This window comes from Pinus tabuliformis, chromosome 7, assembly GCF_031772625.1.
Source record: "Pinus tabuliformis cultivar Carrire ecotype Pingquan chromosome 7, CPIR1, whole genome shotgun sequence".
NCBI lineage: Eukaryota > Viridiplantae > Streptophyta > Pinopsida > Pinales > Pinaceae > Pinus > Pinus tabuliformis.
Window position 1 is genome coordinate 312,729,863 of NC_142293.1, and position 144,179 is coordinate 312,874,041.

Consider the following 144,179-nt stretch of genomic DNA (forward strand, 5'->3'; position numbering starts at 1 on the left):
GGTCGAAGGGCGAGTTGGTGAAACGTGCCTGGGTCAAACGAAATGAAGAATCGTGCGACGGTTGAAGGCATTGGCGAATGGGCAAGCCATGCATGAGGCAAACGAGCTGAAAGACAGTTCAGGTGACTTTCGCAAGGTTGGGTGAGGCTGCACAAAGGGTGTAGGAAGTGAATTTGTATAAGTGTAAAGGTGAAATTTGGGGTTTCCCTTGGATGTAAACTTATATGTAATTCTGAAGATTAACATTATTATTACGGGCAGACTCATTACAGGGAGTTGCCCCTCCCAGTTATACTATTGTGTATTTCATGTTAATGTAGATTCATGGTAATGAAGTTAATATGATAAATGGTATAATGAAAGATATGCTTACCTGTTGAAAAATAAACTAAGTATAGAAGTAGGCGTAGTCCACGATCGCAAGCATTGGTGAAAAGAAAGTGGTCAGTGGTGCTGCACCTCCTATAATGCGGTTGGAAGAGTACTGCCAATGTAGAGGCGTGACAGGTGGTATTAGAGCTGGTGAATTGCGACGAGAAGCTGATCCCACTACACTTCGTGACAGGTGGTATCAGAGCTGATAATCAGATTTGTAGAAAAGTTCATCCCACTACACTTCGTGACAAGTGGTGTCAAAGCTGATTTAGAAATCTAGAAGGGTAATTCAGGTTTGCAAATGGAAGTGTAATACTTCGTGATAGGTTTAGCAAGGGTGAAGCTTCGTGCTTGGGCTAAGATGAACGACAAGACATGGCAGGTTTGGAAGAATGTGAAGGGAAGCTCTTGCTAACCTTATACAGGTTGAAGCGGATGAAATAATAGAACCCACGGATTGGAGATAAACTTGAAGTCTTGGAAAGGAACTTTGAAGATGAACTTCTTCGACTTGGTTGGGCAATAGAGTAGGATGTAGCTATAGATTGCGATGACGAAGAAGAGCAAGTCGTGATGTTTGAGGGTGTTGCAGATATGATGATGATGGAAGGTGAACTTGCAATTGTTCAAGTTGAACTAGGATCCTACAGTTTGTAGACATTGGTGAATGAGGAAACTCACATGGAGGGGCCTCATGATGAAGTAAGTACTTATACTTGTGGTTCAGTGAGACTTTTGGAAGATGAACCATATGCAGGGAAGAGCAAAAGCAATTTGCCGATGCAAGGGATGATCTTACCATGGATGTCTACAAAGAGACCATGTATGGAAAGGCAAGAATCATTGACTATTGCAGGACTTGTTGGGGTTGTTTGTGACCATATGGTAGAGGAACAAAGGCCCGTGACAAGGGAGGAGCATGATTATCATTACGGAAGAATGGGTCATGCTTTAGCCATATGGAGAATTGGATAAGTGTCCGGCGTGACTCAAGGACAGATTGGAGGAGGGCACACACTTGAGTATGGTGATACTTGGGTGGACTTCTCATGTCCGAGATCAAGAGGAAGTCTTGATGTAACCTTTAGTGGGGGAGCCATGGTGGAGAGACTCATGTGATGATGATATGGTTTGGGTGACCAGCTTCACTAGACCAGATTGCAGGCTTGGATGAGGATGACCGATGTTGTGATAGGTCTACTTAGTTGGAAAACATGGGCAACTTGAGTCATGGACATCAAGTTAGAGACATGGAGCATGGCAATCTTATGTAGAGACATTATGCAAGAGAACTTGTAGAGATGTCACTTATGGGCATCCAATGAGGAGTGCCAAGGCAGGGATGTTATGCAGATGGATTTGCTGATGTGACATGGAGATGTTTTACTTATGAGCCGATGGAGATGTTGTGCAATATTGTACAACAAGGCCATGGACTGGTTGGAATTGTGAGCAGACTATGGAGAATTCCTACTACATGAAGAGCTAAGGCATCTTGCAGAGACCCTTGGGCCGAGACATGTATGCTTGCTAGGGTGTTGGTTGGAGATGGCTGATGGAGCTCATGATGACATGAGGTTGTGACTTTTAGGGACTTCATATTATGGTGGACTTGGAGGATCTGATGCATTGAGAAGCTGATGTCAGGGACTTTGATGCAGTATGGGGTGCATACTTTTGAGTACATGTATGGGTGTGCTTGAAAGAGTGACTTGATGAGGAGGATCGATATGAGATACTTTGGAGTGATGGAGATACAATGATGATGATGCCTATGATGTAGGTAATGTTCCCTTTGCGGACAGAGGCAACCCCTCTAGCCCTAGAGTGGGTATAGTCAGAGCAAGACAAAACAACAACTAATTTCCTTAAACAGTCATTGTTGAAAGAGCCTACCTCAAACTGGTGTGCGATGGAGCTTTCGTTGCACTGCTCCAACTATCGTTTCCTTTTCCTCGATGAGTGATTCACTTGAAACAACACAAGAGAACAATAGAACACATAATAGAGTGCAACAATGAACTATTCACTTACAGAGTTAAGGAACCATAAGCTATCAAATGTATTTTACACATGACATAGGAAATCACCATTGATTGTATTAAAATGAATAAAATCAAAGCTTACAACCAAGCTTTGATGTTGCAAGCTTCCTCGAAGGATCCAGCCAGTATATTTCTTCAAGCATTCACTCTCAAAAGGGTCTCCCAAGAGGCTGATAACTCTCTTTCTCACTCAAAAGAACTAGTACAAGGCTAAGAAAATCCACAACCAATTGCTATACTATCAATAATTCACACTGCAAACTATCAATCTCACACCAAAACTAGCCAATTTGCCCAATACCAAAAACTAGCTGATCATAGCAATGGGAAATGCTTTAATAAGAGGAGGAGCCTCCATAAATGAGGAGAGGGAGCTTATACCCAAGGGAGGTTTCTCAAAAGGTGGAACCACCATCCCAGAGGAGGAAAGGTGAACTTCCTTGACCCAACAATCAGTTCCAGAACCACCCAGAAGCATTCTGTTTGAACTAATTCGCCATATCTGGATTGTCGTGAGTCAAACACTAGGACACAGAGATAACATCGCGGGGAAATAGTGTATTCAGAGCTATCGTCACAAGAAGGATATTGAGGACTTGCGACAAGCCCTAAAATCTGACCGTTGTAGAGAACAAATGTACCCTTATGACAACGTCGCGATGTTCTAGTTCATTACATGAAATCGTCGCAGGCAGAATGAGGTTTACTTGCGAAGATCTTGAAACATGGGTAAAAAAGGGTAAATCTTCAGGATTGAAGAGCATTTGTTAATCTTCTTGAATGATTGGGAATATGTGGACACATTTGTTTGAGGTATGACATAGAGAAGATGTCGCTCAGGGATTGAGTTTATCTAAGATTAGGGGATACAGGGTCAGTGACAAATTACTGTGTAATAGATGCCCCTAAAGCATGAAGGCCGAGAGAGTGGGAGGGGTGAAATGATTTATGAAACTATAACCGAACCAGAACACCATCGCTAAGAACCTGCAGGTGCAAGTAAAACTAATATCTCTGACAGTGAAAGAAATACATGTAGTCTAGGCATGGGCATAGCCATCCAAAAGACAAATAGAATTGGTCTGTGGTATGGACGTAACCATCCAATCAAAGATTCATGTATGAAATCATGAACCAATCCACACAACCCAAACTTATGTAATGTTAGTTTGGGGTCTTGAATCCCAACTGATCATAGTACAATTTCTAATATGCGAATAGATGTGCTGAAGTGGAGCATACTAGAAAACCACTTGATTACTGGCCAATGATGTAAACCGTTAACAAGCATGAGAGAGACCACCAGTAATGTCAATGGTTCTCAAGGTATCATCAATACAATCCATAAAGTGTGAATAATGATCTGGAGTCGAACACTTGTGGAATCACCTGATCGAAGACCAATAATGCAAGCCTGTCATCGAGTGCGAAGAACTTGCCATTGAGGCATGCAAGCTCCAAGGTACTCGAAAGGAATCTCTAGATCAACTTCCTGGATAATGAGTTGATGTCGACAAGAAGCGACCCATCGCAGGAGGGCCATAATGTTTCCCACATCAACGAACTAGATAAGGAACAAGATGAAGATGAAAGAAACAGAGAATCAGAGGAGGGTGTAAGGGTGCAAACTATAGAAGGATTAAACTCCTGAACATATCAGTGACATGACTCCAGAATGCGGTAGCATTGTGCTACCAAGGGATCGAAGGTCCGACGAAGATGACAGGGATCAAATGGAATGAGGCAAAATGACAAACCCAAACCCCAGAAGGCCAATGATGATGTGAGGATATCCCAAACCCGGCGAGAGGCAAAAGTGTCGATGTTCAAGAGTGACTAGCTACCATAGGTAACCAATGGAATATTTCCAAATTTTTCCCCGACCATTGCTAGTGAGTACCCCAATTATTTTTGAAAAATAAGCTTGAAGGGGATAGCATATGCTTGCGATATAAGTTCGTCCTTCGAACAAATCCAACCTAGTGAAATTTTAACGAGCCCTAGGGAGGAGAAGCTCGGGTCTCATCATGGTGACGAGTCTAATGTTGTCAGGGTTTAACGAGTCCGACATAGGTAAAACTCGGAGTCTTTTTCATGTTTAGAGAGTTTGAAAAAGACACGGAAAAGAAAACTCCAAGGGGGCCCTTTTTGTAAGTTTGTGTCTCTCAAGCCCGAAAAGGTAGAAAACAATACTCGAGAGAACCGCTTGACCATTTCGGTCAAGGAGTACTTTTCGTAAATAGTGTTTCCAGTCTGAAAAAGTAGAAAACTTACTGGAGACACGACGTTTCGTAACCAAGAACGAGCTTGAAACGACAAGAGCTCGACCATATTTTCGTTTTTAAACGGTCAGAAAAGAGCTGAAAGCAGACCTCCATTTTTATTCTCTTTAATGAGTCAAAAAGGGAAAAATACTCGGCAATCTTTTCATCTTTTACGAGTCAAAAAAGAGCTTAAAGAGGACTCGTGAGAAATTTTCGCGGTATTTACCAAGCATGTATCGATCAGTACCCGCATCCGACACACCTATTCCTGCATAGAGAAACCCAAGCATAAGACCCATTCCACAAGGATACACGATTAATGTTCGAAAACCTAAGTCAAAAACCCTAAAAACCATAGCCAAAACCCTAAAAACTATAGTAAAAACCCAAAAAACTATAGTCAAATCTCTAAATTTCAAAAAAAGGCTATAACAAGGCATATGGTAAAAACATAATTCACTTTGTTTTATTTTTAACCGTGGTAAAACTCCAAACAACGCGTACCTTGCGAAATTGGGTTGTCGATTTCCGGAGCTGTGGTGGTTCATTGCATTCCAAACCTTCTCCAAGTAAGTATTATGCCTTTTCCTTTGTGTTTTGAGTGCATTTTAACCGTAATTTCAATGTTTTGGCTGAGTTTGGGAAGAATTTTTTGTTTCAAAAATTCGCCTCGGTCATCGCAGATTTTCCCTGCGGGGTTGTGATGACCGTGAATTCCAAACAGGCCAAAATCGACATCGTCGCAGGAAAGTGATGTACCCCTGCGACGATCCGAGAAATTGTAAACTGTCCAAATCAGACCATCGCAGCTGTTTTAGAAACAGCTGCGACGAACGCGGAAAACAAAATTTTTTTTATTTTTACACCATTGTGGCATATGAAAATGGATCAAACAATTTCTAATAAGAGAATGTTTGGATGTGCAGGGTGCAAAATGGCATTTTCGTGGCAAGAATGCACACATGATGTAGATGACGAGAGAGGGGCAATTGATCCTCAATGCTTGCAGGTCCTCCGGAACTATGGACTGTTAAAATTCTTCCTAACGCCACTATTGAGAGTGCAATTAGACCTCCTAGAATTCTTAATTCGATCATGGAACCCAACAGAGGGTAAATTCATCATCCGAGGGTAGGAGGTTGAGTTTGACTCCACAGATATATATTTTCTTACTGGTTTATCATGACGAGGGGAGAGACCCCGCATGGGCGGTGTGCGAATCATCAGAGAGTCCTTAGACATGCTGATTGCATGAGCGTGCCCAGGGGCACAAAAATCACCCACTAGCGGTAAGTTACAGATTCCAACAGTGAATGATCTGTCACTGCGTGTATTTTTGTTCACAATCACGAGAGCAATTGGTTCTCAGGCTCAACATGAGGCAACTAAAACACAACTGCGGTTGGCTTTAGATTGCCTCAATCCTACTATGTTTGACTGGGCAGAGGCAGTGTCTCTGAACATGAAGAGGCAGTTGACCAAATGCCAGAGAGGTGAGACGAAGCAGTTTGGGTACGGTTTGATTCTGATACCGCTCATGTTGGAGTAGGTACCCATACTTCAGTTACAAGACATGCGAGTAGGGTGGCTTGGACCATGAGAGACCCGAATCACTCGGTGGGCCCATGTGATGCCACGAGGAGGCGGCGGCTAGCCAGTGTCATGGGGTCCTGACTTCATGGAGTGGCTACATCGTCAGTAGGTAGTGGTTGAGGATTGGCCTTACGCAGGGACGGATTTCAGGGGAGACCCAAACATGCTGCTTCCGCCTGGAGAGCAGTGGGATGAGAGAGGTAACATACTTGGGTTGACCGCCAAATTTTTATATTTTAGTTTTTTATTGTTTTTGGATTTTAAATGTATATGCCCTAATAATTATGTTCAACTTTTTTAGATATCGGACTTGAGAGACCGGTGGGTCTCGCTCCTATGGTTCGGAGGGAGAACAGAGAGCTTGCCTTGCCACCTCCAGGTGGAGATGCAGAGGAGGAGATAGCCCGGAACTTGGAGGGCTTGACCAAGGGGATCCCTGATTATAGAGGGTTCGAGGAGATCCCGAGACAGTACCAATGACACACCGTGGGTGTGTCAAACAGGATTCATAGACTGCTCAGATGAGTAGTTCGAGCAGTGGTCTGCTATAGAGAGCAGCACCCAGAGTAGTCTCCTAGGTTTCCTTTTCTGGTGTTTTGAGAGACATGTGTCTCAGATTGTAACTTGAACATATACATTATTTTTTGGACATATACATTATTTTTTGAGTGCCTCGGTGCGCAACACACGATATACAACTATCTATGTTTTATTATTGCGTCTGAATACTTGCATATAATGTTTTTTATAAATTGCGTAAATGTCTGTCTAATACATGATTTGCCAATGCATCAGTTAACATATTTAGCCTTCTAGGAATGTGTTGATATGTGATATAATCAAAATTTCTTTCCAGTAAGCGAACACATAAATACAATCTTAAAATTTGAGGGTTTCTAACGGAATAACGCCCGTTAAGTTGAAGAACAACAAGTTGAGAGTCCAGATTCACAATCAATGCATGAATATTGAGGTCAACAGCCTCAGCCAATAATTCAATGACGACGCTATATTCAGTGACATTGTTCGTGGTACACCCTAGACAAACACCTTGAAGGCCTACTAACTCACTATGAGGATTGTAGATCACCCATGTTGTGGAGGAAAGATTCCGGGTACTACGACAGGCACCATCAGCAAAACTGATATAAGGTGCAACAAACATCTGCACAAGAAGTAAAAAGACACAATAAGCGGAAATAACACCTACACACCAAGCCAAACATGCACACACTGAAAAACACACTTATGTACACAACAGATGCACGAAAGACTCATGCATAATATTTTTTAAGATAAAGCCCATTTCGAGGCTTATCTAAAGGGTTTCCTTCGTAGTCAATTAGCTCATAGGCCCCTTTCTACAAAACCCATTTCACAATATAAGGCCCATGCCACATAGGTTCGAATTTGCCTGTTGCCAGCTTATCATTTGCTTGATCGTACAGCAGGACTAAGTCTCCCTCAATGAAAGAACGAGGATTAACAGTTTGGTTGAAGTGAGTTTTCACTCTCCTCTTCTGTGCTTCGATGACTAAAGAAGCAAGTCGATGGGTCTCATCTAGCCGCTCTATATAAAGAAGACATTCTTCTACAGGAGTAGTATTCGGGAGTAATTCGACAGCTAACTTGAGAGAAGGTATTTCGCATTCAATCAGAAGGGTAGCCTCTAGACCATAAACGAGTTGAAATGGTGTGAATCTAGTTGCATCCTTCACTAAGGTACGGTAGGCCCATAAGGCATAAAACAACATCAAATTCCAATTAGACTTGTGCATTCCAATGGTACGCTGAAGCATCGTAACCAACACCTTGTTGACGGCTTCGACTTGGCCATTGGCCTAAGGGTAATAAGGCGTCAAACTATCGTGATGCAAGCCTAACTGGGTTGTTAACTCAGTCATCATATGACCACGGAAATGAGAACCGTGATCAGTGACAATAGCTTGAGGGACTCTGAATCGAGTAATCACATGATTGAATTGGAATTACGCAATTGTCTTACTGTCATTGGACAATGTAGGCATCACTTCGGCCCATTTTGTAAAATAATCAACGACAGTGATAATATACCCATGCCCCCTAGTCGAGTGAGGGTTACAGGTCATAAATTCTATGCCGCATTTAGCAAAAGGGCGAACGGTAATAACAAGATGCAAAGGGGATGGTGGCGCATGCACCTTTCATTGGTAAATTTGGTACGCGTGGAAGGAACGAACAATGAGAATGCAGTCCTTAAAAATAGAGGGCCAAAAGTAACCATCAAGGAGGATCTTTTGGGCAGTATCATAACCAGACATATGACCACCACATGCACCAGAGTGGAAGTCATTCAAGACCCTTTTAGCTTCCTCGAACATCAAACAACAACAGAGAACTGAATCAACGCCGAGCGGTACAAAGTGTCCCCAATGATATGATAAGTCTGAGAATGGTGACGAATACGTCGCCGAGCATCCTTAGACAAATCGGGACAAAAATAAGACGCCTGGAGATAGACAATAATGTCACCATACCAGGGGTCGAGGGTACTAATCAAGAAAAGAATGTTGTCCGGGATGCGATCCTCTATCCGAGAGGGAGCGGTAGCAGATAGTAACAAGCAAAGCAACTCAGCGAAGACAAGTGACTTCTTAGACTTGGTGGTAGTAAACTCCAAATCGAACTCTTGAAGGATAACGATCCATTTCGAGTACTTTCCCCCTAGCAATTGACGTGACAAGATGTACGTCATCGGGTTGCAATCGGAAATCACGGTTGTCGTACGCAACAAAATATAATGACGGAAACGTTGGAAAGCGTGAACGGCTGCCAAGGAGGTTGCGGCTAAGATAATAGATAATGTGCTTGGAACCATCATCGTCGTCTTGAACCAAAACCATGCCAATAGTGCTATCGGCAGCAGCGAGATAAAGAGTGTAGTCATGATGGTAGTCAGGTGGACGCAATAAGGGAGCAGAAACAAGAAGTGCCTTGAGTTGCTCGAATGACTTTTGGGCAGTGTCATCCCAAACAAAGGGAGTGTCATGCTTAAGGAGACGCGTATAACCTTTAGCAATCTCAGCATAGTTAGGGATAAAACGACGTAGGAAATTGGCTTTTCCCTGCAAACTCTGCAACTGATGCAAAGAAGTAGGGGGTGGGAGATTCAATATAGCTTCAACTTTGAGGGGATCGAGACAAATTCCCTCTTTAGAGACGACAAACCCGAGAAGTCTGCCGGATTCGATGCAAAAGACACACTTATGCGGATTGAGACGAATACGGTAATATTTACAGCGAAGAAAAATGGTACGGAGGTGGTTTGGATGGTCAAAACGCTTAGCTAAATGAGCCAGAAGGTCATCCAGATACGACTGAACAATGTGTCGGATGTCATGAAATGCATAGGACATTGCTCGTTGGAAGGTGGCACCGACATTCTTAAGGCCAAAAGGAAGCTTCTTGTAAGAAAAGGTACCCCACGGGCAGATGAAGGCGATTTTGTGTTGATTGGTAGGCAACATATTAATTTGGTTGTAACTAGAAAAGTCGTCCATAAACGATAAAATCTCACTCCCAACACAATCATCGATGAGATAGTCGATAAAGGGCGTAGGATAATTATCTTTTGGACACGCGCGATTGATGTCGCGGTAATCAACACAAACCCTAATAGTGCCCTGCTTTTTTGTCACAGGGACAATATTAGAAACCCAGTCAGTCAATAGGATAGGGTAAATGAACCCTACCTTGAGAAGTTTTTCAACTTATGCTTTAATAGCTGCGGCTTTTCTTGGGTGCACTGGGCGTAAACGTTGTCAAACAGGCTTGGCGCGAGGATACATAGGGATCTCCTGGACCACGATACTAGGGTCAATACCAGGCATTTCTTCATATGACCAAGTGAACACGTTGCAAAACTCCTTGAAAAGATCGGTGTAAAGCTGAATCTCTTTTGGAGTACAGGTAACTCCAATGTGGATATTCTCGACAATCCCTAGTTTGACAGAGATGTCAATGGGTATGGTCTACATAATATTCCCCATATTTCCTTCAAAAAAAACTTCATGAATCAGGATAGGTGGTTGAAGCGGCTGAAAGGGAATACAGGAAGAAAACTACTCTAGACAGATAATCATGACCCCATGGCTTGGGAGAAATGAGGAACGATGGTGATGATCAAACCAAGGAGGATCCTCAAAAGACATATTCTCTAAAATTCCTTCATTGGAAGGAAAAGTATCCTGTAACGGATCCAAAGAAACAATATCTCCAAGCCAAGGGGATTGCTCATACGCGTCAAGAGATTTTCTCAATGGAGCAGGGTCGGAGGATGAAGCCGAGGCTGAAACAATTTCAACATGGTTGAGCTCGACAGGACTCAACGGCATAACGTCACCCCAGGAGTCTACCTGATCGATGGGGGGAACTACCCAAGGATCAGAACAGATAGAAATCATGTTAATGGGGGTGATGTTGGGAGGTGGGAGCAAAAAGACACCCATAAGGGCAAGATCTTTGAAGACTCCAACACCCACATTCTCATAGGGAACAGTTGTATGCTCCATAAATGGGACGTTGCCATCCGAAGAAGAGGAGGTGAAGAAGGACAGTTGATCAACTGTGATGATTTTCCCTTGGTGGGGAAAACGGAGTACATAGAATAGAGATGAGGCCACAACGTGCATGGCATATGTCCAGCTTCGTCCTAACAAAAGGTTGTAAGCCAAATTCGCATCCACAACTTCGACTTCAACCTCAACTGTCTTCCCCTCTAGAGTGATAGGCAAGCGCGGGGGAATACCAAATGGATGAGAATATCTTCCATCGAAGGCTTCCAAAGTATTAGGAGATTGACTCAATGTCGGGGAACCGATGGCCTTCCAATAAGCAACATACATGATGCAAGTGAAGGCGCCCTCATCAATAACAATACGGTGAATATTCTTTGAGTTAATGATGAATTGGATAAGGAAAGCAATCTGATGAGGCAATCGCGGTACATGGTTGTTAAGATCGAAAGTAATTAAGTTCGAATCGATCGGGTCAATGCCACCAATGTTTGATAACAAAGACTTCCTTTGAGAGGGACAACTCTGGAGGACTTCCAAAGCGGACATAGTCGAAGGGGTTTGGGCTAAGTCCTCAACAATGCTATACTGCAGCCCGGCACTAGCATTGGGGTTATAAGAAGATTTCCAGAGCACTCCCTTCGTAGGAGGTCGAATGATTGACTCAGTGTTAGGCTGTTCAATATGGAGAGGGCTAGAATTGGACGAAGGAACATTCGAAGGGACTTCAGGTTCCTTTCCGACGAGTGGAGGATATTATTTCGATCGAGTACTTATATGAATGGGAATAGTCCCAACCATAAAAACTTGAGAGCCAAAAGTGGAAGAGGACTGAGGTTGATCGACCACCATTTGGGTTTGTTGAGAGGGAAAAGGCTCTTTAAGCACAGCAGGAGTTCCAGGAGTCCCCTTAAGCAAACGACTAACCTCAGACCATCTAGGACAGTCTTTAGTGTAGTGATCCTCATCACAGATGAGACAAGGGTACTTGGGTTTTCGTTTAGTACCATCATCGACCGGAGGCTTAGGAGGGTCCTGGTTTGGTGGATCGGCTTTATTTTTGCCTTACGCTTTTTTCTTACCTTTCGAAGCTTTATCTGCCATGGTGGATTGGACGGCATTGACTTCGGAAGTTTTACTAGTATTAGATGTGGCCTGAGAAGCATTTTCACTAGGAGCAGTAGATTTTTGCTTCGCAGGGGTCACAAAAGACTTTCAGGAGGATGAAGTAACGAAACCAATAACACCGTCGACAGATGGCATTGACGGAGCCTTAGTAGGTCTAGGTCACGGAGCGTCAGGCAAGTAATCATACAACGTACCAGATTGGGAATAAACCAAATCGAGGTATCGAGCACGCGTGATAGCTTGCTCTTCAGTAACACATGCCCCCATGGCAATATCTCGGGCTATCGGACTGACAAACGAGGTAGTATACCAATCAATCAGAAGCTAATTAGGTATCCAGAACTTAATCAAACAACGTTGCCTTCTCCACTTGTGAATATGATCGGAGATGTGCATTGTTGTGTCCTGTTTCAGAGAAGTAAGGAGGTGTGTTCCCGTTTCATAACAAATCGGTAATTGAAAGTGGGTAAGAAATGCCATCGAAAGCGAATTGAAATCCTGGAAAGTTCCACAATCAAGTTCAATATACCATTTCGCCGCAAAACCAGTGAGAGTCTGTTGGAAAAGACGAAGGCGGATAGAATCGTCAAGCCATGAGTTAGATGAACACCAAAGGTGATAAGTCATGACATGCGCTTGAGGGTCCTCTCTAGATTTACCATCAAATTTAGGACAATCATCGGGAATTTTAGTCAGAACTAGTGGCCAATATGGATTTTGAAGGATCGGATCGTTTGTTAGCTTGGACACATCAGGCAGTTCAAAGGTTGTCAGGAAAGGTAATTGAGGATTAAAGGACAACATAGGCTTCTGATAAGAGCCAACATTAGGGTTCCATCCAGCCCCTGGTTTCCCCCATGGGTTCTGTCCATAAGCTTTTTTCCCATAAGGGTTTTGTCCATAAGGATTATGAGTATAACCTGATTGTTGTCTCAGGTTTTGACCACCAGAAACCCATTGGTTACCAGCTTGACTAACAGGGGCCACATAGGGCTACTGAAAATTTTGATAAGGATTGACCTGTGGTTGCTGATAATTTTGATACAGAGGAGCTTGAGGTTGCTGAAGTGCTTGGAGACCGTATTGTGGCTGAGCTCCAAATTGTACCTGAGGCCCTGGTGGCATTTGATAAATAGGTCGGGCATGAAATCCAATTTGAGTTTGGAGACTAGGTTGATCCTGGAGTCCAGCCTAGTCTGGAAACCGGGTGGAGCTTGAGAAACAGTCATAGAAAATTTTAGGGGCGAATGTTCGCCCTTTGGTGAAATTAAGGGGTTTTAAATTTTTAGTGGGCGAATATTTTGTATCATAGTACATTTTTACAAATCACCTCAAATAGCCCACCTTATTTTAAGGGAGAGGGTAAAAAAGGTAAATTTAGCCCTTGAAATTAGGAGTTACAACCTTCCATTCGCCCATTTTCAAGAATAGGTTTTATTTAAGTGAATCGATTCGCCCATTTTCAAGAATATGTTTTATTTAAGTGAATCCTATGGGCCAAAGTCCCAAATACCATATTTATAAAAGAGGTATGGTAAATTAATAAAAATATAAATAAATGAGAGGTATGGTAAATAAATAAAACATTTTTTATATTTACTCCATAAGTCACCTTATATACATGCAAGGGTGTAAACAAATAAAAATATAAGTAAAGTGGAGGCATGGTAAATAAATAAAACGTCTTTTTATACTTACTCAAAAGGTATGGTAAATAAATAAAAATATAAATAAACTAGACGCATGGTAAATAAATAAAACCTCTTTTTATATTTAGTCCATAACCCTCGTTCTATTTATGAAGGCTCAAGAAAGAGGTTTTATTTAAGTGAATCCTATGGGCCAAATACCATATTTGTAAAAGATGTATGATAAATTAATAAAAATATAAATAAACGAGAGGTATGGTAAACAAATAAAACATTTTTTTATATTTACTCCATAAGTCACCTTATATTTATGAACACTCAAAAAATGCGTTATATTTAGGTGAAACCTATGGGCAAAATACTATGGGACAAATACCATGGACTAGATTGTTATTAATACCATGCAAAAAACATTATTAACCCTAATATTAGTATTAATAAAAATAAAAATGGCACATGGTATTGACCCATGGTATTCACCTGGAATGTAGCTATTTAAATGGGGGAATTAAACCAGCATAGATCCATCTTTACTCTGGATCTACTAACCCCCGAGAGGTATCAAATATCATGATATGCAAACTAGCATAGAGTGAAAAAATATTTGATCCGATCAACAGTGAAAATGGATGTTGTAATTTAATGTATGTTAAACATTTTAGCTTGGTTAAAATAAAAAATAAAATAAAAATCAACTATTAATTTTATTAATTTTTATAAATTACTAATAGTAATTTTTAAGCTCCACGTTTATGATAACCCATGGTATTGACCCATGGTAATACCATGGTATTCATGTGAGCATAGACTATTTAAAGGGGAAATTCTATCATGTTAGATCCATCTTAATTCTGGGTCTACCAAGTGCTCATAGGGATAAATAGATTTCATCCCCCTAAGAGTGGTAGATGTGGAGTTAAGATGGATATAGGTTGGTTTTTATGATAATGAAGATATTAAATAGACTTAGGAAATTATATTGTAAAAACATCTTAAGGTGAATGGTTAAAGCATAGACATTGGACAAGTATATTTGTATACTTCTGTTTTAAACTGAAACAAATCCAGGGCTAAAAGGAATGGATTGATTGCACTAGTCATCCTTCTATAAATTTCCAACATATGCTGGAGTAAACAGATTTTAATTTGGGTAATTTTTCTAATTGCAAACAGGAACATACTTGTGTATTGGCAGGGTGGTTACGAGGTCCCTAGAAGTGATGAATTTGAATTTTTCTTGGTTTTTTATATAGTATTAGGTTTTTCTCGTGCTTTTTGTGAATGGCACGGGTGAATTTTATCCTACACCCACTAGGTTATTGATATGTAATTTCGTTAAATTTGATTTCAAAATATATTTTAAAGAAATGCAATGATTTCATTTGTGTATTCAATAAACACAAGAATTTATAATTGAGTAAAATATTCGCCATGCCTGGTGAGAGATTCGCCAAATTTTTTTATATACATATCATATTATTGATAAAATCGCCTTCCATTTTTCCTATATACAATGGAGATTCGCCCATTTATTATACATGTAAATTTAGGGGGGGTTCTTAAAATTTTCCCTAGAAACAGTTAATGTTTGAATGCCTGGCTAATTGAGAGATGGATTGATTTGACTGGACTGATGTCCTTGTTGAAAATGGGGTTGACCCAATTGGTTAGAAGGCTGGCCTTGTTGGTATGGAGGTTGACCTATTTGCCTAGAAGGTTGAACTTGCTGGGTAATAGGTTGACCTTGCTGAAACTGAGGCTGGCCCAGTTGACCAGAGGGTTGACCTGGTTGGATAGTAGGCTGGCCTTGCTGGATCTGAGACTGACCTACTTGACCAGAGGGTTTACCTTACTGGGCAACGGTTTGGCCTCGCTGGAATTGAGGCTGACCTGGTGTTAGAGTCGGTATTCTCATCCCTCTGTCAGAGATCAAATCCTCTTGTTGCATTTCATATTAGGTGTCCCGCCCAATCATTTGCATTAAATTAGGTGCATATATCATCTGACGGTAGTGGCATTCCTACAGTTTCCCTCATGTTATCTACCTGCTGGCTCATGTTTGCTCATTAAAAAGGCATATACAGTCTTCTTTTTATCTTGAAAATTGCAAAGGTTGTCTTTAGGGTTTCATGATCAATTAGGTCTAGGATTTCATTAGGGTTTCATAAAAAAATGTGTCAAAGTGTCCAATAATTACCAGCAGGCCATGAGGAGGTTTCAACATCAATAAATTTCATCACCAAGTGTTCGAAAATGTGTTTTTCCTCAAAACTCTGTTTTGAGAAAAAAACAGAGTATTTAGCTTTTATTGTACAAAAATCATGACAATTTTGTTTTGCTTTTTGCAAATTCCTTCATCTGCACCATGGTTTCTTCCTTAGCCCAGAAGCTCCAGCACCTGCAAAACAAGAAAAGCTTAGGTCATTTAGTTCATCACAAAACTTAAAAGAAGTGAAAAAGTCCAAAAAACAGAGTTTGAAATAAAGTCATTTGCAAAACATTATGAAAGTGGGTTTGGAAAAATTAAATTTGAAAAGCTCATGTATAAATCATTTCTCCAAGTGTTTGAAGTTCATTTGTACTCCAAGAGCAAAGAGAAGCAAGGCAAAATGATTTGGGTGAGTAAGTGACAAGTTTGGGTGAAAATCAACCGGCGCGGCGCACTCACCGCGCACGGCGCATTGGGCTAGATGCGCGGCACATACAGCCAGAGGGCCCGAAAATTGCTAGAACGACCTCCAATCGCCAAAAACACACGAATTTACCTTGTTCCAAGTAGGTAGAGCTCCACCTCTGTTGATTATCCGAGTTTGGTGTTTATGTTATGGTGTGTGTTACATGGTGAGTGTTTAAAAAACAATCAAACCCTATCATTTGAAATTCCTCAAACAAAGTTGCTGCCTAGGGTTTTGATGACTTTTTTCCACCAAGTTCACTCCCTTATCCCATTTTTTCCATTGATTCTCTTATTCCCTAAGTTCCCCTACCCCTAAATTCACTCTATTCCAAGTTCCCTTTCCCAAATTTCCAAATGTAAAACCCCAAACCCTAAATCATATACAAAAACTCTCGAAGCATCCCATATTTCCCTAACTAAATCTATCCCAACAGTCCCTAAATTCCCACTATTTTTCCCTCCCCTTATAGTCCCTCATTTCACTGTTTTCCCTTGGTGGCAGAGGTCAAGCACATCACCAAAAATAGTCCAAGACAGTTTGACATATCAACACCTATTTCTCCAAGACAGTTATCTACCAGCAGCTATGGCATCTGATCCTTCATATGATTATGAAGAGGAGACCCAAAGTGACTCACCCATAGAGGGACATGCACCCAGGAGGCCTCATAGAGGTGGCAAACATATCAGAGAAGAACCAACCACTCTTGCTGAGTTACAGGCCTGCCCACTTGCCATCTTTTGTTTCCAGCATCAGTCATGTTATGAATTTTGTGAGAAGGTTGCTAATATTCAGTTTCATCATGAGTTGGCTCGCTTATTTGTGCTGCATTTACATGGTGATCAAGCCACTCTTGCTGGTGTCACTTTCACATTAACACCAGAATCCATTTCACTAGCAACCGGCATACCCAACATTGGAGAGCAATGGAACAAGAGGCAGAAAATTGACCGGCAGCATTATGAACCATACATCAAACCCGGTTTTTTGAGACAGCTCAAGAGAGTGTTTCCTTTTCGGTACCTCAAGGATGAATATGCTCCTTTAATGAAACTCATCATGAAGTATTTCAGCTGTGAGGGCTGGTTCTCCCGCTTGTATGCTTATCACATCAGGCTGCTGATGCATTTTACCCGGGTACGGATGATGAACATTCCTTACTTCATATGCCGAAACATAGAGAAGATGACCACTCTTGTGCAACACAAGACCCCTCAACAGCAGTTCAACAGTATTTATCATTTTGCTCTCATCAAAATTGTGGTCGTTCATCAGCTTGGTTTACAGGGCATCACTTGGGATGACTTCATCTCTCGTGAGTTTTTTAGAGCTTAACAGGGACCTTCATAGGCTGGGCATGAGACAGGTGGACCTTCTTATCACCATTAGGGCCATGAGACCGCTAGTGTGACGGTGTTCATCACCTATCAAAGGGGCACTAGACGGTTATTTGTAGCAGCAAAGCGAGTGTTATCTCCACCCGGGGTGGAAGGGACCTCGCTTCCTTCCTCAACATAGTAGGTTCAGGACCGAGGCAAGAGGCCACTACAGGAGGAAGGACCATCAGGTGAGCAGGAGACTGATTTCATCCTCATTGAGGGTGATGATACCGATATGGGCCCACATAGCGCAAATCTTAGAGAGATCATTAAGGAGTAGCAGGCAGACATTGATGCCTTGTCTACTAACTTGGATAGATCCTAATGGACTATACAGTACTTGGAGCAGAGGAATAAGAAGCTTGAGGATCAGCAGGTGGTTATGGAGTTGCAAAACATTCAGCAAAACCGCCAAGCTGCCTGAAGGAGGAGGGTGGAGTTCACTTCATTGGAGCAAGAGATCAATGCCGATAGGGAGTCATGGCTTGAAAGAGTCAATATCCACTTGGAGAGGAAGTTGGATAAGGCAATCAATGAGAAGAATATGCTTAGAAACTTGTCATATCATTACTTGTCCCGGAACTTGGTGTGCCAAGCGAGAATCAGGAATTTAAAAGCAAAGTTGAAGAGAGCATCAAGGAGGCAAAAAGAGGATGAAGGACTTCAGATCTTGGTTGAAGCTTCCTTGGCCCAACATCATGCTTGATAGAGAAGACTCAGCACAAATTTCAATAAATTTGGAGCAATTTTTTCATTTTGCAAATTTTTGGCACAAAAAACAGGTTTTTCTACCCTATGCGCCACGCCACATGGCACTCGCTTTTTCTAGAGGTCTCCAAATCACAAAAACTCAGCATTTTTGGATTTTTCATGCAAAATTACACTTGCCTACCTATGGCCAAGAAATTTGGGCAGGTTTTGAGCCCTCAAAAAGGTCAAAAACACTCAAAAAATGACCTCACTACCCCTATTTTGACACACAAGAAGCAGTGTTGGGAGAATGGAGTTTTGGAGGAGAAAATGGAGGCCAAATTGAAAAATTCCATTTGGGTTGAAAATGAGACAGGCAGACCTTTCCATCAAGCACACCTGGAGCTCATTTTGACATCGGGAAGGCCTCCAAAAGTGGGTCCAAACAAGCACGACACATAGAGAATCAGGCACGACGCATAGAGGAAAAATTGCCAGTTTGACCAAGTTTTGCTCTGTTTTTCGCCCAGCTTTGCCTAGTTTGACTTTTTTACTTTCCTAATGGAAAATTTATGATGTAATTTGATGTATATTGATGGATCATGATGTAAATATGTTTTATTTTCACTTGTAGAGGTAGATTCATTAGTTTAGAGGTTGTTTGAAACTGAATGAATCAGTTCCCTTGTTTCTAGAGGCATGCTGTTATGTTGCCTAGTTTCTAGTTCTCAGTTTAGAATCAGTTGGATCAGCTCCTAAACTTGTGAGCTCGACCCCTAGAGGCAAGGATGAGCTATGTTTGTCTATATTATGTTGTTTTTCAGTCATTAGCATGGTTGGACTCTTGAGAAATCATTGAGCTTCATTGTACACTCATATTTTCATTTTGGCTAAGGAATTGAGACCAGGATTTGCAGCACTCTTTGGGATTCATGTGGCAATGTGTCTTGGTACAGTGCTTCTCTTTGTAATTGTGAATTTTTTTATTTGATTGCATGCCATTATCTAGCTTATTTCTTCTGAACTAAACAAACAAGAGTGTAAGTAGAATCCATTGAAAGTGCAGTGCTCTACTTGAAGTTTGCTTTAGTTATTTGATGTTTTCAGCTGTTTGGAGAGGATTCATGATTGCTCTTGCCCTCTTCAACACCTCACTTGTCTACCCATTCCATCTCACTCAAACTTAAGTGCCAAAACAATTACCTACCTTGCCCCATTGAGATCTCTGCAGAACTGAGCCTCAATCCCCGCACCCAAAATTTGCCTTTCCCTCTGAGCCAACAAATCATATTATTATTCAATCAAGCCCTTTTGCACTCATACCTAGCCTCAGATCAGAAGATATTTCAGTCATCTCAAGCCCTCGCAGATCATTATTTGCTGAGATTGACCTGGAGAGAGCCCTCTCTTGACCTGGTAGGGCTAACTACCAGGTTAAGCGTGGTTTGATGTTGGCCCTGGATCCTACCTTTTCAGCCCGAGGTAAATCTAGGCACTAACACCTGGTCGACGAGAAGGTTGCCCTAAATAAGAAAAAGAGGAGCCTACAAGGGCCGAAGGTTGTCCCTGTAAAGGTTTTCCTTGTAGGCTTGAAGTTTTCCCTTGATACGGTTGCCCCTGATGAGGTTGCCCCTGAAAACTAGAAGGCTACCCTGGTAAAAGTTGGCCACCATGATAGGCAGTATGAGACCAGGCAACGGATAACAAAACAGACACTTCAATCATATGTTGAGGGGGAAAGGACCTAGTATGATAAATATGGGCCCCTCAAGGATCATAATAGTGCAACGGGTTATGTGGATGGGACGATGGTTGGGAGCCCAGAAGGTTATGATTCGGGTTTTGAAGAGAAAACATATATTGCTCATATGACCACCCTGCCGGAATGGAACCAGAAGAAAGTGGGACATTACCCGAAGGGTTAACGACTCCGGACGTCGAAGATGAAGGACCACTACTAGCAGGTTCAACAGAAGGGCCAGTAACAGTGGTAACCACCGAGGATGCAATAACGACACTAATAGTGGGATCTGTAGAGGCCACACAAACAATGGGTCGTGACGGAACAGACATAACTGAGATGTCGTGGATCTGAGGTATGAAAGGCCCTGAAGTCGGGGTGATAGCACGAGACCACATAGAACTCCTATTCAGAGACGTGGAACTCATGATGTCTGACAAGGCACGATAGCGCAACGGTAATGACATGCCAAGAGGAGTGCTAAAAGGGAGACCTTCCGAGGGAAGAGGAATTTCTCCACTTGACACAAGGTTCTCTTCACTGGTAACGGGGCTCGTCTCATCCATGTCGGAAGAAGACATTGCCACCGAAACACCAGGGGGAGTAAACGGGAAGTCTTCTTCTGAAGGTTCCCAAAGAGGATTCCAATTGATATCGTAAGGCTCCCCTCCCGGAGCTCGAGAGTCAAGAGGTTGAATACTCAGGATAATAGGAAGGGTACCACCAACAGCCGATACCTCAGAAGAGACGGGGGATGCAGAGTCTTCGTCGCTTGGTAAAGGGGACGGGATCGGTGAGTCTGCCAGGATGGCCTAACTCAAAATCCGAGAAAAAGAGATAATCGTAGGGTTGCAACTCTACACGAACCAAGAACACAACCAAGATTAACAGGTAAAATGTGGGTGTGGAGAGATAATTTTTATGACATAGGAACGAAACTTGACCTTTTCATGTTTAAAGAGTCGAGAAAAAGGACAAAAGATGACTCTAGTTGCCTTCGAATGTTTAATGAGCCTAAAAGGACAAGTGCTCAGATGATCCTTTTACTTTTAAAGAGTCAAAAAAGAACGAAAGTGACTGCTCTGGAGAACTAGACAAGAGGTTTACCGGATAAATCGCAAAACTGCATATACACCTTGGTGATCAAGTGAAAGAGAAATGACTAAGGACTTTCCGTATGGCAATCAATCTTCCCAAACGCTGTGTTCGGTGCGTTACGGTTTGCAAGGCGGCAGACACGGCTTCCTATGGATAATAGGCTGATAACCTAGTGGGGTCTCCCGATATACTCGATGGTACAGGGAGCACAAATATGTGCTAGTACCTATTGGATCATAGAAGGAGGAATCACCCAACCTTAGTGAAAACAATAGTAACTAGGTTTAACGACGTCAGAGCACGTCTCTAGCCTAGACCTCTAGATAAGTGTGCGTTAGACTCCAATGTGTTTTTAGGCTTATTCAATAAATTTTAAGAGTTAATCTTGAATTAAGTTTCAGTTTCCAGGCCCTACTGAATGTATTTCAACAATTTCCAAGATGCAACTGCGATGAGTAAAACACCATTCCTTTCGATGAACAACTACCTAAATGAGGGTAAGGAGTTCATTTCCAAGCGAATGCAAACCACGACAAGCAAATGTGAGAACAATAGTGCATGCAAGCAATCCAATCACTAAGAAATACAATGCATCAATGCAATTATCCCGTAACTACTAATGAAAGATTTGAAATTTGCTTCTAACTTCTCAATCATGAAAATTCAGTAATGCAAATGCGCTTTCACTTTCGTATGCTATATGAATGCAATATTTTTTATTTTTGGAATTTTAATGACAAACAAGCAAGTGCAAGCCTGACTGATCCAAACAAATGTAATCTATGTTTGATAGTGTGGAAATCAAATCAATATGAGAAATTGGTTCAATAACCAAACACTAGAGACTAATCAGAAAGAAGACAAGCAATAGAACAGGCTCAAACAAATCAATCAGAATGGTTGTGGACAAATCTTGGACGGACGAGTAACCCAAACAAATGACTTCTTGACGAAACCTCGAAAATATTTAGGTCACACAGTCTGAAAACACAAGACTCATATCAATGAAACCAAGGAGAAAGTGCCTTAACCAATACAATCAAGACAAGTGTGATAAGAGACAAGAGATAGCAGGGGACAAGTAGTGCTAGCTAATCTAGGAGGTAAGGCTGTGAAAAGCAACCTTACAGGAATCATCATAGGGGTTGAACTACAATCCTGAGACAAAAACCAAATCGTCGCAAGCATAAAGCTAGCAACTGAGCGACGTCATCGCAAGTGTAAACATGTCTTCGGCGACGGTCTGACTTCAGGAATCATCGCAGATGTATGATGGGATATCCACGACGTACAACTTGACCAAAGAGGGCAGGCGCGACTTATCACAACCGTTAAGCTATAAACAACGACGATCTCAATTAAGAGAAAAACAAAGCAAAAACACCTGAAGGACACCAAACTTATCTCTTAGATAGTGAGAGGGACTACTAGATTGACTCAAGTAACCCAGAACACTGATGGCTCAACCCCAAAACCAAGAGACACTATGTAATTATTTCAAAGACAAATCAAGAGCAAAACAAGAGACAACACACAAAGGACTCCCGAGCGGGGTCGCCAACTTGTGATGTAGGTAATGTTCCCTTTGCGGAGAGAGGCAACCCCTCTAGCCCTAGAGTGGGTCTAGTCACAGCAAGACAAAACAACAACTAATTTCCTTAAACAGTTATTGTTGAAAGAGCCTACCTCAAACCAGTGTTTGATGGAGCTTTTGTTGCATTGCTCCAGCTATAGTTTCCTTTTACTTGATGAGCGATTCACTTGAAACAACACAAGAGAACAACAGAACACATAATAGAGTACAATAATGAACTATTCACTTACAGAGTCAAGGAACCATAAGCTATCAAATGTATTTTACACATGACATAATAAATCACCATTGATTGTATTAAAATGAATAAAATCAAAGCTTACAACCAAGCCTTGACGTTGCAAGCTTCCTCGAAGGGTACAACCAGTATGTTTCTTCAAGCATTCACTCTCAAAAGGGTCTCCCAAGAGGCCTATAACTCTCTCTCTCACTCAAAAGCACTAGTACAAGACTAAGGCAATCCACAACAAATTTTTAGACTATCAATAATTCACACTGCAAACTATCAATCTCACACCAAAACTTGCCAATTTGCTCAATACCAAAAACTAGCTGATCATAGCAATGGGAAATGCTTTTATAAGAGGAGGAGCTTCCATAAATGAGGGAGAGGAACTTATCCCCAAGGGAGGTTTCTCAAAAGGTGGAACCACCATCCCAAAGGAGGAAATGTGAACTTCCTTGACCCAACAAACAGTTCCAGGACCACCCAGAAGGATTCTGTTTGAACTAATTCGCCATATCTGGATCGTCGTGAGTCAAACACTAGGACTCAGAGACGACGTCGCGGGGAAACCGTGTATTTAGAGCTATCATCTCAAGAAGGATATTAAGGACTTGCGATGAGCCCTAAAATCTGACCATCACAGAGAACAGATGTACCCTTGCGATGACGTCGTGACGTTCTAGTTCATTATAGGAAATCGTCGCAGGCAGAATGAGGTTTACTTGCGACGATCTTGAAACATGGGTAAAAAAGGGTCAATTTTCAGGATTAAAGAGCATTTGTTAATCTTCTTGAATGGTTGGGAATACGTGGACACATTTGTTTGAGGCATGACACAGAGAAGATGTCACTCAGGGACTAACTTTATCTGAGATCAGGGGATACAGAGTCAGTTACAAATTACTGTGTAACAATGCCTTGGTGGCAACACTTGGGCATGGGTTGAGCCGATACTTAACCACTTTTGACACATGGGAGCTGATTGATCTATGATCATGGGCAGCACATGGGATATGAGATAGGTGTATACTTGTTTCCTTGGCAGAATTGAGGGTTGGCACATTGCAGATATGATGGAGGTTGCTTCATGAACCTGGATGTGGCACATTGAGAGTCGGGTTCGATGAGAGGAACTCTTCACTTTGAGGAGATGGATTTTTTACATATGGGTGATGATGTTGGGATAGATGTGACTGATTTCATACAACACATTGATACCAAACATCATGGACAACATGTTGCAGACGAAATGGATACGACTTCATGGACCTAGACATGGCTTATATTTAGATGGAGATGGATTCTTGATCGAGTTGATGTTGTGACAGGAGTCCGAGAAACGACTGATGATGGCATGAGAATGTGCATTCTCATGGTTTGAGGATGACAGTTGGATTATCTACCCGACTAGTTCGAGTCATGAGGGCTAGCAGTGTACAAAGTTGTGTTCGCAATGTGTTGGAGTATCATGACAGCATTTCACACGATGACGATACATGATGAGGTCAACACGATATGTTGTAGTAAGCATGTAGCTTGAGTTGGAGGGGCCAACTTTCCATAATGGAGTAGTATGTGGAGATTGCAACAAGAGGTTGTTGATGCAAATGGATTGAGGAGACTTTGCAATGTATGACATACCTGTGGGTTATAAACCTTGGTATGGGTATCTTGGTGACAGATGGTTGTTGGGATGAGATATTGTCGAGGACGACAATGATTTCAAGTGGGGGAGAATATAACACCCACGAGATGTAGATCTGAATGCAGGAGGCCTTATGTGAAATTGGCTAAGTGTGGAGAAGGAGCGTAGGTTTATAGTGGTACCCGGGGCTGCCAAACGAGTAAGCCAACGTGGTAAAATTGCCAAATGGTGGGCTGAACGGAGGTTGGCTGGGTGAGCCGGCGTGAGGCAACCATGGTGATGAAACGTATAAATAGGATGGCATTGGAGGTCATTCAAGGCATTCAATCAACGAACAGGCTTCAAGCATTCAAGTGTGGAGCGTAGGAAGAAGTGCGAAGTTGGTCTGAAGCAACGAGCGAAGGTGCAGGCAGACATGGGCCGAAGCACCCGAGCTGAAACGAAGGGACAGTCGTTCAAGGTCATCTCGTTGAACAGTCATTTGAGGTCGTTCGAGGACATTCATGCGAAGAGTCGTTCGAGGTTGTCCGGGTCAATGGTCATTCGAGGTCATTTGAGGGTGCGGCAGGGTGTCCGGGCAAATGGTCGTTCAGGAGGTCGTTTGAGGTTGTTCGAGGGCGCGACAGGGCGTCTGGGAGAACAGTCGTTCAAGAAATCGTTCGAGGTCATTCGAAGGCATGGTAGGGCGTCCGGCCGAACGATTGTTTGGGATATCGTTCGAGGGTGTTCGTGCGAAGCGTTCGAGGGCACAGGAGGGCGTTCGTTCAAGAAGTCGGGCGAGGGCGCGGTAGGGCATTCGGCCCAACAACGGATCGAACGAAACATGCGAAGGGCATTTGGGTGAATGACACGTTCGGGCAGAAATGTACGACGGTGAACGAGCCCGGGTCGAAGGGCGAGTTGGTGAAACACGCTTGGGTCGAACGAAACGAAGAATCATGCGATGGTTGAGGCATTGGCGAATGGGCAAGCCGTGCACGAGGCAAACAAGCTGAACGACAGTTCAAGTGACTTTCCCAAGGTTGGGCGAGGCTGCACGATGGGTGCAAGAAGTGAATTTGTATAAGTGTAAAGGTGAAATTTGGTGTTTCCCTTGGATGTAAACTTATATGTAATTCTGAAGATTAACATTATTATTACGGGCAGACTCATTACAGGGAGTTTCCCCTCCCAGTTATAATATTGTGTATTTCATGTTAATGTAGATTCATGGTAATGAAGTTAATATGATAAATGGTACAATGAAAGATATGCTTAGATCTTGAAGAATAAACTAAGTATAGAAAGTAGGCATAGTCCATGATCGCAAGTATTGGTGAAAATAAAGTGGTCGGTGGTGCCGCACCTCTTATAGTGCGGTTGGAAGAGTACCGCCAGTGTAGGGTCGTAATAGAGGGCCACGGATGGGCCCCACGGCTCAGCGGTCTCCCTTGAACAGGGGGAGGGGGTGAGATCATTGTGGATGCAATCATACTAGTGTTAATGCACTAGATCCCATTAGAACTATGCAGTTAAGTGCGCATTGGCTAGAGTAGCACTGGGATGGGTGACCTCTCGGGAAGTCCTAGTGTGGTACCCTCCCCCTTTTTTGTGTAGCTTAGCGTAGCCAGTGGAAGTGATCCTTGCGGTCACGATCATGCCAGCGTTAATGCAGAACTCCGCTGATAGGCGCGCTTGGCGGCAAATTGGATTATGTTGTGTGTTTATCTCGTTTTTACGACATGGGGCTACTTATATATTGATTTATAATGGAACCCCGCAAATGAAGAGAATGCTCGAGAATTAAGGGGGAAGGGGGAGCCTAACTGAGGGAAACGACGACGTGCTTAAGGCTGCTCCACGGGAAATTCGAGAGAGTGGCTCCAATTTATCATCGTAGACAGGAGTCACGAGCGGGATTATAGCACAATGAAGGCGACACATTGTGGCAGTGGGTGATGAATCTAGGAACGTTCGCATTGCTATAGCAAATATGACACAAGGAGAGTAGGCGAGAGGTTTAAATCATGCACGCTTTTGTAGGAGTTCGAGTTTTGGAAGAACTGTGGATCGTTCACGGAAAGGCCACGCGAGCTCCACGCAGTGTCGTCGGTGGTCGCAGAACTTACGCCTTTTTCTTCTCTCCCTCTCTTCCCCCCCTAGTTCGCTGGCTCCCCGCGGGGCGGGAGGCGGTGCCAAAGTCAGGGAAGAGGGCGAGCTCCTACGTCACGCCACTTCGGATCAAGGGCCACGGATGGGCCCTGTGGCTCGACAATCTCCCTTGAAGAGTTGGAGGGGACGAGATCTCTGCGGGTGTGATCATACTAGCATTAATGCACCAGATGATTAAGGGGGAAGGGGGAGCCTAACTAAGGGAAACGAAGACGCGCTTAAGGCTGCTCCAGGGGAAATTCGAGAGCGTGGCTCCAATTTATCATCCTAGTCGGAAGTCGCGAGCGGGATTACAGCGCAACTAAGGTGGTGCATTGTGGTAGTGGGTGATGAATCTAGGACCATTTGCATTGTTGTAGCAAATATGACACGAGGAGAGTAGGTGAGAGGTTTAAACTTTTGTAGGAGTTCGAGTTTTGGAAGAACTGTGGATCGTTCACAGAAAGGTCATGTGAGCTCCACGCAGCGTCGTCGGTGGTCGCGGAACTTACGCCTTTTTCTTCTCTCTCTCTTCCCCCCTCGGTTCACTGGCTCCCCGCGGGGCGGGAGGCGCCGCCAAGTCGGGGGAGAGGGCGAGCCCCTGCGCCGAACCGTTTCGGATCGAGGGCCGTGGATGGGGCCCGTGGCTCGGCGGTGTCCCTTGAAGAGGGGGAGGGGGTGAGATCTGTGTGGGTGCAGTCATACCAGCGTTAATGCACCGGATCCCTTCAGAACTCTGTAGTTAAGCGCACTTAGGCTAGAGTAGTACTGGGATGGGTGACCTCCCAGGAAGTCCTAGTGTTGCACCCTCCCCCATTTTTTTGTGGCTCGGTAGAGCCAGTGGAAGTGATCCTCGCGGGCGCGATCGCACTGGCGTTAATGCCGAACTCCGCAGATAGGCGCACTTGGCGGCGAATTGGATTAGGTTGCGCGTTTATCTCGTTTTTGCGGTGTGGGGCTATTTATATATTGATTTATAATGGAACCCCACGAATGAAGAGATTGCTCGAGCATTAAGGGGGAAGGGGGAGCCTAACTGAGGGAAACGGTGATGCGCTTAAGGTTGCTCCAGGGGAAATTCGAGAGCGTGGCTCAGATTTATCATCCTAGTTGGGAGTCGTGAGCGGGATTACAGTGCAATGAAGGCGACGCATTGTGGCAGTGGTTGATAAATCTAGGACCGTTCGCATCACTGTAGCAAATATGACACGAGGAGAGTAGGCGAGAGGTTTAAATCGTGCAAACTTTTGTAGGAGTTCGAGTTTTGGAAGAAATGTGGATTGTTCATGGAAAGGCCACACGAGCTCCATGCAGCGTCATTGGTGGTCGCGAAACTTACACCTTTTTCTATTCTCTCTCTCTTCCCCCCTCGTTCGCTGGCTCCCCGCGGGGCGAGAGGCCCACCAAAGTTGGGGAAGAGGGCGAGCTCCTGCGCCACACCACTTCAGATCGAGGGCCACAGATCGGCCCCGTCGCTCAGTGGTCTCCCTTGAAGAGGGGGAGGGGGCGAGATCTTTGCAGGTGAGATCATACCAACATTAATGCATCGGATCCCATCAGAACTCTGTAGTTCAGCGTGCTTGGGCTAGAGTAGTACTGGGATGGGTGACCTCTTGGGAAGTCCTAGTGTTGTACCCTCCCCCCTTTTGTGCGTCGTCGTTAGTGCGGAACTACGCGGATAGGCGTGCTTGGCGGAAAATTGGAATATGTTGCGCGATTATCTCTTTTTTGCGGCATGGGGCTACTTATATATTTATTTATAATGGAACTCCATGAATGAAGAGATCGCTCGAGCATTAATGGAGAAGGGGAGCCTAACTGAGGGAAATGGTGATGTGCTTAAGGCTGCTCCAGGGGAAATTCGAGAGCGTGGCTCCGATCTATCATCCTAGTTAGGAGTTGCGAGCGGGATTACAACTCAATGAAGGCGACACATTGTGGTAGTGGGTGATGAATCTAGGACCGTTCGCATCGCTATAGGAAATATGACACGAGGAGAGTATGAGAGAGGTTTAAATCATGCACACTTTTGTAGGAGTTCGAGTTTTGGATGAATTGTGGATCGTTCATAGAAAGATCGCACGAGCTCCACTCAGCATTGTCGGTGGTCGCGGAACTTACACCTTTTTCTTATTTCTCTCTCTTCCCCCCTGGTTCGCTGGCTCCCCGCGGGGCGGGAGGCGCCGCCAAGTCGGGGAAGAGGGCGAGCTCCTTCGCCGAGCCGCTTCGGATCGAGGGCCACGGATGGGCCCCATGGCTCAGCGGTCTTCCTTGAAGAGGGGGAGGGGGAAAGATCTCTGCGAGTGTGATTATACTAGCGTTAATGCACCAGATCACATCAAAACTCCGCAATTAAGCGCGCTTAGGCTAGAGTAGTACTGGGATGAGTGGCCTCCCAGGAAGTCCTAGTGTTGCACCCTCCCCCTTTTTTGTGCGGCTCGGTGGAGCCGGTGGAAGTGATCCTCGCGGGCACGATCGTGCCGGCGCAAATGCGGAACTCCGCGGATAGGCGCGCTTGTCGGAAAATTGGATTATGTTGTGCGTTTATCTCATTTTTGTGGTAGGGGGCTACTTATATATTTATTTATAATGGAATCCTGCGACCGAAGAGATCGCTGGAGCATTAAGGGGGAAGGGGAGCCTAACTAAGGGAAACAACGATGCGCTTAAGGCTGCTCCAGGGGAAATTTGAGAGCGTGGCTCTGATTTGTCTTCCTAGTCAGGAGTTGCAAGTGGGAATACAGCGCAACAAAGGCAAAACATTGTGGCAATGTGTGATGAATCTAGGACCGTTCGCATCGTTATAGCAAATACGACACGAGGAGAGTAGGCGAGAGGTTTAAATCGTGCACACTTTTGTAGGAATTCGAATTCCGGAAGAACCGTGGATCGTTCACGGAAAGGCCGCGCGAGCTCCACGCAGCGTCGTCGGTGGTCGCGGAACTTACGCCTTTTTCTTCTCTCTGTCTCTTCTCCCCTGGTTTGCTGGCTCCCCGCGAGGCCAGAGGCACCACCAAAGTCGAGGAAGAGGGCGAGTTCTTGCACCGCGCCACTTAGAATCGAGGGCCAGAGATGGGCCTCGTGGCTCGGCGGTCTCCCTTGAAGCGTGGGAGGGGGCGAGATCTCTGCGGGTGCAATCATACCAGCTTTAATGCACCGTATCCCATCAGAACTCTGCAGTTAAGCGCGTTTGGGCTAGAGTAGTACTCGGATGGGTAACCTCCCAGTAATCCTAGTGTTGCACCCTCCCCCCTTTTTGTGTGGCTCGGCAAAGTTAGTGGAAGTGATCCACGCGGGGGCAATTGCGTTGGTGTTAATGCGGAACTTCGCAGATAGGCGTTCTTGGTGGCAAATTAGATTATGTTGCGTGTTTATCTTATTTTGTGGTGTGGGGCTACTTATATATTGATTTATAATGGAATCCCACGAATGAAGAGATCACTCGAGCATTAAGGGGGAAGGGGGAGCCTAACCTAGTGAAATGGTGACAAGATTAAGGCTGCTCAAGGGGAAATTCGAGAGCGTGGCTCCAATTTATCATCCTAGTCGGGAGTCGCGAGGCGGATTACAACGCAACAAAGGTGACGCATTGTGGCCGTAGGTGATGAATCTAGGACCTTTCTCATCGTTGTAGCAAATATGACATGAGGAGAGTATGCGAGAGGTTTAAATCGTGCACACTTTTGTAGGAATTCGAATTCTGGAAGGACCGCGGATCGTTCACGGAAAGGCCGCGCGCGCTCCACGGAGCGTCGTCGGTGGTCGCGGAACTTACGCCTTTTCCTTCTCTCTCTCTCTCTTCCCCCCAAGTTCACTAGCTCCCCACGGGGCGGGAGGCACCACAAAAGTCACAGAAGAGGGCGAGCCCCTGCGCCGAACCGTTTCGGATCGAGGGCCGTGGACGGGCCCCGTGGCTCGGCGGTGTCCCTTGAAGAGGGGGAGGGGGCGAGATCTTTGCGGGTGCGATCATACCAGCGTTAATGCACCGGATCCCATCAGAACTCCGCAGTTAAGCGCGCTTGGGCTAGAGTAGTACTGGGATGGGTGACCTCCCGGGAAGTCCTAGTGTTGCACCCTCCCCCCTTTTTGTGCGGCTCGGCGGAGCTAGTGGAAGTGATCCTTGCAAGCACGATATCGCCGATGTTAATGTAGAACTCCACGGATAGGCACGCTTGGCGGAAAATTGGACTATGTTGCGCTTTTATCTCATTTTTGCGACGTGGGGCTACTTATATATTGATTTATAATGGAATCCCGCGAACGAAGAGATCGCTGGAGCATTAAGGGGGGAGGGGGAGCCTAACTGAGGGAAATGACGACGTGCTTAAGGTTGCTCCAAGGGAAGTTTGAGAACGGGGCACCAATTTATCATCCCGGTCGGAAGTCGCGAGCGGGATCACAGTGCAACGGAGGCGACGTATTGCGGCAGTGGGCGATGAATCTAGGACCGTTCGCATTGCTGTAGCAAATATGACATGAGGAGAGCAAGCGAGGGTTTCAATCGTGCACACTTTTGTAGGAATTCGAATTCCGGAAGAACCGTGGAGGGTTCACGGAAAGGCCGCGCGAGCTCCACGCAGCGTCGTCGGTGGTCGCGGAACTTACGCCTTTTCCTTCTCTCTCTTCTTTTCATTTTCGCTCGTCCGTTCGCTGGCTCCCCGCGGGGCGGGAGGCGCCGCCAAGTCGGGGGAGAGGGCGAGCCCCTGCGCCGAACCGTTTCGGATCGAGGGCCGTGGATGGGGCCCGTGGCTCGGCGGTGTCCCTTGAAGAGGGGGAGGGGGCGAGATCTTTGCGGGTGCGATCATACCAGCGTTAATGCACCGGATCCCATCAGAACTCCGCAGTTAAGCGCGCTTGGGCTAGAGTAGTACTGGGATGGGTGACCTCACGGAATGTTGAAAATGCAACAAGATGATGGAGCTTAGTGGAAAGGAGTCGCCTTCACTAAGTGGTCTCGCAGGCTATTTTTGGCGCAAAGTCTATTTTTAGACTATGTCTATTTTTAGACATATGGATCCTGGTCTATGAGTTGCAGGATGTTGTTTATGGATGATTGGTCATGTTGGGAAAAATAGATGGACTTCTATTTTTGGTTCACAACGGAGTGATCAGAGTCTATTTTTAGACTACCAGGCTAAAAATAGAAACAGTCAAATATTATTAGCCCTTAGTAATATTTGGATTATAAACATTATCTTATCCTCTTGGAGCACTTCAGTTTGAGCTACAAATGTGGCACATGTAGCTATTAGAAGGAAATACGCTTTTTTTGTGGGTCAGTTGAGCTATTGCATGCAGGACATCAGTTAGAACTCATGTGATTGAGTTTGGTGGAGTTGATTGTGGAGTTGATGGAGTTGTGTTCAGTTTGACTTGGTTGAACTAGTTGTATTTAGTCTAACTACAAATAGACTAGTGATGAGTGATGTGAATTAATTTTTAAAATGAATTCACTAATTATTAACTCATAAAGCAACTAAAGAATACATCAGTTAACTCAGTGCATGGACAGTTCAATAGAGACAGGTGTTAGAGGTAAGTGAAAGGGTGAGTTGTGACTATCAGTTGTGCATGAGATTTGCACATGCATGGATTGAGTTATGCCAATGAGGATTGCGTGGTTCATCCAAGGAATACGAGTTTGCTTCAGTGATTCATCATCATTCTCATGCAGGATTGTGCAGTGGAGGCAGGGAAAACAGTGGAGGAGATTTGAGGCTTCAGATCTGAGCTAGTTTGTGTGTAACAGGTGGAGATAGTACTGAGTACTTGTGAGGAGTATTGTACTATGTATTGTTACATGTTCTCAATCATTATAATATACAGATAGTGTGGGGTTTTCAGCTGTATGCTTTCCCGGGTTACATATTGTGTTAATGTGTGCATGCGATTGATGTTTCATTGTTTTTAATGCTGCTAAATTGATGATCAACGTAGAGGAGATTATGTATTGTGCATGTTTTCCGCAATAGTGTATAATCGAGATAATCTCTGTGAATAAGTGTTTATTATTCAAAATTTCTACATAGTATCGGAGCTGGCGAATTTGTAGACAAATTTATACATGGTATCAGAGCTGTTGATCATCAGATCTATTATTTAGAAAGTGTTTACATTCTATTTCTTCAGGCAGAGTCTGTAATCGAGCCAGGTAGCCTCTAGATCCATCCTTCCTTTGGAAGGTGAGATATCCGGTAAAAGCCCATACAGTCAATCTCTATACGAGAAATACTTTGTTCTCACAAATTTTAGATTAGAAGCGGTTGAGTTTTGAGCTGGTGGAATGGCGCTCAAGGATAAACTCAGAAACATCAAAGCTGAGAATGGAGATGCCACAGGTTGTCTACAGAAGAAGAAAAATAAGCAAGCTGTTGGATCTGCAGTGGGAGAGGCCTTAGCCTCGCAGTTTGAGCTAGATTTTTCACTGATCGCATGCTTGGTATCAAGTTTGATGTGATCGGTATGGTTCTTGGACAGTGGTGCGTCTTCTCACATGACAGGAGATCGAGATTTGTTTTCTGATCTGGATGAGAAAGATCTTGGAGTGCACATCGAGATAAGCAATGATGGTAGATACAGTGCGACCGGTATCAGTACCATTTCCTTTGAGAGGGAGTCTGGTAAACCCTTCAAATTGAAGGAAGTGATGCATTTTCCAGGATTGAAGAAGAATCTTATCTCTGTGGCGATGTTAGAAGACAAGGGATATGATGTTGTCTTCAGCGAGGGAAAGGCTTTCCTGCACAGCAAGACAACTGGAGAAACCCGGAAGATAGGGGTTCGAGTCAGGAACCTTTATCAATTGCATGTAGATGCATGCAAAGCCTTGAGCAGCAAGGCAACTGATGGAGACTTGGTGGTTGAGAGGGAGGGTATATTACCTCTCAACATGCAGAGCCAGAAGAAGTCTTAGACGATTGTGGAGGAGCCACGATTGGTGCAGCAGCTTCAGGAGGTTGTGGAGCAGCCACAACAAGGGAAGCTGAGAGGAGATCGAGTAGAGACATCTACTCATGTAGAGACCTCTAGTAGGGGGAAAATTCGAGCCAGGTGGGCTGAGGGATCGCATGCAGCCATACCTCCAGGTAGGAGGTGGGGTGATGTGGATTGATCGTCCCAAGGAGGAGGGGTAGGATCCTTGAGGTACCCAACCTCTTAGATGAGGCCTTGCTACGGGAGCCTCAATGTGGAGTAGTAGGAACTAGCTGATTGGGTAGAGACAGATGCGAATGGAGTGGCAGAGAGAGTGACAGTGCAGGGAATCCCAGGACAGCGCATAGCTAGCAGGCTGCAGCAATGCGAGAGGCACAAGTGTTTTGCACAGTGCTAGGTGGCACAGAGAAGTGTGCAATGGTGTGAGATGCATGGAGATGCTGTAGTAGTGCAGATGTCAGAGAGGGAACACTTGTCAGCAGCAGGTAGAGCTTCAACATCAGAGTCTGTTCCTAGCCCAACAGAGTGATCAGTTGGGAGTGTTTTTGTTCCAAGTGTTGTTGGAGCAAATGGACTGAGCAAATGTGTTGCATGCAGAACATTCCAGAGTTGCAGGATAAGGGTTGCAGATAATCCATATCTTGTTGAGAGGGAGTGTTGAAAATGCAACAAGATGATGGAGCTTAGTGGAAAGGAGTCGCTTTCACTAGGTGGTCCCGCAGGCTATTTTTGGCGCAAAGTCTATTTTTAGACTATGTCTATTTTTAGACATATGGATCATGGTCTATGAGTTGCAGGATGCTGTTTATAGATGATTGGTCATGTTGGGAAAAATAGATGGACTTCTATTTTTGGTTCACAGCGGAGTGATCAGAGTCTATTTTTAGACTGCCAGGCTAAAAAATAGAAATAGTCAAATATTATTAGCCCTTAGTAATATTTGGACTCTAAACATTATCTTATTCTCTTGGAGCACTTTAGTTTGAGCTACAGATGTGGCACATGCAGCTGTTAGAAGGAAATACACTTTTCTTGTGGGTCAGTTGAGCTATTGCATGCAGGAATTCAGTTAGAACTCACGTGGTTGAGTTTCGGTGGAGTTGATTGTGGAGTTGATGGAGTTTTGTTCAGTTTGACTTGGTTAAACTAGTTGTATTTAGTCTAACTGCAAATAGACTAGTGATGAGTGGTGTGAATTAATTGTTAAAATTAATTCACTAATTATTAACTCATAAAGCAACTAAAGAATACATCAGTTAACTTAGTGCATGGACAGTTCAACAGAGACAGGTGTTAGAGGTAAGTGAAAGGGTGAGTTGTGACTATCAGTTGTGCATGAGATTTACACATGCATGGATTGAGTTATGCCAATGAGGATTGCATGGTTCATCCAAGGAATACGAGTTTGCTTCAACCATTCATCATCATTCTCATGCAGGATTGTGCAGTGGAGGCAGGGAAAACAATGGAGGAGATTTGAGGCTTCAGATCTGAGCTAGTTTGTGTGTAACAGGTGGAGATAGTACTGAGTACTTGTGAGGAGTATTGTACTATGTATTGTTACATGTTCTCAATCATTATAATATACAGATAGTGTGGGGTTTTCAGCTGTATGCTTTCCCCGGGTTACAAACTATGTTAATGTGTGCATGCGATTGATGTTTCATTGTTTTTAATGCTGCTAAATTGATGATCAACATAGAGGAGATTATGTATTGTGCATGTATTCCGCAAAAGTGTATAATCGGGATAATCTTTGTGAATAAGTGTTTATTATTCAAAATTTCTACATGGAAAGTCCTATTGTTGCACCCTCCCTGCTTTTTGTGAGGCTCGACGGAGCCAGTGGAAGTGATCCTCGCGGGCGTGATCGCGCTAGCGTTAATGCGGAACTCCATGGATAGGCGCGCTTGGCGGCAAATTGGATTATGTTGCGCATTTATCTCATTTTCACAGTGAGGGGCTACTTATATATTGATTTATAATGGAACCCCACGAATGAAGAGATCGCTCGAGCATTAAGGGGGAAGGGGAAGCCTAACCGAGGGAAACGACGACGCACTTAAGGCTGCTCCAGGGTAAATTCGAGATCGTGGCTTCGATTCATCATCCTAGTCAGGAGTCGCAAGTGGGATTATAGAGCAACAAAGGCGACGCTTTGTCGCAGTGGGTGATGAATCTAGGACCGTTCGCATCGCTGTAGCAAATACGACATGAGGAGAGTAGGCGAGAGGATTAAATCGTGCACACTTTTATAGGAGTTCACGTTTTGGAAGAACCGTGGATCATTCACCAAAAGGCCACGCGAGCTCCACGCAGTGTCGGCGGTCGCGAAACTTACACCTTTTTTCTTCCCTCTCTCTCTTCCCCCCCAGTTCATTGGTTGCCCGCGGGGCGGGAGGCGCCGCCAAAGTCGGGAAAGAGGGCGAGCTCTTGTGCTGTGCCGCTTCGGATCGAGGTCCATAGATGGGCCCCGTGGCTCCGAGGTCTCCCTTGAAAAGGGGGAGGGGGCGAGATCTTTGTGGGTGCAATGGCCCTGAATCCCATCAAAACTTTGCAGTTAAGCGCGCTTGGCCTAGAGTAGTACTGGGATGGGTGACCTCCCGGGAAGTCTAAGTGTTGCACCCTCTTCGCTATTTGTGCAGCTCTACGGAGACAGTGGAAGTGATCCTCGCGGGTGCGATCGCGCCGAAGTTAATGCGGAACTCCGCGGATAGGCGTGCTTGGTGGCAAATTGAATTATGTTGCGCGTTTATCTTGTTTTTGCGGCGTGGGGCCACTTATATATCGATTTATAACGGAATCTCGCGAACGAAGAGATCGCTGGAGCATTAAGGAGGGGGGCCTAACTGAGGGAAACGGCGACTCGCTCGAGACTGCTCCAAGGGAAATTCGAGAACGGGGCACCGATTTATCATCCCGGTCGGGAGTCGCGAGCGGGATTACAATGCAACGAAGGCGACGCATTATGGAAGTGGGTGATGAATCGAGGACCGTTCGCATCGTTGTAGGAAATACGACGCGAGGAGAGTAGGTGAGAGGTTTAAGTCGTGCACACTTTTATAGGAGTTCGAGTTGTAGAAGAACCGTGGATCGTTCACGGAAAGGCCATGCAGCCTCGTCGATGGTCATGGAACTTATGCATTTTTCTTCTCTCTCTCTCTTCACCCCCTGGTTCGCTGGCTCCCCACAGAGCGGAAGGCGCTGCCAAATTCGGGGAAGAGGGCGAGCTCCTGTGCCGCGCCGCTTTGGAACGAGGGCCATGGATGGGTCCCATGGCTCGGTGGTCTCCCTTGAAGAGGGGGAGGGGGCGAGTTCTCTGCGGGTGCGATCATACCAACGTTAATGCACCGGATCCCATCAGAACTCCGTAGTTAAGCGTGCTTGGGCTAGAGTAGTACTGGGATGGGTGACCTCCCGGGAGTTGCGAGCGGCATTATAGCGCAACAGAGGTGACGCATTGTGGCAGTGGGCGATGAATCTAGGACCGTTCGCATTGATGTAGCAAATACAACACGAGGAGAGTAGGCAATAGGTTTAAATCATTCACACTTTTGTAGGAATTCGAATTTTGGAAGAACTGTGGATCGTTCACGGAAAGGCCGCGCGAGCTCCACGCAGCGTCGTGGGTGGTCACAGAACTTACACCTTTTTCTTCTCTCTCTCTCTCTTTCCCCGGGTTTGATGGCTCCCCGCGGGGTGAGAGGCACCACCAAAGTCAGGGAAGAGGGCAAGCTCCTGCACCGCGTCGCTTCGAATTGAGGGCCACAGATGGGCCCCATGGCTCGGCGGTCTCCCTTAAAGAGGGGGAGGGGGCGAGATCTCTGCGGGTGTGATCATACCAGTGTTAATGCACCGGATCCCATCAGAACTCTGCAATTAAGCGCGCTTGGGCTAGAGTAGTATTGGGATGGGTGACCTCTCGGGAAGTCCTAGTGTTGTGCGGATCAGCGTAGCCAGTGGAAGTGATCCTTGCGGGTGCGATCGCGCCGGCGTTAATGCGGAACTCCGTGGATAGGCACGCTTGGAGGCAAATTGGATTATTTTGCGTGTTTATGTCATTTTTGCGGCGTGGGGCTACTTATATATTGATTTATAATGGAATCCCGCGAATGAAGAGATTGCCCGAGCATTAAGGGGGGAGGGGGAGCCTAACTGAGGGAAATGGCGTTGCACTTAAGGTTGCTCCAAGGGAAATTCGAGAGCATGGCTCTGATTTATCATCTTAGTTGGGAGTCACCTGCGGGATTACAGTGCAACGAAGGTGACGAATTGTGGTAGTGGGTGATGAATCTAGGACCGTTCGCATCGCTGTAGCAAATATGACACGAGGAGAGTAGGGGAGAAGTTTAAATCGTGCACACTTTTGTAGGAGTACGAGTTTTGGAAGAACCGTGGATCGTTCATGGAAAGACCACGCAGCGTCATCGATGGTTGCGGAACTTACGCATTTTTCTTCTCTCTCTCTCTTCCGCCCTGGTTCGCTAGCTCCCTGTGGGGCGGGAGGCGCCACCAAAGTTGGGGAAGAGGGCAAGCTCCTGCGCCGTGCTGCTTCGGATCAAGGGCCACGGATGGGCCCCGTGGCTCAGTGGTCTCCCTTGAAGAGGGGGAGGGGGCAAGATCCCTATGGGTGCAATCATACCAACGTTAATTCAACGGTTCCCATCAGAACTACGCAGTTAAGTGCGCTTGGGCTAGAGTAGTACTGGGATGGGTGACCTCTGGGGAAGTCCTAGTGTTGCACCCTCCACCCTTTTTGTGCAGCTCGGCGAAGCTAGTCGAAGTGATCCTTGCAGGCGCGATCGCGTCGGCGTTAATGCGGAACTACGCAGATAGGCGCGCTTGGCGGAAAATTGGATTATGTTGCGCGTTTATCTCGTTTTTTCAGCATGGGCCTACTTATATATTGATTTATAACGAAACCCCACGAATGAAGAGATCGCTCGAGCATTAAGGGTGAAGGGGGAGCCTAACTAAGGGAAACGGTGACGTGCTTAAGGTTGCTCCAGGGGAAATTCGAGATTGTGGCTCCGATTTATCATCCTAGTTGGGAGTTGTGAGTGGGATTACAGCACAATGAGGGCGACGCATTGTGGCAGTGGGTGATGAATCTAGGGCCCTTCGCATCGCTGTAGCAAATACGAAACAAAGAGATTAGGTGAGTGGCTGAAATCATGCACACTTTTGTAGGTGTTCGAGTTTTGGAAGAACCGTGGATCGTTCAGGGAAAGGCTGCGCGAGCTCCACGCAGCATCGGCAGTGGTCACAGAACTTATGCCTTTTTCTTCTCTCTCTCTTCCCCCTGGTTCGTTGGCTCCTCGATGGGTGGGAGGTGCCACAAAAGTCGGGTAAGAGGGCAAGCTCTTGCGCCGCGCCGCTTCGGATCGAGGGCCACGGATGGGCCCCATGGCTCGGTGGTCTCCCTTGGAGAAGAGGAGGGGGATTACAGCGCAACGAAGGCGATGCATTGTAGTAGTGGGTGATGAATCTAGGATCGTTCACATCGCTGTAGAAAATATGACACGAGGAGAGTAGGCAAGACGTTTAAATCATGCACACTTTTGTAGGAGTATGAGTTTTGGAAGAATCGAGGATCGTTCACGGAAAGGCCACGTAGCGTCGTCGGTGGTCGCGAAACTTACACCTTTTTCTTCTCTCTCTCTCTTCCCCCTTGGTTCGCTGGCTCTCCGCTGGGCAGGAGGCACCACCAAAGTCGGGGAAGAGGGCGAGCTCCTGTGCCGTGCCGCTTCAGATCGAGGGCCATGGATGGGCCCCCTGGCTCAGCGGTCTCCCTTGAAGAGTGGGAGGGGGCGAAATCTGTGTGGGTGCGATCATACCAGTGTTAATGCACTAGATCCCATCAGAACTACGTAGTTAAGCGTGCTTGGGCTAGAGTAGTACTGGGATAGGTGAACTCTGGGGAAGTCCTAGTGTTGCACACTCCCCCCTTTTTGTGCAGCTCAGCGGATCCAGTCGAAGTGATCCTCGTGGGCGCAATCGCGCCGGCATTAATGTGGAACTCCGCAGATAAGCACACTTGGCGTTCATGCAGAACTTTGCGGATAGGCGCGCTTGGCATCAAATTGGATTGTGTTGCGTGTTTATGTCGTTTTTGCGGCTTGGGGCTACTTGTATATTGATTTATAATGGAACCCTGCGAATGAAGAAATCACTCGAGCATTAAGGAGGAAGGGGGAGCCTAACTGAGGGAAACAGTGACACGCTTAAGGCTACTCCAGGGAAAATTCAAGAGTATGGCTCCGATTTATCATCCTAGTTGGGAGTCGTGAGCGGGATTACAGCGCAACGAAGGCTATGCATTATGGCAGTGGGTGATGAACGTAGGGTCGTTCGCATCGCTATAGCAAATATGAAATGAGGAGAGTAGGCGAGAGGTTTAAATCGTGCACACTTTTGTAGGATTTTGAGTTTTGGAAGAACCATGGATCGTTCACGGAAAGGTCACGTAGCGTCGTTGGTGGTCGTGGAACTTACGCCTTTTTTTTTTCTCTCTCTCTCTTCCTACCCTGGTTCGCTGGTTCCTCGCGGGGTGGGAGGCGCCACCAAAGTCGGGGAAGAGGGCGAGCTCTTGCACCGCACTGCTTCAGATCAAGGGCCATGGAAGGTCCCTGTGGCTCGGAAGGCTCCCTTGAAGAGGGGGAGGGGGCAAGACCTTTGTGTGTTTGATCATACCAGTGTCAATGCACCGAATCCCATTAGAACACCATAGTTAATCGCGCTTGGGCTAGAGTAGTACTGGGATGGGTGACCTCCTGGGAAGTCCTAGTGTTTTCACCCTCCCCCCTTTTTGTGCGGCTCGGTGGAGCCAGTGGAAGTGATCCTTGTGGGCGCGATCGCGCCAGCATTAATGTGAAACTCCGCGGATAGGTGCGCTTGGTGGAAAATTGGATTATGTTGCGCACTTATCTCATTTTTGCGACGTGGGGCTACTTATATAGTGATTTATAATGGAATCCCGCGAACGAAGAGATCGCTGGAGCATTAAGGGGGCGGGGGGAGCGTAGCCGAGGGAAACGATGACGCGCTTAAGGCTACTCCAGGGAGTTTTCAAGAGTGTGGCTCTAATTTATCATCCTAGTCAGGAGTCGTGAGCGGGATTATAGAGCAAAAAAGGTGACGCATTGTGGAAGTAGGTGATGAATCTAGGACAGTTCGCATCGTTGTAGCAAATACGACACGAGGAGAGTAGGCGAGAGGTTTAAATCATGCACACTTTTGTAGGAGTTCGAGTATTGGAAGAACCGTGGATCATTCATGGAAAGGCCACGCGAGCCCCACGCAACATCATCATTGGTTGCGGAACTTACGCCTTTTTTCTTCTCTCTCTCTCCCCCCTGGTTCGTTGGCTCTGTAGAACCTCTATTTTACACCCATTTGTCTACCATTTTCCTTCACTTTTCCTTATCTTTCCTGCACTTTTGCCTCATTTCCACCATAAAACCTCTCAGATCATTACATTCAGTGTCAATAAGCATGATCAAGCAAGTTTGCTAATGGATGATTATTTGTTTAGTTTTTTTGACATACTTACAGGATCCCGCAGCTATCTGATGATCCCGCAGCTATCTGGAGATCCTGCAGCCATTTTGTTAAACACTATGATCCACGTGTCAGATTGCTAGACGGGCCACATGGGCACCTAGATATCATCATGGTCGAGGTTCCTATCCTATTGTTTCAACCATACACGTCACCTTCAGCCATGGTCAAAGCAGGTTTAACCACGGTCAACTCAAAGTGGTTCAACGGTGTTTGAAGGCTGTTCGGTCACGGCATCTCCAATAGCGATTTGTCCAAGTTCTGAAGGCGATAGGGAACGCAATCCAACCAGGATTTATGATCCATGATGACAGGAACCATCAAACTCGTTATGCAACCGTGATGTGTCAAAACAGACCTTTAATACGCATGACTGTCTTTCGTTTTTCTGTTAACTAGTTGTACACGTAGATAGGTTAGAAAAGCCTATAAATTGATGCGTCTGCGTACGCTCAAAAGACTTTTTGATTGGTAATATTTTGCTGTACTGTGTTGAATTAAGGAGCGGTTGTAAACTCTGTTTTTTTTCCAGCACTCTATTTTGTGACCTGTTGCAAATGGAGTAATAAATACAAGCACTGTTTTGAAGTTTCCAGCTATTTGAAGTCTTTTATGGTTGAATGGACAGAGGGCCCCTGCCCATCTCAGCCTTTTGTAGAGTATTTCTTGTGCAGCATTTTATCATTTCCTTATTTGCTTTCTTGAAAATGTATAGTTTTGTTTACTTGTCTTCTTTTATTTTCAGCTGATCAGTGTTATCTTTTGCAGGTTCCTTTTTGCCCGGGATTTATTTTTATATGTGTTGTGTTTGCTTTGCAGCTGATGGTATTTTAAGTTGACAATTCAAGTGTTGTTTTTGCCTTTATAGCTAGTTTTTAAATTTATTTCTCAAAGAGCTGTTTACATATATGCATGATCTTCATCATAAGCTAACATCTTTCAAGATCAAAATATTACTAACTTGCAGCTTGTTTGGGTACTTTTTGGACTGTTTTTAAACTACTTTCTTTCCTTACTTTACACAGTACATGTGCTTTGAAGTATTGAGTTAGAAAGAGTAAATCATTACCACTAGTCTTTAAAGTAGAAGTTTTGATTTTAAAGTGTTTCCTAGACTATTTCCTCACTACTTTCTAATCATGCTTCCCATAGTACATATGGCTGAAGTAGAGTATTAGGAATAGCATATTATTATCATTAGTCTTTCAAGCATATTTTTCTCACTTTTATAATTCCACTTAAGCTACTTTCTTTCCGTGCTTTACACAGTACATGTGCTTTGAGGCATTGAGTTAGAAAGAGATCATCTTTCATTCTTGGGTTCTAAAAGTGATTCTTTTTCCTTTATTTGGCAACAACTTGAACGGTGTCTAGTACCATTGGTAGTGGTCATTTACTTTCAAAGTTTATTTCAAGTCATTTCAATTTCATTAATTCATTCCAAGCATTTCCTTTCAAGCAAATAGTTAGAAATCACTCAACACACACTTCCACTCATTTAGAATTCACTCTACACACACACCATCACTCACTTGTGTATAAATTCTCATTCCATCTAGGAACATAATTAACCACAACAACAACCCAACGATAAGAAAAACTCTAAGAGGATACTTAAGTACATATAGTACACCTTCACTTCATCAGCTTACGAGCCCCGGGTTGACAATAAATACTAGCAATTTAGCTAACACTAAATTGACTAAACATTTTGGCGCCGTTGCCGGGGAAGTGAAATTAAGTAGCCATATTCTTAGAAGAAAAAATATAAAAAAAAAAAACAACAACTTCAAGGAAAGCAATTAATAACCTATCTAAGTATGCTCTCCTCTTGCACTTTGAAGTGATCTGGAGGATCAGAAAGGAGAAAGTTATTAATCTAATAGTTTCTTAAGTATGCTCTCTTCTTGCACCTAGAGTGAACTGGAAGATCAGAAAAGGAACTATTTAACTTGACTTGAGGATAAAATAAAAATGACATGCATAGAGCTAGAGATTCTAGGGGAAGGTTTTTAGCTAGAGCTCGAAGTTCAATTTTTACAAGTCCATCTGCTTCAAGAGATAGACAAGAGATACCTCCCTTATCTCCAACCGAAACTCCTAGTCCTGAAATTCAAGAACCAAGAGTTGACTCTCCTATACCTTCTATTGAGTTTGAACTAGGAAGAGACTCTTCTCTTTCCCTACCAGACAACCAATTGTAATTGAGGAAATAGACTCACCTGAAGAGGAAGGAGAAATCTCTTCTCATTCACCCTTTGTAGAAGAACCAGAAGATTTTGAAATCCCTAGGAGAATCATCATGGCAGAAGAAGAAGGAGGCGGTAGAGGTAGAGGTAGAGGAGGGGGAGGAAATAACAATAACAATGGAGGAGGTAGAGGTCCCATTGGTGGAAATAGAGATGGAGATAACACATTTGGGTTTCCCATTGTTGATGAGGATTCCCGAGCCACTATGAAAAATATCTCACCATCCGTTCTCCCAAATTTTCATGGATTAAGAACTGAGGACCCTGAAACATTCTTGTTTGAATTTGAAGTTGTGTGTCGAACTTATGACTATCTGGATGATACTCAGAAACTCAAACTGTTCCCATCAACATTAAAAGATCAAGCTTTGAAATGGTTCATGGGATTAGTTACTCAGTCCATTAGGACCTGGGATGAAATGAAACAAACCTTTTTGGATAGGTATTTGGACTATTGTATGCCTACTGATCATAAGGGAGAAGTTTTTAAAATGATGCAAAAAGAAGATGAGAGCTTAGAAGATTTACTTGAGAGATTTCAATATAATCTAAAAAGAGCAAAAATGAGCACCTTGGATGAAGAGACCTTAAAAGCCCTCTTATTAAAAGCCATTAGGGATGAGTGGATAGATATCTTAAACATGATGGGGAAAGGGGATATTTCTCAACTTCCTCTCAGTGAGATAGCAGAACTATGTACCCATCTCTCAAGAGGCAAATCAAAAACTCAAAAAGGGCCTAGAGATCCTTCTCTCCTTAGGGCAAATAAATCTGCAACAGGATCAGTGAGTAGGGCTGAAATTGGTAATATGCTAGATGAATTTAAAACTGACATCTTAGGGAGTCTTAGTGAACAAATTGATACCCTTAAGATTCAGAATAAACAAAAGGCAGAAGCCGAGGCTATGACCATTTTTTGCCCGAAGTGTAGAAAGAAGCATGCTTTAAGGGAATGTCCCTTGGAAGCACAAGTTGTGGAAACCTGTGTAATTTGCTCAGAAACCCATGAGACCAAGGAATGTCCTTCAATCCCTGGCCTCAAAGCAGTCTTTCAAGAAGATCCAAGTACGCTTGAATCTCTTTGTTTTGTTGCAAGGAAACCTTGGCAGGGGCAGCAAAATCAAGGGTCTAACAACTCTATGAATTTCCAGCCCCCACCAAATTGGAATCCTTGGCAACAACCTTGGTCACAACCACAAAATCCTTTCCAAGCATGGTTGCAAAGCATGCAAATGCAAAATCCTTATGGGAGATTTGCCCAATTCTATCAATATCCTCAATCCTTTCAGAATCAGCAAGCTCCCCAACTTCCAAATCAAGGTCAACAATTGTCATTACCATTCCCTCAACAACAATCTCCTCCACAAAATCAAAATTCTCAACTCTTGTTACAATCTCAGCAGAGGCCAAATCAACTTCCCTCTCAACCTCAACCAAACCCCAATAATAGGAATCCTCAAAATGCTTATGTGATGGAAGGTCAACCACTTATGGAAGGTCAACCATTCCCTACCTATATGGTTGTCCCTCTCAATGAGGTCCAACTCAGATCAGGTAGAATCTTAGACCAACCTTCTACAAGTACTCAACAACCAAGCATTTCTGAGGAAGAATCTCTCAAAGCCAATAAAGGTTCTGAAGTATCCCTTCAAAACCCAAGCATTAAAGAAAAAGAAAAAGAATCAACTCCCTTAGTAGAGCAACCTACATCTTCAACTATTCCTCCTTTTCCTGAAAGATTGCAAATTGATAAAGGAGTGGAGAAGCAGATTTGGTTGCCTGACTATAGCTTTCTAGATGAATTAAAAAATGTCTGTATCAAGATCCCCTTGTTAACAGCCATTAAGGAGATTCCCATTCTAGCAAAGACAATAAAGGAGATGAGTTTGAAAAAAACAATAAAAAGAACCAGAGACACAAAAAGGATACATCTAGTTGGAAAAATTGCAGAGATTATGATGGGTAAAATTACCATGCAAAAATATATAGATCCCGGTAGCCCTATTGTTAAAACTCATATTAATGGGGTTGAAATCCCAAATACTTTGATTGACTTAGGAGCCGCTATCAACATTATGAGTAGACAGACCATGGATCAGTTAAAACTTCCTAATCTTCTCTTTACACCTACTTTGCTGCAACTTGCAGACAGATCAATCATTAAACCTGATGGTGTATTGGAAGACATTCCAGTCTCACTAGACTCTTGGGAGTATCCAGTTGATTTTATGATTTTAACTCCCAAGAACAATCTAGGAGGACATCCTCTTATTTTAGGAAGACCTTGGCTGGCCACAGCTGATGCTTTCATAAGTTGTAGGTCGGGAGACATGTATATATCAGATGGTAATTCTACCAAGAAATTCAACTTGTATCCTCCCGCAAAGGCAATAACAGAAATAGGAGAAGATGAGTGGATTAATGATGAGGAAACTCTTCAACCTGTTCTAACCATCTCTGAAATCAGTGAGGACAGTCAAATTCTAAATACATTAGAAAATTTTGAGGCACCTTTAGAATATGACTCTTCACAATTCCAGTTAGATGCAGATATTGAATATCTCTCCTCTAGACAAATGTCTCTCTTCTCAATGGAAGAGTTTGGTAGTTCTTCAGTTGAAATCTTTCCAGGAAAAACATTAAACATTAACAAAAACTTGGAAAGACTACAACAAGAAGAATTAACTAAACTGTTGCAAAAACATTCCACTGCCTTTGCATGGGAATATACCGACATGAAAGGAATCAACCCTAAGACTTGTATTCATCATATTTACATTGAAGAAAACAGCAGACCTATTAGGCAGCCACAAAGACGGATGAATCCAAATCTTAGGGAAATTGTGAAAGAAGAACTTCAGAAATTGCTCAAGGTAAACTTCATTTACCCCATTTCAGATAGCCAATGGGTTTCTCCCTTGGTTATAGTACCCAAAAAGAATGGTAAATGGAGAGTTTGCATTGACTATCGAGAATTGAACAAGGCAACCTTAAAGGATCATTTTCCTCTACCTTTTATTGATCAGGTATTAGACACTTTAGCAGGTAAAAAGTATTTCTCATTCTTGGATGGTTTTAGTGGTTACAATCAGATTCAGGTAGCACCTGAAGATCAAGACAAAACCACCTTTACTTGTCCTTGGGGGACATTTGCCTATCGAGTACTCCCTTTTGGTTTATGCAATGCACCAGCCACATTTCAAAGGGCTGTACTAGGAATTTTCTCAGATCTGATTCATGATTGTGTAGAGGTTTACATGGACGATTTCACAGTCTATGGTAATACATTTGAAGAAACTTTGGCAAATTTGGAAAAAGTACTGGTAAGATGTAAGGAAACAAATCTTTCTTTAAGTCATGAAAAGTGTTTTATGATGTTTACTGAAGGGATTGTTTTAGGACATCATATTTCAGGAGATGGAATCAAAGTTGATAGATCTAAAGTAGAAGTCATCTCTAAGTTACCTGTTCCAAATTGCCAAAGAGATGTTAGAAGTTTTCTTGGGTTTACTGGTTACTACAGAAGATTTATTGAAAACTTCACAAAGATAGCATCCCCTCTTTTCAAATTACTTACCAAAGATTGTGAATTTAAGTGGGATCCTGAATGTCAATCTGCCTTTGAAGCTTTAAAATCTAGAATATCTGAAGCACCCATTTTAAGGGGTCCAAATTGGAAACTCCCTTTCCACATTTCTACTGATGCTTCAGATACAGCTTTAGGAGCTGTTTTGGGACAAAAGGATTTGATCCCTTATGCCATTTATTACACGAGTAAGAATTTGACTCCAACTGAGTTAAATTATACTGTTACTGAAAAGGAGTTTCTAGCCGTTGTTCATGCTATAAACAAGTTTAGACACTATATAACTGGCTATGAAACCTTTGTCCACACTGATCACTCTGCCATTAGATACCTCATGAACAAACCAGTCACTAATGGTAGAGTTACAAGATGGCTTTTGCTTTTACAAGAGTTCAACATAACTGTGTTAGATCGACCAGGTAAGCAGAACACAGTAGCTGACTTCTTGTCTAGAATCCAAAACACTAATGAGGACTCTCCGGTAGAGGACAAATTTCCAGATGAGTATTTGTTTGCAGTAACTACCAAAACCCCTTGGTATGCTGATATTGCTAATTATTTAGTTACTGGAAAATTACCTTTACATTTATTTCCTAATGAGAAAAGGAAAATCATTCAGGATAGTTCACTTTATTCTTGGATCTCTAATGAATTGTTCAGAACAGGGCCAGATTTGATGATCAGAAGATGTGTACGAGAGGATGAGATGCCTGACATCCTTAAAGCATGTCATGACGAACCTTGTGGCGGACATTTTTCTGATAAGAGGACTGCCTATAAAATCCTTTCATCAGGATATTATTGGCCTTCTCTCTTTAAGGATGCAAAGCAATATGTTAAAAGGTGTGACAGTTGTCAGAGAACTGGGAGACCAACTCTTTCAAATGAAATGCCACTACAGCCACAGGTATGCATCGAACCTTTCGAGAAATGGGCTCTAGATTTTGTTGGACCAATTAATCCGCCATCCAAGCAAAATAGATATATACTGGTTTGTACTGATTATGTTACCAAGTGGGTAGAAGCTATAGCATTAACTTCTGCTACTGAAAATTCAGTTGTTCAATTTCTTTTCAAGGATATTTTCACTCGTTTTGGTGTCCCAAGAGAGATTGTAACAGATCAGGGAAGCCAGTTTACATCAAGGATGGTGGAAAAGCTGATGGAGGAATATAAGATTAAGCATAGAACATCTACTCCATACCATCCGCAAGCGAATGGTCAAGTAGAATCTACAAATAAAGTTCTTGAAAGCATCATCACAAAGACTGTTCATCTTCATAGAAGAGATTGGGCAGAAAGGCTTCCTGAAGCCTTATGGGCCTACAGAACTACATGGAGGAACACTACAGGACATTCTCCCTATGAACTTGTTTATGGGAAGGAAGTCCTGTTCCCCATTGAGTTCCAAATCAAGACCTTCAAGACAGCAGTTCAATTGGGGATGAGCTTATCAGAAGCCCAAAAGCACAGAATGGACCAGTTAAATGAACTAGATGAAATGAGACAAGATGCAATTCTAAGAACCGATCTAGTTCAGCACCAAAGAAGTAAATGGCATGATCGACATATCAAGGAAAAGAAGTTTCAAAAGGGTGATTGGACACTCTTGTTTGATTCGAAATTTAAAGACTTCAAAGGGAAATTTCAAACTCATTGGCTTGGCCCATATGAGATTGATGAAGTCTTTAATAACGGAGCAGTTAGAGTGAAGACTATCGATGAACTTCAAACTCCCTTTATTGTGAATGGCCACCGGTTAAAAGTCTACCACAAGCCACTCTCAAAAGAAGAGTTTGTTAAGTTATTTCAAGACGATTCTGGAATGAGGCTGGTGGAGAAGAATTCTTCTCCTCCATCAGCCTAAATCTCTGTTTCTTTCAATTTAAAAAAAAAAAAAGAAAAAAAAAAAAGAGAAAAAAAAAAGAAAAAAAAAAGAAAGAAAAAAAAAGGAAAAGAAAAAATAAGTGTATGAGCCTGAAAACCAATCTCTGATTGGCAGTCTCATACAGAAAACATAAGGTGAAAATCAGGGTCACCTGACACCTCATGTTTTCCCAAGAAAAAAAACTCCCTTTCCCTCTTTCATTTCCATTCCATTTATTTCGTTCATCCATTCATACATTCATTTCTTCACTCCACCTCACTGTTTTTCACTCATCCATTCATCCATTCATTTCTTCACCCCATTTCACTTCATTAATAAAGTTTTTTTTGGCAACTAAAGTGTTTTTCTGCAGCTAAGAAGACTTCACTACAATTCTGCAGCTGTTTGACGATCCTGCAGCTGATTAGCTTTCCTGCAGCCTTCTGTACCTGCACAAAAAAAAACACAGTGTGTCTGAAGAAAACGTTTACAGCTCAGAAGTATCAAAGACCAGGAGAAAGATCATATGCTAGCAATAAATGTTTACAAAGGTTAATAAATAATCAGAAGCCAAATAAAATATGATTCAAGGTATGCTCAAAAACCTAGACTTATGGTTATTTCATTATGCGACTTTTCTTGGATTATGTTTTATTGGCCACTTAATGTAATGATGACCCACTCTCCTTTCTCCCATGCAACTACAAATCTCCGAATCCTCCACGTCTACCAGTTCATAATCACTACAGGTTTTCAAATTACATATGGCTGTTACGGTGGTGCGTCATTAAGGGCCTGTACCCTAATGACGTAACCTAACGCACTACGTCTCTCTGCTCTCGTTTCATAAGCCATGTGTCACTCCATAATCAGAAAACGAAGAAGGTAGCCGCTCCGTCCATAATTTCAAAACCCTCCATGTTTATCATTCCTTACCATCATCTACCGTGTTTCATTATCTACGGTTACCATCCTCTGTTTTTTTCTCCTCTGCCATACAGCCGTAAACCTGAGATACAGTCGTATTGCGACTGTCAGTCACTATTTCTACCATATCCACGCTAACTCCACCGCTCAACTCTCAATTCCATCCGTAAATTCCCGGTATCTAAAGCCGTTTTCGCACCGTATATCCTCTGTTTCACAAAAAGTTACTGTGTGAAGTCCCGAAGTTACTGTGTAGGGTCACCATCAGATTTGTATATAAACAGAACCGAGGGGTCAATGGGAAAGCTTCTGAGGGCTGAACCGGAAGGTGAGAATTTTTTGGAGGCATATCCTCAGGTCGAGGAGGCACTACAAAGAGCTAATTGGTTACAATGTATCAGAAAATTTAAGGGCTATCATAAGGAAGTAACCAAAGCTTTTGCTAGATCATTTAAGGATAAGGAAAGCCAGGCAGAGGTGGGAGATGTAACAATCACAGTCAGCGAAGGAAGTGTAGCAAAGGCTACTTCTCTACCCCAGACCGGTGAACGATGGTTCAAAAACCGGGCAGTCCAAGATCAGCAATGGAAGAGGATTCTCAAAAATCCAGGTATGGACACAAGTGTTTTTACCAAAGGCATTCCAATTTCACATGTTAAAGATGAATGGAAAACTTTATTGCTGTTAGTACAAAAGTTTTTCACCTGTGAAGGAAGATTTGGAGTGATGTATGTCTACCATGGTAAAATTATGATTCAGTTCCAAGGAGAGCATGATATAAACCTTCCTTATTTCCTATTTCAAAGCCTTAGGAAAATGTGTTCCATGGCTCAACGAAATCCACGAAATGTAGAAGCTTACCTCTGTCACCATGGTCTTGTAAAGTTATTGATAGAAGAACAGTTAAAAGAAAAACGAGACACATGGGAAAAATTCCTTGTAAGGAATCATTTTGCAGAGCCTGGAGAGTCTTCTATACCTAGAAAGAGCAGAAAGAAGAGAAGGGAAAGTATCTCTGAGACTGATGTCTTTAAAGGACAAACTGTAGAAGAAATAGAAGTCCATCATCCTGAACCTGAGATTGAACCCACTGAAGACAGTGCTCAAGAGGTCATCTCGGAAACCCTCGCTGAACTTGCTAAGGAAACTGCAAAAAAGAAAAGAGAGGACAAAAAGAAACAAAAACAAGATAAGGGGAAATCCATAGTGCAAGAAACTTACCAGACCACAGAGCATTCTAGTGGTGAAGAAGAGGATAACCAGCCTTTAGCACAGAGGATAACCAAACTTCTTGAGAAAACTGCCCACTCCAAAGAAGTAAAAGTTCAAGAACCAAAGGAGAAAGCACAAAAAGAAATGCAAAGTGATGTCATTCTGAGAAGGAGTAGTAGGTTGCAAGGTAAAACAAAAGCCATGAGGACACTCTTTGTTGACCTTAGCACACCTGAGAAGAGTGCTACACAAGTAAATCTTGAGGATAGTCCATCATCACGTGAGGCAGCCACTCCTCCAAGAGAATACAGCCTATTCCAGCCAGAGATGGAAACTGAAATTGAACAAGAATGTAGCCCAAGAAAATCACCAAGTATTGATCCAATTCAACAGGAGGTATACAATTATTATGAGACATTGGAGCAAAGAACTGCTGGGCCAAGTAATGTTCTGTCTTATGAGAAGCAAATAGATTCACTTAAACAGGAAATCTATGAGCTTGAAGTGTTGAACCGTCACATTAAACAGAGAAATGAAGAAATGAAGCAGCAAGCTGATATTGCCAAGGCAATCCAAGATAATACCTATCTTCACATGAGCATGTGGCAGAAGAAACATAACAGACTCAAGAAGAGATGCAGAAGGCTGAACAGAGCCTTAATTAATTTGAAATTCAGATGCATGTTCAAAAGGCCAAAGATTAATGTTTCTACACAAAGGAAGAGAAGGAGGTTGGATGTCCTAGCTGAGGCATCCCAGCAGATGGACTGAATTGTGTTTTCATTGCATGAGGACATGCAATACCCTCGGAGTGGGAGTATGTAGAACCTCTATTTTACACCCATTTGTCTACCATTTTCCTTCACTTTTCCTTATCTTTCCTGCACTTTTGCCTCATTTCCACCATAAAACCTCTCAGATCATTACATTCAGTGTCAATAAGCATGATCAAGCAAGTTTGCTAATGGATGATTATTTGTTTAGTTTTTTTGACATACTTACAGGATCCCGCAGCTATCTGATGATCCCGCAGCTATCTGGAGATCCTGCAGCCATTTTGTTAAACACTATGATCCACGTGTCAGATTGCTAGACGGGCCACATGGGCACCTAGATATCATCATGGTCGAGGTTCCTATCCTATTGTTTCAACCATACACGTCACCTTCAGCCATGGTCAAAGCAGGTTTAACCACGGTCAACTCAAAGTGGTTCAACGGTGTTTGAAGGCTGTTCGGTCACGACATCTCCAATAGCGATTTGTCCAAGTTCTGAAGGCGATAGGGAACGCAATCCAACCAGGATTTATGATCCATGATGACAGGAACCATCAAACTCGTTATGCAACCGTGATGTGTCAAAACAGACCTTTAATACGCATGACTGTCTTTCGTTTTTCTGTTAACTAGTTGTACACGTAGATAGGTTAGAAAAGCCTATAAATTGATGCGTCTGCGTACGCTCAAAAGACTTTTTGATTGGTAATATTTTGCTGTACTGTGTTGAATTAAGGAGCGGTTGTAAACTCTGTTTTTTTTCCAGCACTCTATTTTGTGACCTGTTGCAAATGGAGTAATAAATACAAGCACTGTTTTGAAGTTTCCAGCTATTTGAAGTCTTTTATGGTTGAATGGACAGAGGGCCCCTGCCCATCTCAGCCTTTTGTAGAGTATTTCTTGTGCAGCATTTTATCATTTCCTTATTTGCTTTCTTGAAAATGTATAGTTTTGTTTACTTGTCTTCTTTTATTTTCAGCTGATCAGTGTTATCTTTTGCAGGTTCCTTTTTGCCCGGGATTTATTTTTATATGTGTTGTGTTTGCTTTGCAGCTGATGGTATTTTAAGTTGACAATTCAAGTGTTGTTTTTGCCTTTATAGCTAGTTTTTAAATTTATTTCTCAAAGAGCTGTTTACATATATGCATGATCTTCATCATAAGCTAACATCTTTCAAGATCAAAATATTACTAACTTGCAGCTTGTTTGGGTACTTTTTGGACTGTTTTTAAACTACTTTCTTTCCTTACTTTACACAGTACATGTGCTTTGAAGTATTGAGTTAGAAAGAGTAAATCATTACCACTAGTCTTTAAAGTAGAAGTTTTGATTTTAAAGTGTTTCCTAGACTATTTCCTCACTACTTTCTAATCATGCTTCCCATAGTACATATGGCTGAAGTAGAGTATTAGGAATAGCATATTATTATCATTAGTCTTTCAAGCATATTTTTCTCACTTTTATAATTCCACTTAAGCTACTTTCTTTCCGTGCTTTACACAGTACATGTGCTTTGAGGCATTGAGTTAGAAAGAGATCATCTTTCATTCTTGGGTTCTAAAAGTGATTCTTTTTCCTTTATTTGGCAACAACTTGAACGGTGTCTAGTACCATTGGTAGTGGTCATTTACTTTCAAAGTTTATTTCAAGTCATTTCAATTTCATTAATTCATTCCAAGCATTTCCTTTCAAGCAAATAGTTAGAAATCACTCAACACACACTTCCACTCATTTAGAATTCACTCTACACACACACCATCACTCACTTGTGTATAAATTCTCATTCCATCTAGGAACATAATTAACCACAACAACAACCCAACGATAAGAAAAACTCTAAGAGGATACTTAAGTACATATAGTACACCTTCACTTCATCAGCTTACGAGCCCCGGGTTGACAATAAATACTAGCAATTTAGCTAACACTAAATTGACTAAACAGGCTCCCCGCGGGGTGAGAGGCGCCGCCAAAGTCAAGGAAGAGGGCAAGTTCCTGTGTCGCGCCATTTCAGATCACGGGCCACGAATGGACCCGTGGCTTGCCATTCTCCCTTGAAGAGGGGGAGGGAGCGAGATCTCCGTGGGTGCGATCATACCAGCATTAATGCACTGGATCCCATCAGAACTCCGTAGTTAAGCGCACTTGGGCTAGAGTAGTACTGGGATGGGTGACCTCCCAGGAAGTCCTAGTGTTACACCCTCCGCCCTTTTTGTGCGGCTCAGTGGAGCCAGTGGAAGTGATCCTCGTGGGCATGATCGTGTCAGCGTTAATGCGGAACTTTGTGGATAGGCGCGCTTGGCGGAAAATTGGATTATGTTGTGTGTTTATCTCGTTTTTGTGGCATGGGGCTACTTATATATTGATTTATAATGGAACTCGTGAATGAATAGATCGCTCGAGCATTAAGGGGGAAGGGGGAGCCTAACTGAGGGAAACGGTGACGTGCTTAAGGCTGCTCCAGGGGAAATTTGAGAGTGTGGCTCCGATTTATCATCCTAGTTGGGAGTCGCGAGCGGTATTATAGCGCAACGAAGGCAACGCATTGTGGTAGTTGGTGATGAATCTAGGACCGTTCGCATCGCTATAGCAAATACGACACGAGGAGAGTAGGCGAGAGGTTGGAAGAACCGTGGATTGTTCACGGAAAGGTCACACAAGCTCCACACAGCGTCGTCAGTGGTCACAAAACTTATGCCTTTTTATTCTCTCTCTCTTCCCCCCTGTTTCGCTGGCTCCCGCCTCGGCGCCAAAGTCAGGGAAGAGGGTGAGCTACTGCGCCGTGCCGCTTCGGATCGAGGGCCATAGGTGGGCCTCGTGGCTCAGCGGTCTCCCTTGAAGAGGGGGAGGGGTGAGATATTTGCCGGTGCAACATACCAGCGTTAATGCACCGGATCCCATCAGAACTCCGTAGTAAAGCGCTTTTTGCAGCGTGGGGATAATTATATATTGATTTATAATCGAACCCCGCAAATGAAGAGATCGCTGGAGCATTAGGGGGGGCAAGGGGGAGCGTAGCTGAGGGAAACGGCGATGTGCTTAACGCTGCTCCAAGGGAAATTCGAGAGCGTGGCTCTGATTTATCATCTTAGTCGGAAGTCACGGGCGGGATCACAGTGCAACGGAGGCGACGTATTGCGGCAGTGGGCGATGAATCTAGGAGTCACCGTTCGCATCGCTGTAGTAAATATGACACTAGGAGAGTAGGGGAGAAGTTTAAATCGTGCACACTTTTGTAGGAGTACGAGTTTTGGAAGAACCGTGGATCGTTCATGGAAAGGCCACGCAGCGTCATCGATGGTTGCGGAACTTACGCCTTTTTCTTCTCTCTCTCTCTTCCCCCCTGGTTCGCTGGCGCCACCAAAGTTGGGGAAGAGGGTGAGCTCCTGCGCCATGCTGCTTCGGATCGAGGGCCACGGATGGGCCCTGTGGCTCAGTGGTCTCCCTTGAAGAGGGGGAGGGGGCAAGATCTCTGTGGGTGCGATCATACCAGCGTTAATTCAACGGTTCCCATCAGAGCTACGTAGTTAAGCGCGCTTGGGCTAGAGTAGTACTGAGATGGGTGACCTCTGGGGAAGTCCTAGTGTTTCACCCTCCCCTCTTCTGTGCAGCTCGGCGAAGCCAGTCGAAGTGATCCTCACAGGCACGATCGCGTCGGCGTTAATGCGGAACTACGCAGATAGGCGCGCTTGGCGGAAAATTGGATTATGTTGCGCGTTTATCTCGTTTTTTCAGCATGGGCCTACTTATATATTGATTTATAACGAAACCCCACGAATGAAGAGATCGCTCGAGCATTAAGGGTGAAGGGGGAGCCTAACTAAGGGAAATGGCGACGTGCTTAAGGTTGCTCCAGGGGAAATTCGAGATTGTGGCTCCGATTTATCATCCTAGTTGGGAGTTGTGAGTGGGATTACAGCACAATGAGGGCGACGCATTGTGGCAGTGGGTGATGAATCTAGGGCCCTTCGCATCGCTGTAGCAAATACGAAACAAGGAGCGTAGGTGAGTGGCTGAAATCGTGCACACTTTTGTAGGTGTTCGAGTTTTGGAAGAACCGTGGATCGTTCAGGGAAAGGCTGCGCGAGCTCCACGCAGCATCGGCGGTGGTCACGGAACTTATGCCTTTTTCTTCTCTCTCTCTTCCCCCCTGGTTCGCTGGCTCCTCGATGGGTGGGAGGTGCCACAAAAGTCGGGTAAGAGGGCAAGCTCTTGTGTCACGCCGCTTCGGATCGAGGGCCACAGATGGGCCACGTGGCTCGGCGGTCTCCCTTGGAGAGGAGGAGGGGGATCACAGTGCAACGGAGGCGACGCATTTGCGGCAGTGGGCGATGAATCTAGGACCGTTCGCATCGCCGCTGCGGATATGACACGAGGAGAGTAGGTGAGAGGTTTAAATCATGCACACTTTTATAGGAGTACGAGTTTTGGAAGAACCGAGGATCGTTCACGGAAAGGCCATGCAACATCGTCGGTGGTCGCGGAACTTACACCTTTTTCTTCTCTCTCTCTCTTCCCCCTTGGTTCGCTGGCTCTCCGCGGGGCGGGAGGCACCACCAAGTCGGGGAAGAGGGCGAGCTCCTGCATGGGCCTCCTAGCTCAACGGTCTCCCTTGAAGAGCGGGAGGGGGTGAAATCTGTGTGGGTGTGATCATACCAGTGTTAATGCACTGGATCCCATCAAAACTACGTAGTTAAGCGTGCTTGGGCTAGAGTAGTACTGCGATAGGTGACCTCTGGGGAAGTCCTAGTGTTGCACACTCCCTCCTTTTTGTGCAGCTCAACGGAGCTAGTGGAAGTGATCCTCGCAGGCGCAATTGCATTGGCGTTAATGCGGAACTCCGCAGATAGGCGTGCTTGGCGTTCATGTAGAACTCCGCGGATAGGCGCGCTTGGCAGCAAATTGGATTGTGTTGCATGTTTATGTCGTTTTTGCGGCATGGGGCTACTTGTATATTTATTGATAATGGAACCTTGCGAATGAAGAGATCGCTCGAGCATTAAGGAGGAAGGGGGAGCCTAACTGAGGGAAATGGAGACACGCTTAAGGCTGCTCCAGGGAAAATTCAAGAGCATGGCTCCGATTTATCATCCTAGTTGGGAGTCGCGAGCGGGATTCATCGCAATGAAGGCGACGCATTGTGGAAGTGGGTGATGAATGTAGGGTCGTTCACATCACTGTAGCAAATATGAAATGAGGAGAGTAGGCGAGAGGTTTAAATCGTGCACACTTTTGTAGGAGTTTGAGTTTTGGAAGAACCGTGGATCGTTCATGGAAAGGTCACGCAGCGTCGTCAGTGGTCGCGGAACTTACGCCTTTTTTTCTCTCTCTCTCTCTTCCCGCCCTGGTTCATTGGTTCCCCGCGGGGTAGGAGGTGCCACCAAAGTCGGGGAAGAGGGTGAGCTCCTGCACCACACTGCTTCAGATCAAGGGCCATGGAAGGTCTCCGTGGCTCGGCAAGCTCCCTTGAAGATGGGGAGGGGGTGAGATCTTTGTGTGTGTGATCATACTAGCGTCAATGCACCGAATCCCATCAGAACTCCACAGTTAATCATGCTTGGGCTAGAGTAGTACTAGGATGGGTGACCTCCCGAGAAGTCCTAGTGTTTTCACCCTCCCCCCTTTTTGTGCGGCTCGGTGGAGCCAGTGGAAGTGAACCTCGTGGGTGCGATCGCGCCAGCATTAATGTGAAACTCTGCGGATAGGTGCGCTTGGCGGAAAATTGGATTATGTTGCTCACTTATCTCATTTTTGCGGCATGGGGCTACTTATATATTGATTTATAATGGAACCCCACAAAAGAAGAGATCGCTCAAGCATTAAGGGGGAAGGTGGAGCCTAACTGAGGGAAACAATGATGCGCTTAAGGCTGCTCTAGGGGATTTTCAAGAGCGTGGCTCTGATTTATCATCCTAGTCAGGAGTCGCGAGCGGGATTATAGAGCAACGAAGGTGACGCATTTTGGAAGTAGGCGATGAATCTAGGACAGTTTGCATCGTTGTAGCAAATACAACACGAGGAGAGTAGGCGAGAGGTTTAAATCATGCACACTTTTGTAGGAGTTTGAGTATTGGAAGAACCATGCATCGTTCATCGAAAGGCCGCGTGAGCCCCACGCAGCGTCATCATTGTTGCGAAACTTACGCCGTTTTTCTTCTCTCTCTCTTCCCCCCTGGTTCGTTGGCTCCCCGCGAGGCGAGAGGCGCCGCCAAAGTCGAGGAAGAGGGCAAGTTCCCGTGCCGCGCCGTTTTGGATCGAGGCCCATGGATGGGCCCGTGGCTTGGCAGTCTCCCTTGAAGAGGGGGAGGGGGCGAGATCTCTGTGGGTGCGATCATATGAGCGTTAATGCATCGGATCCCATCAGAACTCCGCAGTTAAGTGCGCTTGGGCTAGATTAGCACTGGGATGGGTGACCTCCCAGGGAGTCCTAGTGTTTTACCCTCCCCCCTTTTTGTGCTGCTCAGCAGAGCCAGTGGAAGTGATCCTCGTGGGTGTGATTGTGTCAGTGTTAATGCAGAACTTTGCGGATAGGCACGCTTGGCAGAAAATTGGATTATGTTGCATGTTTATCTCATTTTTGCAGCGTGGGGCTACTTATATATTGATTTATAATGGAACCCATGAATGAATAGATCGCTCGAGAATTAAGGGGGAAGGGGGAGCCTAACTGAGGGAAATGGCGACGCGCTTAAGGCTGCTCTAGGGGAAATTTGAGAGTGTGGCTCTGATTTATCATCCTAGTTGGGAGTCGCAAGCGGGATTACAGCGCAACGAAGGCGACGCATTGTGGCAGTGGGCGATGAATCTAGGACCGTTCACATTGCTGTAGCAAATACGACACAAGGAGAGTAGGCGAGAGGTTGGAAGACCGTGGATCTTTCACGGAAAGGTCACGCAAGCTCCACGCAGCGTCGTTGGTGGTCACGGAACTTACACCTTTTTCTTCTCTCTCTCTCTTCCCCCTTTGTTTCACTAGCTTCCTGCGAGGCGGGAGGCGCTGCCAAAGTCGGGGAAGAGGGTGAGCTCCTGCGCTGTATCGCTTCAGATCGAGGGCCACGGATGGGCCTCGTGGCTCGGTGGTATCCCTTGAAGAGGGGGAGGGGGCGAGATATTTGCCGGTCCGACATACCAGCATTAATGCACCGGATCCCATCAGAACTCCGTAGTAAAGCGCGCTTGGGCTAGAGTAGTACTGGGATGGGCGACCTCCTGGGAAGTTCTAGTGTTGCACCCTCCCCTCTTTTTGTGTGGCTCGGTGGAGCTAGTGGAAGTGATCCTCGCGGGTGCGATCACGTCGGCGTTAATGTGGAACTTCACGGATAGGCGCGCTTGGCGGCAAATTGGTTTATGTTGCACATTTATCTCGTTTTTGCAGTGTGGGGCTACTTATATATTGATTTATAATGGAACCCTGCGAATGAAGAGATCGCTCAAGCATTAAGGGGGAAGTGGGAGCCTGACCGAGGGAAATGGCGACGCGCCTAAAGTTGCTCTAGGGGAAATTTGAGAGCATGGCTCCGATTTATCATCCTAGTCAAGAGTCGTAAGTGGGATTACAACACATCAAAGGCGATGCATTGTGACAGTGGGCGATGAATCTAGGACCGTTCGCATCGTTGTAGCAAATACGACACGAGGAGAGTAGGCGAGAGGTTTAAATCATGCACACTTTTGTAGGAGTTTGAGTTTTGGAAGAACCGTGGATCGTTCATGGAAAGACTACGCGAGCTCCACGTAGCGTCGTCGGTGGTCGCGGAACTTACGCCTTTTTCTTCTCTCTCTCTCTTCGCCCCCTGTTTCGCTGGCTCCCCGCGGGTTGGGATGCATCGCCAAAGTCAGGGAAGAGGACGAGTTCCTGCACCGCGCCGCTTCAGATCAAGGGCCACGAATGGGCCTCCTACCTCAGCGGTCTCCCTTGAAGAAGGGGAGGGGGCGAGATCTCTACGGATTTGATCATACTAACATTAATGCATTGTATCCCATCCGAACTCCGCAGTTAAGTGTGCTTGGGCTAGAGTAATACTGGGATGGGTGACCTCCAGGGAAGTCCTGGTGTTGCACCCTCTCCCCTTTTTGTGTGGCTTGACGGAGCAAGTGGTAATGATCCTCATGGGCGCAATCGCACCGACGTTAATGTGGAACTCCACAGATGGGAGTGCTTGGTGGAAAATTGGATTATGTTGCTCGTTTATCTCATTTTTGCGGCGTGGGGCTACTTATATATAGTGAGCTCAAAAACAGATTCTCATCCAACAATGACATCAAAGAGGGATTTGCTCGAAAACCTCGAGTCTAAAAGAGTGCACAGACTCTCCCTCTATCCTGTTCCTCTATTCAATATGCCTCAATCTTACCAACTGTCTATCTTTCTGTGACTTTCTTCAACTGACTTCTCTGACCATCTCTCTCTCCCTCAACAGTCATGGGATGGCTCTTTTTAAACCTATCGGCGTTGTCTGTTCAACTCAATTCTCGGGCTTTCCGGCTCTCGGCCACTATTCGTTCAAATCCCTATTGAGCATTAAACAATCATTGCAAAACACTCTAAGGTATGGTGGCCACCTATTTTCAAATGGAAAGGACCAGCGTGGGTGAAAATCCCAAAGAATCGCTTCTTTGTTTACACAGAGAAATACACAAGAAATACTCTAAAAATTGTGGAAAATCCGAACAAGTCTGACTTCAAAAGATATAAAGTCCGCCCTATAATCCTCTCGGGTCCGTCTTTTATCATTGTCACAAGTCGCATATCACTTAGTCCCTTTGCATTGCGATTCTCCAATCTCTGATCCCTAATTGCTCTGATCGGCCTCATCGGCTATCGGCGCATTGGCAGTATCGCTGCTTCAATGGTCCTTTGCTCTTTTGCGCTCCCGATCCCCGATCTTCGATCACCCCGATCATTCCAATCGCCAATTTCAATTGCAACCATCCATTCCTTTCCGGATACAATGGCTGTCAATGAAGCGCTCATTGCATAGTCTTAAGTCTACAGGTTCTGTCCTTGTCCCTTGGTTCTTTTTGATGCAATAATGTGGCCATCGCATATCGCTTAAGCCTACAACTTGTGTTAATTTCTCCTTGTAGATAATTGCGATGCAATATGTTTCCGTTCATGTCCACCGTTGATCTTTGCGCTTGATCAATGGATCATGTTGTATTGCTGACCGCAGTCACATTTCCCTTAGGGATGCCTCCGATATACTCTGCTGGCCTCTCCCGATGCGATATCCCAATTTAATCTGGGTCGTCGATCTGTTCGATCCGATGGCTCCTGTGCAATGTTACTTCAACCTCCGCTTAGCTCTGTTTTCCGCCATTCTTAGTGTTTTTCTCTATGATAATGTTTTCTGATAGTTAATAAACATGAAGACTTTAGACTTAGAGGTTTTTATACAAGATCCATTTCTGATCACGCCTTCCCACTGAAAATATTTTGGACCACCAAAAGTTGGTTTTAGACATTGATCAAATGAGGATACAGTTCCCTCACTTGTCCAATTTCTATCCATTGTGCCTTGCTTGGATTTGAACCTTTGAGTCCTACTCTCAGGTACTCAACATCCCCTTGATGTGTAGTTCTTACCTTCTTGTCCAGAACTATGTCCTCCTGTAACTCATTGAGATACTCAGGCAACAAATCCCCAATAGAAGGCAACTGATTTTTCTCTTCAGGATCTTCAATCAAAGGAAGGTTCATACAATCTCAAGTTTTCTGCATTAATGATTGATTAGATCTGCATATAAGCTGGAAAATCAAGGCGAAAAGCATTTTCACCAATTTTATCAAGTATCTTGAAAGGTCCATACCTTATTGGTTTTAGCTTCTTACCTTCACCCTGCATTCTATATTTGTTGATGTACAGCCAGACTTGATCGCCAACTTGAAAACTATGCTCAACTTGATGCTTGTCATGTCTTGCCTTGTACTTGGCTTGACTTCTTTCCAGCTGTTCCTGTACTGCCTAGTGAATTTCCTGGATTTGTTCAATGAACTTGGTTGCTTTGTCCACATCATTGTGTCCATCAACTGTTATGTCTTTACCAAAAACAAAATCCAAGGGAGACTTTGGTATAAAAACCAAAACAAGTCTCAAAAGGAGATATCTGAGTAGATGAGTTCTTGGCATGGTTGTAAGTATGTTGCACATAACACAAATGCTCATCCCAAAGCTTGGGATGCTTGCTGCAATAACCTCTGAGCAAATGGATCACTGTCCCGTTGACCACTTCTATCTGACCATTTGTTTGTGGATGAAATGTTGTGCTCTTCTTCAACTTGGTGTCCATCAACTCCCATAAACTTGACCAAAACTTCCCAACAAATCGAGAATCTCGATCACATACAATAGAAGTGGGTAACCCAAAATGAACCCATACATTCTTAAAAAAAACTTTGTTGTTTGTTCAGCTGTAACCTGCTTGTTACATGGTATTAAAATACACATTTTACTGAACCTATCCACAACAACATACAAATAATCATGACCTTTCCTAGATTTTGGAAATCCCCCAACAAAATCCATGGAAACACTTTCCCAAGGACGAGAAGGAATTGGGAGTGGGGTGTACAAGCCTAATTTCCAATTATTGGGCTTGCTTGTAGCACACATAGTACACCCTTTGATATATCTAGAAACCGTCTCATGCATTCTTGGCCAATAACAGAACCTTTGCAATTGTGCAACTGTTTTACTTACACCAAAATGACCTGATATGAGAGAAGTATGTGCTTCTCGAATTATGTTAACTCTTTCAATTTGTGGAATGCATAACTTTCCCAAATGATATGAGAGTTGGTCCTTTACATAATAATCCAATTCTTCTACTTTCTTGCCATGACTTAAAGTTGCATATACATCTTAAAATCTACATCTTGAGCATATTGTTGAATGTAACTTTCATGCATTACTGAGTTATGCTTAAGTATAGTAGATGCATTTATGATTGGTCTTGATAACATGTCTGCGACCTTATTGTGTATGCCCTTCTTATATCTGATGACAAGATGAAATTGTTGTAGAAAACCCATCCACCTATAATTTCTTGATTGCTGTAATTTAGTTTGTGAGTGCAAATATTGAAGTGGTTGATGATCTGTATGTATAATTGTTTCTTTACCCATTAGGTAATGTTTCCACTTTTTCACACTTTGTACTAATGCATACAATTCTTTATCATATGTGGGATAATTAACTACTGCAGAAGTAAATGTCTCAGAATGATAGCATATGGGTTTTCCGTGTTGCATCAACACTGCTCCCATGGCATAGTCACTGGCATATGTCTCAATCTCAAATGGATGTTGAAGATCTGGCAGTGCTAGTACTGGTGTTGTACTGATTTTCTCTTTTAAGGTGTCGAAGGCTTTCTGTTGTTTGCCTCCCCACTTAAACACCTGTTTCAATCCTGTTAAAGCATGTAATGGAGCTGCAATCAAAGAAAAGTTAGCAATAAACTTTCTCCAATATTGTGCTACCCCTAGGAAACTCCTAACCTCTGTAGCAGATTTGGGTTTAGGCTAGTTCACAATGACTTCAACCTTAGAGGGATCTATCTTCAATTCACCACCCCCTACAATATAACCCAAATAATTTAAAGATGTTCTGCCAAATTCACATTTTGACAGTTTTACATAAATATTTTCTCTTTTTAAAACATCTAAAGTTTGCTTTACATGCTTTACATGGTCTTCCCATGTCTTATTAAAAACAAGAATTTCATCTAAATAAGCAATTACAAAATCATCAATAAATGGTCTGAGTACATCATTCATGACTCTCATAAATGTAGCAGGAGCATTAGTTAAGCCAAAAGGTATAACCAACCATTCACACAGTCCTTGCTTTGTCTTGAAAGCAATCTTCCATGCATCTTGTTCTGCAACTATGACATGATGATAACCACTTCGCAAGTCTAACTTAGAAAAGTAAATTGCTTCTTTTAATTGATCTAATAGATCATCAATACGAGGAAGAGGATAACAATTCTTGATCGTTATTTTATTTAGTGCTCTATAATCAATGCACATTCTCCATAAACCATCTTTCTTTCTCACCAGCACGATTGGAGATCCACATGGTGATGTGCTTGGTCGTATAAACACTTTATCGAACAACTCTTGTACTTGCTTCTTTATCTCTGCATTCTCTAAAGCTGACAACCTGTACATTCCAATGTTAGGTAATGGAGCATCTTGATGCAAATAAATATCATGTACTATTTCTCGCTTGGGTGGCAGACCTTTTGGTTCTTGAAATATAACATCATACTCTGAAACAACTTTAACTAAATCAGCGCTCTGTTTAGAATCACAACCTTCAAATGCATTGGATTTTTCAGGATCCTTTGCCTTTACAAACATTAGTAAAAATTGCTTACTTGAATTCACAATTCTTTTTATCTGCCCGGAGTTTATGGGAGAATAGTTATCTTTGAGTTTATCAGCTCTTACAATATATTCTATTCCATCTTTAGTGAGTTGATACTTATTCTGAGCTCTATAGAAAATAGCTTTCCTATCATAAAAGTATGGACTTCCCAAAACAATACCACATATATCGGGACTATATCTAACTCAACCTCATCTACAAATGTTGATCCAGTAGCAAACCTAAGTTTACATTGTCTTGTTACTTGTAGCTTTGTTTTATCACACACCCAACCTAATGGATATGGCTTCTCATGAGGTTTTGTTTGTAATCCCAACTTCCTTACAATTGTTTCAGAAATCAAATTTACTTGTGATCCACTATCAAACAAAGTTTATGCTTGGAAATTACTCTAATACGAAAAAGCTCATTTCCTTGCCTCTCATTATTTTCATTATCAACAGATTGTGCAGAATTACTTGTGGATGTTTCAGAATCTTTACCTTTAATAACTATGGTTGTAACTATTGTTTCATCACCTGAATCTAATCCCAAGTCCTGTAGAATAGCAGCAACACTCTTTCTCTCCTTACCACCGAACTTCTTAGGTTTCCATTCTGGATGCAAAAACCAACAGTGTGCCTCATCGTGTCCTTCTTTCTTACAATGAGTGCATGAAGGTTTATCCTTCTTTACAGTATTTGCTTTCCTCTCCTTCCATTTCAGTTTCTTCTTCTCCTTGCTCTTGCTTATAGAATATTTAGATGTTCCCCCAACCTCTGGGTTTACATTCTTACCTCTAGCTTCTAGATGTGTGGCTTGAACTGATACATCATCTAAGCTAGTGGGATTAAACATGAGAACAATATGCTTTAAATAGCTATGAAGACCACCTATATACTTCAATAAAGTCTCAGGTGAATCTAATGATATACATAGAGTTAAAGCTCTCTTTCTGAATTCCTAAGTACAACTTTGTACACTTTGACCCTTCAACTGACGAAGAGTTTGCCAACTCATCATTGCCTACTGCATGTAAGCTAAAGGATAGAATTGCTTTTTGATAGCAGAAACAAATTTATTCCAGGTAGAAATGATTTTACCATTTTTTGCATATCAGTTTGTGTCTTGCCTTCCCACCATACTAGTGTAGTTCCTCCAAGTCGAATGCTAGCCAGGTGAATCTTCTTCCTTTCTGAATCAACGTTCTGTACCCTACAATATATATCAATTTGTCTTATCGAATTATCTATATTTTCTGCATTGAATTCTCCATCATAAATTGGCAAATCAAACTTCACATCTAATTTGATTAAGGAAGTTTTCTTCTTCTTCTTAGAAGATCTAGTGTTATGCGAAGAAGATGATGAGGATGACGAAGGTGATGATGGAAGAGATGGTGGAGGAGGCATTTCCCCTTTCCCTTTGTCCTCTGGAGGGGCAACTAGAAAAGGTTCCTCTGCTCCTTTGTTTGGTTTAGGTGTTGAAGTGCTTTCACCTCGACCCTTCTTAAACTCCAGATATATCTCTTCCACCATGGCTTGGAGTGTCTTAAAACTTTCTATAAATTGAGATTCTGATCCCAATGGAGCTTCCTCTGCCATTCTCCTCTGAGAATAGACTCTTCCAATCTTTGGATTAACCTCAACAAGCTCTCCTTCTCCTATTCTGAGCTTTAATCTAGTTAGCATTCAAAATCCAGCACAAGCTTGTCTAACCTTGACAAAACCAAATGCTCTGATACCACTTGATCCGTAATGGATATTAAAGCAAGAAGAAAAGGTATTACAGACTCATGTGCAATAAAATGCCTATATTACTTAGTGCAACGGATAAAAAAGATTGTAAATAATATAGACAATTAACAGTCAGAAAACATAACAGACACACACATCAACACAACAAATAATCAAGGAGTTCACCAAACTTCCTGGCTATGTCTCCTGGCCCAGCTTTCAGTGTTGGCCTCTATATTAAGTCTTCAAGAACAAATTATTACAAGAGTGAGCTCAAAAACAGAGTCTCAACCAACAATGACAACAAAAAGGGATTTTCTTGAAAACCTCGAGTCTAAAAGAGTGCACAGACTCTCCCTCTGTCCTGTTCCTCTATTCAATCTACCTCAATCTGACCGATTGTCTGTCTTTCTGTGACTGTCTTCAACTGACTTCTCTGACCATCTCTCTCTCACTCAACGGTCATGGTATGGCTCTTTTTAAACCTACCGGTGTTGTCTGTTCGACTCCATTCTCGAGCTTTCCAACTCCTAGCCGCTGTCCGTTCAAATCCCTGTTGAGCATTAAACAATCATTGCAAAACACTCTAAGGTATGGTGGCCACCTATTTTCAAACAGAAACGACCAGCGCGGGTGAAAATCCCAAAGAATCGCTTCTCTATTTACACAGAGAAATACACAGGAAATACTCTAAAAACAATGGAAAATCTGACCAAGCTAGACTTCAAAAGATATAAAGTCCCCCTTATAATCCTCTCGGGTCTGTCTTTTATCGCTGTCGCAAGTTGCATATCGCTTAGTCCCTTTTCATTGTGATTCTCCAATCTCTGATCCCTGATTGCTCCAATCAGCCTCATCAGCTATCGGTGCATCGATGGTATTGCTGCTTCAATGGTCCTTTGCTCTGTTGTGCTCTCGATCCCCGATCTCCAATCACCCCAATCATTCCGATCGCTGATTTCAATCGCAACCGTCCATTCCTTTCCGGATCCAACGACTGTCAATGAAGCGCTCATCACACAGTCTTAAGTCTACGAGTTTCGTCCTTGTCCCTTGGTTCTTTGCGATGTGATAATGCGACCATCGCATATCGTTTAAGCCTGCAACATGTGTTAAGTACTCCTCTTAGAGAATTGTGATGCCATATGTTTCCGTTCATGTTCACTGTTGATCTGCGCATTTGATCAACGACTTACGTTGTATTGCTAATCGCAATGGAATTTCCCTTAGGGCTACCTCCGATATACTCCGTTGGCCTCTCCCGATGTGATATCCCAATTTAATCTGGGCTGTCGATATGTCTGATCCGATGGCTCCTATGCAATGTTACTTCAACCTCCGCTTAGCTCTGTTTTCCGCCATTCTTAGTGTTTTTTTCTGCGATAATGTTTTCCGATAGTTAATACATATGAAGACTTTAGACTTAGAGGTTTTTATACAGCATCCATTTTGGATTATCGCCGCTTCGGATCAACAGCCACAGATGGGCCCCATGGCTCGGTGGTCTCCCTTGAAAAGGGGGAGGGGGCAAGATCTTTCCAGGTGTGATCATATCAGCGTTAATGTATCGGATCCCATTAGAACTCCGCAATTAAGCGCACTTGGGCTAGAGTAGTATTGGGATGGGTGACCTCTTGAGAAGTCCTAATGTTGCACCCTTCCCCCCTTTTGTGCGGCTTGGTGGACCTAGTGGAAGTGATCCTCATGGACATGATCGCGTCGGTGTTCATGTGGAACTCTGCAGATAGGCGCGCTTGGCAGAAAATTGGATTATGTTGTGCATTTATCTAGTTTTTGTGGCATGGGGCTACTTATATATTGATTTATAATGGAACCCCATGAATGAAGAGAACACTCGAGCATTAAGGGGGAAGGGGGAGTCTAACTGAGGGAAATGACGACGCACTTAAGGCTGCTCCAGGGGAAATTTGAGAGTGTGGCTCCGATCTATCATCCTAGTCGGGAGTCGCGAGCGAGATTACATCATAACGAAGGCGACGCATTGTGGCAGTGGGTGATGAATCTAGGACTGTTCGCATTGTTGTAGCAAATATGACACAAGGAGAGTAGGTGAGAGGTTTAAATCATGCACACGTTTGTAGGAGTTTGAGTTTTGGAAGAAATATGGATCATTCACGGAAAGGCCGTGCGAGCTCCACACCTTTTTTTTCTCTCTCTCTCTTCCCCCCTTGGTTCGCTGGCTCCCCGCGAGGTGGGAGGTGCCACCAAAGTCGGTGAAGAGGGTGAGCTCCTGCTCTGCGCTGCTTTGGATCGAGGACCACAGATGGGCCCCATGGCTCGGCGGTCTCCCTTGAAGAGGGGGACGGGGTGAGATCTTTGCGGGTGCGATCATACTAGCGTTAATGCACTAGATCCCATCAAAATTCCGTAGTTAAGTGTGCTTGGGCTACAGTAGTACTGGGATGGGTGACCTCTTGGGAAGTCCTAGTATTGCACCCTCCCCCCTTTTTGTGCGGCTCGATGGAGCCAGTGGAAGTGATCCTCGCGGGCACGATCGCGCCAACGTTAATGCAGAACTCCGCGGATAGGCGCGCTTGGCAGCAAATTAGATTATGTTGTGCATTTATCTATTTTCTACGGTGTGGGACTACTTATATATTGATTTATAATGGAACCCCACGAATGAAGAGATCGCTCGATCATTAAGGGGGTAGGGGGAGGCTAACTGAGGGAAACGATGATGCGCTTAAGGCTGCTCCAAGGGAAATTCAAGAGCGTGGCTCCGATTTATCATCCTAGTCGGGAATCGCGAGCAGGATTACAACGCAATGAAGGTGACGCATTATGGCATCGATTGATGAATCTAGGACCGTTCACATTGCTGTAGCAAATATGACATGAGGAGAGTAGTCGAGAGGTTTAAATCGTGCACAATTTTGTAGGAGTTTGAGTTTTGGAAGAACTGTGGATCATTCACGGAAAGGCCGCGAGCTCCACATAGCATCGTCAGTGGTTGCGAAACTTACGCCTTTTTCTTCTCTCTCTCTCTTCCCCCCTGGTTCATTGGCTCCCCGTGGGGTGGGAGGCACCGCCAAAGTCGGGGAAGAGGGCGAGCTCCTGTGCCGCGCCGCTTCGGATCGAGGGCCACAGATGGACCCCATGGCTCCACGGTCACCCTTGAAGAGTGTGAGGGGCGAGTTCTTTGCGGGTGTGATCATACCAACGTTAATGCAACGAATCCCATCAAAACTCCACACTTAAGCACGCTTGGGCTACAGTAGTACTGGGATGGGTGACCACCCAGGAAGTCTTAGTGTTTCACCCTCCCCCCTTTTTGTGCGGCTCGGCGGAGCTAGTGGAAGTGATCCTCACGGGCACGATCGCGTCGGCGTTAATGCGGAACTCTGCAGATAGGTGCTTGGCAGAAAATTGGATTATGTTGCATGTTTATCTCGTTTTTGCAACGTGGGGCTACTTATATTGATTTATAATGGAACCGCGCAAATGAAGAGATCGCTCGAGCATTAAGGGGGAAGGGGGAGCCTAACTATGGGAAACAACGACATGCTTAAGGCTACTCCAAGGGAAATTCGAGAGCATGGCTTCGATTTATCATCCTAGTCGGGAGCCGCGAGCGAGATTACAGTGCAATTAAGGCGACACATTGTGGCAGCGGGTGATGAATCTAGGACAGTTCGCATCATTGTAGAAAATATGACACGAGGAGAGTAGGTGAGAGGTTTAAAGCGTACACACTTTTGTAGGAGTTCGAGTTTTGGAAGAACCGTGGATCGTTCACGGAAAGGCCGCGCGACCTCCACGTAGCATCGTCGATGGTCTTCGAACATATGCCTTTTTCTTCTCTCTCTCTCTTCCCCCTTGGTTCGCTTGTTCCCTGCGGGGCAGGAGGCGCCGCCAAAGTCGGGGAAGAGGTGAGCTCCTGCGCCGCGTCGCTTCGGATCGAGGGACACGGATGGGCTCCGGGGCTCGGCGATCTCCCTTGAAGAAAGGGAGGGGGCAAGATATTTGCGGGTGTGATCATACCAACATTAATGCACAAGATCCCATCAAAACTCCACAATTAAGCGTGCTTGGGCTAGAGTAGCACTGGGATGGGTGACCTCCTGGAAAGTCCTAGTGTGCACCCTCCCCCCTTTTCGTGCAGCTTGGCGGAGCCAGTGGAAGTGATCCTCACGGGCGCAATCATACTGGGGTTAATGCAGAACTCCAAGGATTGGCGCGCTTGGCGGAAAATTGGATTATGTTGCGTGTTTATCTCGTTTTTGCAGCGTGGGGCTACTTATATATTGATTTATAATGGAACCCCGTGAATGAAGAGATCGCTCAAGCATTAAGGGGGAAGGGGGAGCCTAACTGAGGGAAATGTCGACGCGCTTAAGGCTGCTCCAAGGGAAATTCGAGAGAGTGGATCTGATTTATATCTTGGTCGGGAGTCGCGAGTGGGATTACAGTGCAACGAAGGCGACCCATTGTGGCAGTGGGTGATGAATCTAGGTCCGTTCGCATCGCTGTAGCAAATATGACATGAGGAGAGTAGGCGAGAGGTTTAAATTGTGCACACTTTTTTAGGAGTTCGAGTTTTGGAAGAATCGCGGATCGTTCACAAAAAGGCCACGTGAGCTCCATGCAGCATCGTAGGTGGTCGCGGAACTCACGCCTTTTTCTTCTCTCTCTCTCTTCCCCCCCTGGTTCGCTGGCTCCCCGTGAGGTGGGAGGCGTCGCCAAAGTCGGGGAAGATGGCGAGCTCTTGCGCCGCACCACTTCAGATCGAGGGCCACGAATGGGCCCTATTGTACCTTAAATTTCCTAGCTATGGGGAAATTGTGCTTAAGACATTAATGATTATTGTTTGTTGTCACTTATTTGTCACTTTATTGTTTGTTGTATTCTTAAATGAAGGACCTGGAAAACTTGGTCTTTAACCCTTAATACATATGTGACAGGAAAATCTTATAATGCCATTTGTTGCTAGATATAAATGATGAATGAAGAAAGCTTGAAGGAGAAGTTTAAGATAATATGCTGCTTAACAAAGAACCTACTATCCGTCACTTAGAAGAATTATGAAAAATGAGAACTAAATCAAAAACTATTATCTGCGACCCTTGGAGAAGTTAAAGATAATATGTTCCCTTACACAAAAACTATTGTCTACAACTTAGAAAGGAAGATGAAAACTTCAAGTATAGGAGCGCTCTTTTAAGGGATTTTAACTTTATCTACATAAGCAAATAAAGACCTGCAGCTTCATTACTATACTTGAAAGAAGAAAACATAAGATGACACATGATAGAGAAGTTACAAAATTATATCCAACAATTCATGGAAACTTCTTATTCTTTCATTAATCAACAGCTATATTAGGAATACAGTGGCTCAGTCTCCAGGTTCTCCAAAATTCCAACCCCTTCTCTGTAAGTTTTCCTCCTTTTATACATTTGTGAAAAAGTTGTTGATCTTTGAAATTGTCAAACTACTAAACTGTTTCTCTAGCTATCTAAAGTAATAATTATTACAAAATATTACCTAGAGGATAAAGACATCTAAAAGAACATAAAATAACGGAAAATAACTGAACATAGAAGATGACAATGACTGCTGGATTTTCGGCTCTTTTAATCGGCTCTCGAGTTCTTCTGTAGATGCTTTAATAATGATTAATCCACTTTAACCATAATAAACAATGTTTGACTTTTACTTGTGCATAAATCTGGGCTTATGCATGTATCGGGCGTTTTGATTGGCCAAAATACAAAGAAAACATACCCAATTTCCTTCCTCTTCGGATTCGGCTCTAACATTGATTCTTCCCTTTACACAGCAAAATTGACGCAAAGCACACAAAAGCGGAACTGAAAAGAATTAACTCTATTTAATAAATCCATCGGATCCGCCTGTTCATCGTTACATTAACTTCCCTTCGCAAATCGCAATCGGCCCTTTTTAGTGGTGTATTAACCCAATCCTTTACAACTCGCGATATGACGGACGCGCCAGAGTATTAAACATAATATATAAACTGTCGGGTTCGGCCTATCACATATCGCAATCGTCGGAACCCATATACATGTACATGAGGTGCTATGCGGTGGACCTACCGAGAGTATTAAACATAATGCATATATTCTCGGGTCCGCCATCGTAAATCGCAAATCGCAATCGGCAGAACCCAACGTCCATAGCTTTGTGGTGCAGCAAACCCACTGGGACTTTAAAACCCAATATATATGTTTTCGGATCCGCCTATCGCAAATCACAATCGGCAGAACCAACACCCATTGCTCTGCGGACCCGCCGGAGTTATAAAACATGGCATAAATAATATTGGGTCCGGCCCATCGCGAACCGCAATCGGCGGAAGCTGAGGTGATACTCCATATAACTATATTAATATGATTTGTGATTGCGATTTGATCATATGCTAACGAATATATATATATATATATATATATATATATATATATATATATATATATATATATATATCGGGTCAGGCCCTCATTGCATGAGTATTTACATTGCGATTTGACTTGATCGCATGGGCCGATTCTTTAACAATTATTTCCTTTGTAATTTTGATATATAATAAACAAAATACTTCAATTCTTTTAGACTTTGCGGGGGGAAAAGAATATAAAGGATTTTCATTGAGTTTGAACTCCCGATAATGATATAACTCATAAATAAACTTCAAACACAATATAAGCTACAACAAGCCCCATGGCTCGATGCTCTCCCTTGAAGAGGGGGAGGGGGCGAGATCTTTGCGGGTGCGATCATACTAGCATTAATGCACCGGATCCCATTAGAACTCCGCAGTTAAGCACGCTTGGGCTAGAGTAGTATTGGGATGGGTGACCTCCCGGGAAGTCCTAATGTTGCACCCTCCCCCCTTTTTGTGCAGCTCGGCGGAGCCAGTGGAATTGATCCTCGTGGGCATGATCGCGTCAGCGTTAAAGCGGAACTCCGCGGATAGGCACGCTTGGTGGAAAATTGGATTATGTCACACGTTTATCTCCGTTTTGCGGCATGGGGCTACTTATATATTTATTTATAATGGAACCCCGTGAAGGAAGAGATCGCTCGAGCATTAAGGGGGAAGGGGAGCCTAACTGAGGGAAACAGCGACGCGCTTAAGGCTGCTCCAGGGGAAATTCGAGAGCATGGCTCCGATTTATCATCCTAGTCAGGAGTCGCGAGTGGGATTAGAGTGCAACGAAGGCGACGCATTGTGGCAGTGGGCGATGAATCTAGGATAGTTCTTATCGCTGTAGCAAATATGACACGAGGAGAGTAGGCGAGAGGTTTAAATCGTGCACACTTTTGTAGGAGTTTGAGTTTTGGAAGAACCGTGGATTGTTCACGGAAAGGCCATGCGAGCTCCACGCAGCGTCGCTAGCGGTCGCGGAACTTACGCCTTTTTCTTCTCTCTCTCTGTCTTCCCCTCCTAGTTCACTGGTTGCCCGCAGGGCGGGAGACACCGCAAAAGTTGGGGAAGAGGGCGAGCTCCTGCGCCGAGCCGCTTCGGATCGAGGGCCACGGATGGGCCCCATGCGCTGCGCGTGGCTCGGCGGCCTCCCTTGAAGAGGGGGAGGGGGCGAGATCTTTGCGGGTGCGATCATACCAGCGTTAATGCACCGGATCCCATCAGAACTCCGCAGTTAAGCGCGCTTGGGCTAGAGTAGTACTGGGATGGGTGACCTCCCAGGAAGTCCTAGTGTTACACCCTCTGCCCTTTTCGTGTGGCTTGGCAGAGCAAGTGGAAGTGATCCTCGCGGGCGCGATCACGTCGGCGTTAATGCAGAACTCCGCGGATAGGCGCGCTTGGTGGAAAATTGGATTATGTTGTGCATTTATCTCGTTTTTATGGCATGGGGTTACTTATATATTGATTTATAATGGAACCCCGCGAATGAAGAGATCGCTCGAGCATTAAGGGGGAAGGGGGAGCCTAACTGAGGGAAACGACGACGCGCTTAAGGCTGCTCCAGGGGAAATTTGAGAGCATGGCTCCGATTTATCATCCTAGTCGGGAGTCGCGAGCAAGATTATAACGCAATGAAGGCGACATATTGTGGCAGTGGGTGATGAATCTACGATCGTTCGCATGCAAATATGACATGAGGAGAGTAGGGGAGAGGTTTAAATTGTGCACACTTTTGTAGGAGTTTGAGTTTTGGAAGAACCCTGGATTGTTCACGGGAAGGCCGCGCGAGCTCCACACAGCATCATTGGTGGTCGCAGAAATTACGCCTTTTTCTTCTCTCTCTCTTTGTCTTCCCCCCTGGTTTGTTGGCTCCCCGCGGGGCGAGAGGCGCCGCCAAAGTTAGGGAAGAGGGTGAGCTCTTGCGCCGCGCTGCTTCGGATCAAGGGCCAGGGATGGGCCTCGTGGCTCGGTGGTCTCCCTTGAAGAGGGGGAGGGGGCGACACCTTTGTGGGTGCGATCATAACAGCGTTAATGTACCGGATCCCTCCAGAACTTCGCAGTTAAGCGTGCTTGGGCTAGAGTAGTACTGGGATGGGTGACCTCCCGGGAAGTCCTAGTGTTGCACCCTCCCCCATTTTTGTGCGGCTCGACGGAGCAAGTGGAAGTGATCCTCGCGTGTGCGATCGCGCTGGCGTTAAAGCGGAACTCCGTGGATCAGCGCGCTTGGCGGCAAATTGGATAATGTTGCTCGTTCATCTCGTTTTTGTGGTGTGGGGCTACTTATATATTGATTTATAATGGAACCATAATAATGAAGAGATCGCTCGAGCATTAAGGGGGAAGGGGGAGCCTAACTGAGGGAAATGGCGACATGCTTAAGGCTGCTCCAGCGGAAATTCGAGAGTGTGGCTTCGATTTATCATCCTAGTTGGGAGTCACGAGCGGGAGTACAACGCAACAAAGGTGACACATTATGGCAGTGGGTGATGAATCTAGGACCGTTCGCATCGCTGTAGCAGATATGACATGAGGAGAGTAGGTGAGAGGTTTAAATCGTGCACACTTTTGTAGGAGTTAGAGTTTTGGAAGAACCGTGGATCGTTCATGGAAAGGCCGTGTGAGTTCCACGCAGCATCGTTGGTGGTCACAGAACTTATGCCTTTTTCTTCTCTCTCTCTCCCCCCCCTTGATTTGGTGGCTCCCCACGGGGCGGGAGGCACCGCCAAAGTCAGGGAAGAGGGCAAGCTCCTACGCCGCGCCGCTTCAGATCGAGGGCCACTGATGGGCCCCGTGGCTCATCAGTCTCCCTTGAAGAAGGGGAGGGGGTGAGATGTTTGCAGGTGCAATCATACCAGTGTTAATGCACTGGATCCCATCATAACTCCGCAGTTAAGCGCGCTTGGGCTAGAGTAGTACTGGGATGGGTGACCTCTCAGGAAGTCCTAGCGTTGCACCCTCCCCTCATTTTGTGCGGCTTGGCGGAGTTAGTGGAAGTGATCCTCGCGGGCGTAATCGCGCCATCGTTCATGCGGAACTCCATGGATAGGCACGCTCGGTGGCAAATTGGATTATGTTGCACATTTATCTCATTTTTATGGTGTGGGGCTACTTATGTATTGATTGATAATGGAACCCCGCAAATGAAGAGATCGCTCGAGCATTAAGGGGAAGAAGGAGCCTAACTGAGGGAAACAACGATGTGCTTAAGGCTGCTCAAGGGAAAATTCGAGAGCGTGGCTCCAATTTATCATCCTAGTCGAGAGTCGCGAGCGAGATTACAGCACAGTGAAGGCGACGCAATGTGGCAGTGGGTGATGAATCTAGGGTCGTTCGCATCGCTGTAGCAAATATGACACGAGGAGAGTAGGCAAGAGGTTTAAATCGTGTACATTTTTGTAGGAGTTCGAGTTTTGGAAGAACCGTGGATCATTCACGGAAAGAGCGCGCGAGCTCCACGCAACGTCGTCAGTGGTCGCAGAACTTACGCCTTTTTCTTCTCTCTCTCTCTCTCTTCCCCCCTGGTTCGTTGGCTCCCCGCAGGGTAGGAGTCGCCGCTAAACTCAGGGAAGAGGGCGAGCTCCTGCGCCGAGCCGCTTCGGATCGAGGGCCATGGATGGGCCCCGTGGCTCGGCGGTCTCCCTTGAAGAGGGGGAGGGGGCGAGATCTTTGCGGGTGCAATCATACCAGTGTTAATGCAACAGATCCCATAAAAACTCCGCAATTAATCGCGCTTTGGCTAGAGTAGTACTGGGATGGGTGACCTCCCAGGAAGTCCTAGTGTTGCACCCTCCCCCCTTGTTGTGCGACTCGACGGAGCCAGTGGAAGTGATCCTCACGAGCGCGATCACGTCGGCATTAATGCGGAACTCCGCGGATAGGCACACTCGGCAGAAAATTGGATTATGTTGCGCGTTTATCTCATTTTTGCGGCGTAGGTGTTACATAGTAATTTGTCACCGACTTTGCATTCCCTAATCCCGGATACTTCCAGTCTGTATTACTGACATCTGTGATGTGTCATGTTTCCAACTATGTGTCATTACCTTCCTTGCAATCTCAGGAAAAGTGTCTCATTTCATTATCCCTGAAGAAGACCCTTTTTACCTAAGTTTCTGGATCGGCACGAGTCAACAGTTATCCTCCTCACGAATATTGACAAGTTAACACTAGCCCTAGCAGAGTCTTCGCTTTGTCCTTGTGTTGTACCCACAACGAGCTAGACTTGGCAAGTTTTTCAACAACTCGTCGAAACTTCTAGATGAATTGCTTCATGGGCGGTCCTAGGGCTGGTTGTTGGTTTAGTTGAGCTAGCCTTTCTCCTTTGGGATAGTTGTTCCACCTTTTGTTCAACCTCCCTAAGAGATAATTTCCTCCTTCCTTCTCTTATGGGACCTCTCCCTCCTATAAATATCTCCTCCATGAATAACATCAATTAGCTTGGATGTAATGGAATGATAGCTAGATGTAATTTGATAGTTTCAAGTTTTTAAGAGAGGAGTAGAGGTAGAGAGTGTTATTGGAGTGTGGAAGTAGCCTCATTTGTGTTGTGATTTGAGAGATGCTTGAGTAGATTTGGCTTGAAAGATTTCTTGTATCAACCCTTTTGGACAGAAGAGAGAGTCATATGTTCCCTTGGGAGACGGTTCACAAGTAAATGCTTACGAAGACATACCAACAGAACCTTTCAAGGAGGCTTACGATGTCAATGCCCAGTTGTAAGTTTACTTTGATTTATGTTAATACAAATCAATATCTTGTTTCCTATATCGTTCGTTAAGTTATATGTCGATAGCTTGAGGTTCCTTGACTCTTCAAGTAGATTGTTTGGTTGTTTTCTATTTGCGTGTGTGGTGTTTCTCTACGTTGTTTTCAGGTATTAACGACTAGAAGAACGAATAGCTTGAGCAACAAGACGAGGACTTCATTGAACGTCGGATTGAAGGTAGGTCTTCATAACACAAACTTTCTAAGGAATCTTGTTTTGATATTCTCTATGTAGTCACTAGATCCACTCTAGGGCTAGAGGGGTTGCCTCTGTTTGCAGAGGGAACTTACCTATGTCACAAGTTGGCGACTCCGCTGGGGAACTTGTCTTTTGTCTTTTGTGTTGATTGGCTTTGTTGGTTTATTGTCTTCCTTACTGTTTGGGTAGCATACTTTATTTGGGAAGCTGTTAGAATACTTCTATAGCCTTCCCAACCTTCTGAGTGATAGATCTGGCCCTGCTGTAGTCAAACTTTCATTTTTTGCTTTTGATTCTTTGACGTTGCTATTCATTTCCTAATAGTCGCGAAGTATTCGCGTCTGCGTTGACTGCTGAGTTGCAACTTTTACGGTACGATGCAGATAAATTGTCTAACAGTCGCGTCGAGGCCTAAAATCGGCTCGGCATAGCTAACTGATGTACTTTCACGATTTTTTTCGCAAAGTGCTTAGTTAGGGAAGTGCGACGATTTGCTGTCGGCATATGTTGCTAGTGTTTTTCCTGCGACAATTCCTGCGAGTTTCAAATTTTGAGGTTTTTTTTGTTGATTGGCCAATATGTTTCGTCCTCAAATCTTGTTTTCTTTCTCTTTGTTGGGTTAAAAGTGTTGGTTGTTAATATTTTTTATTTCAGTTTTCAAGTCTTTTCAAATCCTCTCTCTTGAACCGTGTGACGTAAATGCCCTAGGGTTTCTCCACTGCTTGGTTTGCTTGGGTCACTCCTTCATTGAGATCTTTAGACTCTGCTTGGTAGAATCTCTCTCGTAGTTTGAGGCTTCTTCTATTTTTTTGTTTTTCATCCTCTTGACTGGTGTATGTGTTTGGTCACCGAACTTCCTTGTATTGTTCGTTCAGTCTCCTTCTTTCGCTTGGCATGAATCGCTTTGCTTCCCAGTCAATGAGATAGTTTTCCAGTTTTGTGAGAAAGGATTATTTATTTAGTTTTGAGTCTTTGATTCATTTGTGCATGTAGTTTCTTATAATTTATTCAAGAAAAATCAAAAAGTGCATTCATCCTGTATTAAGATTTGAAAAATGAATTTTTGCATTAGTAGATTCTTGCGATTAAGATATTGAAAATCAACAAGTGTGTTTCTCATTCTTTCTTGGATTGCTTGCAAGTTTGAGTAGATGGTAGAAGTTGTTGTGGCCAGCAACAACCCCCATTCTTATTTGGTGTTATTACTAATACTAAATAAGTGGGGACCCTTAGTCAAAAATTTAAAAAAAAAATAGTGCTTGTATTTCCTTTTTAATAAAACTTACCATCATAAACTTAGGAAAATACCTTGAAAAATCCAAAAAAGTTGAAGTTTCATGATAAAGTAGAATTATTCCTTAGGAAATATCGCATCGCAAAAAGGATAACAAGATACCTCCTTACAAGCAAAAGTCTAAGATTGTGAGATCGTGATGCGAGACTACAAACATATATCGCATCACATGCATCGAAAATCACTTAGGCTGAAAAACTTTAAACTACCAATATGCGATGGCACATATCGCAAATCGCATTTCGCAGAAAATAGATTAACGAAAAATTGTCATATGCCACGCTCCTGCGATATTGCGATTTTGCGATAGAGTGGCAAAATGATATTGCGATATAACGAGCTAGCAATCTTGCGATTTTGCGATTCTGCGATGTTGTGATCTGCGATATTGTGAAGCAAATCTCCAAATCGCTTCATTGCAGATCTTTCGGGCTCGTGGTTCGAAAAAGTATTTTCCATAAACCAAGACCTGGTTATGCGCTTTAATGCTAATTAATGAGTTAGTTGCCAGTAATTAATGGAATATGGTTTTGTGCTTATCAAGGAGCCATTTCACATAAGGTGGTATATTTTATATGTCTTTAGAATTTAGAACTTACCCGTCACCTTTCCTTATCATTATTCTCACTTCACTTGTAAATTGTAGGAATGGAGAACAGGGAAATATACAAAGCAGTACACAGGATATTATGGGAAAGAAAGGCAAAGCTCCGAGCTCTGAAGAGAAAGAAATGGCACCCTTGTATACAGACACCGCCTGTAACAAAGACGCTGGTATTGCTACTTGGGAAATCATGTATAGTCTACTTGAGGAAGAGAATCCCAGAGTGATGGAGGTTGCGGCTACTGCTGGCTCACATGGCTCTTCTGAGGCATCCATTACAGAGCTAGTTTGCTCATTCTTAAACCGAATAGCGGCGAGGCCCAAAATTCTTCCATACACGGACATGGTTAAATGGGTACTGGACAGTGCTGACATAAAAAATGAACAATTTAAAACTCAGGGTCAAGAACTTACGGAATCATCATTTTCACAAAATTTGAGCTTTATATCCGCTAAAAGAAAATGCGCAAAAGTCAAAAAACACACCAAGGAAGCCCAGATCAAGAAACAGAGGCAGTTTCCGATGCGCGATTAGCGCCTAGGCTGAGCAAAACCTCTTGAAAGGGAAAACCTCTAATTTCTCAGTCACCTATAATCCCATAAATTTGTAAGAAAGCAACACTAGAGGTAAAAAAGTAAAAATTAAATCTTAAAACCAATAGTAATTGCCGAAACATCTTCAATATGGTATGTACATATGAATAGCAACTACAGACAGGCTGGAGACAGAAGGCTCAAGAAAAGGCAGAATCAATCCAAAGGTTAACTAAGTTGAATTGGGATTCTTACTGGGCATACTTGGTAAAACCACACAGCCAGTGCATGACTCTCAAGTGTATCATCAATTCTTCCGAGAAGATGGCGCCAGCTCTTGCCGATTCTGTTTTCACAACACAACTAAAATCGAAAGTCGACCAGCCGACTCTTCTCAAACAAATGTTGAACATGTGCGATTTCAACGATCAGATACAGAAATAGTTAGTAGTTTTAGTTTTAGATTCAATATATTAGTTTTAATTTTGCTTTATTTTTTCCTGAAATGAGGACAGTCATTTAAACTGTATCCTACATTTTTGTAATAAGTTATTTTTAGATTTAGTTAGTAGTATTTAAACCCTTTTCATGCATTTAGAGAAGGGTCCTGAAATTTATCAAAAACTTATCCCCAGAACATGCACTTTTGTACCCTCTGAGGAGGTTTTGATGAATGAATGGAACATGATTTATTGATATCTGTATTTGTTATCTACTACTGATGTTGCACTTCTGTACTCTTAGTGGATATTGGATTAAGAAGAGATAAATCATTATCACTGGAAGCTCGTGAGTAGAACTAGTTATAAATGGTACTTCTATCTCTTAACTATTTCTGCCTTTGTGTTAAAAGTGATATTCATGTTCAGTTGTTTATATATTGATGCGTGAATGCTTGAGTTATCATTTGGCACTTTTGTATGGTGATAGCTATTTATTTATGCTTAATGTATGAGTAGCTTATTATGTGATCTGCCTTTCACAACTGTTTCGTCTAACTTTTTATACGAAGTGGTTCATCTTTATTGAATTCTTTTCTCATAACAGTTGAATGATATTTATTATCGATTGTTATCTAAAATCATTTTAGATTGCATAACAGAAGGATTACAACCCAGGTTAGTGTAGACTTAGATATTTCTGCTTATTAGAATACAATTTGCATGTTATTAGATTAGAGTTAGAATTAGAGCATCTCACTTAGGAACTTTTAGAAAGGAAATATCAATTCTTCACAGACACACATAAATTTGGAAACTGGTCCCATATCCCCAGTTGGACCCACTATACCAAACGGAAAAGGAGCTGCTAACCAAGGTCCGGACCGGGTGGGTATCCCCCTTGTTGTAGACCCGATTTTCAGGGCCTCAACATATTTGGTGCTAGAAGGAGGGCCTTGAATTGTGAATCACAAGTAAGTCTAAATCTAAATACCATTCTGAGAGTAAATTTCCCTCACCATCTCCCTCGACTTCTCCATTGCATTTAGAATCCTTAAATCCAGAGCCAGAAGTCGCGAGAGTAACAGCCACTGCTACAAACCCTGACATTTCAGAACAATCTACTATTGAACCTCTTGAAGTTGAATCTTTGATTCACAAACTTCGGCAATTTTCTATATCTCCTCAAAGATCTAATAAATCTCAAGGCAGCGTGACTTTGCAACATAACCCTGCTCATCCTCTTACCAGATTAAAGAGCAAAAAAAATGGCGTTCAACCAACCGAGTTACCTCTACCTATAAGGAAGAGACCAAGGAAATCTCCTAAAGGGTCCAATAGCGAGACTCTTTCATCATCATCATCCATCTCAACCTCTCCACCGTGAAGTCAACCATCCACTCCTCCACTTCAAATCATTGTCCATCAGTCCACCGGTACTCCCACATCTCCTTCTCAATCATCTGGAGTCGTAATATCCTCATCTTCTCAACCACAGGGATCATCTTCTGCACTTTCCTCTGTTAATAGATCAGTGATGGCCCAATCCCCATGGAATAACCTAGGCCAGCCTTGCCTGCACCCTTGAGTCAGCTACCGGCCCATCCTGAAAAATGGCTGCCTAAGCTTAATCCTGAGGCAGGCATGCTAGCGGAAGAACATATAAATAACTTTATGCTATCCATAAATCTCAATGGAGATACCAACGAAGATGTTGTCGTTCGAATTTTTCCTTATACTCTGCAAGGAGCAGCCGGATCATGGTATTTCTCATTACCATCTGGATCTATCACTAGTTGGAATATCTTCCAAGAAGAATTCCTGACTAAGTTCGGTGATGACAGGTCTACGGCAACACTGATCAATGACCTGTCTAACCTTAGGGCCGAGTCAAAAGAACCGATCAAAGATTTCAATTCACGTTTCAATAAACTGTTAAACAAAATTCCTACTTCTTCCAATCCTAGCGAAGAAGTGCGAAGTGAATGGTACATCATTGCTTTACCATCAGACATAGCAATCTTTGTTGACAGGCCTAACAAAACAACTTTAGCTGAAAATATGAAAGAAGCAATAGCAGTAGAGAAACGTATTATAGCCCTAGAAAATAAAAACACGATAGAAGAACGAAAATCCAAGAAGGTTTCTTTCAAGGAAGATCCCAAGAAAAAACAATCGAAAGATCCATTCGATTTAGAAGAATTCCAAAAAGTTTTGAAGACCATGTGATGAGCCCCAGAAATGAGTAATTATATGGGCTCATTCAGCCTCCTAATTCGACTTAATCCACCATTCTCATTAGTTTATTGCATGTTTTTTATTATATTTATGCTAATAGAGTGAATTGGGTTAGTCATTATGCCAACAAGTCTAATGTGTGCTTTATGCAGTATTTTTGGTCAATTTTGAGACAAAATCAAAGGTTTAAATGAGCACTTGGCAGCCAAATTCGTGGAAGAACAAGGGGGAGGATTTGTAGGAAGGTTTCCCCTTCATTTATGAGCCCTTACCTCAAATTCTCCATCAAAAACTCGGAGCACAAGGGGCAGCCAAGCAAGTCAAGTAGGACTGCTGTTAACTGCAAGTTTTGGCAGCTGAGTCCCTAAAGTTTAGGAGGACTGTTGGGGTCCTCAATTTGTATAAATAAGAAGGCTGAGGGCCTCATTTGGAGTTAGCCAGTTTTTAGTTTGATTTTAGGAGGAGTTATTTAGATGTTAGTTAAATTTTAGTCAGTAGGTTAGCTCTGCATTTCAGCACATTTTCAAGCTTTTTCTTGTAGACATTTTTTGGGATGTAACTATTATTTCTTGCTCAATAAAGATGAATCCAGCTTTGCACCAGCTCTAATCTTCCTTAGGAGGCTGTAGCTCTTGGGGTTGGGCCCAACTCAAGTGCCCAGTACCTCCTTTGTGTACTTTGATGTGTCTTTGCTGCATTCTTAGAATAAAATATGTTATTTAGGTTTAAATCTTGTTTTGTTATTTAGGTCGCTTTTGATGATTGAAATAGCTTTTCATGTTCAAGTTGATTTGATAGGTTGGTAGCAGAAAAGATCTTCGAAAAAGTCCATCAAGCAACCCTTGATCCAACCTCTCCCTCCTCGGGACCATGAGCTGAGACCAAGGTGTCCTTGCTGCCATAAAAACACTGTTCTTGCTTCTTCATGCAATTGCTAGTGTTAGATTTTTAGTTAGGAAAGTTGATACCAGTTGTACTTGCATGTTTCAAATCTGTTCTTGCTTAGCTTTCATAGTTATCTTACATGATTTGCTGCCAATAAACTTATGTTCATCATGCTTATGGTTTCTAGGTCAAATTAGGTCAAAATAGCTAGATCTTTGGTTTTCTTAATCTTTGTTGATTAGTTTTGGAAAATAATGTGCAGAACACCTATGATGCCTTCCTACCCACCTTCCCCCCATCAGACAACTTTCTCCAACCCCCTAACTCAGATTCCTCTCTTTCATTTGCCACCCCTTTTCCAATTTGACCTAATTCCCATATCTTTGTGCAACCTTGCTCCCTCCATCCTTGAACCAAATCCAATCGCCTTAACCACTCCTCATCCTCATTCACCAAGTCCTAGACCTCCTCACACCCTTATCTCACCTCCATACCCACTTCTTCACCTTTTTTCACCATCAGCCCTTCAAAATTCCCTTTCGGAACATCCTGTAGAAACATCCTGTAGAAGCTACAGTACATCCTGTAGAACCCCTGCAGACTTCCTGTAGAAGCTCACGAAAGCGGTTTCTTGAGATCTGATCACTGTGAAACTCTCTGGAAGGGTGCTAGGGACCCCTTAGGTCCTCTTCTCACCTTCCCAACCTCCTGCAAGCATTTCCTTTCGCCAATCAACCCCTACACAGAAAAAATAGTTAAAGCACATGCATAATAATTCTGACAACTTACTCAAAAATACAAAAAGATGTTTTTTTCCAGATTTTACTGTAGAAGTAGCTTAGTCACATGCATTTTACCTTCCTAGAAGTCAATGGCATCCATTTCCACTGCTTTCATCGCTTTTCTTGCACCGGTAGGGTTAGTCGGTAAAACTAGGGTTTGCATTTCCTTTCAGCTTTCCGCTTCTTTCTGCAAGTAGATTAGCCTCTGTTGAGTTAGCTTTCATCCATCAGTTAAAAGCTTCTTCTAAGAGCTCATAGAAGTTGGCTTAACCTCCTAGCGGAATTGTGCCAGCTGATCAAGTGACAGTCGCGGCAAGAGCTAGTACTTGTGCATATAGCAGTGTCGCTTCCAAGTTTGTTACGAACTACCAGGTTGATAAAAGTAAAGAAGGGAGTCCCAGGAGTTGCAGCATTATTGCTGCAATACTGGAGCCCACCACCATGTCTAACGAGATGGTCTACATTAAGAAACAAGTGGCAGAAACTTCTTCTAAAAAGCCGTACATACCTTTTAAAAGAAACCCTTCAATCGATTCCAAACCCCCTAACGCTATTACAAGCGTTGAATCCGAAGAAGAAGAAGAGGAAATCGCTACTGAAGAACATACCGATGAAGAAGAAGTTGTATAGTTACAAGGTATGTGGGATTTCATCCTCCTAGATGAAGAGGATCAAGAGGCATCCTCAGTTAGTACTCGCAGTAGAAATCAACTTGATCCTTCTGAACCTACACCTAAACCAAAGAGCGCAAGCTCGATGACTAAGGATAAAGTCGCAGCCAAGAGAACGACAACTAAAGCGACTCAAACCAGCCTATTCCAAACAGACTCATCAACTCCATCTAAAATGCTGATCGTTTCGAATGAAATGGAGTATAATATCATAGAAGACATGAAAAAGACTAGGGCCAATATCACTTTTTACGAATTGAGCAAGTTAAAACACCAACAAAAGATACTTTTGAAAGAATTACATGCTGTACCAGTTACACCTTTGCCCGCTGTTGTAATCTCTCAAGCTTCCCATGACATGGGAAGACCTCCAATTAATGTGATTAATAAAGTTGATCCAAATGATATCGCCTTAATTGGAGGAAGATCGATATCTCATACTCCCCCATTTCTTCTTACTTATGAAATTTTCAATAAAAATTTGCATAATTGCTTAGTGGATTCTGGAGCTTCATCGAATACTTTACCAAAGTTAATATGTGCAAAATTGAACGTTCAACCACAAAAATCCACTGTGCGCATAGTTCAATTATATCGATCGCAAGTCGAAGTGATTAGCGAATTAAATCAGGTTACCATAAGGCTGTCATCCAACCCAAAGGTATGTCAAGTTATCGACATTTTAGTTGCTGATATTCCAGAATTTTATGGCTTAATTCTTAGCAGAGATTGGTCAGAAAAACTTCATGGATACTTTGCAACTGACTGGTTGCACATGTGGCTCCCTTACAATGGTAAACCAAATCAAATAAAAGTTGAGCGGGAAAGACATCAGAAATACATAGTAACAGAACTAGAGGGAGAAAATGAACCAATAGCATATAGCTATAACATCATTGGCAACTACTCAGTAGATTCTTTCCTAGGAAATTTTAATGCTCATACTTCACCTTACTTAGAACATTATGTTTTATCTCAAGTAGAAAATTTCTCTCAAACAGATAGTTCTAAATGTATTAATTTTATAGATAGTCCTGTAAATAAATCTTTATTTTGGAAATTATTTTTTGACGGTTCTAAGTCTAACGAAGGAGCAGGAGCAGGATGCGTGTTAATAAGTCCAGAGGGAGATAAAACTATGCTAACTTGCAGACTTGAATTTGATTGCACCAACAATACCATAGAATACGAGGCTTTAGTCCAAGGGTTATACAAAGCAATTGGATTAGACGTCAAATACCTTCAAGTTTTCGGAGATTCTAAAATTGTAATCAAACAGGTACGTAATACTAAACATTGTTTATCAAGTCATTTAAAAAATTACCAATCTTTAGTTCAAGATCTGACTGAACACTTTATATCATTTAATATTTCATCAATTCCCAGACTCCAGAATGCTAGTGCAGACCTTTTAGCTAATGTAGCTTCCAAGCTCATTCCTTCAGAAGATTTTAGCCCTGATCGATTTTCAATTGAAGTAATTTTTAGACCATCTATTACTGATAACATTACCAATTGGAGGATTTTCAACGACGATCCTGATATCGTGAGTTTCCTCACATCTGAAGGATCCTACACCAATCAAATAATTGACGAAGACCAACATGACCGAAAATTGCAACAAGATAGCACTAACAATGCCATACCTAAGTCAGTACTCAAGTTAGAAGACCTTTATGATTTGAAAGATCGGTTTAAAAGATCTAACAATTCAAAACTCCAAAGTTCAGCTTTGAACTATGAATTAGTAAATCTAGGAACTGATACCAAACCACAGAATATCAATTTATGCCTTGGTCTAGCTCCTTGTTGTGGAGGTAAATCCCCTCTGCGGACAGAGGCGATCCCTACTAGTCCAAACCGGGTCTAGCAACAATCAAACAATGCTATCACGCAAGTTCCTAATTGCAAATTAAAGGTGGATGATGAGAACCTACTTGGATTCCAACGCTAATATTCGTAGAAGAGATGTCGCTCTCGTTCCTTTGCTTCGGCCAGTCACGATCCCCACGATCTCCATGATTGGACACCTGCACATGCAAAGAACAACGCAAATACAAGCACAAAATCCAATAGATGCAATTATATATCAGTCAGAAAAGATATAACTCAACATCAATCATTACAAAGGACAATGAGAGTGGAACCATAATGAGAGTCATCTATTATTGATAAACAACAAAGAAGAATACAACCATAGTTCTGACATCGAATCCTCCTTTGGCTGGGTGATCAGCTACACAAGTCTTGCAAAGCTTGTTGGGATGGGAAACAAGCCTCTCTCTCCTTGGTGACAATAATCTCCTCCCTTAGATTTGGCCTTATGGATGCAAAGAAGGCTCTTGTAACTTCAATCTCTTGAACTCCTGGAACTCTTACTATCACTAGCACTATGCTGGAACTAGCTTGCTCAAGGCATAGAGACAAGCTTTTATAGATAGAGAGGAAAGAGATAGGATCAACCACACTATTCATGGGATTGGCTTTATCACTTGGAAACTTCCATGAAAGGTGGCAAACCACTTCCCTTCTATGGAGATTCGAAGCCAAACCATCCTAGCTCAACATAGATTCAGTTGGTGAATGGGTTAAGGAGAACCTTCGGAAGCTTGTTTGTTGAAAACTTTACTCAATTTAGTTGGCGTGAGTGCGACTCTGAGACAGAGCGCCAATGGCGCGCCCTCTTTAGAGGATTTCCCCCATTGGCGCGGGCAGTACACTGTGGACCCGCGCTAATGCAAAAAGAGCTGTTTTCATGGGTATTCTGCAGGAGATGTCTTCAGGGCATATGAAGCTCATACTTAGAGGAATATGATGCAAGTGGTTTCAGGTCATGTCACTTCTCACAGGTCCCGGAATGAGTCCTCCAGTGTGCGGGAGAGGGGTAATAGGGACGGTGACAAATTGTTGTGTAACAGATGCCCCCTAAAGCATGAGGCCTGAGGGAGAGAGAGGGGTGAAATGCTTTACAAGAACATGCGTAACTGAAAACACGGCCGCCGGAGAACCTGCGAAAAGAAGTACAACTGATATCTCAAGTACATGATATATGTGGTATGGGCGCAGCCATCCATAACAGAGTACACAATAATCTAGATCCAAGGTATGGGCGCAGCCATCCAGTGAGGATCGATAAATAGACTCAGGCATGGTCGCAGCCATCCAATGAATGAGTCATGTAATGATCATAATAAGCCACAAATCGCAGCCTGGATTCCAACAAACAAAATCCAGGGTCTTGCGCTCCATCTCGACCCGAACAGAGTACAAGTTCAGGCATGCGAATACATGAGTTGAAGTCGAACATGCATGAACATCGTCTGATTACCAGTCAATGATGAAAACTGTTAACAGACGCGAGAGGTACCACCAATAATGACAATGGCCCTCAAGGTACTATAGGTACAATCTACGGCGTGCGAATGAGTGAGCTGGCGTCGAACACCCGTAGAATCATTCGATCGGAGGCCAATGATGAAAACCTCTCGTCGAACATGAAGAACCTGCCATTGAGGCATGCAGGCTCCAAGGCACTGGAATGGAGTCTCTAGATCAGCTTCCTGGATAATGAGTTGAAGTCGACAGGAAGTGACCTTGATCAAAGGTGGGCCATAGTGTTTCCCACATCATTGACACGAGACAGAGGAAGAATGTTGTGGTGAATCAGAATTATGTGAGGTATCAGAGGGAGGTTGTAAGTTTGCAGAGGTCAACTTCTCTTGAATATATCTGCGGCACAACAGTGGAGTTGGTAGTATTTGACATCAAATGAGCAGAGGTCATGGTGACAAGGCAACGAGCAGATGAGAGGTCAAATAGGATAACCAAACCCACGGAGGCTAGTGTAAAACAAGATGAGATGTCCCCACCCAGACACAAATGCAGGTAAGTGCCATGTTCAAGAGTGACATACTGCCGACACGACAATAATTATGGGTCCATTTTCCCCACCATTTCTGGCAAGTACCCCGATTATTTTTTGATGACAAGCTTGACGGGGATAGCATATGCTTGTAAGGCGTCATTGCGACAGAATCCAATGTCATTAAATTTTAACGAGTCTGACAAAGGAAGAACTTGGTGTCTTTTCCTGTTTAGAGAGTCTGAAAAGACCGCAGAAAAGTGAGCTCCAGGGGGGTCCTTTTTCGTAAAGTTGTGTCTCCCGAGCCCGAAAAAGTATAAAACAATGCTCGAAAGAACCGCCCGATCATTACGATCGAGGAGTACTTTTCATATGTAGTGACATCGACCTGAAAAAGTAAAAAAGCAATCGATATCACGTCGTTTCGCGACCATTAACGAACCTGAAACGACAAGGGTCCAACGATCTTTTCATTTTTTACACTGTCGGAAAAGAGTTTAAAGACGACTGCCTCTTATTTACGTTTAACGAGTCAAGAGGGATAACTCGGCGATATTTTCACGTTTAGCGAGTCAGAAAAGAGCTGAAAGATGACTCCATAGTGACTTTTTCGTGTATTTACCGAGTCCGAAAAAGTATAAAATACAACTTGTTTCACCATCAAAGTTGCGTAAAAGACCTGTCGCTGCACAAGGAGCAAGCGTAACATCCATTTTCGACCAAAAATATATTAAAATATTCAAAAAATAACTTTTTAAACCTAAGTGCAAGTCAAAAAGTTTATAAATATGGTGAAAATGTAAAAAATAGAATTACTTTTACTTTTTACCTCTTGAATAGTAGCAGTGGTCCGTTTGGGGAGCGAACTTCAGACGGTGATTACGATCAACTCGTGCAACCATCCGGGATTTCGTCGGTTCCAGGTAAGAGGAGCTTTCCTTAGCTCCATTGCCGTACCTTTTTTATGCATTTTGTTCCCTGATTGAGCCTATGAAAGGAGGAAGTTAAAATTTAGGGCCGCGCCCCATTGGCGCGGGTATCCGGCACGGACCCGCGCTAATGGGGTGATTTGCCTAAAGGGGTCGCGCCAACCGCGCAACCTAATTTTTTACGTGGAATTTCCCATTGCATTTGAAATTTGTCCGGTTTGTAAGCTTACCAGTGTTCTAATAATGATTTATTCATCCTTGTGGGTGCAGGAAACAAGCAAAAATGGTGGTGGAATGGAAAGAACGGGAACATGATGACGTAGATGCCTTGGCTATAGAGGATGAGGGATGCATGAATGCTTTAAGAGACTGTGGTCTCAAAAAATTCTTCCTCACATCTTATCTGCGAGCTCAGCCCGAGTTATTGCAGTTCATAGTTGATGCTTGGGATGTTGATGACCAAGTATTTCGCTTACGGGACCAAACCTTAGAGCTAGACGTGTCTGATGTGTATTTCATTACCGGGCTGTCACGGAGAGGGGCGAGTCCTATCTTGACCGGAAGTAGACCTTCCGGGGAGAAGATGGGTGAGGTGATGGCCCGAGTGTGTCCAGGGGCACAATTTGGGAAAAACAGCGCCAAGGTGGATATTGCCACCGTTCGGAACTTGGTTCTCAAGGTGATACTATTCACCATCACTCGTGTAGTCGGGGTACAGGCGCCCCATGAGGCGAGCAAGAATCATCTGCTACTAGCGACAGAATGCCTCAGCCCCACCATTTTTGACTGGGCTACAGCGGTGACCACCAATATCAAAAGGCAGCTTACAAAGTGTAAGCGAGAAGGAGTGAAACAGTTCGGGTATGGCTCAATTGTGGTGTCGTTCTTCTTGGAACGATTACCCCTCTTTCAGATTCAGGGAGCTATAGTGGCTGATCCATTGCCACGAGAGCCTAGGATGGCTCGCTGGGCAGCACTGATGCCCAGAGGAGGAGGGGGCCAGCAGATGTCCTGGCGGCCCGAGTTCTTTATATGGCTCCGTCGTCAGCTGATCGTGGTGGAGGATTGGCCATACGCGGGGACTAATTTCATCGGGGATCCAGACCTCCCACTGCCAGAGGGAGAGGAGTGGGACGAGGAGTTAGGTATGATCACTTTGTTTTTTGATGTTTTATGTATTTTTTGTTTTTGTTAATACATGCATGTTCTGATGACAGTTGTACATATATGCAGATGTTGGCCCAGAGCGACCAGCCGGCTTGTCTCCTATAGCGCGGAGGTTCCAGCCCGCAGCTGACCCTCAAGCAGAGGGTGCCGTGGGGGAAGAGTTGGTGTAGAATCTCGAGGGACTCACCCGAGGGATTCCGGGTTACGCTAGACTGGCGGACGTGCCCTTTGCATACCAGAGGCACACAGTGGGGGTGCCGACTCGCATTCATTGTCTGTTGAGATGATTGGTGCGCGGTGACGTGCTATCATGAGCACCACCACGATTAGACTTCTAGGCTTCTTTTATGCATATTTTTTGAGGGACATGTCATCCGGGGATGTATCAGGATGAACATGTATTATTTTTTGAACTATGTAATGCACGCGGTGCAAACATTGCAACACACATATATATACATATGCCTATGGTTTATTATTGTGCTTTTATTTTCTTGCTTGTATATTGTTTTGATTATAAATTACGCAAATGTCTATCTAATACATGATTAGCCAATGCATCATATAATGTGTTTAATCGTCGTGGAATATGCTGATATGTGATGAAATCAAAATTCCTTTCTAACAATTTAACACGTAAGTACAACCTTAAAATGTGACGGTCTCTGACGGAATATCGCCCATTGAGCTGATGGACGACAAGCTGAGAGTCTAGGTTAACAACCAATGTACGAATACCGAGATTAATCACCTCGGCTAATAATTCAATAACAAACTATATTCAGCAACATTGTTTGTAGTACAGTCTAAACACACACCTTGAAGATCTATCAACTCACCGTGAGGATCGTAGATCACCCACGCCGCAGAGGACAAATTGTGAGTGTTGCGGCAGGCACCATTAGCGAAACCAACATAAGGTGCACTTGACATCTGCATAAGAAGCAAAAACACAATAAGGGGCAATCACGCCTTCACACCAAGCCAAAAACATGAAAACACACACACACACACACACACACACATGCATGTACAAATCGAAGTGCATGAATCATGCATAGTACTTTTTCAAGTACAGCCCATTGCGGGGCTTATCAAGAGGATTACCTTCGTAGTCAACTAGCTCATATGCCTCTTTCTGCAACACTTTCTTTACAATATAAGGGCCTAGCCACATGGGCTCGAGTTTGCCTGCCCCCAGCTTGTCATTTGCTTGGTCGTATAGCAGGACTAGATCTCCCTCAACAAAGGAACGAGGATGGATGGTATGGTTGAAGTGAGTTTTAACTCTCTTCTTTTGAGCTTCGATAGCTAGAGAGGCTAGGCGACGGGTCTCGTCCAACCGTTCTAGGTAAAGAAGCCGTTCCTCTACCGGAGTAGTGTTGGGAAGCAACTCGACGGCTATTTTTAACGAAGGAATTTCACATTCTATAGGAAGGGTAGCCTCCAGTCCGTAAACTAGTTGAAATGGAGTGAAACCGGTGGCATCCTTCACAGAGGTTCGGTAGGCCCACAAGGCCGGAAACAACATCAGATGCCAATTAGACTTATGCATGTCAACAGTACGTTGAAGCATCGTAACCAAAATCTTGTTAACGGCTTCAACCTGACCATTAGACTGAGGATAGTACGGGGTTGAACTATCATGCCGTAAGCCTAGTTGGGTTGTTAGTTCGGTCATCATGTGATTACGGAAATGCTTTCCGTGATTCGTGACGATGACCTGCGGAACTCCGAACCGGGTAATAACATGATTGAACAAAAACTGCGCCGCTGTGTGGCCGTCTTCAGTTAATGTGGGCATCGCCTCGGCCCATTTTGTAAAGTAATCAATGGCAACGATGATAAACCCATGCCTCCTGGCCGAGCGAGGCTTACAGGTCGTTAATCAATGCCCCATTTTGCAAAAGGGCCAACGGTGAAGACAGGGTGCAGCAGAGCTGGTGGCGCACGCATCTTCCGCTGGTATATCTGGCACGCATGACACGATCGAACGGCAAGAATGAAATCCTTAAAGATGGAGGGCCAAAAATAACCAGCGCGAAGGATTTTTTGAGCTGTGGCATATCCGAACATGTGACCACCACAGGCGCCAGAGTGGCAGTCATTCAGGACTCTCTCAGCTTCCTCAAGGGTTAGACATCGGCGGAGGATGGAGTCAACGCCGAGACGGTACAGGGTGTCCCCGATGATATGATAGGGTTGAGACTGATGACGGATCCGCCGCCGAGCATCTTTGGATACAGCGGGGCGGAAAGAGGACGTCTGCAAATATACAATAATATCCCCGTACCAGGGATCGAGGGTGCTGATCAGAAAAAGAGTTTCGTCCGGGATATGATCCTCAGAGTGAGGGGGTGCAGAAGGAGATGGAAAAGAGCAAAGTAACTCAGCAAAGACCAAGGATTTCTTAGACTTGGCAGCAGTAAATTCCAAGTCAAACTCTTGGAGGATGACGATCCACTTTGAGTATTTGCCCCCCAGCAACTGACGTGAAAAAATGTATGTCATTGGGTTGCAGTCAGAAATCACGGTCGTGGTGCGCAACAAGATATAATGCTGGAAGCGTTGGACGGCACAAACGGCGGCCAATGCCAACTTCTCGACGTAAGCGTATCGAGTTTCCGTATCCAAGAGGTTGCGGCTGAGGTAATATATGACGTGCTCATTGTCATCATCATCTCATCTCGCTTTTCACTTGCCTCCGTGGGTTTTGGGTGATCCTGTTTGACCTCTCATCTACTCATTGCCTCGTCACCATGACCTTTGATCCGTTGATGTCAAATACTGCCAAGTCCACTTTCGTGTCGCCGATATGTTCAAGAGAAGTTGACCTCTGCAGAATTACAACCTCCCTCTGATACCTCACATAATTCTGATTCACCACAACATTATTCCTCTGTCTTGTGTTAATGATGTGGGAAACACTATGGCCCACCTTTGATCAAGGTCACTTCCTGTCGACTTCAGCTCATTATCCAGGAAGTTGATCTAGAGACTCCCTTCCGGTGCCTTGGAGCCTGCATGCCTCAATGGCAGGTTCTTCGTGTTCGACGAGAGGTTTTCATCATTGGCCTCCGATCGAATGATTCTACGGGTGTTCGACGCCAGCTCACTCATTCGCACGCCGTAGATTGTACCTATAGTACCTTGAGGGCCATTGTCATTATTGGTGGTACCTCTCGCATCTGTTAATAGTTTTCACTATTGGCTGGTAATCAGACAATGTTAATGCATGTTCGACTCCAACTCATGTATTCGCATGCCTGAACTTGTACTCTGCTCGGGTCGAGATGGAGCGCAAGACCCTGGATTTTGTTTGTTGGAATCCAGGCTGCGATTTGTGGCTTATTATGATCATTACATGACTCATTCATTGGATGGCTGCGACCATGCCTGAGTCTATTTATCGATCCTCACTGGATGGATGTGCCCATACCTTGGATCTAGATTCTTGTGTGCTCTGTTATGGATGGTTGCGCCCATACCACATGTATCATGTACTTGAGATATCAGTTGTACTTCTTTACGCAGGTTCTCCGGCGGCAGTGTTTTCAGCTACGCATGTTCTTGTAAAAGCATTTCACCTCTCTCTCTCCCTCGGGCCTCATGCTTTAGGGGGCATCTGTTACACAGTAATTTGTCACCGTTTATCACCGTCCCTATTTCCCCTCTCTCGTACATTGGATGACTCATTCCGGGACTTGTGAGAAGTGACATAACCTGAAACCACTTGCATTATATTCCTCTAAGTGTGAGCTTCATATGCCCTGAAGACATCTCCTGCAGTATACCCATAAAAACAACCCTTTTTGCATTAGCGTGGGTCCGCAGTGTACTTCTCGCGCCAATGGGGGAAATCCTCTAAAGAGGGCGCGCCAGTTGGCGCTCTGTCTCAGAGTCGCACTCGCGCCAACCCAGTTGGGTAAAGTTTTTAACGAACAAACTTCCGAAGGTTCTCCTTAACCCATTCACCAACTGAATCCATGTTGAGATAGGATGGTTTGGCTTCGAATCTCCATAGAAGGGAAGTGGTTTGCCACCTTTCATGGAAGCTTCTTAGTGATAAAGCCAATCCCATGAATATTGTGGTTGATCCTATCTCCTTCCCCTCTATCTATAAAAGCTTGTTCTTTTGCCTTGAGCAAGCTAGTTCCAGCATAGTGCTAGTGATAGTAAGAGTTCTAGGAGTTCAAGAGATTGAAGTTACAAGAGCCTTCTTTGCATCCATAAGGCCAAATATAAGGGAGGAGATTCTTGTCACCAAGGAGAGAGAGGCTTGTTTCCCATCCCAACAAGCTTTGCAAGACTTATGTAGCTGATCACCCAGCCAAAGGAGGATTCGACGTCAGAACTATGGTTGTATTCTTCTTTGTTGTTTATCAATAATAGATGACTCTCATTATGGTTCCACTCTCATTGTCCTTTGTAATGATTGATGTTGAGTTATATCTTTTCTGACTGATATATAATTGCATCTATTGGATTTTATGCTTGTATTTGCATTGTTCTTTGCATGTGCAGGTGTCCAATCACGGAGATCGTGGGGATCGTGACTGGCCGAAGCAAAGGAACGAGAGCGACGTCTCTTCTACGAATATTAGTTTTGGAATCCAAGTACGTTCACATCATCCACCTTTAATTTGCAATTAGGAACTTGCGTGATAGCATTTTTTGATTGTTGCTAGACCTGGTCTGGGCTAGTAGGGATCGCCTCTGTCCGCAGAGGGGATTTACCTCCACAACACTCCTGAAGAAAAATTAGCGTATATTCGTCTCTTGAGACAATATAAAAGTGTCTTTTCTTGGAATTACGATGAACTCAAAACGTGCAACACCTCCATCATCCAACATAATTTTCCAATGATAGACGAAGAAAAACCTGTCCAACAAAAGTTGAGAAAGATCCATCCCAATCTAGAAAACCAGATCAAATTTGAACTCAATAAGTTATTGAAAGCCAAAATAATTTTTCCCGTTCGACATTCCAAATGGGTTTCCAATATGGTCCCTGTTAGAAAGAAAAATAGAGACATTAGAATCTGCATTGACTTTCGAAATCTTAACAAAGCCTGCCAAAAGGATAATTTTCCTTTGCCTCCCATGGAACAAATACTGCAGGCAGTCACGGGGTCAGAATTAATGTCATTCTTGGATGGATTCTCAGGATACAATCAAGTGTTGGTACATCCCGATGATCAATTAAAAACCACATTCAGAACTAAATGGGGCACATACGCATATCAAAAGATGCCATTTGGTCTGATTAACGCTGATGCCACATTTCAGAGAGCCATGGACATCACATTCAAGGGGTTAGTTAATAAACCAGTGGTAATCTATTTGGATGACATAACTGTATATTCCAAGAAACGAAACAATCATCTTAGAGATTTAAAAGAAATCTTCCAACGTTGTCAAAGGTATGGAATTTCACTTAACCCGAAAAAATCCTTTTTCGCATTAAGTGAAGGAAAAATTTTCGGATTCCTAGTGTCAAAATCTGGAATTCACATTGATCCTGACAGAATCAAGGAGATTTCCGCAATACCCCTACCTCACAACAAGAAAACCATGCAATCTTTTCTTGGCCAAATTAACTTTGTAAAGAGATTTGTTCCAGATTTTTCAAGAATCCTATCTCCTTTACAAGTAATGATTAAAAAGAACTCAAACTTTAAATGGGGCCAAGATGAACATGAAGCATTCAATCTGATCAAACAAGCAATTTTTAATGCTCCATCTTTAGCAACATCAAATTTTGCCGATCCTTTTATTTTATATACATTTGCCTCTAATAGATCATATGTTGCGATACTCACTCAAGCAAATCAAGAAAATGTAGAAGCCCCAATTGCTTTTTTCAGTTCCAATTTACAAGGGGCTGAGTTGAATTATTCAGATGTGGAGAAACAAGCTTATGTTGTTTTCAAAGCAATTAAATATTTCAGACCTTTTTTACTCAAAACACATACAAAAATCATAGTACCGTTTCCAGCGGTAAGAAATCTTCTAGTACAGAAGGATGTGGGTGAGAAAAGAGCCAATTGGGTTACTGCCTTACAGGAATATGACGTAGAAATCAAACCAACAAGTATTGTAAAAGGTCAAGGCTTTTGCAAAATGTTGGTCGGAGCATCGCTTATGTCCGAAATTCCATCTGCAGAGATACAAATGTACGAGGTAAGCCTAAACGATGTTGAGTCATTATATGCTGATATCATTTATTATCTAAAGAATGGATACGCTCCTTCAAACCTCGATCATACCAAGAAAAGAGCTCTAAGGTTGAAAGCCAAATAATATCAGCTAGTGAATGATGTTCTTTTTAGAATAAATTATGATTCTGTTCTCCTTAGATGTCTTGAGAAATCTGAAGCTGAAAAGGTCTTGCAAGAACTCCACGATGGGCCAGCGGGCGGACACTATGCTAGAGACGCCACTGCTCATAAAATCTTACGCGTAGGCTATTACTGGCCCACATTATTCAAAGACTCACATAACTACGTGAAGAAATGTCAAGTTTGTCAAACCGCTGCTGGGAGACAAAAGAAACCATCCTTGCCACTACAACCAGTTAATATTGAGTAGCCTTTCGATCAGTGGGGACTGGACATAATAGGTGAGATCGTTCCTCACTCTTCTAAACAGCAGAGATATATCCTTACATCGACATATTACTTTACTAAATGGGTAGAAGCAGTTCCACTCAAGACGGCTAATGTTGAACACATCATCGAATTCATAGATCAATTCATAATCACCAAGTTTGGGTTGCCTTCTGCTTTAATGTTTGATAATGCATCATATTTTTCTGGTAATGCAATGACTGAATTTGCACTCAAAAGGGGTTTCAAGCTTAAATACTCTGCCAATTATTACCCACAAGGGAATGGGTTAGCTAAATCTACAAATAAGAATTTAATCAGAATCATTAAGCGAACCATTAACCAAAATCACAAAAAATGGCACAAGTCTTTAATATATGCTTTATGGGTAGATCAAATAATGCAGAAAGCCTCCATCAGCACTTCTCCCTTTAATTTAGTTTATGGGAAAGAAGTGGTTCTTCCAACCCATTTGGCAATTCCCTCTTTAGCCTTGGTTCAATATATTGATGAAGCACCAACTTCCTCCTTACAACTAAGGCAGTTGGAAATAATTAAGTTAGAAGAACAACGAGAACAGGCTAAAATAACTCACGCTCATCATCAAGCATTAGTGAAAGCTTCCTTTTATTCAAGAATTATATCCAGAAAAGACTTTCAGATGGGAGATCTAGTTTTAAAATGGGACAAGGCTCATGAGGAAAAAGGGAAACATATGAAATTTCAACGAATGTGGCTTGGCCCTTTTCAAACCGTAGAAGTCACAGGTCCGTCTACTTTTATGTTACAGGATTTAACAGGAAAAAGAGATTCTTTACCTGTTAACGGACATATCCTCAAAAAATATTTTCCATAGGAGATCATTCTTCTATTTTGTAGAGTAGTTGTTTTAGTTTCATAATAAAACCAGTTGTAAATGGTTACATTAGGAATTCATGAAAAAGACACAAATTCTCTTTTAGATTTTGTTTTTTCACTTGTATAAATGGAATTCTTTTAGAAAATTGATCGTTATTATTGAAAGATACAATTAAAGGCTCTACGCCTAGAAATGATACTAGTTTCGACCTTGTAAATTTTGATGAAAAGAAACCTTTAGTGGGAAATTGTTTTATATCAGTCCAATGAAAGGTATCAATAACAAAAATGAAGATTCTCTGTAGAAAATCTCTTTCCAAAAACTCTACTATTGTCGTCCAGAGCCATCTTAAGGAAACAATGACTTCCTCCCCACCTAGGAAACTACAATGTTCAGAGAATGATCCAAAGATACACTTTAACTTAAAGAGTAAGAGGTCTCATCACGAGTTGACTTATCATGATCATAGATATTATAGCTTTTGACTTTGCCAATACTGCATACCACAACAGGGCAATGACTCAAGATTGTTGCAATCAAAAGACAAGGGGTCTCATCACAAGCTAGCTTGTTCAACAAAGCTATAAATCAGTGAATGACTGTGTCATAAGTTGGCTACCAAACCAAGACATTGTTCTTTAAGGGTAAAAAGAAAAATGAAAGCAATAAGTTTGGATATGGATTTTTCTTTGAAAGTTGTAAATTTCTCTAAGTAGGATACAGGATCATTGTTGGGTAACAGGTAACCCTGTCGAGGCTATAAACGCTTGCTGGCAGCAGAGGCTCTACCTACGACAAATGAGCATATTCAAAACTGATTTACAGAGAAGGCTTTGTTTTTATCTTTATAAACCAAGTAATGACTGATGTAGATACAAGGACTAGCTTGAGGGAGTAAATAATCAAAGTTGAAAATAGAAGAAACAAAATATCATTGATAGGTAAAAGCATAATGTACTTTGTCTTTCTATAATAAAGTTTAATTTTCTGGAAAATTTTCTATTTTGGAAGTTTAGAAAATCCAAAAGAAAAGCAGAGATAACTGGTTCTTCCAAGTGAATCGCCAATTGTTGTGGCCAGCAACAACCCCCCTTCTTATTTGGTGTTATTCCTAATACTAAATAAGTGGGGACCCTTAGTTAAAAATTTAAAAAAAAATTAGTGCTTGTACTTCCTTTTTAATAAAACTTACCATAAAAAACTTAGGAAAATACCCTTGAAAAATCCAAAAAAGTTTAAGTTTCATGATATTGTAGAATTATTCCTTAGGAAATATCGCATCGCAAAAAGGATAACAGGAGACCTCCTTACAAGCAGAAGTCTAAGATTGCGAGATCGCGATGTAGGACTACAAACATATATCGCATCGCATGCATCGAAATCACTTACGCTGAAAAACTTTAAACTCTTGATATGCAATGGCACATATCGCAAATCATATTTTGTAGAAAACAAATTAACGAAAAATTGTCATATGCCACGCTCCTGCGATATTGCGATAGAGTGGCAAAACGATATTGCGATCAAGCAATATTGCGATATAGAAAGCTATCAATCTTGCGATTTTGCAATTCTGCAATGTTGTGATTTGCGATATTGCGAAGCAAATCACAAAATCGCTTCATCACAGATCTTTTAGGCTCGTGGTTCGAAAAAGTATTTTCCATAAACCGAGACTTGGTTATGCACTTTAATGCTAATTAATGAGTTAGTTGCCAGTCATTAATGGAATATGGTTTTGCGCTTGTCAAGGAGCCATTTCACATAAGGTGGTATATTTTATATGTCTTCGACATCTAAAACTTACCTGTCACCTTTCCTTATCATTATTCTGACTTCACTTGTAAATTGCAGGAACCGAGAACAGGGAAATATACAAAGCAGTACGCAGGATATTATGGGAAAGAAAGGCAAAGCTTCGAGCTCTGAAGAGAAAGAAATGGCACCCTTGTATAGAGACACCACCTATGACAGACATGCTGGTATTGCTACTTGGGAAAGCATGTATAGTCTACTTGAGGAAGAGAATCCCAGAGTGATGGAGGTTGCGGCTACTGCTAGCTCACATGGCTCTTCTGAGGCATCCATTACAGAGCTAGCTTGCTCATTCTTACACCGGATAGCGGCGAGGCCCAAAATTCTTCCATACACAGTCATGGTTAAATGGGTACTGGACAGCGCTGACATAAAAAACGAACAATTTAAAACTCAGGGTCAAGAACTTACGGAATCATCATTTTCACAAAATTTGAGCTTTATATCTGCTAAAAGAAAACGCGCAAAAGGCGAAAAATGCACAAAGGAAGCCCGGATCAAGAAATGGAGGCAGTTTCCGATGCACGATTAGTGCCTAGGCTGAGAAAAACCTCTTGAAAGGGAAAACCTCTAATTTCTCAGTCACTTATAAGCCCAGAAATTTGTAAGAAAGCAACACTAGAGGTAAAAAAGTAAAACTTGAATCCTAAAACTAGTAGTAATTGTCCGAAACATCTTCAATATGGTATGTACATATGAACAACAACTAAAGACAGGCTGGAGACAAAAGGCTCAAGAAAAGGCAGAATCAATCCAAAGGTTAACTAAGTTGAATTGGGATTCTTACTGGGCATACTTGGTAAAACCACACAGCCAGTGCATGACTCTCAAGTGTATCATCAATTCTGCCAAGAAGATGGCGCCAGCTCTTGCCGTTTCTGTTTTCACAGCATAGCTAAAATCGGAAGTCAGCCAATCGACTCTTCTCAAACAAATGCTGAACGCGTGCGATTTCAAGGATCAGATACAGAAATAGTTAGTAGTTTTAGTTTTAGATTCAATATATTAGTTTTAATTTTGCTTTATTTTTTCCTGAAATGAGGACAGTCATTTAAACCGTATCCTACATTTTTGTAATAAGTTATTTTTAGATTTAGTTAGTAGTATTTAAACCCTTCTCATGCATTTAGAGAAGGGTCCTGAAATTTATCAAAAACTTATCCCTAGAACATGCACTTTTGTACCCTATGAGGAGGTTTTGATGAATGAATGGAACAAGATTTATTGATATCTGTATTTAATATCTGCTACTGATGTTGCACTTCTGTACTCTTAGTGGATGTTGGATTAAGAAGAGATAAATCATTATCACTGGAAGCTCATGAGTAGAACTAGTTATAAATGGTACTTCTATCTCTTAACTATTTCTGCCTTTGTGTTAAAAGTGATATTCATGTTCAGTTGTTTATATATTGATGCGTGAATGCTTGAGTTATCATTTGGCACTTTTGTACGGTGATAGATATTTATTTATGCTTAATGTATGAGTAGCTTATTATGTGATATGCCTTTCACAACTGTTTCGTCTAACTTTTTATACGAAGTGGTTCATCTTTATTGAATTCTTTTCTCATAATAGTTGAATGATCTTTATTATCGATTTTTATCTGAAATCATTTTAGATCGCATAACTGAAGGATTACAACCCGGGTTAGTGTAGAGTTAGATATTTCTGCTTATTAGAATACAATTTGCATGTTATTAGATTAGAGTTATAATTAGAGCATCTCACTTAGGAACTTTTAGAAAGGAAATATCAATTCTTCACAGACACACATAAATTGGGAAACTGGTCCCATATCCCCAGTTGGACCCACTATACCGTCACGTATGTATGGAATGAACTTAAAAATGCATTGGAACCTAACACTCACATATCTAGAGGTCGAGGCTAGAGACGTGTTCCGACGTCGTTAAACCTAGTTCTTATTGTTCTCACTAAGGTTGGGTGATTCCTCCTTTTGTGATGCAATAGATGCTAGTACGAATTTGTGCTCCCTGTACCGTCGCGTATATATTCGGAGACCCCACTAGATTATCATCTTAATATCCATAGGAAGTTGATTCTAACTCCTTACGAGTCGTAACGCACCAAACACAACATTCAGGAAGATTGATTGCGGTACATAAAGTCCTTGGTCATTTCTCTTTCATTTTATTACTAAGGTGTATATGCAGTTTTACGATTTGTCTGGTAAACCTCTTGCTTAGAATTCTAGATCAGTCACTTTCATTCCTTTTCAGTTCTTTAAAAGTAAAAAGATCATTTGAGCACTTGTCCTTTCAGGCTCATTAAACTTCGAAAGCGACTAGAGTCATCTTTAGCCTATTTTCATGACTATTTAAACATGAAAAGGCAATGTTTCGTTCCAGCGTCATGAAATTTATTTGTCTGCAATAACATTTTACCTATTAATATTGGCCACATTGTGATCACTTCTTGACAGATTTTTTGCAACCCTATTGATTATATCTTTTCTCCCAGACTTTTGAGCTGGGCCATCCTGGCAGACTCACCGACTTCGTCGTCCCTGCCAAGTGACAGAGAGCCACTTTCTCCTGTCTCTTCTGAGGTATCATCTATTACTGGTACTCTTCCCATTGTCCCAAGTGTTCAGCCTCTTGATTCTCAAGCTCCAGGTGAGGATCCTTTTGATTGGACTCCTCCCAACGTTTGGGACTTTTTAGACGCGGATCTCCCGTCTACTCCTCCTGGTGCTTCGATTCTGATGGCCACTTCCGACATGGATGAGTCAAGTCCTATTAGCAGTCAAGAAAGCCTTGGGTCAACTGGGGAACATCAGTTTCCCCTGGAAGGTTTTCCTTTCCACACTGCCCCAAATGTGTCGTTGCCACTTTGCTATCGCACTCTGGTTGACATACTTGGTTCTACTTCTCTGCATCAGAGCTCTATGTGGTCTCGTACTACTGTTCTGTCCTCCAGACCTTTTATGTCTGCTCAGTTGGCCCTGGCTTCTATATCTCACACGCAGGTTACATTCGTCACATCCATTCCATCAATGCTCACCGTGTGTGTGGCATCCACTGCTCCTTCTGTTAGTGCAGTTACCGCATCTTCGGTAATTACTACTGTTACTTGAATATTGTCTGGACTTGCTGGCAGTGGTCCTACACCTTCGGTTTCTGGAGTTGGTCAACCTACGGTAGTGTACCAATCCCTTCGAGTTCCATTTCGGTGGGATTGTCATATGAGCAATACCTGTGTGCTCTCCAAAATCCGAACCATAATCCTTTGTGTTCTCAACTGCTATCCTTTCCACATAACCCTCGCATTACTATGATCACCGTGGAGCTCATATTTATTAGACTGGGTCGCTTCCTCTGGGGATCCCAGTTGAGAATTACATTCTGCTTTCTATTTCTTGGAATCATACTAGCTATCATGGCCCGCAAGCGCAACATTTGGGTTTGCAAGGGAAACCGTTCTAAGGGAAACCTTTAGGCCTACAAGGACAACTCTTTCAGGGACATCCTTCAGTGTCCACAGGTTCCTCTTTTGTCTATTTAGGGCAACCTTCTGGTCATCCAAGTCAGCCTCAGTTCTAGCCAGACCAACCCGTTGCCCAGCAAGGTCAACCTTCTAGGCAGTTAGGTCAACCTCAGTTTCAGTAAGGCCAACCTGTTGCCTAGCAAGGTCAACCCTCTGGTCAAGTGGGACAGACTTAGTTTCAGCAAGGTCAACCTATCACCCAGCAAGCTCAACCTTCTGGGAAAGTAGGTCAACCTTAGTTCCAATAAGGGCAACCTTCTGGTCAGTTGGGTCAGCCCCAGTTCCAACAAGGACATCAGTCTGGTCAAATCAATCCACCTCTCAATAAACTGAGCATTCAGACGCTACCTGGTTCCCAAGCCCCACTCGGTTTCCAGACTCAGGCTAGGCTCCAAGCTCAACCCAGTCCCCAAACTCAAGTTGGATTTCAAGCCCAGCCTATTTATCAAATACAACCTAGGCCTCAGGCACAGTTTGGACCTCAGCCGCAATACGGTCTCCAAGTACCTCAGCAACCCCAAGGGCAACCTTAGGGTGCTCTGTATCAAAATTATCAGCAACCACAGGTTAATCCTTATTAGAATTTTCAGCAACCATATGCTGCCCCTATGGGTCAAGCTGGTAACCAATGGTTTGCCAACGGTCAAAATCTGGGACAACAACCAAGTTATGGCATTAACCCACCCAACTATAACCCTTATGGAAAAAATCTATGGGGGCAACAAGGCTCTGGTTGGAACCCTAATTTTGGCCCTTATCAGAGACCTATGATGTCCTTTAACCCTCAATTACCCTTTCTTGCAACTTTGGAACTGCCCAATGTGTCCAAGCTGACGAACGACCCTATCCTTCATAACCCATATTGGCCACTAGTTCCGCCCAAGATTCCAGGTGATTGTCCTAAATTCGACGGTTAATCTGGAAAGGATCCCCAAGTGCATGTTATGACCTATCACCTTTGGTGCTCATCTAACTCATGGCTTGATGATTCTATCCGCTTTTGTCTTTTTCAAAGAACTCTTACTGGTTCCGCTGCGAAATGGTATATTGAGCTTACCTGTGGAACTTTCCAGGACTTCAATTCACTTGCGATGGCATTTCTTACCCATTTTCAGTTCTGATTCACTATGAAATGGGAACACATGTCCTTACTTCTCTGAAACAGGACACGACTACTCACATCTCCAATCATATTCATGAATGGAGAAGGTGGCACCGTTTGATTAAGTTCTGGATCCCTGATCAGCTTCTGACTAACTGGTTTGCTACCTCTTTTGTCGGTCTGATAGCCCGAGATATTGCTATGGGGGCATGTGTTACTGAAGAGAAAGCTATTATGTGTGCTCAATATCTTGATTTGGTTTATTCCCAATCTGGCACGCTTTATGATGTCTTGCCTGATGCTCCATGACCTAGAACTTCTAAAGCTCCGTCGATGCCTTCCGTCGACGGTGTTATTGGTTCCATTGCTCAATCTTCTCGAAAGTCTTCCACGACTCTTGTGAAGCAAAAACCTACTGCTCCTAGTGAAAATGCTTCTCAGTCCACATCTAATACTGGTAAAACCTCCGAAGTCAATGTCGTTCAATCCACCATGGCAGAGAAAACTTCGAAAGGTAAGAAGAAGGGGAAAGGTAAAAATAAGGCTGATCCACCGAAGCAAGATCCTCCTAAGCCTCCTGCCGATGATAGTTCTAAACGCAAACCTAAGTATCCTTGTCTTATCTGTGACGAGGATCACTACACTAAAGACTGTCCTAGACGGTCTGAAGTTAGTTGTTTGCTTAAGGGGACTTCAGGAACTCCTGTTGTACTTAAAGAGCCTTTTCCCTCCCAGCAAACTCAAATGGTGGTCGATCAACCTCAGTCCTCTTCCACTTTTGGCTCCCAAGTTTTTATGGCTGGGACTATCCCTATTCATGTGAATACTCGATCAAAATAATATCCTCTGTTTGCCAACAAGGAACCTGAAGTCCCTTCAAACATTCCTTCGTCTAGTTCTGGCCCTCTTCATATTGAACGACCTAGCACTGAGACTGTCATTAGAGCTCCTACTAAGGGAGTTCTCTAGAGATCTTCTTATAACCCCAATGCTCATGCCGTGTAGCACTATAGTATTGTTGAAGACTTAGCCCAAGCTCCTTCGGCTATGTCCACCTTGGAATTTCTCCAGAGTTGTCCCCCCCAACAGAAGTCTCTGTTATTTGCCATTGGTGGCATTGACCTAGCCGATTCGGAGTTTATTACCTTTGATATTGAAAACCATGTGCCGCGATCAAGGATAATTTTAGGGGCGAATGTTCGCCCTTTGGCGAAATTAAGGGGTTTTAAATTTTTAGTGGGCGAATATTTTGTATCATAGTACATTTTTAAAAATCATCTCAAATAGCCCACCTTATTTTAAGGGAGAGGGTAAAAAAGGTAAATTTAGCCCTTGAAATTAGGACTTACAACCTTCCATTCGCCCATTTTCAAGAATAGGTTTTATTTAAGTGAATCCATTCGCCCATTTTCAAGAATAGGTTCTATTTAAGTGAATCCTATGGGCCAAATACCATATTTATAAAAGAGGTATGGTAAATTAATAAAAATATAAATAAATGAGAGGCATGGTAAATAAATAAAACATTTTTTATATTTACTCCATAAGTCACCTTATATTTACGAACACTCAAAAAATGGGTTATATTTAGGTGAATCCTATGGCCAAAATACTATGGGACAAATACCATGGACTAGATTGTTATTAATACCATACAAAAAACCATTATTAACCCTAATATTAGAATTAATAAAAATAAAAATGGCACATGGTATTGACCCATGGTATTCACCAAAATGGCACATGGTATTGACCCATGGTATTCACTTGGAATGTAGCCTATTTAAATGGGGGAATTAAACCAACATGTAGCCTATGCTAAGATTCACTAGGACTTTACAAAGTTTTATTATTTAGTGAAAGACTCGCCAAGATCTTACAAGATTTTATAATTGAGAAAAATATTCGCCATGCCTGGTGAGAGATTCGCCAAAAAGTTATATATACATATTATATTATTGATAAAATCGCCTTCCATTTTTCCTATATACCATGGAGATTCGCCCATTTATTATATTTATAAATTTAGGGGGGGTTCTTAAAATTTTCCTTGGCCGCGATTGCCTCATCAAATCGCTTTTCTCATTCAAGTCATCATTAACTCGAAGAATATTCATCACACTGTTATTGATGAGGGCGCCTCCACTTGCATCATGTCTATTTCTTGTTGGAAGGCCATCGGCTCCCCGTCTTTGAGTCAATCTTGTAATACCTTGGAAGCCTTCGATGGAAGAGATTCTCGTCCATTTGGTATTCTCTTGCACTTGTTTATCACCCTGGAAGGGAAGACAATCGACGTAGAAGTCGAAGTTGTTGACACTAATTTGACTTACAACCTTTTGTTGGGGCGAAGCTAGACGTATGTTATGCATGCCGTGGCTTCATCATTATTTCATGTCCTCTGTTTTCCTCATCAAGGGAAAATCGTCACAGTCCATCAGTTGTCTTTTTTCGCTTCCTCTTCCTTGGATGGCAATGTTCCATTTGTGGAGCATACCAGTATTCCCTATGAGAGTGTGGGTGCTGGACTCTTTAAAGATCCTGCCCTTATGTGTGTTTTTTCACTCCCACCTCCTAATGTCGCCTCCGTTAATATGATTTCTATCAATCCTGATCCTTGGGTGATTCCCCCCGTCAATCAGGTAGATTCATGGGGTGAGGTTATGTTGTTGAGCCCTGCCGAGCTCAACTATGTTGAAATCATTTCAGCTTCGGTTTCATCTTCCGATTTTGCTCCTTTGAGCAGATCTCTCAACACGTATGTGCAATCCCCTTGGCTTGGAGACATTGTTTCTCCAGACCTGTTACAAGAGACATTTCCTTCCGATGAGGCAATTCTTGAGACTATGTCTTTTGAGGATCCTCCTTGGCTTGATCATCACCATCGTTCCTCGTTTCTCCCAATCCATGGGGCCATCACTGCCTATCTAGGCAAGTTTTCTTCTTGTATTCCTTCTTAGCTGCTTCAGATGCCTATTCTAACTCGTGAGGTTTTTTCTCAGGGAAATATGGGGAATATTACGCAAACTATGACCATCGACATCTATGTTAAACCAGGGATTGTTGAAAATATCCGCATTGGAGTTACTTGTTCTCCTGAGGAGATCCAGCTTTACACCGACCTTTTCCACGAGTTTTGTGATGTGTTCGCCTAGTTATATGAAGAAATGCCTTGTATTGATCCAAGTATTGTGGTACACGAGATACCTATGTACTCTGGTGCAAAGCCAATTCGACAACATTTATGCCCTGTTGAAAAGCCATCAAAGGAGAAGTTGAAAAAATTCTCAAGGCAGGGTTCATTTATCCTATCCCACTGACAGACTGGGTATCTAACAATGTCCCTATGACCAAAAATCATGGAACTATCAGGGTTTGTGTTGATTATCGTGACATCAATAACACATGTCGGAAAGATAACTATCCTACTCCCTTTATTGACCAGCTTATCGACGATTATGCTAGGAGTGAGATATTCTCTTTTATGGATGGTTTTTCTGGTTACAACCAGATCAATATTTCTCCTGTCGATCAGCACAAAACCACCTTCATCTGTCCGTGGGGTACTTTTTCTTACAAAAAGCTCCCTTTCAGCCTGAAAAATGCCGATGCAACTTTCTAGCGAGCAATGTCCTATGCTGTTCATGACATCCGACACATTATTCAGCCATATCTAGATGATCTTCCAGCTCATTCAGCTAAACGCACTGACCATCCAAACCACCTTCGCCAGATTTTCCATTGCTGTAGACATTACCGTATTCGTCTTAATTCGCATAAGTGTGTCTTCTACGTCGAATTCAGCAAACTCCTTGGGTTTTTTGTTTCTAAAGAGGGAATTTGTCTCAATCCCTTCAAGGTCAAAGCTATTCTGAATCTCTCGCCTCTTGCTTCTTTGCATCAGTTGTAGAGTTTATAGGGGAAGGCGAATTTTCTACGTCGTTTTATCCCTAACGATGCTAAGATTGCTAAAGGTTACACGTGTCTCCTTAAGCGTGACACTCCATTTATTTGTGATGACATCACCCAAAGGTCATTCGAGCAACTCAAGACACTTCTTGTTTTTGCTCCTTTGTTGCATCCACTCGACTATCATCATGATTATTCGCTTTATCTAGTTGTCGTTGATAGTAATATTGGTATGTTTTTGGTTCAAGATGACGACGATGGTTCCGAGCACATTATCTATTATCTTATCTGCAACCTTCTTGACACCGAGACTCATTATGCTTATGTTGAGAAACTCGCTTTGGTAGCTGTTCAAGTTGTCCAATGCTTTCATCATTATAATTTGTTGCGCACGACGACCGTGATTTCAGATTGCAACCCGATGACATACATTTTGTCACGTCAATTGTTGGGGGGCAAGTACTCGAAATGGATTGTTATCCTTCAAGAGTTTGATTTGGAGTTTACCACTTCCAAGTATAAGAAGTCACTGGTCTTTGCTGAGTTGATTTGCTCATTACCATCTGCTTCTGCTCCCTCTCGGATAGAGGACTGCATTTCGGACGACACACTTTTCTTGATCAGTACCCTTGATCCCTGGTATGGTGACATTATTGTTTACCTCCAGACGTCTTCCTTCTATCCTAATTTGTTTAAGGATGCTCAGCGACGCATTCATCACCATTCTCAACCTTATCATATTGTTGGAGACACTTTATACCATCTTGGCATTGATTTAGTTCTCCGTCGTTGTCTGACTTTCGAGGAAGCTAAAAGAGTCTTGAATGACTTCCACTTTGGTGCCTGTGGCGGTCATATGTCTGGCTATGCTACTGCCCAAAAAATTCTTCGTGTTGGTTACTTTTGGCCCTCCATTTTTAAGGATTGCATTCTAGCTATCCGTTCCTATCACGCGTGTCAAATTTACCAGCGGAAGATGCGTGCGCCACCTTCCCTTTTGCATCCTGTCATTACCGTAGGCCCTTTTGCTAAATGGGGCATTGATTTTATGACCTGTAACCCTCGCTCGGCTGGGGGGCATGGGTATATCATCGTTGCCATCGATTATTTTACGAAATGGGCTGAAGAAATGCCTACATTGTCTAACGATGGTAAGACAACTGCGCAATTCCTATTCAATCATGTGATTACCCGGTTCAGAGTCCCTCAGGCTATAGTCATTGATCATGGTTCCCATTTCCATGGTTATATGATGACTGAGTTGACAACCCAATTAGGCTTGCATCACGATAGTTTGATGCCTTATTACCCTCAGGCCAATGGCCAAGTCGAAGCCATAAACAAAGTATTGGCTAGAATGATTCAGCTTACCATTGGAATGCACAACTCCAACTGGCATTTGATGTTGTTTTCTGCCCTATGGGCCCACCGTACCTCAGTTAAGGATGCGATCAGATTCACACCATTTCAACTTGTTTATGATCTGGAAGCTACCCTCCCGATTGAATGAGAAATCCCTTCTCTCAAATTAGTTGTCGAATTGCTCCCGAATACTACTCCGATGGAAGAACGCCTTCTTTATCTAGAACGGCTTGACAAGACTCGTCGACTTGCTTCTTTAGTTATTGAAGCACAAAAGAAGAGAGTCAAAACTCACTTTGATCAGACAGTCAACCCACGTTCCTTCACGGAGGGAGATTTAGTCCTGCTATATGATCAAGCTAATGACAAGCTGGGGGTAGGCAAATTCGAACCCATGTGGCATGGGCCCTATATCGTCAAATGTGTGTTGCAAAAAGGGGCTTATGAGCTAATTGATTATGAAGGTAACCCTTTAGATAAGCCCTGAAATGGGCTTTATCTTAAGAAATACTATGCATGAGTCTTTCGTGCATTGTTGTGTACATAGGTGTGTTTTTCATTTTGTAAATGTTTGGCTTGGTATGTAAGCGTTTGCCACTTATTGTGTCATTTTTACTTCTTATGCAGATGTCTGTCGCACCTTATGTCAGTTTCATTGATGGTGCCTGTCGCAGTACTCGGAATCTTTCCTCCGCAACATGGGTTATTTACGATCCTCATGGTGAGTTGGTGGATCTTCAAGGTGTTTGTCTAGGATGTACCACAAACAATGTTGTTGAATATAGCACCGTCATTGAATTACTGGTTGAGGCTATTGTCCTCAATATTCGCACATTGATTGTGAATCTAGACTCCCAGATTGTTGTTCTTCAGCTCAATGGGCGTTACTCCGTCAGAAATCCTCAAATTTTAAGTTTGTATTTACGTGTTCGTTTATTGGAAAGGAATTTTGATTATATCACATATCGACACATTCTTAGTAGACTAAATACATTAATTGATGCACTGGAAAATCATGTATTAGATAGACATTTGCAACATTTATGAAAGTAAACCACTAAAGACATAATAAGTCATATAGAAAAACAAAAAAAAAAGGTATATATATGTATATCAGTGTTGCACATCACAGTGCTCAAAAATATGTGTACGGTTACATCACAAGAAATCATGTCTTTCAAAAATGGCAAAAATTAAACCTAGGAATCTAATCTGCGTGGTGCTCTCTGTAGCATACGACTGCTCGGACCACATGTCTGAGAAGTCGATGGATTCTGCTCGACACCCTTGCGGTGTGCCATTGATACTGTTGAGGGACTTCCTCAAATATTGCGTAGTCAGGGATTCCCTCCATCAATCCCTCTAGATCTCGAGCAATCTCATCCTCTACGTCTCCACCAGGAGGAGGAATCTCAAACTCCCGCTCGCCTCTCCAAGCAATCGGGGACAAGCCTGCAGGCCTTTCCGGCCCAACATCTGCCAGATTGAAACATAGTGATTAGAACATATATAAAAAATGATAAAAATTACAAAATCATTAAAATCAAAATTTGTTACCTCTGTGGTCCCAGTGTTCCCCAGGGGGAAGTGCTAACTCCAGATCACCTCTGAAATCTAGCCCAGCATATGCCTAGTCCTCGACAATGACAAGTTGGTGGTCCAACCACTGGAAAAATTTGGGTCTCCAAGACATATGCTGACCCCCACCTCCTCTAGGCATCAGTAGCGCCCATCGAGTCATCCTCAGCTCCCGTGGAGTTGACCATGCTACAACTGCTTCTTGTCCCTAAAATATAGGAAGGCACTCAAGGATAAATGATACCAGGATGCACCCATACCCAAACTGTTTTACATCCCCTCGGTCACTTTGTTAATTGCTGCTTCATGTTATCAGCCACGGCCTCAACCCAGTTGAAGACAGTGGGCTCCATGCAGTCGGCAGCCAACCGCAGTTGGGTCTTGGTGGCCTCGTGAGGGGCCTATGAGCCAACCGCTCTAGTAATGGTTGAGAGAAGGACATGGAGAGACAAGTTTCCGACAGTAGAAATCTTGAGCTTTCTGCCCTTGTCTAACTTCTCTACCTCTGGACACATCCTTCCCATCATCATGTCCATAGTTTCTCCAGTGATCCGAGTCCCGGTCATGCGAGGCCTTTCCCCCCTCCGAGACAAACCTGTCAAGAAATAGATATCTGCTGCCTCTATCTCCAGCTCTTGCCCTCAGATGATGAACTTAGCCTCATTCGGATTCCACGCTCCAATCAGATACTGGAGTAAATCCGGTTGTGCCCTCAGACTAGGCACCATAAAGAATTTTAGCAGACCACAGTTCCGGAGCACGTCCAGACAATCTTGGTCTCCCATGGCCAGTTCATCATCGCCGGTATGCTCTCGTTCTTTCCACTCGATCACCATTTTTTCTTCCTACACATACACAACAAGGATTGTCAATACTTTTTTTGCATTTCAAATCCAAAGAAATGGCTTTAATTTTGAGAATTGAAAAGAATCGGCGCTCGGTGCACCTGTTTTGAAAACAGGTGTGCCGACTCGAAATTGCCCATTGAGAAAAATCAGGATCTTCACGAATTTTTTGTGTACTGTCACAAAGACCCTGTTTTCTCCCTGTGGAAGATTTCAGGTCGCCGTGGTCCTAAGCTGGCGACTCACGATGACCGTCGGGCATATGTCGGCCCTAAAATCTTCCTTAAGGGCTGCTCAAACCATAAAAAATGACAAATTATTTATGAAAAGTGTAGGAAAATGATTAGAGCTTACCTGGACCGAACGAATTTGCTAATAAGCTGTTGATCTTTCTCCCGTCGATCATTGAAATTTCGAATGCACGAAGGTAAAATTTTAGCTCTGAGGTAAAATGGTGAAAAGTAATTTGTTTTTTTACCAAATGACTCTTTTATATGCCTTTTTGGTCAAAATTAGGGTTTGGAAATTAGGGTTTTGACTATTTCGCGTTTTTTATATCAAGATGGATCTTACGCTTGTTTTTGTGCAGTAACAGGTTATGCGAACCCTGGTGACTATTCTGCGAGTTGTATTTTATACTTTTTCGGACTCGGTAAAAACATGAAAAAGTCCCTCTTGGAGTCGTCTTTAAGCTCTTTTCTGACTCTCGAAACATGAAAAGATTGTCGAGCTCTTGTCACTTTGAACTCATTAAAGGCTGCGAAGCGTCATCTACCCAGTATACGTTTACCCCTTTTTCAGGCTGGGATAGATTATTTACAAAAAAGGTATACGTTGATCTTTCATGGTCAATAGGTTCCCTTGGATATTATTTTCTACCTTTTCGGATTCGAGGGACAAATTTACGAAAAGGGACCTTTGGAGTTTTCTTTTCCATGTCTTTTTCAAACTCTCTAAACATGAAAAAGACTTCGAGTTTCACCTATGTCAGACTTGTTAAACCCTGATGACATTGGACTTGTCACCATGATGAGTTGAGCTTCGCATTCCCAGGGCTCATTAAAACTCACTAGGTCAGATTCGTCCGAAGGATGAACTTACATTACAAGCATATTTTATCCCCTTCAATCTTGTGTTTAAAAAATAATTGGGGTACTCGCCAGAAATGGTGGGGGGAAATTTGGAAACATTTTGTTGATCGTATTAGTTATTACGGCAGCTTGTCTCTCTTGGAAATTGACACTCTTTTTGCTTCGTGTTGGGTTGGGATATCCTCATTTTATCATTCGCCTTTCGGGTTTTGGGTTATTCATTTTGCCACATTCCATTTGATCCCTACTGCATCGTCATGACCTTTGATCCCTTGGTACCGAAATGTTGCCAAATTCCGGAGTCGTGTCGCTGATATGTCCAAGAGATTAATCTTTCTGCAGTTTGTAGCCTTACACTCCTTGCTCAGATTCTCTGTCTCACTCACCATCATCTTGTTCCTTCGTCTCACGTCGATGATGTGGGAAACATTATGGCCCTCCTTCGACTAGTTTCTTCCTGTCGACTTCAGCTCGTTATCCAAGAAGTTGACCTAGAGACTCTTTTCTGGTACCTTGGAGCTTGCATGCCTCAATGGCAAGTTCTTCACACTCGACAACAGGCTTCCATCATTGGTCTTCGTTCGGGTGATTTCACAAGTGTTCGACTCTAGATCATTCTTCACACTTTATGGATTGTACTAGCAGTACCTTGAGAACCATTCACATTACTAGTGGTCTCTCTTGCGCTTGTTAATGGTTCACATCATTGGCCGGTAATCAAGTGATTTTCTAGTGTGCTCAACTTCAACAAATCTATTCGCATATTAGAAATTGTACGACGGACAGGTCAAGATTCAAGACCCTGGGCTCAGATTACACAAGTCCAGGTTGTGTGGATTGATTTATACATGACTCTTTTGACTGGATGGTTGCGACCATACCTAAGTCGTTTTTTATGGTCTTTCTGATTGGATGGCTGCGTCCATACCACAGACCATTTATGTTTATCTTCTAGATGGCTACGCCCATGCCTCATGCATATGTATTTCCTTTCATTATGTACTCATGTATCAGAGATATCAGTTGTACTTGCGTCTACAAGTTCTCCGCAAGGATGTTCTATTTCAGTTATGGATTCGTAAAGCATTTCACCCCTCCCACTCTCTCAGCCTTCATGCTTTAGGGGGCATCTGTTACACAATAATTTGTCACTAACTTTGCATTCCCTGATCCTGGATATTGCCAGTCTGTATTACTGACATCTGTGTTGTGTCATGTTGCCAACTATGTGTCATTACCTTCCTTACAATCTTAGGAAGAGTGTCTCATTTCATTATCCTTGAAGAAGACCCTTTTTACCTAAGTTTCTGGATCGACGCGAGTCAGCAGTTATCCTCCTCGTGAAGATTGACAAGTTAACACTAGCCCTAGTGAAGTCTTCGCTCTATCCCTGTGTTGCACCCACGACGAGCTAGATTTGGCAAGTTTTTCAACAACTCGTCGAAACTTCTAGATGAAATTGCTTCATGGGCGGTCCTAGGGCTAGTTGTTGGGTCAATTGAGTTTGCCTTTCTCCTATGGAATAGTTGTTCCACCTTTAGTGCAACCTCCCTAAGAGATAAGTTCCTCCTTCCTTCTCTTATGGGATCTCTCCCTCCTATAAATATCTCCTCCATGAATAACATCAACTAGCTTGGATGTAATGGAATGATAGTTAGATGTAATTTGATAGTTTCAAGTTTTTAAGAGAGGAGTAGAGGTAGAGAGTGTTATTGGAGTGTGGAAGTAGCCTCATTTGTATTGTGATTTGAGAGATGCTTGGGTAGAGTTGGCTTGAGAGCTTTCTAGTATCAACCCTTTTGGACAGAAGAGAGAGTCATATGTTCCCTTGGGAGATGGTTCACAAGTAAATTCTTATGAAGACATACTGACAGGACCCTTCAAGGAGGCTTACGACGTCAAGGCCCGGTTGTAAGTTTACTTTGATTTATATTAATACAAATCAATAGCTTGTTTCCTATATCGTGCGTTAAGTTATATGTTGATAGCTTGAGGTTCCTTGACTCTTCAAGTAGATTGTTTGGTTGTTTTCTATTTGTGTTTGTGGTGTTTCTCTACATGTTGTTTTCAGGTATTAACGACTAGAAGAACGAAGAGCTGGAGCAACAAGACGAGGACTTCATCGAATGTCAGATTGAAGGTAGGTCTTCATAACACCAACTTTCTAAGGAAGCTTGCTTTGATATTGTCTGTGCAGTGACTAGACCCACTCTAGGGCTAGAGGGGTTGCCTCTGTCCGCAGAGGGAACTTACCTATGTCACAGTGGGGTTACTTATATATTGATTTATAATGGAACCCCACGAATGAAGAGATCGCTCGAGCATTAAGCGGGAAGGGGAAGCCTAACTGAGGGAAACGATGAAGCGCTTAAGGCTGCTCTAGGGGAAATTCAAGAGCGTGGCTTCGATTTATCATCCTAGTCAGGAGTCGCGAGCGGGATTACAGCACAACGAAGGTGACACATTATGGCAGTGGGTGATGAATCTAGGACCGTTCGCATCGCTGTAGCAAATATGACACGAGGAGAGTATGTGAGAGGTTTAAATCGTGCACACTTTTGTAGGAGTTCGAGTTTTGGAAGAACTGTGGATCGTTCATGGAAAGGCCACACGAGATCCACACAGTGTCATCGGTGGTCGCAGAACTTATGCCTTTTTCTTCTCTCTCTCTCTTCCCCCCTTGGTTCGTTGGCTCCCCGTGGGGCGAGAGGTGCCGCCAGAGTCGAGGAAGAGGGCGATCTCCTGTGCCGCGCCACTTTAGATCAAGGGCCACGGATGGGCCCCGTGGCTCGGCGGTGTCCCTTGAAGAGGGGGAGGGGGCGAGATCTTTGCGGGTGCGATCATACCAGCGTTAATGCACCGGATCCCATCAGAACTCCGCAGTTAAGCGCGCTTGGGCTAGAGTAGTACTGGGATGGGTGACCTCCCGGGAAGTCCTAGTGTTGCACCCTCCCCCCTTTTTGTGTGGCTCGACGGAGATAGTGGTAGTGATCCTCGCGGGCGCGATTGCGTCGGTGTTAATGTAGAACTCCACGGATAGGCATGCTTGGCGGCAAATTGGATTATGTTGCACGTTTATCTCATTTTTGCGACGTGGGGCTACTTATATAGTGATTTATAATGGAATCCCGCGAACGAAGAGATCGCTGGAGCATTAAGGGGGCGGGGGGAGCGTAGCCGAGGGAAACGGCGACTCGCTTTAAGACTGCGCCGAGGGAAATTCGAGAGCATGGCTCTGATTTATCATCCTAGTCACAAGTTACGAGCGAGATTACAATGCAATGAAGGCGACGTATTGCGGCAGTGGGCGATGAATCTAGGACCGTTCGCATTGCTGTAGCAAATATGACACGAGGAGAGTAGGCGAGAAGTATAAATCGTGCACACTTTTGTAGGAGTTCAAGTTTTGGAAGAACCGTGGATCATTCACAGAAAAGCCGCGTGATCTCCACGCAGCGTCGTCAGTGGTAGCGGAACTTATGGCTTTTTCTTCTCTCTCTCTTCCCCCCTGGTTCACTGGCTCCCCGCAAGGTGGGAGGTGCCACTAGAGTCAGGGAAGAGGGTGAGATCCTGCACCGTGCCGCTTCGGATCGAGGGCCATGGATGGGTCACGTGCTTTAGCAGTCTCCCTTAAAGAGGGGGAGGGGGTGAGATCTTTGCGGGTTCGATCATACAAGCGTTAATGCACCAGATCCCATCAGAACTCCGCAATTAAGTGTGTTTGGGTTAGAGTAGTACTGGGATGGGTGACCCCCCAGGAAGTCATAGTGTTGCACCCTCCCCCATTTTTATGTAGCTCGACGGAGCTAATGGAAGTGAACCTCGCGAGCACGATCGCGTCAGCGTTAATGTGGAACTCCACGGATAGGCGCTCTTGGTGGAAAATTAGATTATGTTGCGCGTTTATCTTGTTTTTGCGGCATGGGGCTACTTATATATTGATTTATGATGGAACCCCGCGAATGAAGAGATCGCTTGACCATTAAGGGGGAAGGGGGAGCCTAACCGAGGGAAAAGGAAATGCGCTTAAGGCTACTCCAGGGGAAATTCGAGAGCGTGGCTCCAATTTATCATCCTAGTCGGGAGTCACGAGCGGGATTACAGTGCAACGAAGGCAACACACTTTGATGCAGGTATGTTCCATTTGCGGACAAAGACAACCCCTCTAGCCCTAGAGTGGGTCTAGTCACAGCAAGACAAAGACAATAGCTAATTCCTTAAATAGTTATTGTTAAAGAGGCCTACCTTATACTGGTGTTTGATGAAGTCTTCGTCACGTCACTTCAACTATCGCTTTCTTCTCCTTAATGAATGATTCACCTGAAACAACATATGAAAACGAAAAAACACATAATAGAGTACAACAACGAACTATCTACTTATAGAGTCAAGGAACCATAAGCTATCAACATACATTTCATACATGATATAGGAAATAACTATTGATTGTATTAATATAAACAACAGTAAAGCTTACAACCACACCTTGACGTCGCAAGCTTCCTTGAAGGGTCCGATCAGTATGTCTCCATAAGCATTCACTCTCAAAGGTCTCCCAGAAAGATTGATGACTCTCTCTCACCCAAAAGCACAAGTATGAAACTAAGGCAATCACAACAAGGTTTCCTTCTTACAAAACCATTTCACACTATCAATCCACAACATGAAAGGCTATTCTCATACCTCACAAGCTATTGCTAGGCTATCAGCAATCCAAACTGTAAGCTATCAATCCAACAAACCAAGAACTAGCTAACTAAGAACTAGCTGATCATAGCCATGGAGGATGCTTTTATAAGAGGAGGAGCCTCCATAAATGAGGGGAGAGGAAGCTTATCTTCATGGGAGGTTACTCAAAAGGTGGAACCACCATCTCAAATGAGGAGAGGCGAACTTCTTTGACCCAAAAACCAACTCTAGAACCACCCAGAAGTATTTTGTTTGAACTAATTCACCATATCTGGGTCGTTGCAGGTCAAACACTGAGACTCAGAGACGACATCACGAGGCATTAGTTCATTCTGGGCTATCGTCACAGGCAGGATACTGATGACCTGCGACGATTTTGAAACATGGGTAAAAAGGGGTCAACTTCAGGATTAATGAGCTTAGGCAATCTTCTTGAGTAATATGGAAGATTTGGACACATATTTTGGTATATGACAAAGAGCAGATGTCATTCAGGGACCGACTCTATCCAGGATCAAGGGATGCGGGGTCGGTGACAAAATACTGTGTAACAGATGCCCCCTAAAGCATGAAGGCCGAGAGAGTGGGAGGGGTGAAATGCTTTACGAAACCATAACTGAACCGGAACACCATCGCGGAGAACCTGCAGACACAAGTACAACTGATATCTCTGATAGTGAAAGAAGTACACGTAGTCGAGGTATGGGTGCAACCATCCAAAAGACAAATAGAACTGGTTTGTGGTATGGACGCAGCCATCCAGTCAAAAAGACCATATGAAAACACAGGTATGGTCACAGCCATCCAGAAAGACTCAGGTATGGTCATAGCCATCCAATCAAAAGAGTCATGTATAAATAATCCACGCAACCTGGACTTGTGTAATCTGAGCCCAGGGTCTTGAATCCCGACTTGTCCATCATACAATTTCTAATATGCGAATAAATGTGTTGAAGTCGAGCATACTAGAAAATCACTTGATTACTGGCCAATGATGTGAACCGTTAACAAGCGTGAGAGAGACCACCAGTAATGTCAATGGTTCTCAAGGTACTGCTAGTACAATCCACAAAGTGTGAAGAATGATCTGGAGTCGAACACTTGTGAAATCATCTGATCAAAGACTAATGATGCAAGCCTGTCGTTGAATGCGAAGAACTTGCCATTGAGGCATGCAAGCTCCAAGGTACCTGAAAGGAGTCTCTAGATCAACTTCCTAGATAATGAGTTGATGTCGACAGGAAGCGATCCGTCGCAGGAGGGCCATAATATTTCCCACATCAATGACGCGAGACAAAGGAACAAGATGAAGATGGATGAAACAAAGAATCAGAGGAGGATGTAAGGGTGCAAACTGCAGAAGGATTAAGCTCTTGAACATATCAGCAACACGACTCTAGAATGCGGCAGCATTTTGGTACCAAGGGATCAAAGGTCATGTGAGACAGCAGGGATCAAATGGAATGAGGCAAAATGAAGAACCCAAATCTTGGAAGGCCAATGACGAAGTGAGGTTATCCCAAACCCAGTGAGAAGCAAAAAAGTGTCAATGTTCAAGAGCGAAAAGATGTTGTGATGTAGGAAAATGTTCCCTCTACGGACAGAGGCAACCCCTCTAGCCCTAGAGTGGGTCTAATCACAGCAAGGACAAAACAACAATTGATTCCCTTAAATAGTCATTGTTGGAGGCCTACCTCAAACCTGTGGTTGATGAAGTTCCTTTGCGCTGCTCCAGCTTCCGTTTCCTTCTCCTTAATGAGCAATCAACCTGAAACACCACAAAGAAACAACAGAGCACATAACCGAAAAAAAACAATGATCTATTTACTCATAAAGTCAAGAAGTCATGAGCTATCAAGTAAATTACATACAAGACATAGGAGTTCATCATTGATTGTATTAATAATGAATCAAGAGTAAAGATTACAACCAAGTCTTGACGTCGCAAGCCTTCTCAGAGGGTCCAACCAATGTGTTTCTTCAAGCATTAACTCTCAAAGATGGGTCTCCCAAATAGCAATATATATATCTCTCTCTCTCATTCACAAGCTTTAAACAAGGTTAAGGGAACTCCACACCTTCTTGCAAACTACAAAGCAATCCCACACTTGTCACACTCACACAAACTATCTATCAAACTCAAAAGCAGTAGCAGCACTGTACAACCAAAAGAACTAGCAGATGATAGCAATGGTGAGTGATTTTATAGGAGAAGGAGTCTCCATGAAATGAGGGAGAGGGAGCTTATCCTCAGGGCAAGCAGCACAAAAGATAGAACTACCATGCCAGAGGGAGGAGGGCGACCCAAACTGACCCAACAACCAGGTCCAGAGACATCCAGAAGGCTGACTGTTGGAACAAATTCGCCCAATCTAGATTGTCGCGAGTTCATAACTAAGCTTTAGCGCTGACATCGCTAGTAGGAAATGTATTCAGTCAAACCATCGCTAAAGATAGAAAATAGCCTCACGCCGGAGCATGAAATACGACCATCGCGGGAATCAAATGTACTCCTGCGACGGAGGCGTGATTGGACTATTTATGACCACTATCTGTCGCGTATATTTAGTGAATTCTTGCGACGAGGCATAAAAATTAGGAAAAGTGGGTCAATTGGCAGCATAAGAGAGCATTTGTTCAGTATGAGCATGTTTTACTGGACACACGACACAGTAGGAGGACTAGGGTGAAGGAAATGACAAATTACTGTGTAACAGCTGCCGTAGGTAATCAACAGAATATTTCCAAATTTTCCCCCACCATTGTTGGTGAGTACCCCAATTATTTTTTAAACACAAGCTTGAAGGGGATATCATATGCTTGAAATATAAGTTTGTCCTTCGGACAAATCCAACCCAGTGAAATTTTAATGAGCCCCAGGGAGGAGAAGCTCGGGTCTCATCATGGCAACGAGTCCAATGTCGTTAGGGTTTAACGAGTCTGACATAGGCAAAACTCAAAGTCTTTTTCATATTTAGAGTGTTTGAAAAATACACGGAAAAGAAAACTCCAGATGGGCCCTTTTCGTATGTTTGTGTCTCTCAAGCCCAAAAAGGTAGAAAATGATACTTGAGAGAACCGCTTGACCATTTCAGTCAAGGAGTAATTTTTGTAAATAGTGCCTCCAGTCCAAAAAAGTAAAAAACTTACTGGATACACGACGTTTCGCAACCATTAACGAGCTCGAAACGACAAGGGCTCGGCAATCTTTTCATGTTTCAAGAGTCAGAAAAGAGCTTAAAGTTGACTCAGAAAGGACTTTTCAGTATTTACTGAGTATATAATTCATGAATCGATCATCGTTGTTGCACAAGAAAACTCAAGCATAAGATCTGTCTCACAAAAATACGTGAATATAGATCAAAACCTTAATTCAAAACCCTATTGAAAACCCTACGTTTTGAAAAAAAATGTTATAAAAGGAACACTATGGTAAAAAAATCGATTTACTTGTGTTTTTACTATGGTAAAAAAAAACTTCTACCATTGCATACCTTGTGAAATTTGGCGACTGATTCCAGGAGGCTCAGGGATCCATTGCTTTTCATGCTACTTCCAAGTAAATTCCATAGCCTTACCTATGTTTTCATGCCAAAATAGGATTCAATTTCATGTTTTGAACCGTGGTTTAGAGGGATTTTTTGGATTAAAAATCTGCCTCGGTCATCGCAAGTTTCCCTCTCAGGATTGCGATGACCGAGAAATTTACACTATGCAAAAACAGGGTCGTCACAAGATATTAATGTACATCTGCGACGACCTAAAAGTTTTAACACTGTGAAAATCGACTCGTCACAGTTGTTTTAAGAACAGATGCGACAAGCGCCGAAACCAAAATATTTTCATTTATAATCAGTTTCAGAGGATGAAAATGGATGGATGGCATTTGACAAAGGTATGTTTGTGCGTGTAGGGACAAGAAATGGCTTTCACACGGAAAGAACGTACTCATGACAATGATGATGTGATGGGAGTTGCAGATCCTCATTGTCTGAACATCTTGCGAAATTGTGGGTTGTTAAAATTCTCCCTGACACCACTTCTGAGAGCACAATTAGATCCCTTAGAGTACTTTATCTAAGCATGGAATCCAATAGAAGGAAAATTCATAATCCGTGGGCAAGAAATTGAGTTCGATGCCATGGATATCTACTTTTTGACTAGGTTGTCACGGAGAGGGGAGATACCTCGCATGGTGGGAACTCGGATTACTGGAGACTCTTTGGACACACTTATTGCAAGAGTGTGCCCCCCAGGAGCATGGAAATCACCAACAAGTGGAAAGCTACAGATTGCCACTGTTAGTGATTTGTCACTATGGATATTGTTGTTCAACATTACCAGAGCAGCTAGCTCCCAAGCCCAGCATGAGGCGACCAAGACTCAACTACGGTTAGCCCAAGACTGTTTGAATCCTACCATGTTTAACTGGGCGGAGGCCGTGTCTCTCAATATGAAGAGACAACTGACCAAGTGCCATTGGGGCGAGACGAAATAGTTCAGCTATGGTTCAATCTTAGTACCACTCATGCTGGAATGAGTACCAATCCTCCAGAGACAGGACGTAGCGGTGGGATGGCCAGGACCACGACAGACACGGATTACTCATTGGGCTCTTGTGATGCCGCGAGGAGGCGGTGGCCAGCCTGTATCATGGGGTCTAGAATTTGTTGAGTGGATGAACCGTCAACAAGTTATAGTTGAGGATTGGCCGTATGCTGGGATGGAATTCAGGGGTGATCCGGACATGTTGCTTCCTCCTGGCGAACAGTGGGATGAGAGAGGTAAAATACTCAATTTGACCGACAAAGCTTTTGTAATTTTTTAGGTTTTTAAATATATATGTCCTAATTATTATGTTCAATATTTGCAGATGTTGGACCTGAGAGACTCGTAGGTCTATCTCCTATCGCCCGGAGGGTTGACAGGGAGATTGACTTACTGCCTCTAGGTGGAGAGGCCGAGGACGAGATAGCCCGTAACCTAGAGGGCTTAACTGAGGGAATACCAGACTACACAGGATTCAAGGAGATTCCCAGGCAGTACCAACGACATACCGCGGGGGTGTCAAATAGGTTGCACCAGTTGCTTAGACGCGTGGTCCAGGCAGTAGTCTACTACAGAGAGCATAATGCATAGTAGACTTCTAAGTTTCTTTTTCCGCAGATTTTGAGAGAGATGTGTCTCGCGATGTAACTGAACACACATATATTTTTTGGACATATATGTATTTTTTTTTGGTGCCACGGTGCGCAACACATGATATATAACTATCTATGTTTTATTGTATCTACTTATTGTGTTTGAATGCTTTCTTATGATTTTTATAAATTGCACAAATGTTTATCTAATACATGGTTCGCTAATGCATCAGTTAATGTATTTAGTCTTCTAGGAATGTCCCGATATGTGATATAATCAAAATTCCTTTCTAGTAAGCAAACACATAAATACAACCTTAAAATTTGAGGATTTTTGACGGAATAACGCCCGTTAAGTTGAAGAACAACAAGCTGGGAGTCTAGATTCACAATCAATGTGCGAATATTGAGGACGACAGCCTCAGCTAGTAATTCGATGACGACACTATATTCAACAACATTGTTTTTGGTACACCCTAGACAAACACCTTGAAGATCCACTAACTCACTGTGAGGATCGTAGATAACCCATGCCACGGAGGAAATATTCCAGGGACTGCGATAGGCACCATCAGCGAAACCAATATAAAGTGTGACAAACATCTGCATAAGAAGTAAGAAGGACACAATAAGCGGCAAACACTTACACACCAAGCATGTACAAAATGAAAAACACACTTATGTACACAGCAATGCACGAAAAACTCATGCATAGTATTTGTTAACATAAAGCCCATTCCGGGGCTTATTTAAAGGGTTACCTTCGTAATCAATTAGCTCATAAGCCCCTTTTTGCAACACTCGTTTGACGATATAGGGCCCATGCCACATGTGTTCAAATTTTCCTGCCCCCAGCTTGTCATTAGCTTAATCATACAACAAGACTAAATCTCCCTACGTGAAGGAACATGGGTTGACTATCTGATCAAAGTGAGCTTTGACTCTCTTCTTTTGTGCTTCAATAACTAAAGAAGCAATTCGACGAGTCTCATCAAGCCGTTCTAGATAAAGAAGGCGTTCTTCCACCAGAGTAGTATTCGGGAGCAATTCGACAGCTAATTTGAGAGAAGGGATTTCACATTCAATCGGGAGGGTAGCTTCCAGACCATAAACAAGTTGAAATGGTGTGAATCCGGTCACATCTTTAACCGAGGTACGGTAGGCCCATAGGGCAGAAAACAACATTAAATGCCAGTTGGACTTGTGCATTCCAATGGTACACTGAAGCATAGTAACCAACACCTTGTTTACGGCTTCGACTTGGCCATTGGCCTGAGGGTAATAAGGCATCGAACTATCATGACGCAAGCCTAACTGGGTTGTCAACTCAGTCATCATATAACCACGGAAATGGGAACCATGATCAGTGACTATAGCCTGAGGGACTCCGAACCAGGTAATCACATGATTGAATAGGAATTGTGTAGCTGTCTTACCATCGTTAGACAACGTAGGCATCGCTTCGGCCTATTTCGTAAAATAATCAATGGCAATGATGATATACCCATGCCCCCCAGCTGAGCGGGGGTTATAGGTCATAAAATCAATGCCCCATTTAGCAAAAGGGCCTATGGTGATGACAGGATGCAAAAGGGAAGATGGCGCATGCATCTTCTGCTAGTAAATTTGACACGCATGACAGGAACGGACAGCGAGAATGAAATCATTGAAAATGGAGGGGCAAAATTAACCAACATGAAGGATTTTTTAGGCAATAGCATAACCAGACATATGACCACCACGCATGCCAGAGTGGTAGTCTTTCAAGACTCTTTCAGCTTCCTCGAAAGTCGGACAACGATAGAGAACTGAATCAATGCCGAGACGGTATAAAGTGTCTCCAATGATACGATAAGGCTGAGAATGGTGACGAATGCGTCGCTGAGCATCCTTAGACAAATCAGGATGGAAGGAAGACATCTGGAGGTAGACAATAATGTCACCATACTAGGGATCGAGGGTACTAATCAAGAAAAGTGTGTCGTCCAGAATGCGGTCCTCTATCCAAGAGGGAGCGGAAGCAAATGGTAACGAGCAAATCAACTCAGCGAAGACCAGTGACTTTTTAGACTTGGTAGTAGTAAACTCCAAATCGAACTCTTGAAGGATAACAATCCATTTCGAGTACTTGCCCCCCAGCAATTGACATGACAAAATGTATGTCATCGGGTTGCAATCTAAAATCATGGTCGTCGTACGCAACAAAATATAATGACGAAAGCATTGGACAACTTCGATAGCTGCCAAGGTGAGCTTCTCGAAATAATCATAATGAGTCTCAGTGTGAAGTAGGTTGCAGCTAAGATAATAGAAAACGTGCTCAGAACCATCGTCGTCATCTTGAACCAAAACCATACTAATAGTACTATCAGCGGCAGCTAGATAAAGCGAATAGTCACAATGATAGTCAGGTGGATGCAACAAAGGAGCAAAAACAAGAGGTGTCTTGAGTTGCTCGAATGACCTCTAGGCAATGTCATCCCAAATAAATGGAGTGTCCCGCTTAAGGAGACACGTGTAACCTTTAGCAATCTCGGCGTAGTTAGGGATAAAATGACATAGGAAATTGGCCTTTCCCTGCAAACTCTGCAACTGATGCAAAGAAGCAGGAGGCAGGAGATTCAATATAGCTTCGACCTTGAGGGGATCGAGACGAATGCCTTCTTTAGAAATAATAAACCCAAGGAGTCTGTTAGATTTGACCCATAAGACACACTTATGTGGATTGAGACGAATACAGTAATGTCTATAGTGAAGAAAAATCTGGCGGAGGTGGTTCAAATGGTCAGAGCATTTAGTTGAATGAGTCGGAAGATCATCCAGATACGGCTGAACAATGTGACGGATGTCATGAAAAGCATAGGACATTGCTCGTTGGAAAGTGGCACCAACATTTTTTAGGCCGAAAGGGAGCTTTTTATAAGCAAAAGTACCCCACGGGCAGATGAAGGCAGTTTTGTGTTGATTAGCAGGCGAAATATTGATCTGGTTGTAACCAGAAAAGCCATCCATAAAAGAGAATATCTCACTCCCAGCACAATCGTCGATAAGCTGGTCAATAAAGGGAGTAGGATAGTTATCTTTCGGACATGTGCAATTGATGTCACGATAATCAACACAAACCCTAATAGTGCCCTGCTTTTTGGTCATAAGGACAATGTTAGATACCCACTCTGTCAGTGGGATAGGATAAATAAACCCTGCCTTGAGAAGTTTTTCAACTTCTCCTTTGATGGCTACGGCTTTTCTCGGGTGCACGAGGTGTAAATGTTGTCGAACTGGCTTTGCACCCGGGTACGTAGGTATCTCGTGTACCACAATACTTGGATCAATACTGGGCATTTCTTCATATGACCAGGTGAACACGTCACGGAACTCGCGAAAAAGGTCTGTGTAAAGTTGGATCTCCTATGGAGAACAAGTAACTCCAATGTGAATATTTTCAAAAATCCCTGGTTTAACAAAGATGTCAATGGGCATGGTTTGCGTAATATTCCCCATATTTCCCTCAGAAAAAACCTCATGAATTAGGATAGGCATCTGAAGCGGCTGAGAAGGAATATAGGAAGCAAACTTACCTAGACAGGCAGTCATGGCCCCATGGCTTGGGAGAAACGAGGAATGATGGTGATGATCAAACCAAGGAGGATCCTCAAAAGACATAGTCTCAAGAATTGCTTCATCGGAAGGAAATGTCTCTTGTAACGGATCCAGAGAAACAGTGTCGCCAAGCCAAGGGGATTGCACATACGTGTTGAGAGATCTGCTCAAAGGAGCAGAGTTAGAAGATGAAACCGAAGTTGAAACGATTTCAACATAGTTGAGCTCGGTAGGGCTCAACGGCATAACCTCACCCCATGAATCTACTTGCTCGACGGGGGGATTCACCCAAGGATCAGGATTGATAGAAATCATATTAACAGAGGTGACATTGGGAGGTGGGAGTGAAAAAACACCCATAAGGGCAGGATATTTAAAGATTCTACCACCCACACTCTCATAGGGAATACTAGTATGCTCCACAAACAGAACATTGCCAGCCGAGGAAGAGGAAGCAAATAAAGACAACTGATCGACTCTGACGATTTTCCCCTGATGAGGAAAACGAAGTACACGAACTAACGATGAAGCCACAACATGCATAGCGTACATCCAGGTTCGCCCTAGCAAAAGGTTGTAAGTCAAATTAGTGTCAACAACTTCGACTTTGACCTCAACTGTCTTCCCTTCCAGGGTGATAGGCAAGCACGGGAGAATACAAAATGGACGAGAATCTCTTCCATCAAAGGATTCCAAAGTATTAGGAGATTGACTCAAAGACAAGGAGCCGATGGCCTTCCAACAAGCAATAGACATGATGCAAGTGGAGGCACCCTCATCAATAACAATATGGTGAATATTCTTCGATTTAACAATGACTTGAATGAGAAAAGCAATTTGTTGAGGCAATCATGGCACATGGTTTTCAAGATTGAATGTAATTAATTCTGAATCGGCCAAGTCAATGCCACCAATGGCTGATAGCAAAGACTTATGTTGGGGGGGACAACTCTAGAGAACTTCCAAAGTGGACATATCTGAAGGAGCTTGGGCTAAGTCTTAAATAATACTATAGTGTTGCGTGGCACGAGCATTGGGGTTATAGGAAGATTTCCAGAGAACTCCCTTAGTAGGAGGTCGAATGACAGACGCGATGTTGGGTCATTCAATATGAAGAGGGCTAGAACTGAATGAAGGAACGTTTGAAGGGACTTCAGGTTCCTTGCCGGCAGACAGAGGAGATTCTTTCGCTCGAGTACTCACATGAATAGGGATAGTCCCAGCCATAAAAACTTGGGAGCCAAAAGTGGAAGAGGACTGAGGTTGATCGACCACCATTTGAGTTTACTGGGAGGGAAAAGGCTCTTTAAGTACAACAGGAGTTCCTGGAGTACCGTTAAGCAAACGACTAACTTCAAACCGTCTAGGACATTATTTAGTGTAGTGATCCTCGTCACAAATAAGACAAGGATACTTAGGTTTGCGTTTAGAAGCATCATCGACAGGAAGCTTGGGAGGATCTTGCTTCAGTGGATCGACCTTATTTTTACCTTTCCCCTTCTTCTTACCTTTCGAAGTTTTATCTACCACAGTGGACTAAACGACATTGACTTTGGAGGTTTTGCCAGTATTATGTGTGGATTGAGAAGCACTGTCACTAGGAGTGGTAGGTTTTTGCTTCGCAGGAGTCGTGGAAGACTTTCGGGAAGATGAAGCAACGGAACCTAGATAGGTAGTCATGGCCCCATGGCTTGGGAGAAACGAGGAACGATGGTGATGATCGAACCAAGGAGGATCCTCAAAAGACATAGTCTCAAGAATTGCTTCATTGGAAGGAAATGTCTCTTGTAATGGATCTGGAGAAACAACGTCGCCAAACCAAGGGGATTGCACATACGTGTCGAGAGATCTGCTCAAAGGAGCAGAGTCAGAAGATGAAACCGAAGCTGAAATGATTTCAACATAGTTGAGCTTGGCAGGGCTCAACGGCATAACCTCACCCCATGAATCTACCTGATCGACAATAGGAATCACCCAAGGATCAGGATTGGTAGAAATCATATTAACAGAGGAGAAATTGAGAGGTGGGAGTGAAAAAACACCCATAAGGGTAGGATCTTTAAAGAGTCTAGCACCCACACTCTCATAGGGAATACTGGTATGCTCCACAAATGGAACATTGTCATCCAAGGAAGAGGAAGCGAAGAAAGAAAATTGATCGACCGTGACGATTTTCCCTTGATGAGGAAAATGAAGTACACGAAATAACGACGAAGCCACGGCACACATAGCGTACATCCAGCTTCACCCTAACAAAAGGTTTTAAGTCAAATTAGCGTCAACAACTTCTACTTCAACCTCAACTGTCTTCCCTTCCAGGGTGATAGGCAAGCGCGGGAGATTACCAAATGGATAAGAATCTCTTCCATCAAAGGCTTCCAAAGTATTAGGATATTGACTCAAAGATGGGGAGTCGATGGCCTTCCAACAAGCAACAGACATGATGCAAGTGGAGATGCCCTCATCAATAACAGTACGGTGAATATTCTTCGAGTTAATGATGACTTGAATGAGAAAATGAATTTGATGAGGCAATCGTGGCACATGGTTTTCAAGATCGAATGTAATTAATTCTGAATCATCCAGGTCAATGCCACTAATGGCTGATAGTAGAGACTTCCATTGGGGGGGACAAATTTGGAGAACTTCCAAAGTGGACATAGTCGAAGGAGCTTGAGCTAAGTCTTCAACAATACTATAGTGTTGCGCGGCACGAGCATTGGGGTTATAGGAAGATTTCTGGAGAAGTCCCTTAGTAGGAGGTTGAATGGCAGATGCGGTGTTGGGCCATTCAATATGAAGAGGGCTAGAACGAGACGAAGGAACGTTTGAAGGGACTTCAGGTTCCTTGCAGGCAAATGAAGGTGATTCTTTTGCTCGAGTACTCACATGAATAGGGATAGTCCCAACCATAAAAACTTGGGAGACAGAAGTGGAAGAGGACTGAGGTTGATCGACCACCATTTGAGTTTGCTGGGAGGGAAAAGGTTCTTTAAGTACAATAGGAGTTCCTGGAGTCCCCTTAAGAAAACGACTAACTTCAAACCATCTAGGACAGTCTTTAGTGTAGTGATCCTCGTCACAGATAAGACAAGGATACTTAGGTTTTCATTTAGAACCATCATCGACAGGAGGCTTAGGAGGATCTTGCTTTGGTGGATCGACCTTATTTTTACCTATCCCCTTCTTCTTACATTTCGAAGTTTTATCTATTGTGGTGGACTGAATAGAATTGACTTCGGAGGTTTTGCCAGTATTAGATGTGGACTGAGAAGCACCTTCACTAGGAGCGATAGGTTTTTGCTTCGTAGGAGTCATGGAAGACTTTCGGGAAGATGAAGCAACGAAACCAATAACACCGTCGATGGAGCTTTAGAAGTTCCAGGTCACGGAGCATCAGGCAAGACATCATAAAGCATGCCAGACTGGGAATAAACCAAATCAAGATACTGAGCATGCACGATAGCTTGCTCTTCAGTAACACATGCCCCCATAGCAATATCTCGGGCTATCAGACCGACAAAAGAGGTAGTAAACCAATTAGTTAGAAGATAATCAGGGATCCAGAACTTAATCAAACGACACCGCCTTCTCCATTCATGAATATGATCAGAGATGTGAGTAGCCATGTCCTATTTCAGAGAAGCAAGGATATGTGTTCCCATTTCATATGAATCGGTAACTAAAAGTGGGTAAGAAATGCCATCGCAAGCGAATTGAAGTCTTGGAAAGTCCCACAGGTAAGCTCAATATACCATTTTGCAGCAGAGTCAGTAAGAGTCCTTTGAAAAGATTGAGGTAGATAGAATCATCAAGCCATGAGTTAGATGAGCACCAGAGGTGATAAGTCATAACATGCGCTTGGGGATCCTCTCCAGATTTACTGTCGAATTTAGGACAATCACCAGGAATTTTGGTCGGAACTGGTGGCCAATATGGATTATGAAGGATAGGGTCGTTCATCAGCTTGGACACATCGGGTAGTTCCAAAGTCGTAAGAAAAGGTAATTGAGGGTTAAAGGACATCATAGGCCTCTGATAAGGGCCAGCATTAGGGTTCCAACCAGAGCCTTGTTGCCCCCATGGATTTTGTCCATAAGGGTTATAGTTGGGCGGGTTAATGCCATAACCTAGTTGTTGTCCCGGATTTTGACCGCCAACAAACCATTGGTTACCAGCTTGACCAACAGGGGCAGCATATGGCTACTGAAAATTTTGATAAGGATTGACCTATGGTTGTTGATAATTTTGATACGGAGCACCCTGAGGTTGCCCTTGGGGTTGCTGAGGTACTTGGAGACCGTATTGCGGCTGAGGTCCAAACTGTGCCTGAGGCCCAGGCTGCATTTGATAAACAGGTTGGGCTTGAAATCCAACTTGAGTTTGGAGACCAGGTTGAGCTTAGAGTCCAGCCTGAGTCTGGAAACCAGGTGGGGCTTGAGAACCAGCTAGCATCTGAACGCCCGATTGACTGAGAGGTGGATTGATTTGACTGGATTGATGTCCTTGTTGAAACTAGGGCTGACCCAACTGACCAGAAGGTTGGAGTTGTTGGAACTGAGGTTGACCTACTTGTCCAAAAGGTTGAGCTTGTTGGGTGATAGGTTGACCTTGCTGAAACTGAGGCCAACATACTTGACCAAAGGGTTGACCTTGTTGGGCGATAGGTTGGCCTTGCTGAAACTGAGGCTGACCTAGCTACCCAAAAGGTTGACCTTGCTGGGCAACAGGTTGGCCTGGCTGGAAATGAGGCTAACCTGGCTGACCAAAAGGTTTCCCTAAATAAACAAAAGAGGAACCTGTGGAGGCCGAAGGTTTCCTCTGAAAGGGTCGTCCTTGTAGGCCTAAAGGTTGCCCTTACAAACCTGAAGGTTGCACTTGCGGACCATGATAGCTAGTATGATTCCAGGCAACCGAAAGCGAAACGTAATTCTCAACTGGGACCCCTGGAGGAAGTGACCCAGTGTAATAAATATGAGCTCCACGGTGATCATAGTAATGCGGAGGGTTATGCAGAATGGACAACGGTTGAGAACCCAAAGGATTATGGGTTAGATTTTGGAGAGCATACAAGTATTGCTCATATGACAATCCCGCCAGAATGGAACTCGAAGGGATTGGTACACTACCCGTAGGTTGACTGACTCCAGAAACTGAAGGTGAAGGACTGCCGCCAGCAGGTCTGGACGATATCCCAGTAACAGTAGTAATTACCGAAGATGCAGTAACCGCACTAACAGAAGGAGCAGTGGATGCCACACACACGGTGGGCATTGATGGAACGGACATGATGGACGTAACCTGCGTGTGAGGTATAGAAGCCAGGGCCGACTGAGCAGACATAAAAGGTCTGGAAGATGGAACGGTAGTACGAGACCACATAGAGCTCTGATGCAGAGAAGTAGAACCAAGTATGTCAGCCAGAGTGCTATAGCGAAGTGGAAATGACACATTTGGGGCAGTGTGGAAAGGAAAACCTTCCAGGGGAAACTGATGTTCCCCAGTTGACCCAAGGCTTTCTTGACTGCTAATAGGACTTGACTCATCCATGTCGGAAGTGGCCATCGGAATCGAAGCACCAGGAGGAGTAGATGGGAGATCTGCGTCTAAAAAGTCCCAAACGTTGGGAGGAGTCTAATCAAAAGGATCCTCACCTAGAGCTTGAGAATCAAGAGGTTGAACACTTGGGACAATGGGAAGAGTACCAGTAACAAATGATACCTCAGAAGAGACAGGAGAAAGTGGCTCTCCGTCACTTGGCAGGGACGACGGAGTCGGTGAGTCTGCCAGGATGGCCTAGCTCAAAAGCTCTAGGAGAAAAGATATAATCAATAAGGTTGCAAAAAATATGTCAAGATGTGATCACAATGTGACCAAGATTAATAGGTAAAATGTTATCGTGACAAATAAATTTTATGACGCTAGAACGAAACATTGCCTTTTCATGTTTAAAGAGTCGAGAAAAGGGGCTAAAGATGACTCTAGTCGCCTTCGAAGTTTAATGAGCCTGAAAGGACAAGTGCTTAGATGATCCTTTTACTTTTAAAGAGTCGAAAAGGAATGAAAGTGACTGCTCTGGAATTCTAGGCAAGAGGTTTACTAGACAAATCGTAAAACTGCATATACACCTTGGTAATAAAATGAAAGAGAAATGACCAAGGACTTTTCGTACGACAGTCAATCTTCCCGAATGTTGTGTTCGGTGCGTTATGATTCGTAAGGCAGTAGACTCAGCTTCCTATGGATAATAGGATGATAACCTAGTGGGGTCTCCCAATATATACGCGATGGTACGAGGAGCACAAATCCGTACTAGCATCTATTGCATCACAAAAGGAGGAATCACCCAACCTTAGTGAGAACAATAGGAACTAGGTTTAATGACGCTGGAACACGTCTCTAGCCTAGACCTCTAGATATGTGAGTGTTAGGTTCCAATGCGTTTTTAAGTTCATTCAATAGATTTTAACAGTTAATCTTGAATTAAGTCTCGATTTCAAGGCCCTATCGAATGTATGCTTAACACTCCTAGAATGCAACTAGATGAGCAAAAAACCATTCCTTTCGATGAACAACTACCTAAATGAGGGTAAGGAGTTCATTTCCAAGTGAACGAAGACAATAACAAGCAAATGCAAGAACAACAGTGCAAGCAAGTAATCCAATCAATAGGAAACACAATGCATCGATTTTCGCTTATCTCGCAACTACTATGACGAAAAATGAAAGATTTGAATTTTTCTTTTCAATTCCTAATCATAAAGAATCTACTAATGCAAACATACTTTCATTTTTGTATACTATATGAGTGCAATTTTTTTTTTTTTGGAATAAATAACAAACAAGCTAATGCAGAGCCTGACTAATCAAAAGGCAAATGTAATCTATGCTTCAATAGTGAATGGAAATCAAATCAACACAACAAGCTAGTTTGATGACCAATCACTATGGATCAACCAGGAAGATGGGCAAGTAGCAAGAGAACAGCTTCAAACAAGTCAACAAGACTGTTGTGGATGTAGTTCAGAAACTTGAAAGGACAAGCAACCCAAAACCAACGAATTCTTGATGGAACCCTAAAAGACCTAGGTCACATAGTCCAAAAAGCCAAATTTCATACAAATGGAACCAAGAAGGACATGCCTCAGTAAACACAATCAAAACAAGCTTAACAAGGTGAAAGAAACAGCAAAGGACAAGCTACACTGGTCTATTCAGGAGGCAGGGCTGTAAAAATTAACCCTATAGGAATTGTCGCAAGCGCAACACTGACAACATGAGATGATCACTAATCGTTGCAAGCATAGCATGGTCAACTGAGGGACGTCATCGCAAGGGTACACCTGTTCTCAGCGACGGTCCAATTTCAGGAATCATCATAGCTGTATGACAGGATATTCACGACGTACAGCGAGGGTAAAGAGAATAGGAGCGATTTGTCGCAGTTGTTAGGAATTAAACAACGATGATCTTAACAAAGAGGGAAAACAAGGCAAAAACAACGGAAAGACACCAGATCTACTCAAGTGATCCAAATCACTGATGGTTCAGTTCCAAACAAAGAGACACTATGTAATTCAATCGAAAACAACAAGAGCAAAATCAAGAGACAACACACAAATCACTCCCACTGTGGTCGCCAACTTGTGATGCAGGTATGTTCCCTCTGCGGACAGAGACAACCCCTCTAGCCCTAGAGTGGGTCTAGTCACAGCAAGACAAAGACAATAGCTAATTCCTTAAATATTTATCGTTAAAGAGGCCTACCTTATACCGGTGTTCGATGAAGTCTTCGTCACATCGCTTCAGCTATCACTTTCTTCTCCTTAATGAATGATTCACCTGAAACAACATACGAAAACGACAAAACACGTAATAGAGTACAACAACGAACTATCTACTTACAGAGTCAAGGAACCATAAGCTATCAACATACATTTCATACAGGATATAGGAAATAACTATTGATTGTATTAATATAAATAATAGTAGAGGTTACAACCACGCCTTGACATCGCAAGCTTCCTCGAAGGGTCCGATCAGTATGTCTCCATAAGCATTCACTCTCAAAGGTCTCCCAGAAACTAAGGTAATCACAACAAGGCTTCCTTCTTACAAAACCATTTCACACTATCAATCCACAACATGAAAGGCTATTCTCATACCTCACAAGCTATTGCTAGGCTATCAATAATCCAAACTGTAAGCTATCAATCCAATAAACCAAGAACTAGCTAACTGAGAAATAGCTTATCATAGCCATGGAGGATGCTTTTATAAGAGGAGGAGCCTCCATAAATGAGGGGAGAGGAAGCTTATCTTCATGGGAGGTTACTCAAAAGGCGGAACCACCATCTCAAATGAGGAGAGGCGAACTTCTTTGACCCAACAACTAGCTCCAGAACCACCCAGAAGTATTCTATTTGAACTAATTTTCCATATCTGGGTCATCGTGGGTCAAACACTGAGACTCAGAGATGACATCGCGAGGCGTTAGTTCATTCTGGGCTATCGTCACAGGCAGGATATTGATGACCTGCGACGATTTTGAAACATGGGTAAAAATGGGTCAACTTCAGGATTAATGAGCTTAGGCAATCTTCTTGAGTAATATGGAAGATTTGGACACATATTTTGGTATATGACAAAGAGCAGATGTCATTTAGGGACTAACTCTATCTAGGATCAGGGGATGCGGAGTCGGTGACAAAATACTGTGTAACGTGCATTGTGGCAGTGGGTGATGAATTTAGGACCGTTCGCATCACTGTAGCAAATATGACACAAGGAGAGTAGGCGAGAGGTTTAAATCATGCACACTTTTGTGGGAGTTTGAGTTTTGGAAGAACCGTGGATTGTTCACAGAAAGGCCACGCGAGCTCCACGCAGTGTCATCTATGGTCACGGAACTTACGCATTTTTCTTCTCTCTCTCTCTTCCTCCTTGGTTTGCTGACTCCCTACAGGGCAGGATGCGTTGCCAAATTCGAGGAAGAGGGCAAGCTCCTACGCCACGCCACTTTGGATCGAGGGCCACAGATGGGCCCCGTGGCTCGGTGGTCTCCCTTAAAGAGGGGGAGGGGGTGAGATCTTTGCGGGTGCGATCATACTAGTGTTAATGCACTGGATCCCATTAGAACTCCATAGTTAAGCGCGCTTGGGCTAGAGTAGTATTGGGATGGGTGACCTCCCGGGAAGTCCTAGTGTTGCACCCTCCCCCCTTTTCGTGCGGCTCGGCGGAGCCAGTGGAAGAGATCCTCTCAGGCGAGATCGCGCTGGCATTAATGCGGAACTCCACCGATAGGTGCGCTTGGCAGCAAATTGGATTGTGTTGCATGTTTATCTCGTTTTTACGGCGTGGGGCTACTTATATATTGATTTATAATGGAATCCCGCGAATGAAGAGATCGCTCAAGCATTAAGGAGGGGATCCTAACTGAGGGAAACAGTGACACGCTTAAGGCTGCTCTAGACGAAATTCAAGAGCGTGGCTCCAATTTATCATCCTAGTCGGGAGTCGCGAGCGGGATTACAGTGCAACGGAGGCGACGCATTGCGGCAGTGGGCGATGAATCTAGGACCGTTCACATCGTTGTAGCAAATATGACACGAGGAGAGTAGGCGAGAGGTTTAAATCGTGCACACTTTTGTAGGAGTTCGAGTTTTGGAAGAACCGTGGATCGTTCACAGAAAGGCCACGCAGTGTCATCGGTGGTCGCGGAACGTACGCTTTTTTCTTCTCTCTCTCTCTTCCCCCCTGGTTCACTAGCTCCCCGCAGGGCGAGAGGCACCACCAAAGTCGGGGAAGAGGGCGAGCTCCTGCGTTGCACCGATTCAGATCCAAGGCCATAGATGTGCCTCGTGGCTCAGTGATCTCCCTTGAAGAGGGGGAGGGGGCGAGATCTTTGCGGGTGTGATCATACCAATGTTAATGCATCGTATGTTGAGATTGCAACAAGATGATGGAGCTTAGTGAAAAGAGTCGCCTTCACTAAGTGGGCCCGCAGGCTATTTTTGGCGCAAGTATATTTTTAGACTATGTCTATTTTTAGACATATGGATCATGTCTATGTTTATGGATGATTGATCAAGTTGGGAAAAATAGATGGACTTCTATTTTTGATGAAAGTGTGAGTGATCAAGTCTATTTTTAGACTGGCTGTCAAAAATAGAAAAGTCAAATATTATTATCTCACAATAATATTTGGACTATAAACTTAATCTTATTCTCTTGGAGCACTTCAGTTTGAGCTACGGAAGTGGCACATGCAGCTGTCAGAAGGAAATTCGTTTTTCTTATGAGTCAGTTGAGTTGTTGCATGCATGACTTCAGTTAGAACTCAAGTGAGTTGAGTTTAGTGGACTGGAGGTATAGTTGATGGAGTTGTGTTCAGTTTAACTTAGTTAAACTGGTTGTAGTTAGTCTAACTGCAGATAGACTAATGATGAGTTGTTAAACTAATTATTAACTCATAATACAACTAAAGAATACATCAGTTAACTCAGTTGCATGTCAGTGCATGTTCAGTTCAACAGGGACAGGTGGTAGAGAATCAGATTGCTATCAGTTGTGACTATAGTTGTGCACCAGATCTTGCACAATCAAGGGATTGAGTATGCCAATGAGTTTGCTCACGTATTTGGCCCGCATTTTAGCCTTTGCTCACGTCCACAAAGAGTGAGTGACTATTTTGCAGGTGAAAATCGAGTTTGGGAAGCAATTCTCATCAGTTCTTGAGCAGGTATTGAGCAGTGGAGGCAGGCAAGCAGTGGAAGAGATTTGGAGATCAGATCTGAGCTGTATTGTGTGTAACAGAGGTGGAGATACTTGTGAGAAGTATTATGCTGTGTAATGTTACATGACTCAATCATTAATATACAGATAGTGTGGGGTTTTTAGCGAGATGCTTTCCCCGTGATACAAACTGTGTTAATGTGTGAATGCTCTTGATGTTTTATTGTTATTGATGCTGCTATATTCTTGATCAACGTAGAGGAGCTTATGTATTGTGTATGTTTTCCGCATTAGTACATGATCAGGATAATCTCCATTGAATATGTGTTAAATTATTCAAAATTTCTACATCGTATCCCATCAGAACTCTGCAGTTAAGCGCGCTTGGGCTAGAGTAGTACTGGGATGTGTGAACTCCTGGGAAGTCTTAGTGTTGCACCCTCCCCCCTTTTTGTGTGGCTCTATGGAGCCAGTGGAAGTGATCCTCGTAGGCGCGATCGCATCGGCGTTAATACAGAACTCCGCAGATATGCGCGCTTGGCAGCAAATTGGATTATGTTGCGCATTTATATCGTTTTTGCGACGTGGGGCTACTTATATATTGATTTATAATGGAATCCCGCGAACGAAGAGATCGCTGGAGCATTAAGGGGGCAGGGGGAGCGTAGCCGAGGGAAACAGCGACACACTTAAGGCTGCTCTAGGGGAAATTCAAGAGCGTGGCTCCGATTTATCATCCTAGTCGGGAGTCGCAAGCGGGATTACAGCGCAATGAAGGCAATGCATTGTGGCAGTGGGTGATGAATCTAGGACCATGTTGTGCTATACAACAACCCTCCCCATATCAAAAAATTTTCATATAAGACTTTAATAAGAAATGGGTCCCCTTTAGAATATAAATAAAATCAATAAAATGTTTGAAAATAAATTTTTATAATAGGTCAAATAAAAATTTGATTTTAGGGTAGGTTACATTGCAATTGCAATTTGCAAAACTTTTGAACCCATGGAAGTCCTCTTAAAAAATCCAATCCGATTTGAGTCATAATAAACCTTATCGTAAAAATCTTTATCAAAGGAAATAATTATAAAAGCGAATTGTCACATCGCACACATCCTTTATCTCAATGATGGACTTAAAGTGTTCCATTGAGATCTGCCGATGTGATAACTCTATCAGAAATTGCATATCACTACTCGTTAAGAAAATGTCCCAAGTGTTCCATGGAAAACCTTCGATGCGATAAGCCGATCGCAATCGCGCATCGCTAAAATCATAAGACACATCCCAAAAGCTCCTTTGAAATCTTCCGATGTGATTTCATTATCGTATATCGCGCTTTCGATAAAGGTAAAACATGAAGTATTACAAACATGTGCGGTTTAAAGTTATAAGTCAATTATAAAGAAAATTTAAACGATTTATCAATTTTAAAGCATGCTGCCTCCCCATGCCAGCTCACCATTGATCGCAATCACAACCATGCAGAGGAACCATTTAAGCATGGCACTTGTAACTCCCGATCTACAATATGTGATTATCACTAATCGCCGATCGGGAAGTCACGATACCCATTCTAAAAAGGACCGTTATAAATTTGCGATGTGACATACCATCACAGCATTAAAGTTTCATGTTGGAAGTTACGGGGAAATCATTAAGAAGTAGTTATGGTTGAATCCTTCAAGGATTTCATCCATGGTGGCTTAATATATCCTAGATTCGTAGCATCTGTCATGCTTAATTGTTGTTAGTCTTGTGCGTTGTGTATTAGTTTTTAACAAGTTTTTCCACTATTACGTCCTTTTGTTTCATTTTGCAGAGCGAATCTGAAATCATTAGTCTAGTAAAAATGTCTAAGAAATCTCAGAAAGTAAAGGTCCCCGTCATAGCGAAAGATGAACCAGCAAAGTTGGTACTGATAGCTGATACTACCTATCTAGGCCTTGGCAAGACTTCATGGGAGGGCATATATAATATACTCAAAGCTGAGGATCCAACCGAAATTGAAGAAGAAGGAGGAACGGCTGATTCAAGTGATAAATCAGAAAATACTCTTAAGGATTTAGCTAGCTCCTTCCTCCACAAAACAGTAACCCATGCGAAAGTGTTACCATATAATGAACTGGTGAGATGGGTAATAGAGAGTATCAACATAACCAATAGAGCATTCTTTATAGCCGATAAAAGGATGTTCAGGACATTTAGGGCAGAAGATGTCAAGAAGATGTATCATTTGCCGGACACCTAGAAACATTACAACAAGGCATTTTTAGAAGCTTTCGCCAAGGAGAACGAGGTAGAGTCGGACCTATCAAGCAATGGAGACATTTCCTAAACAAGCATAAGCATGAATCCTCTGGTATGTACTCTGTGGACTCCTTAGCATCTCCCTATTGCTATGCTAGTGCTATAATATGTAGACTCTTTGGAGCCTCTGATTCAGCTAGATTTTCCATAGAAATTGTGCCTTTAATGGAATCAGTGATTAAATCTTTTATCATGGATTGGGCAACCATTTTATCAGATAAAATGGCCAACCAAATCCTTGATTATAGAAGAAATAGGTATGTAACCACCCGGATAATACCCCGATTCTATATGAGCGCCTACATTATGGATACCATCTGTTTCAATTCTGACTTCCCGTTCTAGGTTGGAAATGGACTCCTCAAGACCCAACTCCTATTCACATTTATCATAAGTATTTGTGGAAGGCCCATTATAAAGATCATATATATAGAATTTTCCATGGTTTTGTTTTACCCGTCCATCAGGCCATATTCAACAAACTTGCTCCTTGGTTATCCGATGAGGCCAGCATTGACCTAACATCAATCGGTAGTTGGTTCAGTGAAGAAAAGTTCACCTATGTCAGACTTTTTGGCAGCACCACAGATCCACATGTTCTCCCATTGTACATTCCTGATAAGCTATTGGCCAGAGAAATAGCTTACTAGATAATGGAGAAAGGAATGTCCAGGAACCTCAAAGAGTCCAAGAAACAAATGTGGCCTACATTTCCCCTCCGCTATGGTACTTACTCACTGCATGATTTCAAACATGCCGAGAAAGAAGAAAAGAAGATAAAAATTCTAAAGTTAGCAGTCATCCCTAAGAGACAGTATGACCCAAACGAAGTGGCTTACAACTTTACCACTCAGGTGAAACTTGCCAAATTTGAACATGAGAAAGATGACTATGATGACTTGTTCGCTTCGACTGAGTCATTTTCACAGGTAAAACATCTAGCAGGGATCAAATTGGGAGCAGGGGAGATAGATAAGTTTATGTAGTTTAGGACATAGAGGTTACAAACCATACCTCTGGATTTATTGAACACTACCCCTATGGTGTAGCAAGAAGGCCACTGTGAATAACACACTATTGAGAATATTCCTGAAAAGGAGTAGACAAATGAAAAGACCAGTGGCTTCTAGATACCAATGTGCATATTGATGCCAACTTAATCAAGGAATGGGAGCAATTCTATCAGTGGATCAAGAACGAGAATGACTCCCAAAATATCATCATACCAAAATCGCCTGCAACACAGGAGCCTATTGTTGCTAGTATTACAATTGAAGGGGCAGACACCGTTAACACTCAGCATGATATTGAAATAATTCTAGAGAATCCTTCTGAAGAGATTGTATTGAAGGTTGAGGAAATACCACCCCTGGATGTATTTTACAGTCCAAAGCATAGGACTGTGGTCAAAAGATAGAGGAAAAAAAGGAAAATTGACCAAGGACCATTCTCAACTCCTCAAGTTGAACTTATGAATGTGGTATGGAAAGACTCAGAAGTCAATCCTTTTGAGGATTTAACTAAGTTATCTCAATATGCAGGTGCCTATACAGCCACTCCAATGTACAAGGCCTCCGAAGTTAGCCAACTAATCAAAGAAAAAGATCTAAGGATCACCCAACTTGAAGAGCAAATGGCAGTGGAACAGCAGAAAATCAGTCAGCTTGAGCAACAACTAGCAGAGAAAAAACAGCAGAATGAGAAACTAAAAGAATAATTAAATCTGGAGAAACAAAATATCGATCAGTAGGCTCTCCAGAAACAACAAAAGTTTTCTCAAGAACTCAGCAAGCTTCAAGCGGCACTTCAGCAGGAAAAGAAGGCCAAAGAAGAACAAATCACACAGCTGCAATTACAGGTAGAGAAATTCAAAGGTTATCTGAAGATTGATGAATTCAAGAAAGAAGCCCTGGAAGTGACTAAAGCCTTATCTCGGCAACTGAATATCCTTTGCCATAAAATATCATTGGTTGACCCATTGTGCATCATCACTGCATCACTCATTGAACAGGCAGTTGACACCAGGTTAGAATTTGAAAACACAGATGATAAGGTCACAAGATTTCTCTCTTGGAAAAGTACAAAAGAAGGCATGGCTACTAATCTACCGAAAATCCAAGAATCGCACAAAGAAGTCTTGTTTTTGGAGTGGGAATCACAGTTAATAAAGGCCGAAAGAGCTACTTCCAGAGCCAAGGCTACAATGAATAGTGTGATCGAGTTGGTAAATGACAACTTATATGGAGCTAACTTGATCTCCGATTACTCCCCAGGAAAGCTCCCAAAGGCAAAAGTGTTAGAAATCAATGGAGACAGGATCTAGCCAGCAGAGAAGAACAAATCGGCAAAGTGCAAAACTTGACTTGGGATGCATTTTGGTTCTTCCTAGTCAAGCCGCACAGCCAGTAGATGGCCACCAAATGCCTTGCCGACGTTGTCAATCGCATGGTTCCCGAGCTTTCAGATGCCACATACACAGGTCAACTACATTCCAGGCTGAGTCATCCTCCAGAAATTCAGGAAATGCTCTCAATTTGTCAGCTACGAGTGCAAGAGAAGAAGTAGATACAATGAATCAGTTCAAAGGCTATCACACTATTATTTTCATAAATCAAATCCTAGATTTTCATGTTTGCAGTTTCAACAACTCAAAGCGATTTTTATTGACAGTTAGTTTTTATTTTATTATTTAAACCCTTTCATGTCTTTTAAGAAAGGGTCCTCAATTTGTATAAAACTTGACTTGAGAAGTTACACTTTTGTACTTCTGAATATATTTTTATCAGTAGTGGATCAAGGTTCTACATTTTTGTGAAGAAACTTTTTCAAGACCTACACTTTTGTATCTCCTGGAAGTTTTCTCAAATAAGAAAGTGGAATCAGAGTGTTATTTACATTGGAAAGACTCAAATGCATGCGGTATTTCTATCACTGTTCTTTTGTCTTGTTTCCTTATGTGATGAAGCATTCCTTTTAAAAGTTGCTATTGTTGATATATGTATGCTCTTCAAACAATTATTTATCATGTCATTTCTGAAGATTTAGAATTGTTATACTTTAAAGATATATGTCAGCGATATACATTGTTATGAATGCGATATGTTTTTATAATTACTTTGTTTAATTTCTTAAACAAAGTAATCATTATCTATCAATGCATCTTTCTATCGATAAGTAACTCATCTATATGATTATTTGTCTGTTAGGAATAATCAGAAATCGCATTGTTAATACATTACCCGGGTTAGATAAGTATATTTGTATATTTTTGAGTTATAGGTTAAAGCACTTATCATCTTTATTATACATTATAAAACAATCATCCATCAAACCATTCATTATATGGGAAACTGGTCCCATAATATCCAGTCAGAGCCACCATACCAAACGGAAAAGGAGTTGTACTAAGGTCCGAACCGAGTGGTTATCCCCAATGTTGGTGCTAGGATTTTAGAGGCATCAACATTTTTGGTGCTAGAAGGAGGGCATGAACTGTGAATGGCGAGCGAATCCAAATCCATAGGCCATTCTAAGAGTAAAACTCCCTCACGGTCTCCTCTAACTTCTCCTTCGCATTCTAAATATCCTATTTTTAAGCAATAAGTTGAAAAGGAAAATACAACGCCCACTGTTGAAAACTTAAACACACTTGAAAATTCTTCTCTTGAACCCCCTGAAGTACAGTCCTTGATTCATAAACTCCAAGGGTTTTCAATATCCCAAGAATAGTCTGAGTTATCCCAAGGCAGTGTGACTTCGCAATATATTCCATCCCAGCCTCTTACTAGAGCACATAGTGAAAAGCTTGGTATTCCACCAACTGAATTTCCTCTGCCAAGTCGAAAAAGAGCTAGGAAGACACCTTTAGAGTCTGACAGTGAGATTCTTTCCTCATCATCATCCATTCTATCTAAACCATTGCAAAGTCATCCATCTATTTCACAGCTACTCCAACATCCTCTACCCAGTCACTTTCAACTGCCTCCTCACCTTCTTCTACCGTTAGCGCAACAATGGCACAACCTCAACCAAGGCCATGGACCAATCTAGGAGCTGTCGCAATGACTGCACCTTTGAGTCAATTACCATCTCATCCTGAAATATTGTTACCAAAGTTTAATCCGAACATTGGCATACTAGCAGAAGAACATATAAATAATTTTATGCTGTCAATAAACTTGAATGGGGTCTAGAAGAAGAAGTTGTTGTTAGGCTATTTCCATACACTCTACAAGGAGCAG

General features: G+C 43.2%; 4 non-coding genes and 22 pseudogenes across 4 annotated transcripts; all 26 read left to right on the forward strand.

Moving 5' to 3' along the window:
• The first annotated feature begins 27,479 nt into the window (after positions 1–27,479).
• Positions 27,480–27,598, forward strand: LOC149247140 (5S ribosomal RNA; annotated as a pseudogene).
• A 709-nt stretch (positions 27,599–28,307) lies between these two features.
• Positions 28,308–28,426, forward strand: LOC149247141 (5S ribosomal RNA; annotated as a pseudogene).
• A 663-nt stretch (positions 28,427–29,089) lies between these two features.
• LOC149247142 (5S ribosomal RNA) lies at positions 29,090–29,208 on the forward strand (annotated as a pseudogene).
• A 709-nt stretch (positions 29,209–29,917) lies between these two features.
• Positions 29,918–30,035, forward strand: LOC149247143 (5S ribosomal RNA; annotated as a pseudogene).
• Positions 30,036–30,746: 711 nt separating this feature from the next.
• LOC149247144 (5S ribosomal RNA) lies at positions 30,747–30,865 on the forward strand. Its single transcript, XR_016267386.1, has one exon. It is a non-coding gene; the product is annotated as a 5S ribosomal RNA (ribosomal RNA).
• A 716-nt stretch (positions 30,866–31,581) lies between these two features.
• Positions 31,582–31,698, forward strand: LOC149247145 (5S ribosomal RNA; annotated as a pseudogene).
• A 5,346-nt stretch (positions 31,699–37,044) lies between these two features.
• Positions 37,045–37,161, forward strand: LOC149247146 (5S ribosomal RNA; annotated as a pseudogene).
• A 388-nt stretch (positions 37,162–37,549) lies between these two features.
• Positions 37,550–37,668, forward strand: LOC149247147 (5S ribosomal RNA; annotated as a pseudogene).
• Positions 37,669–38,349: 681 nt separating this feature from the next.
• On the forward strand, positions 38,350–38,468 carry LOC149247148 (5S ribosomal RNA; annotated as a pseudogene).
• A 1,076-nt stretch (positions 38,469–39,544) lies between these two features.
• Positions 39,545–39,663, forward strand: LOC149247149 (5S ribosomal RNA; annotated as a pseudogene).
• Positions 39,664–53,982: 14,319 nt separating this feature from the next.
• Positions 53,983–54,101, forward strand: LOC149247150 (5S ribosomal RNA; annotated as a pseudogene).
• A 1,273-nt stretch (positions 54,102–55,374) lies between these two features.
• LOC149247151 (5S ribosomal RNA) lies at positions 55,375–55,493 on the forward strand (annotated as a pseudogene).
• Positions 55,494–56,540: 1,047 nt separating this feature from the next.
• Positions 56,541–56,659, forward strand: LOC149247152 (5S ribosomal RNA; annotated as a pseudogene).
• A 735-nt stretch (positions 56,660–57,394) lies between these two features.
• On the forward strand, positions 57,395–57,514 carry LOC149247153 (5S ribosomal RNA; annotated as a pseudogene).
• A 707-nt stretch (positions 57,515–58,221) lies between these two features.
• Positions 58,222–58,340, forward strand: LOC149247154 (5S ribosomal RNA; annotated as a pseudogene).
• Positions 58,341–59,014: 674 nt separating this feature from the next.
• LOC149247155 (5S ribosomal RNA) lies at positions 59,015–59,132 on the forward strand (annotated as a pseudogene).
• Positions 59,133–67,545: 8,413 nt separating this feature from the next.
• LOC149247156 (5S ribosomal RNA) lies at positions 67,546–67,664 on the forward strand (annotated as a pseudogene).
• A 682-nt stretch (positions 67,665–68,346) lies between these two features.
• LOC149247157 (5S ribosomal RNA) lies at positions 68,347–68,465 on the forward strand (annotated as a pseudogene).
• Positions 68,466–72,755: 4,290 nt separating this feature from the next.
• LOC149247158 (5S ribosomal RNA) lies at positions 72,756–72,874 on the forward strand (annotated as a pseudogene).
• Positions 72,875–73,597: 723 nt separating this feature from the next.
• On the forward strand, positions 73,598–73,716 carry LOC149247159 (5S ribosomal RNA). Its single transcript, XR_016267504.1, has one exon. It is a non-coding gene; the product is annotated as a 5S ribosomal RNA (ribosomal RNA).
• Positions 73,717–74,423: 707 nt separating this feature from the next.
• On the forward strand, positions 74,424–74,542 carry LOC149247160 (5S ribosomal RNA; annotated as a pseudogene).
• Positions 74,543–75,252: 710 nt separating this feature from the next.
• Positions 75,253–75,371, forward strand: LOC149247161 (5S ribosomal RNA; annotated as a pseudogene).
• Positions 75,372–76,084: 713 nt separating this feature from the next.
• On the forward strand, positions 76,085–76,203 carry LOC149247162 (5S ribosomal RNA; annotated as a pseudogene).
• A 40,092-nt stretch (positions 76,204–116,295) lies between these two features.
• On the forward strand, positions 116,296–116,414 carry LOC149247163 (5S ribosomal RNA). The gene has a single exon (XR_016267387.1). It is a non-coding gene; the product is annotated as a 5S ribosomal RNA (ribosomal RNA).
• A 709-nt stretch (positions 116,415–117,123) lies between these two features.
• Positions 117,124–117,242, forward strand: LOC149247164 (5S ribosomal RNA; annotated as a pseudogene).
• An 18,746-nt stretch (positions 117,243–135,988) lies between these two features.
• On the forward strand, positions 135,989–136,107 carry LOC149247165 (5S ribosomal RNA). The gene has a single exon (XR_016267542.1). It is a non-coding gene; the product is annotated as a 5S ribosomal RNA (ribosomal RNA).
• Positions 136,108–144,179: the final 8,072 nt, after the last annotated feature.